The sequence below is a fragment of the Myodes glareolus genome, chromosome 12 (assembly GCF_982192425.1).
Source record: "Myodes glareolus chromosome 12, mMyoGla1.1, whole genome shotgun sequence".
Lineage (NCBI taxonomy): Eukaryota > Metazoa > Chordata > Mammalia > Rodentia > Cricetidae > Myodes > Myodes glareolus.
Window position 1 is genome coordinate 43,763,471 of NC_142037.1, and position 122,875 is coordinate 43,886,345.

At 41.9% G+C, this 122,875-nt stretch overlaps 1 protein-coding gene, 1 long non-coding RNA gene and 1 other non-coding gene across 5 annotated transcripts; all 3 read right to left on the reverse strand.

The window, feature by feature from the left end:
- Positions 1 to 41,501: 41,501 nt before the first annotated feature.
- LOC125392326 (uncharacterized) lies at positions 41,502 to 47,653 on the reverse strand. The gene is made up of 3 exons (XR_007229461.3): positions 47,308 to 47,653; positions 44,874 to 45,005; positions 41,502 to 41,880 (listed from the first exon to the last, which is right to left on the reverse strand). It is a non-coding gene; the product is annotated as an uncharacterized LOC125392326 (long non-coding RNA).
- Positions 47,654 to 53,878: 6,225 nt separating this feature from the next.
- Akap11 (A-kinase anchoring protein 11) lies at positions 53,879 to 98,745 on the reverse strand. 3 transcript variants are annotated; one of them, XM_085698306.2, is made up of 12 exons: positions 98,617 to 98,745; positions 85,256 to 85,365; positions 81,568 to 81,684; positions 78,189 to 78,236; positions 76,403 to 76,537; positions 74,777 to 75,044; positions 69,763 to 74,227; positions 66,960 to 67,115; positions 65,001 to 65,084; positions 64,253 to 64,299; positions 60,810 to 60,970; positions 53,879 to 57,459 (listed from the first exon to the last, which is right to left on the reverse strand). In XM_085698306.2, the coding sequence occupies exons 2-12, from the start codon at positions 85,313 to 85,315 to the stop codon at positions 57,319 to 57,321; spliced, it is 5,682 nt and encodes a 1,893-aa protein (XP_085554432.2). In that variant the 5' UTR covers positions 85,316 to 85,365; positions 98,617 to 98,745; the 3' UTR covers positions 53,879 to 57,318. The 3 variants fall into 3 exon arrangements, with proteins under 3 accessions (XP_085554432.2, XP_085554431.2, XP_085554433.2); XM_085698305.2 differs by having other exon boundaries at positions 65,001 to 65,087; XM_085698307.2 differs by lacking the exon at positions 65,001 to 65,084.
- An 11,707-nt stretch (positions 98,746 to 110,452) lies between these two features.
- On the reverse strand, positions 110,453 to 110,560 carry LOC125392503 (U6 spliceosomal RNA). The gene has a single exon (XR_007229562.1). It is a non-coding gene; the product is annotated as a U6 spliceosomal RNA (small nuclear RNA).
- Between the last annotated feature and the right edge of the window lie 12,315 nt (positions 110,561 to 122,875).

Below are 122,875 nucleotides of genomic sequence, written 5' to 3' on the forward strand. Positions count from 1 at the left end.
TGAGCACATGTCCTATACTGGGTTATTATTTCTAAGATAAAACATCATGACCAAAAGCAAGCTAGGGGGGAAAGGGTTTATCTGACATATACTTCCACATCCATAGTCCATCACTGAAACAAGTCAGGACTGGAACTCAAACAGGGCTGGAACCTGGAGGCAGGAGCTGATGCAGAGGTCATGGGGGGGGTGCTGCATACATGGAGAGGCTTGCTCAGTCTGCTTTCATATAGAACCCAGGACCACCAGTCCAGTGCTGGCACCACCCACAATGGGATGGGTGTGCCACCATCAATCCCTAATTAAGAAAATGCCTGGGCTGGAGAGATGGCTCAGCACTTAAGAGCATAGCCTGGTCTTCTAAAGGTCTTGAGTTCAATTCTCAGCAACCACGTGGTGGCTCACAACCATCTGTAATGAGGTCTGGTGCCCTCTTCTGATGTGCAGGCATACATACAGACAGAATATTGTATACATGATAAATAAATAAATAAATATTTAAAAAAAGAAAGAAAATGCCCTATGGCCTCATCTGATGGAGGCACTTTCTCATTTGACATTCCTTACTGTCAGATGACTCTAGCGTAGGTCAAGTTGACGTGAAACTAACCAGCACAGCATTCAACGATGTTCAGACTTTTCCCTGAAAAGAGATGTTCTGAGCACGGCAGGGTGTTCGCTGCACCCTGCCCGCGAGATGCCAGTAGCAGCCACCTGCGCACTCACGCTCCTGTGAGCCATAGTGTCCCCAGACACTGTCAAGCTTGTCCGAGGATTCAAGTCACTCCTGGCTGAGAACCCACTGGCTGTGCTCTTTCCTATCTTCTCCTTGGCCTCTCACCTCCATCTAAATGATTTCCTGCTAATCTTTTTTTCAAGTGCCATGCAATTTTGAAGATTTTCTTAAAGAATGATTTCTATCATGAGAAGGACCCCAGAAAAAAATGGGTCACGGTGACAGAGTAACTGTCTGGTGTGCCTTGGCATTGGATCTGGTGAGGTTACTTTGTCAAAATTATCTACAGTAAGAATAGTTTCTGGATTGAGACAAGTCCAAAGAAAAGACTGCAAAATGTCAGGACCAGGGTTTCTGCCAAGCCAGAAGCCAGCCCTCTGGTCCCAAGATTTTACCTTCTGGTCACTGATCATTGGCTACGGTCAACACAGACAAGGAGTTATTTCCAACTCTAGTAGCGACAAACTATTTTAAGTGAATTCATGGTTTGGTGTCATTTCTTAGTAGACAAATTCCCACATCACAAAACCCACCAGTGAAATTGTCACTAATTAGCACGCTCGTTAGCAACCCCAAGAAAGAAAGTACTGACTAAAAGAGCCGGATTCCCCAAACAGTAGTCTCCTCTTTGAAGCTGGCCTGCACCCTGGTGCTGAGAATGGACATAAAAGACTCCGTGGCCTTGTAATTCCCTAAACACTTTTGCAAAAGCACCTCAGGATTTTAGGACTGTCCTTCAGAGTCCATCAACGGATGGGGAGGTCCTGCCTGTACAGGAAGCTAAGATGAAGATTTCCCTCTGCTGCACATCTGGGGAATGCTGAGTCACGTGTGTGAACCCACTGGATCCAGCCTGACAGTCTAGTTTAGGCCGGTGGCTGCGGGGCTCCTACCGCACAGCACAGAGGGAAAAGTCAAGGCTGGAGAGATGTGAGCCTGGAGCCGTCACGGGAAGGGCCACCATGCCAAGGCAGCATTTGGATTAGTACAGCCCTCATCGACTTCCCGTCTTGAGAAGTAATTTTGTCCAGTGTTTCTGGGGAAAACAATAATGGTAGAAACAGCAATGGCACTATCGGAAGTCCCAGCAAAGTATTTATGTAGGCGTCGTGACAGAGGGTGATAAAAATCTACCAGGGCAGAAGCACAGAGTGCTCCCGCACTTCTCTGGGAGCGAATGAGAGACCAACCTTTCATATTGATGTAAAACTCAGAGGCAACCCTCTTGACACTTTCCGTTTCCAGGTTCTGAATTAATCACTGCACTGTTTACCGCCGCAGACGTACGAAGCAGGGCAGCGAGACGAAAACATTGCCTGCCCTTGGACTTAGAAGGAAGTCTGGGCTGTGTCTCACACCTGCTCCCTCTGCCTCGATTCTGCCCTGGGTGACAGATGCAAGCTCCTTCAGACATGACTCACTGCACTGCGACCCACAGGCCACAGACTAAATATGTCAGGGGGAGTTTTCTAGGGGTCCCCACAGCTTTCCCAATCCCTCCCAGCTAAGCAGCACCTTTAGAGTTTGATGCTTTTGGGGACTGGGGAGGGGTTGATAGATGCAAAGGGTGCATCTCTTTCAAGAAGGTGTTTTTAGTGGCCATCAACCCTCATGTCCAGTGCAAACTACCCATTAATTCTTATCACGATGTTTTATATTATCATCTATACTGTTTTCTGTGACCTACTAAACCTCCCATGCACGGTTCATTTTCCCATACACTCCTTATTTAGCTAGAAAAACAGATCAAGATGGTTTAATGCTTACGATAGCTTACTGCTATTGTGCTAGGTAACAATAGCCGCAGCATTGTTTTAAATCTGTTAAATTTAAATTTAAAAAATTGTTTATTTACCTGTGTGTGCAGGTACCCCAAAAGCCAGGAAGGGGCATGATAACCCCTAGAAATGAAGTTGTGAGCAGTTGTGAGGCACCTGATATATGGGTGCTGGGAACCGAACTCTGGTCCTCCGGAGGAGCAGCTGGTGCTCTTCTTAACCCTGAGCCATCTTTCCAGCCCTAGCACAGACATCTAAATTCCACATAAAAGTAAATTCATGCATTTATAAACAGAAATAAATAAAAAGAAGTGGAACTAGGTACTCAGGCTGACGGTATAGAGTGTACTAAGGCTCGCTATAATGTGAGGTTGTCTTTATCCACTACCTTTGGAAACAGAGTTAGAAAGTCATAGTCCGTTTTCTTCCCCTTAAGTATATTCTGTGTCGCAAAATCCTTCACCCCATGAGCAAGTTACAAGCGCGGACCTTAAAAGACTTGTAGGAATCGGGCTGCAGAGATTTGCTATCACACAGCTACTACCCCCAAAATGCAAAGTCTCACTCGGAAGTGAAGCCTACTCTCTTGAACAGTGCTCTGCTAAAGGGACTGAGCAGTCCTGACAGAAGCCTTAGGGCCCCATGCATCTCCCAGGGACCCAGGTCCTTGCCGACCACGCCCATAATGATAATGACTCCTGCTGGCTTCTCCCTCCTCCTTTCCTTTCTCTTTCTGTCTTCAAGTCAGATTTCCACAAAGCCAAATCCACATTTCCAAGCGTACCCTTCTAGGTGGTTCCCACCATTCCCATTCCCAAGGAGGTTGCTCTCACCTCCAACAGCCGTCTCGACCCCACCCCAGAGGAGAATTAAAGGGACTACAGGAGCCACTTGCTGCTTTTAAAAATGGATAAGAAAGAAACTGAAGTTTGTGACACACTGCACAGAAATCAACCAGATCCCTGCCTTAGGGCGCCAACTAAAACCTGGAGAGTCTGCCCCTGGGAGGGTGGGGAGGAAAATGAGCATGACTAGTGGATTACAGCCCCACGGGAAAATCCTTACAACACTTGGAAATTGGAGTCCTTTCCAATATCTAGTAACAACTAAGAGCAGAACACCGATCACACTGCATCAACAAAACACGTGTTCAGTGAAACAATCTCCACCTACTTTTTGCTCACGTCTGCCTGTCACTCACTTCCACTTTCTGTGAAGATATGAGTCACTTAGAAGCATGGTATTTTGTATTGCAGAGACCATTGCCAAGTTCTTGCCATCGTTACTTCCATTTAGCACAATCCAGCATTTATTGTTGATGATTTTGGCCATCATAAAATGAAGAAACCTATGACATAGCACCCTTTACCCCAAAGCCTTTACAGAATTTTTGGCACGTTCAGAATCATCTAGCACCAACATCAAATGTGCTGGTCCAAAACATATTTCCTAAGCAATATGCTATGATTTGAATATGATCTTCACGTCTGCGCTGGCTACTTTTATGTCAACCTGACACAAGCTAGAGTCATTGGAGAAAAAGAGTCTGAATTGAGAAAATGCCTCTGATCCATAAGATCGGACTGTAAGGCATTTTTTAAATTAGTGATCAATGGGGGAGGGCCCAGCCCACTGTAGGTGAGGCAACCTCTAGGCTGGTGGTCCTGGGTTCTATAAGAAAGCAGGCATAGCAAGCCATGGGGGAGCAAGTCAGTAAACAGCACCCCTCCATGGTCTCTGCATCAGCTCCTGACTCCAAGTTCCTACCCTGGATAAGTTCCTGTCCTGACTTCTTTCAGTGATGAACAGGAATATGGAAGTGTAGGTCAAATAAACCCTATCCTCCCCAAGTTACTTTGGTCATGGAGTTTTATCAAAGCATTAGAAACCCTGAGATAAATATTTTAAATTCATATTATTTGGTTTTGCTTTTAGTGTTTTAATAGAAAGTCTCACTTTGTATAACAGGGCGGCTCAAAACTCACTGTGTAGACCAGGCAGGCTTCAAACTCATGGTCTCCCTTCCCCAGCTAGCGGAGTGCTGGAATTGCAGGCATGTACGCCATGTCTGGCTCTCCGTATCTATACTTTTTGAAGCAACTTAAGTGGCTGCATATGGCAATGTGATGCCCATATCAGATGCCAACCCTGGAGTATAGTGGTGCAGAGATTTCTGTGATGCACCAGGAAAAAAGTTACTATGGATTTGAATCTTAGCTTTGTGCTTAGCTCATGCCATGGTTTTAAAGGTGCATTGGAGCTATCTTGGATATTTCCACCCCAGGCATAAAAACTGGTGAAAATAACACTTACTCCATTTATCCTGAAGACTTTTTGTAAAAATTATAAGGCTGGGTCAAAGTATTTAGCATGATGCCCAAGAAGTGCTAGGATTAGAGAAATTATACCTACTATCATTATTGTTATGACTGCTATGATGATTCCTAAGGGCATCTACCTTTGCCAAGCCACACATACAACTCATTATGACAACGGATTATAGCAGGTAATGCTCTTAGGCATTTTCTAAACAGATAAAACTTTGTATCAGCTGGTGCTCTGGTAATTTGAAATTTAAAACAGCGTATTTATTTTATAGGCAGAACATAACAATCTCTTAATTTATATGCCGATAGCATCTTTCATTCTTCACGGCTCCTTTAGAAGTTTTCTCTGCCAACAATTAGTTATGCTTTCAGCAAATGCCAGAAGCCACCTAGAAGACTGACATTCCACAGAACTTTATCCTACAATAACTGCCACCCCCCTCCATTGATCACTAGCTAAGAAAATGTCTGACATCTGGATCTTATGGAGGCATTTTCTCAGTTGAGGTTCCCTCCTCTCTGATGACTCTAACTTGTATCAAGAAACTAACCACTACATACGCCAACACAGCTGGCAGTGATGTGGTATTTCAATATGAACTTGGCAGATGGGAAGCTCACCTATTCTGTCATGTCTGTCATGCCTCTCAACACGCTGTCTAATTGTAATGGATGAATGCCAGGCTCTAGGTACAGAAATAAAATACACGCCAATCAACAAGAGTGCTTTAATCCAAACCCTCCTGATTAGTCTGAAGTAAATAAATATATGTATACCCTGCTGATGTAGCTTGAATGTGGCACAATCAAAATCCAGTGTCGCCAACATGGCAGTATGAGGCAGGATGACCTTCTGGGGTATGTGGGTCATAAGGACTCCTTTCTCATGGGTAGGATTAGATGCTCTTGTAGACAAACTTCTCCTTCTTTGACCATATAAGGAAAAGGCATTTATCTCCTGAGAGGACAAAGCATTCAGGGCACTCTTATGAAAGCAGGGACAGCTCAACCTGCAGCACCCCAAGCTAAATCTTACTAGCCTCTGTGACAGCAAGAAATAAGTGTCTGTTCTTTAGAAATTTCCAGTCTCAGGTGTTTGGTTTTAGCAACACAGAAAGCAGTCAGACGCCTGCATCTTCTCAATCAAAAGAAGCACAAACCGAGAGTTGTGAGAAGATACTCTGTGTAACCTTAAAGTCTTCCTAGTACCTGGCAGAATACCTTCGCTACTACTGGTATGCTATAATCTTCTGTAAGTGTGTGTGTGCACAAGTGTGTGTGCCGGTGGAAGCCGGAGGTCAGAGGTCAACATCAAGCATCATCTTCTGTCTTTTTCCATCTTGTTTTTTATTGCTTGTTTGTTTGAAACAGTGTTTCTCACTGAGCCCTGTACTCACCAATTAGCTTCTGATGGTTCCAATTACTTGTGAATTAGTCCCTACCATGTTTATGTCATTGAATCAGTGCCCTCCATCCTCCCAAAGACGAATTTGGAGGGAAGAGTCCTTATTTTACAGTTTGTTTCATTTATCCCACCTTGTTATAGCCCTAGTGAGTTCCCACAACGTTGTGTGTGTGTGTGTGTGTGTGAGTGTGTGTGTGTGTGTGTGTGTGTGTGTGTGTGTGTTTAAATATATTTTGGGCTTAATGGTGAAGTTCACTGGCTGATCTCCCAGAGAACTAAAGTTCTTCCCAGAAGAAGTATGGTGGCTCACAGTCATCTGTAACTCCACTCCCTAGAGACCTGACCCCCTCTTCTGGTCACCAAGGGCCCCAGGCACACACATGGTATATATTACAAGCAGGTGTGTTTTAGTTAGGGTTTCTCTTGCTGTGAAGAGGGCAGGCACCATGACCAAGGCAACTCCTTTAAAGGAACACATTAATTAGGGTGGCTTACAGTTTCAGAGGTTTAGTCCATTGTCATTATGACAGGACATGGTATCATGCAGGCACCTATGGTGCTGGAGAAGGAGCTGAGAGTCCTATATCTTGATCCGCAGGCAACAGGAAGTGAGCTGAACTAGGTGTAGCTTGAGCATAGAAGGCCTCAAAGCCCAGCCCCACAGTGATACACTTCCCTCAATGAGGCCTCACCTACTCCAACAAGATCACACCTCCTAATAGTGTCTCTCCCAATGAATTTATGGGGCCAATTACATTCAAAGTACCACAAGGAAAACACTGATGCACATTAAATAAAAATGAAATTTAAAAAAAGATCTGTGGTGTGTGTCTATTTATATATGTATATGTTGTATTGACCAACGAGGCCCAAAGAAGGTGTCTGTACCCTTGGAACTAGACTTACAGAGTTTGTGAACTCGGGTCCTCCTGCTTGCAAGCCAAGCACTTTACACACAGAGCCATCTCCCAACCCTGGTGGTTTGTTTTTGTTTGTTTGGTTGGTTGGTTGGCTTTTTTTTTAATTTTTTATTTTTTACAATGAGGTGGGGTGATGGTGAGAGACTGAAAAGATAGTTCAGCAGTTAAGAGTACCCGTTATTCTTCCAGAGGACCCAGGTTCAGATCCCAGCACTCACGTGGCAGCTCAGTATTATCTGTAACTCCAGTGCTAGAGAATCCAACATCCTCTTCTGGTCTCCACTGTACATGCTCAAAAAAATCCATACACATGAAATAACGATAAACTGTGAAATAAGTAAATCAAGCAAAAAAAAAAAAGACATGAAGTTGGAAGGGGGATGTGCTGGTGGAAGGGTCTGAGAGGAGTTGAAGGGAAGGAATGTGGGCTGGATATGACTAAAATGCATTGTTTACATCTACGACATTCTCAATGAATAATGTATCATTTTCTTCAGAAAAGCACATCTGTTGAGCTGGAAACCACATCTGCATATTTAGGATCCATTCTTGTCACATGGATTGTGGCCGTAACACTGCTGAAGAAGGCCACATAGTTTTCTCACACGTACAGAAGACCTTTCAGATGCCGCACTGCCATGGGAAGGAGGAAGGAGAAGCCTGCTAAGACTCTGAAGAAGTTACCAATCAAAACTGGCTCACCAGAAGAAACGTAGTTTGTCTCACTTAGGGTTTCTATGGCTATAAAGAGACACCATGACCACAGCAACTCTTATAAAGGAAAATATCTAATTGTGGTGGTTCACTTACAGTTCGGAGGTTTACTCCATTATTGTCATGGCAGAAAGCAAGGCAGCAGACAGGCATATGTGGTGCTGAGAGTTCTTGTTACCTGAAGGTAACGGGAAGTAGTCTGAAACACTGGGCATGGCTTGAGCAAATATAAGACCTCTAAGCCGGCCCCCACAGTGACACGCTTCCTTCAAAAAAGCCATATCTACTCCAACAAAGCCACACCTTCTAATAGTGCCTTTCCCTATGAACTTATGGGAACCAATTACATTCAAATTACTACACAGTCTGTGTGGCTTTTTCTTGATGCTTTGTCAACTTTCCACTCTTACAACCCTTTTACATACTCTTAGCAAATTATCAAAGTCCCCTAAGATTACTAATTTTGTAGGTGACACATATTCATATTTACTATATGACAAATTAAAACTAATAATTCTTCAATATCTATGGATCTACTTAAAAATAATAGTAAATTTTGCATATTAAAATAATGTGTTATTTTTATGAAATTGCATTCATCAAAACAATAAAATTAGTGGAAAAGCGACATTGTTTTCTGTTTTGGTGATTCTCCTTAATGTCTGGTTAAGTCGGAGAGAGAGAGAGATTCATTAACAAATGCACTTTGGCTGACATGCCTGAAGAAAATCCCGTCTCACAAAGACATGTAAAAGAAAAGGCAGGCAGATTTCAATAGCCCTTGAGATTGCCAAACCTCAACAATTGGTGGTTCTTAATGCTTAGCTGCAATGAGGGTCTAAAACTATTACATCAAAGCCCATTAGTCTTTTTGCAATTTGAATTTTGTAATACCAAAATTGGTAATTTTTGGTCAAATCTACTGGCAAATCTTTGAAATGCTGACCCTTCCAGTATACAATGCCAAAAGCTAAGTTTATTCCCATCCTTGTTGCTGTCAACGTCAGAGCCTTAAAGTATTGGAAAGTTGCCAAGCTTTTAGCAGCTGATGCAAACATTCCAAAATCCCAAGTCTCACTTAAAGATTTGAATTTTACCATTGACCATAAACACTGCCGTTCGTTTTCCCTGAAATGTCATGCTCGGGTTTCCCATTTTTAAGAATACGTCTGCCGATATATTCAAGTCTGAATCACACAGCATGGCTGTCAGTCATCCTTTCTAATAACTGTGGCACTTTACAGGGGAGGGGCCCGAGGGGAGCAGCCAGCTGGCTCAAGACTCAAATAATCCCGAAAGTGAGGTTCCTCAAGAGCCTGTGCTGATTCATCCAAAATGTAATTTGTGCTCGTAAAACACGCTTAAATAGTTGTGAAAAAGTAATGACGGATGGGTTGGTGAAAGACATAATGACAGTCACTAATTACAGTGCCTGGTTCAAAAGAATGCGATGAGTGTTACTACAGCCCTGCCTTTGTGAATGCCAACCTTAGGAAAGGAACCATTATGAAAAGTATTTGGGCCTAATGATCAGATGCAGGACCCCACTGTGAGAACTGCTGTCAGGAGAAGAACGGGCCACACTCATCTTAACCTAGGACTGAGCAGTCTTACAGTCCCTGCGCTTCACTAGCCACCCCAACGACGTATCGTAAGTATAAATTCATGTAGTCAGCACCACTTGACGGCAGTTCCACGTTTCTGGGCCATTGAGACCAGCGGTTCACAACTGGCCACAGCAGCTATTGTTCGATGCCAGGATAAAACAACCCCAATTACCGATTTCCCTTTGTCCTTAAAAGCAAAAGCCGTTTCCAATTTTCTTTCTCCACAGCCCTCGGGTTTTAGAAGGGGGCGGTTTGAATAAGAGTGATCCCCATAGGCTCACAGATTTAGATGCTTTTCTAGAGTGGCATTGCTTCACAGGGATTAGGTGGTGTGGCTTTATTGGAGGAAGTGTGTCCCTGGGGGTGGGCTTTGGGGTTTCAAATGCTCAAGCCTTGCTGGCGTCTAATCTGGATGTACAGCTTCCAGATCCTCTCCAGCCTGTCTGCCTGTGCACTGTCCTGCTTCCTGCCGTCATGACAATGGACTGAACCTCTGAAGCCTGTAAGCCTGCTCCAATTAAATATTTTCCTTTATACAAGCTGCTATGGTTATGGTGTCTCTTCCCAGCAATAGAAAGAACACTAAGATAGAGCCTTTCATCAACTACTCCTGTGTGCTTAGTATAGACTGATTGATAAGCCCAAGGGCTAGAAAGAGATTCAGAGATTGACCGCAAAGCACACCACACAGGGACTGTAACCTGCTGCTTAGCACAGGACTTTCTTCCTCCTATCGCAAAATACACCCAGTGCATTGAGTGCTTTTAGATAGTTTGTACAGCAAAGAAAGTGTATTCCACAATACTTTATAAGGCCCTCAGCATTCCAATTGCAAAGATAGAAATACGATGGGAAAGTAAACACTCAGAGCTTCATATGTGGAATTTGTATGAATATGTGTGTCTGTGTGAGCAGGCACAAATGTGTGTCATAGCTCTCAGAGGTCAAGAAAAGGTCATCACAGCTCCTGGAATTGCAGTTACAGGTGATTCCAAGCCATGAGAGGCAGGTGCTGGGAAACCAAACTTCAGGCCAACGAAAGAGCAAGTCCTCTTGGCAGCTGTGTCCCCTCTCCAGGCCTGTATGGAGGTCCTAAAACCGGTCCAGATCCCGTCAGGAATTCCGCTGGCCTGACTGGCACTCAGAACAGTCTGTCTCCTGCACTAGCTTACACCTGTCAAAAACAGTATTTAGTCATTCACAGCTTCTACTTTAAAAAGAATTCTAGCCATATAGAAAACATTGAGTAAATAGCATAGAATGTTCCCATATACCCAGTCAATGCAGGCAGAGGGTTTTCTCTATTACTAACTTTCTGCATTGCTGTGGTACATTTGTTATAATTATAGACTAGACATTAGATGCATTTTACCAACTAAAGCTCGTGTTTCCACTCATATTCCATGTGTGCATAATATAGCTTTCTAGATTTATCAATTTTACTACTTTCAACACCCATGTTTCACTCAACACTTTTATCTTTTCCCTTCCAAACTCTGGGCATTCACTAGCCTTCTGCCTTTTCCAGAATGTCAAGAGCGTGTGGAGTCAAACACTACAGATCTTTTGAGACTGGTTTCATTGACTCAGCAATAAGCAATAAGTTAAAATATCAGGGAAGCAGAGTTCGAGTCCCTTTATTGCTGAATAATATCCCATTGTGTAATATTTGTCCTCTTGGTCATCTATGGAAACACATCTGGGTTTCTTCCAGTTTTTCCATGACAACAAATGGCCATTATGAACATCTAGATGGTGCTTTGCATATGGCTCAGAGTTGGGACTGTGATTGCTGAGTCATTTGATAAGGGCGTGTTTGGTTCAGAGGGATGAATTTTGCATGCTTTCTTTCACATGTGGAATCTAGATTTAAATATTGTGTAACTATTTATGTATATATACATATATATCATCTATATAGATATATACATTATATGATTGAGAGTAGAAGGGAGGCTGTATGGAAGGAGGAAAGGATCTAAATGGATGGGAGAAGGAGAACATGGGGTAATGGAGAAAGATAGATACTTTGTGTTTGCCATTATGTGGGGAATGTAGGTTTAAGGGAATATGTAAACGTGAAAAGAGAAAGCCCGCTGGGCTGGGTGGAAGGAGGAGGCCAACAGGCGGCAGGGACAACAGGAGATAACTCATGGGGATACGAGGAAAGAACAAAGTCATGTGATCCACACAGTGTCACGGTGAGATGCCTTGTTCTGTAAACACCTGAAAGGACCCAGTACAAAAGCCAGGCCAGGTGGGGCAGGCCTGCAATCTCAGGGAGAAGCAGGAAGAACAAAACTTCAAGGCTAGCCTGGTCAACATAGTGAGAACCTGCCTCAGTGGTTTATAAAACCCAAGAGCACTAGAGACACAAATCAGCGGTACATGGCCTGCTTCGTGTGCGGAACACCCTTGGCTCAATGCCAGCACCACACCAACCATAAAAAGAAAGGAAAAGCAATTTAAAAAGACTATATTGGGTTGGGGACGTAGCTCAAGAGCTAGAGTGCTTACTTAGCATCCATGAAGCCCTGGGCTCAGTTCCCACAACCCCATCAACTTGTCATGGAAGTACTCACCCTTAATCCCAGCACTTGAGAGGTAGAGAAAGGGGGATCAGAAGTTCAAAGTCATCCTCGGCTACATAGCATGAAGGAGGCCATCCTAGACTCTAGACCTTATCTCCAAATAATAACAGTATCCATTCAGACAGTTTGTAAGTATAGCAAAGAATGGAAGGTTTCAATGCATTGCATTTTGTCCCAGCATGCAGACGGACACACAGACACAGAGGATGTGAAAGTCCTTCAAACCGCAACTGACTAGACTATCTTTCCACACCAGGGAACTCTCTCTCTCTCTCTCTCTCTCTCTCTCTCTCTCTCTCTCTCTCTCTCTCAGCATTCTACTGTATAGCTCTGACTGACTGGTTTGTTGTGTAGATCAGGCTGTCCTTGAACTCACAGACATCCACCTGCCTCTGCCACCCAAGTGCTGGGATTAAAGGCGTGTGTCACCGTGCCTGGCTGGAGGGACGCATATACTTTCAGAGGTGGCTAACACAGGGTGGATAACTCGAAGTGAATGTCGTCCCAAGTTGTTTCCCAGAGCTCACAGAATAAATTCATATTCACTAATGGGGCCAAATGAACCTCAATCCCCAGCCTCACCCCTCTTCTTCAAGGCTTTCCTCTTTTCTCCTTCCTCTAAACAGCTGTGTACCTTTACCCAAGTGTGCAGACTCTTTTACTTTGGGCCTTCCTGCTCCTTCTGTCAACATCACCTTCCCTCTTCCCTGAAGGGCAGTTTAATGCGCTGTCAGAATCAGCCCCTTTTGGCAGTTCTTGCTTCATGTTAGCAGCTCACCTCAGGCCTCTGCCCTGAAGCGCCGGCCCTCTGGACCCGTGCATCTACCTCTCTACCTTTCTGGTGGCAGCAAGCTGCACTCTGGCAGCAGCCCTGTCCTTGCTCACAGCACCTAAACTGCAGCAAAGAGAAGGCTCTGAGATGTTTGACTGAGCAAGGTATCCCTGGACAGCAGCTCAGACTGAGGAAGCAGTGGACCCTAGTACACTTTAGTGGTATAGACAGGGAAGCTTAACCTAGGGAAACCAAAGGGAGAGGCTTGGGCAAGGCTATGTAGAAGGTTTCAGAATCCTGAAATCCATGGCAACCAGAGAAATTACTGTACTCAGAGTTGACAGTGACGTCCTTCCAGGGAGTTGAGCAAGTCGTCTCCGACCACCCTTGTGCAAAACCCTCCATTCAGTCCCTGTCTAGCCCAGGGTCAAAGCCACGCCCTATAATGGCAGAATACCCTCCCAGCCTCCATCTCTACCTGTCTACCACTCTCAATATCTTATAAACCCAATTATAAACCCAATTCCAGCTCACTTGCTCCTGTTCCTTTCTGTTCACTATACACACCCTCACATCAGGGCCTTTGCGCATTCTATCCTTTGCCCCTGGAACACTCTTCCTCCAAAGCTCCCGTAGTCACTTACCCATTCCAAACTCTCCAACCTTCACCCCTTTCCCTCCTTCAGAGCTTTGTTCCCACATTACAACCTCCTCTGCTCAGAATCCCCGAGAAAAAATGCCTTCCTCACAGTATCTACCCAATAGTGTTGAAGGGGAGACAACAATACCCCACGTAATGTTAACCTCAGAAGGAAGGATTGCCTAACCTGAGCCAGGGCAAGGCTAGGAAGAGAGAATGAGGGATACAGACTCACAAGGGCCCCGCTCATGGGTGTGGCAGCCTCCTTCAGGAGCAACAACTTCCCCATGGATGTGGCAGCCTCCTTTTAGAAAGGAAGTACAGCTGGCCCAGGGGAGCGGTCCTGGAGGTGGTAACCAGTGCGTTTTGGATCTGTTGCTTTCTAAATCATTTAACGTGGCAGGCCATTAGCAAAAGAGAGCTTCCCTGACCAGCCTTGCGGTTGCCTCTGCCAAAGCCTGGCTCCTTCCCGCCCACACCTCCACTCTAGTTAGCTGAGAGCTGAAAGGATAGCGTTCGCTTCCCGACTCCCAGCTCAGAACTCCTCCAGCCTCTCCACAAAGCTGCGACTCCCTGACAAAGAAGAAGAGGTGCACATTCAAACTGTTTACGGTGATTATAAAGTGATGTACACGCACGGAGTCGCAGATGTTTCTGGAATCTGCACCAGTACTGCTTTTAGGTGCATTTTTTTTAACATAGTGAATGTTTCCGAAGTTACCCTGCAATGGCCAAGATAAGGCTCCTAGGGCTCCCCTGCACAAGGCCTGCTGGCACATGAACCACATGCTCAATTTGTATGAGGACCGCAAGAATTCTCGACAATGACCAGGAACCTCTGGGAGAAAACTGTTAAGGGTCAACCCCAAAGAAATTTGCTATCGGGCTGTGCAGCTTCCCACTCTGCCTTGTGCTGCCTCCCCCACCCATGCCTCCTCCTCTTCTTCCCACACACTCCACTCTAAGCATAAGTAACTCCTACTCTTACTTCAAAATTTGACTCAAATAGCATCGTCATCTCTCTCTTGAGGGGTCCTTTAATATCCATTTTATAGCACAACGAATTGATACGTAGTCAGATGATAAGATAGAGGGATTAAAGAATAGAAACAATTGTAACATAGAGGCAGAGGGCCTACGTCAGTCCCATGCAGGCTCCCTGGTTGTCGGTTTAGTCTCCGTGAGCCACTATGAGCTCAGGTTAGCTGATTCTTTGAGTTTTCTTATTGTAGTTGTGTGGCTTAGTCCTCGTGTGAGAGTCCTAACAGTGGGAGCAGGGGCTGCCTCTGTTTTGGGGACCCTTTCCTCCCACCAGATTGCCTCACCCAGCTTTAGTAGGAGAGGAGATGCCGAGTCTTACTGCAACTTGATATACCTGGCTGACTGATAGCCACGGGAGGCCTGCCCTTTTCTAAAGAAAAAGGAGGAGGAGTGGATGGGGCCAGGAAAGAGGGGCGGGGTGTGTGGGGGGGAGATTGGGAGGAGGGAAGAGAGAGGAAACTGTGGTTGGGATCTAAAACAAACAAAGAAAGAAATAAATACCAAAAAAAAAAAAATATGAGGTGGGAAAAGAAGAAATAACATGTAAGAGTAAAGTGAGAAGACAATCCTCTTACAAAGGGTGGTGGCTAAAAATAAGAGATAGTAACAGCTTTCTGCTGCATAACAAACTGCTCTAAAATTTAAGGATATAAAACAGCCCTTGGTGTAGTTTTATGGCATATATATATATATATATATATATATATATATATATATATATATAAAACTTTTGAGTCCTTTTCTTGACTAAGCTGGGTTCAGCCGATCTTGGCTGAACTTGTTTGTGCAGCTGTTGACAGCTGGTGGGGTGGCTGCGGCTCTGTTGGCTGAGGAGAGCAGGGACCAGGGACTCAGCCAGCGGGGACCCTTGCCACCTCTTTCTACCTCGCTTTCAGTCTCCCACTGGCTGCCTAAGAGTGTTCACCTGGTAGTTGAGAGCTGCCAGCAATAGGAACAAAAGCTGTGTGGCATCCTGAGACATAAGTTCAAACTTTCACAAAGAAACCAGATCAAAGGGGCTGGAGAGATGGCTCAGAGGTTAAGAGCATTGCCTGCTCTTCCAAAGGTCCTGAGTTCAATTCCCAGCAACCACATGGTGGCTCACAACCATCTATAATGGGGTCTGGTGCCCTCTTCTGGCCTGCAGGCATACACACAGACAGAATATTGTATACAAAATAAATAAATAAATAAATAAAAGAAACCAGATCAAAGAAGGCAACAGGAATATTCTCTCTCTCTCTCTCTCTCTCTCTCTCTCTCTCTCTCTCTCTCTCTCAATAACATTTGGAGAATTTTAAGGAAGAGGGATGGAACTGGACATCAATATATTAAGAGAAATTAGCCAAACTCAGGAAGACAATGCCATGTTTTCTCTCTTTTGTGGAATCTAGATTTAAGTGTGCATTTATAAAAATGAAATATATGCGCATGTGTACACAGATATGTACAGGTCAAATAGGAAGGGGAACATGACAGGGTAGGAAGAGCTTAAGTGAGGTAGGAAGGAGGGGGAAAAGACCCAGTGAAATAAATGGGATGTGACCTCAGAAAGTAAAAGAGACCCTGGGGGCAAAGGGACAGGCGAAGGGACACCTGGGAGGGACGAGGAGGAAGCACAATGGCCTGGGAATGGGATGCCACAAAGAAGCTCATTGCCTTCCACAATCACTTCAAAAATTAATCAGTTATCCACACTCCGTAAATAAGTGCGATAAAAAATAGGATGATGCATGACACGGCTCGGCAGGGCAAGGCGCTTGCTGCCCAGTCTGGGCCCCAGTTTTGATTCTCAGAACACACGAGGTAGAAGCAAGGAACCAACAGTTCCCTCTGAATTCACAGGTGCTACATCAAGCCCTCATACACACGCACACGCACATGCACACACACACCCATGCATGTACACACAAAAATGCACACACAAAAATTCTTTAATAAAGGTAAAAATGTTTAACTAATAAAATAAAAGAAATGACGAGGTAAGATAGAAAGGATGGAGGAAGAGGATCTACCTTTCCAGAAAGGGCCAGGAAGCTAGGCAGCCATGCTGGAAATCCACCTCAGACCTGAGCTAGAGAAAGATCTCAGGCTGTTCCCTCCACGCTGCTCTCAAGTCTCAAGTTCTCCTTGTAATTTTGTATGGGTGTGTGTGTGTGTGTGTGTGTGTCTGTGTGTGTGTGTGTCTGTGTCTGTGTCTGTGTGTCTGTGTGTGTGTATGTCTGTGTGTGTGTCTCTGTGTGTGTGTCTGTGTGTGTGTCTGTATGTGTGTGTGTCTGTGTGTGTGTCTCTCTGTGTGTGTGTGTGTGTGTGTGTGTGTGTCTGTGTCTGTGTGTGTGTGTCTACCAGTGGTTGTAAGCTACTGGACGTGGGAGCTGAAAGTTAAACTGAGCTGCAGTGCACCTAGACACTGAACTCGCTCGGCCCTCTTGTGATCTTTTATACATCAGTTATCCATAATTCATACCCTTATTTTCTTCCCTACAAGCAATCATTCTTTTTTAACTTTTGTTAAAAAAGTTTTTGTGTCCAGGTGTTTAGCCTGCAGGCATGTCAGTGCACCACAGGATGTGCGCAGTGCCCACAGAGGACAGAAGGGGGCATCAGATCCCCTCGAACTGGTGCACCTGTAATTGTGGGCCATGATGTTGATGCTGGGATTGAATCTGGGTCCTCTAAAGGAGCAGCCGGTGTTCATAGCCACTGAGCTATCTCTCCAGCCCCTTTAGCATCCATTATGTGTTCATTATACATTTGTTTGTTTATGTTCCTCTCCGGGCCATGTGGGTGACTTACTTTATACAACAGGTATTTCAAATATTTCTCACTGTGTTACTCCTTTTACAGACTTACTTTTTGTGCCTTTCAGATCTGTCTCTGATGCTGTGATCCACCTAACAGCACTTCTGCATTTTATAGGAACACCCCCCTCCATCATGATGTGTTTAGAGAAACATTGTTGAATTTATCTAGCTGCTGTTCTATTTAAGGATTATGAGTTTATATATCTGTTGAATTTGTAGGAAGATATCTTTAAAGCTTAATAATTTGCCTGTTTTCTTTGTCTTTCGTTTCTTTTTTTAATATTGAAGACAGATTTTTTTCATACAATGTATTCTGATTATGGTTTCTCCTCCCAGATCCTCCCCACCTCCCCACCCACCCAAATTCACATCCTTTCTCACTTTCTCATTAGAAAAAAAAAGACATCTAAAAATAATAACAACACATCAAAAAACAAACCAAAGAAGGACAAAACAAACAAACAAAAAAGGGGACCAAAGAAAAAGCACAAGAAATACAACAGGTGCTCTCTCATGCTCTCTCTTTTTTTCTCTCTCTCTCTCAAACACACACACACACTTTTGCACACATAGAAAACCCATAAAAACAAAATCAGAAACCAAAATACCTGAGCAAAAGATCCTTAAGGTAAAATAAGCAAATAAATAAATAAATAAATAAATAAATAAATAAATAAATGCCCAGACAAAGCATTATGAGACAAAAAATAAAGCCCTCCAAAAATACCATTGAGTTCATTTTGAATTGGCCATCTACTGCTGAGCATGGAGCCCGCCCTTGAGTGTGGTTTGTGTACCTAGTGAGACTCTATTAAGGAAAACTACTTTTTTCCTTTTCGGGTGGCTGTCAGTTGTAGGTAGGGTCTGGGTTGTAGATGGAGGTTCATGTCTACTTCCCCCCTCAGCCGTGGGCCCCCATGTGGCTTACACTCATAGTCTCTGTGAGTTTGTACGTGTGTCCATCCTGCTGCATTTAGAAGGTCTTGTTTTCTTGGTGTCCTACATCCCCACTGGCCATTACAATCTTTCTGCCTGCTCTTCCCCAGGGTTCCCTGGGCCCTGAAGGGAGGGATTTGATGGAGACGTCCCATTTAGGACTGAGGTTCCAAGGTCTCTCTCTCTCTCACTCTCTGTATATTGTCCAGTTATGAGTCTCCGGATTTGTTCCCATTTGCTGTAGAAGGAAGCTTCTGTGATAAAGGCTGAGCAAGACACTGATCTATGAGTACAGCAGAATGTCGTTAGGAGTTCATTTTATTGCTGTGCTCCTTTAGCAGAACAGTAGTACTTGGTTTTCCCATAGATCTGTGACATATCTAGTCTACTGTCTTGTCAGACACGGTCTCCATCTAATGCAGTTGGCCTTAATGCCAATCAAATAGGGTTGGTGACTCCTACAATGTTTGCGCCACTATTGCTACAGCATATCTTGCAGGAGGTCACCACTGTAGATCACAGAGGTTGAAGTTGTGTTGGTGTGTACTGTTCTCCTTGGGTAGCAGTACCATGAACACTAGTAAATGAGGGGAAAGGCTCTAGCTAGGCGCCATCTCAACCTCTCCAGGTTCAGTTCAACAAGAGGACATTACCATCAGTTTGTGGGAAACAACCAATAGCCTTGGCAATAACCTTTGCTGTTTTGGGGTTTCCATTGGGTCCCTTTAGCCAGCAACTAAATTAGACATAACCCACTCGTGACATTGGACATTTCATTGGGTGATGAGAAATGTCAAGTTGGGGCTCTCTCTTCCCTTTTATTTGATGATTCCATTTAGATTTCTTTCATATGTGTATATATATATATATCTTAAGAAGCTTCTACTATTTTAGATTTCTAAACGACCCCTCAAGTGGCCCTTAGTTTTGGCTGTTCCTATGTATTGCTTCCCCTACCCTTTCTTCCTTTCCCCTCCCCATTTGCTTCTCCCATTCCAGCCCCTCCCCCTCCTATAACTATCTATTCTATTTCCCTTTCTAGTGATATTTCCCATGAGTCCCTTACCCTATACCTAACCTCTGTATTATATGCATCATAGCCTGCTTATTGAAGACTTAACAGCCAGCATTCACATATAAGCAAATGGACACCATATTTGTCCTTTTGGGTTTGGGTTACCTCACCCAGGATGATTTTTTTTTGTTTTAGCTCTGTCCATTTACCTGTGAGTTTTATATTTTTTTCACATAGCTGGGTAATAGGTATAGGGCTCTCACTGCCTTGCCATGGTCCTTTAATTTGATTTTTCTGTCTGTAACTCTGAGAACTTGATCTCCATTTCCCCAAATTCCTTTTTAATTTTCTCCTTCCTGGGACTCCCATTCGAAGATACAAATATCAGACGTTATTTTTACTTCTGCCCTCTGACAATTATGTCTTGCCCCTTCCTGCATCCCTCCGTCTGATAGTCTAACTCACAGCCTAGTCTCAGCTGCACTTCTAAGTATTTATCTTTTATCATTATTCAACTAGTAAACTCCCCATACATATTTCAATTTGTTCTTTCTTGTCAATCTTGTTTCATATCACAAGTATCATCCGTCATCTCTCTGGAGACACTTAGTGTCCTGCCAGTGTCCTGCCAGTGTCCTGCCAGTGTCCTGGCAACTGTTTTAGATGGCAGTGCTATCCAGTCCATTGCCTTTAAAATCACCACTATGACACTTTTTTTTGAGAGATATTAACTCCTCTTTTCTGGGAATGTGTTTGGGAAAGAGCTATAAGCAAGGCCCTACTCTGTGTTCCTATGGATGAGGGGAAGGAGGATGCCGGGTGAGCCCCAGGGCTGGAAGGGCAGCAACAAAGTTTTGTTGAATGTCCACGTTCGTCACCTCCTCACCACTCAGCTTCTCCAGCCGGAAGCCAGACATCTCGGTGCTAGATATGTACAACACAGGACACATTCTTCTCACCAAGGTGCTTCCCCTTAGCCTGGACCCAGGAGAAAGCTGGAAACCGGCAAGCTGTCTGTATCTGTTTCCTTACCTCCTTTCTCCAGCACTTCACACTTCTGGGAGCTCAACCCAGAGCCCACCACCAGATAAGACCCATATGGTTTCCTATTGGTCATGTAATGAGCAACCACAAACTTGTGGCTTCAAACTATGAAAAAAAATGTATACCTTCGTGGTTCTGGAGGTCAGAAACCCAAGGTGTTAACTGGATGGTTCTTCTGTGGTTCTGAATGCTCCAAGGATGAATCCATTCCCTTCCTCTTCAACTTTTAGCAACTGCCTGGGTTCTTTGGCATATGCCCACCCTCCCCCTGCCTCCACCGCTTCATCTTCACAGGACTTTCCCCCAACCTCTGTTTCTGTGGCCAATCATCTTCTGCCTCAATTCTGTCTCCCATCTAGAAAGACTTCCGGGCTCAAAACAGACACACCTGGTCATCCCTGATAGCCTCCTCGTCTTTTGCACACCAAAATGACGTTGACAAGTTCAAGAGATTTGGATGTGAACATACAGGGATGGGAGCCATTACTGCAAGCTCGTGTAGATCTGAAACCGACTCTGTGCAGAGTCTTCTGAAGAGAGGCTGCTAAGAAATGTGAATGGAACTTATCAATACAGATAAGATCATATCTCTGCCTACAGAAATATTTAGAGCACTGAAGTTTGCCCGTGACAGACATGGAAATGATTAGGATGTACAATAAGTATAGACTAAACCAGATAGAAGGCTCTTACGTGTTATGTCCAATTCAGTCAGGGTGGCACGGCCGTCTAGAAGAACCTTCAATGCTGGGACCCAGACACCTACTTGGGCTCAACATTGGGGCCTCCATCTTGCGCTCTCGATCTTCCTTATAAGACAGTACTGTGTGAGGTACTTGGGACTCAAAATGAGGCGGGTGTTGTGAAGAGGGGTAGAGTCAAACTGCCTCTTGTTCTTGGAGAGCTCAGTCAGGGGATGCACAGCTAATGAGGAAGAGCAACATGTACCGGGACCGGTAATCACCAGGGACCAGGAAATCTGACTCACCGCCTGCCCTATACCAGAGAGACCTTGGCGGGGCCCGAAGGAAGAGAGGAAGCCCAGCTTAGACCGAGAGAAGCCAGTCCTGAAAAGGCCAGAAAGAGCCTGCTGAATCTTGCAAAGAGAGCGATTCATCCCATTTGGAGCCTCCTTCCTCCTGGTTCTTAGGAAATCATCACAACACCCCCTTCCCTTTCCCTGGAATTTGCCTTCTCTCTCACCTTTCTTCTTCCCTCTCTCCCCACTTTGATGGAGGCAGGAAAGATTACACTGCCTCCCAGCCCCTTTTCTCCCTCTACTCCAGTCATACAAGGACAAGCAAGCAGAGGCTTGGAGGTTGGGGAGGGGAGAAGCGGTTGCCGCGAATGTTATCAGCCCGCTGAAGGCCTCTGACCATCGTTTTATCTCCGGAAGCTTTTATCTCTCATGCTTACAGCACCTACCTTCAAAGGTCTAAAACTTATGGGTACTCCCCTGCCCTGGACCACACGTAGCGCCCTGTTCTCAGATCTCTGCTTTACAGATGGGAAAGTGAAGCCAGGAGGGCTGCCACTCTCCTGAGCTGGTCTCTCAAGAGCTGCACGCAGCTCAGAACCACAAACACTGACTCCAGGCACTGAGCCCCAGAGAGGAACGCTTAAGCCACAGGTTTGTTGTTCCAGGACAGACCCTGAAAATAATAAGGTTCTCCATGTTAACTTGAGTCACGATCTTATGGCACACATACCCTGTCCCCTGTTGCTAGAAGGGGGAAAACATGACAGAAAAGAAGGCGCCGCCTCTTTTCAACTTCCTCCACAGTGATATTTCCAGTATCACATAAGAGAGCATTTCAAATTGGCAGAATGATGGAAAGAAAAATCACTATTGTATAATCGGACTGAACCGGATGCCGCACCATTAATAGCATTTCCTTCATAAACACTGACTCCGGAAATCCACAAAGACCACGCTGACATCAGAGCTCTCTTCTTGCTAATAATGACTCCCTAACTAGACAAAAGCAAAAGCAAACAGCACCTAACTTTGGCGTCAAGCCTTGCTCAGTGCACAGGCCTCCCTGGAGGAGCCTTAGAGACTGACACAGGGTGGAGGTGGGGCATCTTCAGAGCCCCAGGTTGGAGGCCAACGCTCCTGGGCATCAAGGTTGGAGCCTGTGTTTGCTGCAATTTGGGCTAACCTTGAGGGAAGTGGAGGGTAGTGCCCACTGCCGAGGGCCTGCTGCAGCTGTGAGACCAGCCGAAAGGAGCTGAGTTTACCCACATCAGCTGCTCAGACTTCATATTCCTGAGGAGTACCATAAACAACTCAGGCAGGTAAATGAGGACACGGGGTTTCAATCCAGTGCCAGCCTTCACAGTGACAGGGAAGAGAACTCTGGCTGATCTCTCCCTGAAGAACCACTGGGGATATTCAAAAAACCACCATCCTGAAACTCTCATGGTAATTTTATTCACAATTTCCATGGGTTGCTCGAGTAGGCTGTGTTTGCCCCATGAATAATAACACAGAATGCAGGGCCATGTTTTCCCCCAGATGTGTAATTAGATCATTCTTTCAATCATGCATTTCCTATGCTTAAAAACAAAAGGCTGGTTGCGTTGTGTGGAATCAGTTTAGGGCATTTAGGCAAGCCCTAAACATTTGGTTTTGATGTTTTTGTAGCATTCAAAAAGATCTGAACCAGATAATGTGAGAATCTTTAAAAACACTGAAATGCTTTGAACCATATTTTACAAATTTCAAAAAAAATAAATTGAGTGATTTTCAGTCTACAGCTTGTAATAAATTGCAAAAGAAGGGATTGGAATATAGACCCACGTATGTGGGTAGACTGCCAGGTTCCTGCCTTTGCATGAATGCCCACCCAGAGGTGGCTGGGCTTGCTTCTGTCCAGTTAAGGTGTCACTGTTGGCCAGAAAGCTGCACTTTCTGTAAAGGCCAGACCCACTCCTCATACCTTCCATCACATCTCTTAATGTGCTGAACACAACTGGTGCGAAATAAATCCTGCTAACGCTCACGCACTCATTCATTCATTCATCATTCTTTCAAACTTGTTTTTTTTTTTTTAAATCATCCTATGTGAGCTAGGTACTCCTAGGCTCTGAAGAAACAACAGGGAATTCTGAAGAACAGCAGACAAGAAAATTTCTGTCTTAGGTCTCCTGTTTTAATGTTTTCTAAACCATTACTAATAGAACAGAAAGGAAGAGCAAAGAGATCACCTGCCTTCTGAGGTTCTAGGAAAGGGAGAACGGAGGTGGAGGAGATGGAATTAGCAAGGAGGTGGCTGCTTTGTGGGAGCCTGGTTCATTGAAGCCATCTACAAGTTCTTAGAAAATAAGTCTTTCTTCTGCTGTTAGCATCCTCCTGTGTCAGACCCTCTGCTTTGGACTTATCCTCAGGACACACCCAGACAGTTCAAGACAACTCCTCATTTCTAGAGTGTCTCTCTTTCCTTATTTACAAAACTCGTGATGCCATTCAAGATAGTGTTTATGACCCAATTAAAAAATGGGGTACTGATCTGAACAGAGAATTCACAACAGATGAACTTCGAATGGCCAGAAGACACTTAAGGTCATGCTCAACCTCCTTAGCGATCAGGGAAATGCAAATCAAAACCACTTTGAGATACCATCTTACACCTGTCAGAATAGCTAAAGTTAAAAACACCAATGATAGCCTATGCTGGAGAGGATGTGGAATGAGGGGAACACTCATCCATTGTTGGTGGGAATGCAAACTTGTGCAGCCACTTTGGAAATCAGTGTGGCGGTTTCTCAGGAAACTGGGAGTCAACCTCCCTCAGGACCCAGCAATTCCTCTCTTGGGAATATACCCTAGAGATGCCCAAACATACTACAAAAGCATTTGTTCAACTATGTTCATAGCAGCACTATTTGTAATAGCCAGAACCTGGAAACAGCCTAGGTGCCCCTCAATAGAAGAATGGTTAAAGAAGGTGTGGAACATATACACATTAGAGTTTTACTCAGCGGTAAAAAATAATGACATCTTGAATTTTGCATGCAAATGGATGGACATAGAAAACGCTTTACTGAGTGAGGTAAGCCAGACCCAAAAAGAGGAATATGGTATGTATTCACTCATAAGTGGATTCTAACCATAGTTAAAGGTCTTTGAGCCTATTATTCGTGATCCTAGAGAAGCTAAATAAGAAGACGAACCTGATGAAGATTTTTTAGCTATCCGCCAGGAGGTAGGAAATAGTCAAGAGTCCCAGGTAACCTTGGGTGCATGGGGGGGGTGGGAGGGTTGTTGGAGGGGGAGAGGGTTAGAGAGAAGGGAGTAGGGGAGGAATGGAGAAAGCTCTGTTGACTGGGATGGGGGGAAGGGAGGAAGGATGAATGTGGGATCAGGGAAGAATATATTTCAACTAAGGGAGTCATATTAGAGTTTACAGGAAACTTGATTATATATGGGATCCCAGGTCCAAGGAGAGATCCCCAGATTGTTCTCTGGACAGAGGAGGGGGTGCCTGAACCGGCCTTGGCCCGTGACCATACTGATGAATATTTTGCTTATCACCATAGATCCCTCATCTGGCGTTGGATGACGATACAGATGGAGGCCCGCGTTGGAGCACGGAACTGAGCCCCCCAAGATCCAAATGGAAGGAAGAAAATGACGAAGGACTGCGAGGGATACTATCACCCACTGATACAAGGGGTCGGATCTAATGAGAGTTTACCAAGGCCAGATGGACCGTGACTGAACGAGCATGTGATCCAACCAGATTCTCTGAATGTGGCCGGATTTTCTGAATGTGGCTGGCCTGCAGTCTTACTGAGAAGCCATTGACAATGACACTGGGACTGGTTTCCTCTGCATATACTGGATTTTTGGGATCCAGTCTGTTTGGATGCTCACCTTCCTGGACCTGGAGGGAGGGGGGAGGAACTTGGACTTCCCACAGGGCAGGAGACCCTGACTGCCCTTGGGGACAAAGAGGGAGGAGAAGAGGGAGGGGGGGAGTGGGAGGGCGTTGGGAGGAGGGGCGTAAATGGAAACTCTTTATAATTTAATAAAATTACTTTAAAAAAAAAAGATAGTGTTTATGGATGTCAGGGACAAGACACTGGGAAGATGTGGAGTTTTGCTCTGAGGGCAGGTATAAAGCCATTGCCCCAGAGAAGAGAAATGCATTGACATTTTTTTATTTTTGTTTATTTTTTTTAAAAAAGAAAGAAAACTATTTTTTTTCATTACACATACCAATCCAAGTTCCCACTCCCTCCCTTTCTCCCATTCTTTCCACATATCCAATCCTTAGAGAGGGTAATGCACATTGCTTTGGGGGAAGGTCCAAGGCTGATCAAGGTATCCATCCAAAGATGTAACATGAAGGGCCTGCTTGTTTGTGTTTCTGTCCTGCCCAGCCCCCTAGCTGTTTAGTCCCAGAGAAAAATCACACTGAGATCTCTATAAGTTATAATGCTGATTGGCCCATTAGGTCTAGCCTCTTACTGGCTAACTCTCATATCTTGATTAACCCATTTTTCTGATCTATGTTAGCCATGTGGCTCAGTACCTTTTTCAGTGCAGCGGCTCACATCCTGCTGCTTTGGTGGTCTGGACAGGAGTGCGAGTAATCAACTTCGTCCTCCCCAGAATTCCTCCTGCTCTCCTTGCATCATTTCCACTTCCTGTCTGGATTTCCCACCTACACCTCCTGCCTGGCCAATCAGCGTTTATTTAAAACATGATTGACAGAATACAGACAATTCTCCCACACCACAAAGAGAATAGTTTCCCAAAAAGCCAGTACATACATTAGGGATAAATCCTGGAGTCACTGCCAGTGGCCCCTCAATCTGTTCCAGCCATGCACCTGTTAACCACATTCAAAGGGACTAGTTTGGTCCTATGCTGTTTCCTTCCCAGTCTGGCTGAAGTTGGTGAGCTCCCATTAGCTCAGGTAAACTGTTTCAGTGGGTGAATCCATAACAGCCTTGACCTCTTTGCTCATATTCTCATTCCTCCCACTCTTCAGCTGGACTTTGGGAGCTCAGTCCAGTGCTCCGATGCAGGTCTCTGCCTCTGTTTCCATCAGTTGCTGGATGAAGGTTCTATGGTGATATTTAAGATATTCATCAGTCTGACTACATGGCAAGTCAAGATCGGGCCTCCTCTTCTCCATTGCTTAGGGTCTTAGCTGGGGTCATCCTTGTGGATTCCTGGGAATTTCTCTAGAGCCAGATTTCTTGTTAACCCTATAATGGCTCTCTCAATCAGTATATCTCTTTCCTTGTTCTCATCTCTGTCCTTCCTCCATCTCGACTATCCCATTCCTCAAGTTCTCCTCAACCTTCCCCTTCTCCATTCCTTTCCCCCTTCCACCCTTTCTTTTCTCCCCACCCCTATGCTCCCAATTTTTTCAGGCAATCTTGTCTGTTTCAACTTCCCAAGTGGATCTATATATGTTTTTCTTGGGGTTTACTTTATTACTTAGCTACTCTAGGATCATGAACTATAGGCTCAATATCCTTTTTTGATAGCTAGTATCCACTTATGAGTGAGTACATACCATATTCATCTTTTTTGGGATTGGGTTATGCCACTGAAGATAGTGTTTTCTAATTCCATCTATTTTCAACCAAAATTCAAGATGTCATTCTTTTTTACCGCTGAGTAGAACTCTAATGTGCAAATGTGCCACATTTTCTTTATCCATTCTTTGGTTTAGGGGCATCTAGGTTGTTTCCAGATTCTGGCTATTACAAATGTTGTTATTAACATAGTTGAACAAATGCTTTGTAGTATGATTAACTATCTTTTGGGTATATGCCCAAGAGTGGTATTGCTGGATCCTGAGGTAGATTGATTCCCAATTTTCTGAGAAACTGCCATACTGATTTCCAAAGTGGTTGTACAAGTTTGTTTTCCCACCAGCAATAGAAGAGTGGTATTCAATGAGGTTGCTTATTTGTTTCCCGGCTGCCCAGACTCCCAAAGTAACCACACGAAAACTGTATTAATTAAATCACTGCTTGGCCTATTAGCTCTAATTCTTATTGGCTAATGCTTTTACATCTTATTTTAACCCATTTCCACTAATTATATTTTATCATCAGGCTAATGGCCTACCAGCAAGGTTCTGGCCTGTCTGTCTCCAATGGCTCTATGGCTTCTCCTGACTCTGCCTCCTTTCTCCCAGCATTCAGTTTAGTTTTCCCTTCCTATCTACTCTATCAAGCCAAGCCAGTTTCTTTATTAACCAATGGTATTCACAACATACAGAGAGGAATCCCATATTACCTCCCCTTTTCTGTTTAAATAAAAAGAAAGGTTTTAACTTTAACATAGTAAAATTACATATAACAAAACAGTTATCAAGCAAAAATTGCAGTTACAATATTTATGTCTATCTTTCATCATAACTAAGAAAAATTGTAACTATATATTCTTCAACTCCATCAAAGACTCCAGAAAGATATAATATTATCTAAGTTAGCAGAAAGTGCATTGTAAGCAACTTCCAAAACTAGAATTGACAGAAACACCTCACTGCCTGTACAGTCACCCAAAGTTCTTCTGTATCATTGGAGCATCCATCTTCAGCCTACAGGTCCATAATATCCCAAACTTTTCCATGAAGCAGGAAATTTCAAACACAGTCCTGCCTATATCAGCAATTTGTCAGTCACTTTCTTCTGTGTCCTGCAGAATGTCTAGCAGAATCTTTCATGAAGCAGAAACCCTGAAGTACCATCTCACCTTTACGCAAGTTTAGCAGTCATTTCTCTGTAGGTCCTGAATGTCCAGTTTGTTCCCCTTACTCCACATCTTCTCCACCATAAGCTATCATTGGTGAAAAACTTATTCAACAAGAACTTTAAGAAAGAAATTGAAGAAGATACCAGAAAATGGAAAAATTTCCCATGCTCTTGGATAGGTAGGATCAACATAGTAAAAATAGCAATCCTATCAAAAGCAATCCATAAATTCAATGCAATCCCCATCAAAATCCCAACACAATTCTTCATGGACCTTGAAAGAACAATAATCAATTTTATATGGAAAAACAAAAATCCCAGGATAGCCAAAACAATCCTGTACAATAAAGGAACTTCTGGAAGGGTCACCATTCCTGACATCAAGCTCTATTACAGAGCTACAGTAATTAAAACAGCTTAGTACTGGCATAAAAACAGGGAGGTTGACCAATGGAATTGAATCAAAGACCTGGATATTAATCCAGACACCTATAAACACCTGATTTTGGACAAGGAAGCTAAAATTACACAATGGAATAAAGAAAGTATCTTCAGCAAATGGTGCTGGCATTACTGGATGTCAACATGTAGAAGAATGAAAATAGATCTATATCTATCCCCATGCACAAAACTCAAATCCAAATACATTAAAGACCACAGTGAACCTGATAGAAGAGAAAGTGGGAAGTAGTCTTCAATGCATGGACACAGGAGACCACTTCCTACATATAACCCCAGTAACACAGACACTGAGAGCAACAATAAAGAAATGGGACCTCCTGAAATCGTGAAGTGTCTATAAAGTAAAGGACACTGTCAATAAGACAAAAAGGTAGTCTACTGAATGGGAAAAGATCCTCATCAACCCCACATCAGACAAAGGACTGTTCTCCAAAATATATAAAGGACTCAAAAAATTAGACATCAAAATTCTAAATAGCACGATTAAAAATGGAGTACAGATCTAAAAAGAATTCTCAACAGAAGAATCTCAAATGGCCAAAAGATACTTAAGGAAATGTTCAACATCCTAAGCCATCAGGGAAATGCAAATCAAAACAACTCTGAGATACCATCTTACACCTGTCAGAATGGCTAAGATCAAAAGCACGTATTCGCATTTTTTTTTAAAGATTGCCCTGTTGCCAGGCGGTGGTGGTATAAACCTTTCGTTCCTACTCTTGTGAGGTGGAAACAGTGCAGATCTCTGAGAGTTCCAGGCCAGCCTGGACTACAGAGTGAGTTCCAGGCCTGGCAGGACTGTCACACAGTGAAACCCTATCTTGAAAAAAAAAAAAAAAGATTGTCCTGACAGTAATTTGAAAAGGGAATGAGGGGAGAGGACAATATGATGGAGGAAAAATTGCCTAGGATGTGAAAGTAGCCATCTTAGTGAGCAGATGCTGTGGATTGGACTGCGGTAGAAAAGTGGAAGTTGGAGGAGGCAGATGTAGCACCTGAGCAGCAGCAATGCTGGCAAGAGCTGCAAACGAATTGCATCTGGGAGAAGACTATCCCAAGGATGGCTCCTGGTACTCTGGTTTACATAAACGATGGGACATTCGAAGAATCTTACAGAAAAACAGGACAGAACACTGAGAAAAGGGTGGGCTACCTGAGTTTTTGTTTGCTTTTGTTTTGTTTTTTTACAGCCGGTACCCAAGGTATATTTAAATAAGGAAGTCTAGCAGGTGCCGTGGGCTGGAGCTCAGGGATGTGCATCTGGGGATCATCAGAACATTGTCACTGAAGCGTGTGGGCAATGATGTATCAAGAGGGAGAAAGGATAAAGAGGGGTACAGCCTTTAGGAAGACCCACACTTCCTGACTGGGGAGATAAAAATCTGCAAAACGAGAGTGAAAGGGAATAGCTACAGAGAGAGATGTCATGAAATCCGAAAGAAATGTGTATGTCAAGGAGGAACTGCTTATCAGCAGAGCTAAGTAGTAATAGAAGATGTAACAGGAATGAAGGTCAAACTCTCCACATTCATACACCCTGTGCATAGTACATTATACACTCAATGGTTATTGATAGATTAGTCCAACAATAGACCCTGAATTGTAGAAGAGAATGTGCTGTGATAGCAAAAACACAAGCTTTGAATCCAAGACCAGATGGTTGCTAACTGTCATGAAGAGCATCAAAAAGGATCAGAGCCTGGAGGTACTGGAGATGCTCACTAGAAGAAAACCAGAATCATGCTCCTGTGTCTCTATGAAAGGTACAGGGGTTTCCTTCCTGGGGTCATTTGAGTCATTTGTACATGTCATTTTAGAGAAATGAGGGGAAATGGCAGGGTAAGGGAAAGCCTCCATTAACGCTGGGGATAAGGGGAGGCTGGAAATAAGGGAAACCATTGTGACAAAGTCTCCACGTAAGAACACACTGATCCAGGCATAGGGGTACACGCGTGTAGCCCCGGAACCTGGGAGGAAGGCTGAGCAAGACCAGGATCGGGACTGCAAAGCCATCCTTGGCTACACAGCAAGGCCACTCTGGTCAACTTGAGACCTTTCTCAAAACATGAACGAAAAAATTAAAATTCAAGTCTCATTTTTCAAGAATATTGAATATAATAAATTCACAATGTAAGCAATATATTAAGTGATGTAAGTGGTGTATCAGCTTTGATAATTCATACCCATTCATAGGACAACAGAAGGCAAAAAGGTCTCGTTCAAAATGAGTCCATCCGTTAAAGAAGAGGAATAGACTGTTGCTAGGTAATGGCCTTGGAAGTTTACTTTTCAAATTAGCCCCAAAAGGGATGTCACATACCACACATTAATTGGGGACACCTGAAAAAAAAAGATTATATTTAAGAAATCTGTTTCCTGAAAGTAAAACAAAAGTTATTTGTTTTGTAAACTCTAGAGGGGAAAAAAAACCCCATAAGCTCCTATGAGGCCCTTTCAGAATTACAAATTCCAAAAGGAATCCAAATAAATTAATTTGGAAAGCCCCTTGAATTCTTTGGCCTGAAATGAAACTTGTGGGTCATCCTTCAAAGTCTTGCCATGCCTACTATCAATATTTTATGGTGACATTTTCCTAAACAATTTGAGCAAGGACAGAATGGTATAATCAAAGATGCTTGAGTAAGTAATAAGCAAACAGATGTGTTTAAGATAGCAGTTTTAAGAGCAACAGCACATTTTTAAGAAACAAAATACAGGAGAGGCCTAATGTGTCCAACATTGTTAAGCAATGACCTTATCTGTACGAGGACATTTTCCAGATAACAGCTGATTTGACAAGACCGCACTTCAAAAAATGACCTTGATAAAGATGATTTTAAGAAGTAATACACACTTCCTCTCTGGCTCTCTGGGGCTCATCTACTGTCTTTGCTATTCCTGTCTTTCAGCGATCAAGGTCTTTGGCTGTTATTATTTATTGAGATGTCCATAGGACACAGACATTCATTGGCAGGGTTGACCACAGTTCCTGGGGGTTTAGCTATGGACCCAATTACTGTGTGTTCATATCTGCCCCCTTCTTTCTCTTCCCCTTTTCTTTTTAAGATTTATCTTTCTTATGTATACTGTGTATCTGTGTGAGTATATGCCTTGGGGTGGAGGAAAAAATTCTCAGGAGCCAGAAGAGGGCTTTGGGGCCCCTGGAGCCGGAGTTTCAGAAATTTTTGCAAGCTGCCTAACATGGGCACTGGGAACTGAATTTTGGTCCTTTGGAAGGAAACACAACACTCTTGCTTAACTACTGAGCGATCATCTGATGGATCATCTCTGACCCATCTTTCCTTTTCTCAAAACTGTCCATGTAGTTTTCTCTGTTGGCCCTTCTTCCTTTTCATACTTCAGAAAGTGTCTTTTCTATTTTCAACAGCATATGTTCACTCCATAAAACTAGAAATATGGAAAAATTCAAAGTCACCTCATATAGGAATGTTCTGCTTGCCAGTTTTTAAACTCATGGTTAGTTTTAAAACATGGGCCAAGAGCAGTAGCTGCAGCAATAGCAGATAAGATGTGTAGTCTGCTTTCCGAACTTCATGTAACAAATGTCTTTCTTCCAAGTAAACATTTTAAATGTAATGTGCCCCTCCCATCACAGAGATTTTCTTTACTCACACTATTCTCCTTGCACGTCCTGTCTGGGTGACTTCTAGGTTTTCTATACCATCTGAAAGCTGAATACCACACTTCACATCACACTCTTGGGCAGTCACCTCCCAAAGCGTTAGAGGAAAATAAAACCCACCCTAAAGGCTTTATGTAAAGGCACGGATGTATGTGCTTCATAATTTAGATTTAACGATATCTGCTAAAGTGCACATGTATTAAAACAATTTTTTGCAAGGCCAGGTGCGGTGGCATAAGTATTTAATCCCAGTACTCAGGAGGCAGAGGCAAGTGGATGTCGATGAATTCTAGGCCTGCCTGGTCTACATAATGACTTCCAGGCCAGTCAAGGCTACATAGTGAGACATTGTCTCAAAAAGAAAAGAAAAGAGCATTTCAGCACTGTTCATATGCTCCAAAGACAGGACTCTATGACTAAGGGATGGGTTTAAACACCTATACAGGGAAATATGACTTTTAAAAAAGGTTGATATAAGCCCATATTGGATTAAATATGGAATGATCACTAAGATGTGTTATAATAGGAATCTATATGCTCAGATAACTGTACACACTCCTGCACCCGTACACATTGCAAAATCGGAGACAGGAAGGCATATACATGCACATGCTTTAAAAACATCGGTTGTTTCTGGAACGATAGACAGGAGCCAGCCCAGTGACAGCCTCAGGTTGGCAGGCACTGGGGTAGGACGTTCACTCCTTGTTACTCACCCTGCTAGGCTAACCGAGAGTTGTGGTTGCCGCTGCTGCTTTACCGTGCATGCGCACATCACTTTTCAAGCCACTGTGAATGAATTTAGTTTCTTCCGTTTATAGAAAACAATAGCAATATCAGATATCTACAGAAAGCGTTTTCTCAGCTGAGACACCCTCCTCTCCAGGGATTCTAGCTTGTGTGAAGTTGACGTAAAACTAACGCGCACACTGTTTAATCTGCACCATGCCAAGGCGTTTGTAAAGGTCCAATCACCTTCCACGCTCACAGTGATCCTGCAAGGCTGACAACTGTCATGTTCAGACTATTGATAAAGGGACAGTAGTTTAGGTCATTTGGCTAAGAGCATTCTGTATAGAAACAGCTGAGATGTTGATGGGAAGACAGGCCTGTGGTTGCATTCTTAAGTCCTTAAACCAAAATATAGGCATAAAGCTGTCGACAAGTCCAACCGGGCTTCATGGAGGAAAGAAGTTATTCTCTTAGGAAGCGGAAGATCCCCACAGATAATAGGACGCTAGGACGCATTTTTTCCCATATCTTCTGCTCAAAACTGGAAGCATAGAACAGCGGTGAGAAATGGCGACACTGGGTAAGGACTGATGCTGGGTATTTTGGCATTTGCGATGTACTCTTTCCAGAAAAAAAGACAAAATGTTTTTATCTGTATCCAGCGTGTGTTCAGATGTAAGCAGAGACCAGAAGAGGGCTCCCGATCCTCCGGAGCCAGAGTTCCAGGCAGCTGTGAGCAAGCTGCCAGGCTAGCTCCAGCTCCGGGATCTGAACTCATGCCCTCTAGAAAACCAGCAAAGGGCAGCAAGTGCTCTTGATCCCTGAGCCATCTCGCCACGCCTGCAACGTACGCATGTGTGGTTTAACATGGGAATAACTAGAAAAATGTTTCCCTACTACGAAGAGCTCCTCCTGCATCCACCCCCATGCCCTCGCCGTTTGTACTTCCTGTCTCCGGGGTCCACTTGAGATCTCTGAGGACAAACACTGCCATGCCTCACTCCCTACACTGTTCTGTCCAACATGCTCTCTCTCTATAGTTGCCTGTCCCTATAGCCAGAATCACAGAGACCTTTTAAAGCCCGACCAGAGTCTGCCTCCCAGAACGTCCCTACTCATCCACATCAAGGGTCAGCGCTCCCTCTTCTCCAGAGCTATCTTCAGTAATTCTCTCAGTGGAAACCCAAAGAACGCAAAAGAGATGTAGATTATCTCTAGCATCTGTTTATTTATTTCCTATCTGTCTGAGAGCTGCTCTACTCACTATAGCAACAGATGGAAGCAGCCTACCTGTCCATCAACAGATGAATGGATACGGGAAACTCAGTCTGTGTATAGAATAGACTATAACTCAGCCCTAAAGAAAAACAAAATCACAAAATCTCGTAAGAATGGATGGACTTAGAATATGTCCTATTAAGTGAAATCACTCAATCTCTGGAAATAAAGACCCGATGCCCTCCCTCACTTGCGGATCACAGCCTGGGGCGATTTGAATGAGAAATGGCCCGTTTGAATGTTTCTTGGGGGCAGAAGTGTTTAGGGGAAGCATTAGGAGCTAAGGTTTTGTGAGAGGAGGTATTGACGCTAGGGATGGGCTTTGATGTTTCAAAAGCCCATGGCTCACTCTCTGCCTCAGGGTTGTGGATCAAACAGCACCCATTGCTATCTACCCCAGGCTCTACCTGTATCTACCACAGCTATTGCTCCAGGGCTGTGCCTGCCTGCCTGCCTGCTGCCATGCTCCCTGCCATCATGATGATGGTTGTGCACTCACCCTCTGAAACCGTAAGCAAGCCCCTGGAATCAAACGCTTCTCTTATAAGTTGTCTTGGTCATGAGATCTCTCCTCAGTAATAGAAAAGTAACCAAGGCATAGTCTATAATGTATAGATGTATTCACATAGGCAAATGTACATGTAGACACATGAGGACACATAGTAAGGAAGTTACAAAAGGGTAAATGTGAGCCGATGAGGAAGGACAGGATGCAGACATAGACGCATGAGTCATGGAGGAGGGTACAGGTAATTGTTTTTCTAGCTTTAACTCTGTCATTAATTGTGTGTGAGAATGTGTATGTATGTGTGTGTGAATGTATGAGAGTGTATGGGTGTGTATGTTTGCGTGTGCTGGATAAATATATAAAATATAATTAATAGTGACCGTGTAAAATCCAAAACAACATTCCAGGGTTTCAGAACGGCTCTTCTAATGGTGTAGAAGTTCTCTGAGCTGGATAGACTGGAGCTGGGTATGTGCTTATTTGATGGCTATGTTAACCTTGCTGTATGATGTATTTTATTTGCAAGTCCTTTACAATAAAGTGGTATTCATTTAAAAAACAAGTCTATCTCCCTTGCAGTGTGGGACTCAAAGGAAGAACAGCATCTTTTATTATTGAAGTGCCACCCTTGCCCTGTGTTGCACTGTGTCTCCATTGCTGTCTATGAAACTGTTGGAGAGAAGAGAACACTGCGCATAGCCTGATTGAGAGAGCCTGGGGTAGATGGAAATGGGGCCTATGGGCAGCTGGGCCAGGCTTGTGTTGGTGTGAGCAGCCTGGCCACTGGACTTGGGATATTAGTGTGAGCAGCCTGGCCACTGGGCTTGTCTGTTGGTGTGAGCAGTTTGGCTGGGCTTGGCCTGTTGGTGAGGGCAGACTGGGCACTGGACTTGTGCAATTGGTTTGGGCAGCTTGACTGGACTTGGGGCAGCCTGGCCACTGGGCTTGGGCTGTTAGTGTGAGCAGACTGGTCAGGCTTGTACTGTTGGTGATTGTTGCTCATGCCAGGGTATGAGACAGAAGCCCACAATCCTCACACATGAAGCATTAGCTACCAAAGGATGTGATTTTTATGAAAATAAGAGGTGATGGAGGTAGATATTTTCTGTCATGGTGAGATCTATGTGATGCTAGACAGACCAGGAATCCTCGGGCTCCCGAGAAAACGAAATAGCAAAAGATGCGTTTGTCCGTAGCCTCATTCTTTATATACCTGCCGTGTGTGTTTAGGGTGGGAAGATGCCTACAGCATCTGCTTCTAAATTTTGTAATTACCAAGAGTGGGGGTTGAGTTTTGAGATATTTTGCGAAACCTGGGGAGGGGTAATGAGTATCAGGACTGATCTTGGGGGGTCGCGTCTTTGAAGCATATTAAGGCTCTGGAGTCAATGGAGCTTGGCTCTATTTGGACAAGAATTGTTCTTGGATGGAATGGAACCCAGAAGGACAGGGAGAAAAAAAAGTGCGAGAAGGGTAAAGAGGAAAAGGGATTCTAAACTCAGGCGAGGGTAAGCTTGTCTCATCCAAAAGGAATCCTTAAGGGACCTGGAAGGAGTCCCTGCCCCATCCTGCGGCCCTGGGTGTTTCCAACTAACCTTCAAGGAACGGGGCCTTTCTGCTGATGGGTAGCCGACACTTGGGTGCCACTGCAAGGAAAGCCCCTACAGCCTGGTCACTTGTGAAAGTGGGAGCCAGATTTCCTTGAATGGAACCTGCCTGCCATGAAGGCCTCTGTGCATTGGGGAAGAAAAGTTGGGTGATGGGTTAGGGTTCAATCACACTGAGCCTCCCATAGGAAGGGAGTAAAGGTAATGGCAGGGTCAGAGCTGATTGGCCAGGAGCCAAAGTTCTTGGGAAAGGGACAGGAAAGTACCTCCTCAGTGGAGGCCTGAAGAGGGATCAGCAAGGGAAAAGGCAGGTCAAGCGGTGAGGCCACAGAGGACACCCGGGAGAGACAGGAGTTCTGCAGCTCTGGGGCCTGCAGTAGTCCTGGCGGCTAGACTTCTGGCTCTGCCCAGACGGCTGGCTCTGCCCAGGGCTTTGTTCACACGCAAAGGTGCGCAAACACTTGCCCTCTTTCAATTCTCCAGTCACTTCAGCGCTGCTCCCTTAAGGTCTGGCTGCTTTGTTTTATTTACCCAGCAAGGCTTCCAGCCCAATTCCCGTTCTCCACCTTTAGAAGCTTTATGAATATGGAGAGAGAAATCACTTGCGTGGAAACCACAGCCTTCTCGTGACGGTCCCACACAGACAGATAATCTCACGAGCTGCCGGAACGGCTCTCCGGGAGTCCCGGGAATTGCTCGGCACAGATTTGTATTAGATTATGTCATATGCGTCTCTTCTTCCCCCCCTTTAGGAACAAAATGACAAATTCTTCCCAGGTGGCAGCAAGAAAATTAAAAGTACAGCCCATCTGTACTCTTGCCTGAAATGGGGAAAAAAAGGAGAAAAGACAAAAATCACATTTCATATGAATCTCTGCCATAAATTTAAACCCATCAGCAGTGGTGGAAAAGCCCAATGAGACATTTGGGCACCCGATCCCCTGGGAAAAACAATAATTCCTGCCACAGGCTAAGAGGAGCCATGCTTCCGGAGCACCATGAAGTGTGGCAGGAAGCGTACCTGGAGGCCAGGTGCTGTTGGTATGTAGCTCTTACATTTCCTCTGCAGGAGCGGGAGAGAGTATACGCAGACGGAGCAATGGCACTGGGCAAGAATGGAAAGATAAATCGAACTGGTGACTGGAAGTCTTCATTGCAAGAACCGACAGCTGAGACTCAGCCACAAGAGCAGATGTCCAGGGCTTTAAGAACGTCTGAAGAGCTAAGAATCCGTCTGAGTCCTGGTGCCACTGGTAGGAGCACTGCCAGATGCATTCTGAAAGGCACACAGCTATTGGGCTATGGCAGAGAAGCCAAGGCAAACCTGGGATCCAGGAGGAGCCATGATGAGCTGATAAGCAACAGCTAGTCCCTTCATGCTGCAGGGTGTGGTGGGCATTTTCAACACCACACAAGGTGATCGATAAAGTGTTCAAAAATGGGTTCTGAATGTACTTATGTCGTTCACTGTCAACACAGCTTGCAATCTGTCGATCAGATTTGGCAGTTTCCAAGGTAGATAGAAGTATTCATCTATGTATAAGTCTCCATGAACACACACACTCAACCTCCTATGCAAACATGGAGTCCCATCTTATGACCTAGGTACTCCCACAACCTGGCCTTCCCCTCATCTAGTCCTTGCTGAATGTTCTCCAGCCCCAATCCACAGCAAATCATTACCTTCTTAGACCTGTACCAGGCTTGCTTTTGGGCCACCAACCAGTTCCCAAATCATGACACAGAGACTTAATATTAGTTTTGATTGTCCAGCCTTATCTTATGCTTGTCCCACTAGCACTAGCTCTTATAAATTAAATTAACCAGTTTCATCTGTGTTTGACCTCAGGGCTTTTTACCTTTCTTTATTCTCTATGTCCTACTTCGTGTCTAGCCGGCTGGCGGCTGGCCAGCCCTGAGTGTCTCCCTCTCTTTCTCCCTTCTTCTTCCCCTCTCTCTCCTCCCCCTAATCCTAGATTCCTCATCCTACCTATTCTCTCTGCCCACCAGCCCTGCCTATCCCTCATCTGCCTAGCTATTGGCCATTCAGCTATTTATAGACCAATCAGGCGCCTTAGGCAGGCAAGGTGAAATGGCCACACAGCTTTACATCATTAAACAAATGCAGCATAAGCAAATGTAACACATCTTTATATAACTCAGCAAATAGTCCACAACATAGACCTAAGTCTTTTCTTTGTATAACTGAGAGAAGTCGCGAGAAAGTCCTGGGGAGCCGCTGTTATGATTCAGTGTCTGCTTTGAAAAAGGCTGGACTTGTGCTGAGAAACCACTGTGGGCTCTCACTTCAGCAGTGCATCTGTGACCCCAAACACAAGATGCCTAGAAACCCCTTCACTGTGATTCTTTTGAGTCCTTATTCTCTCTGTTCTCGCTCTCTCTCTCTCTCTCTCTCTCTCTCTCTCTCTCTTTATATATATAAAGATTATAAAGATTATATATATATATATATATATATTATAAAGAGATATTTTGGGTCTTAATGGTCATTCATCTGGTAAAGGTCTTGCTATACCAGATTAAACCTGAGTTTAACCTCAGGTTTACACAGAATCCACAGAAAGGTAGAAGGGAAGAATCCACCCCACAGGGTTGTCCTCTGATCTCCACATGTGCTCCATGGTGAACATACACGTGTGTGTGCACATATGCACACTCACAATAATAATTTGAATTTTTAATTGATAAAAATCATGTATCTATGGTATAAAACATGATGTTTTAAAATACGTATACATATGGGATGACTAAGTCAGCTAACTAGCGTATGCTTTACCTAACATTTTTTTCTGGTCCATGTATTGCTAAGTCATTACGTTGTAAAATACATCTATTGAACTTCATAAGGACCGGATTAGGTTTGAGCAGCTGCCTCTTGGTAGATATGACCAAGTATCCCGGCTAGTTTTAACTGTCAACTTCACACAGTCCAGAGTCACCTGAGAGGAAATTTTCTACCAAGGAATTACCTCCATCAGATTGGTCTGTAGCCTGTCTGTCTGGGATTGTCTTGATAATCAAACTGGTATTGAATAGCCCAGGTCACTGTGGGTGACACTAGCCCTGTACTGTAGTCATGGGATGGATAAAGCCAGAAGTCGAACCAGAGAGTGAGTAGTCTTTTCCCATGGCTCCTGCCTCCAGCTTTCTTCCTTGAGTTCCCTTGAGGATGAATTGTAATCTGGAAATATAAGTCAAATAAAGGCGGCACACACCTTTAGCCCAGCACTCAGGATGCAGAGGCCGGTGAATCTCTAAGTTCGAATCTAGCTTGGTCTATAAAGAAAATCCAAAGGCAGCCAAGGCTACCCAGAAAAGCCCTGTCTTGGAAAAAAACAAAAAACAAAATAAGAATAGTAATAGGTCAAATAAACCCTTTCCACCCAAAGTTGTTTTTGGTCTATGTTTTGTCAGGGCAATAGAAAAAAGAATGCTAAGTAAACTGAGAATTTCAAGATACATACAAATTCTTTGATGGCATTTCAAGAAATATATTTAATTCCTGTCTCTGACAATGTGCAGCACATTTGAAAAATTCCAGACTGAACATGATTGAACATGACAAACCTTGAACTTTAGCTCGTGATAGAGCTTGCTTAAATGTTTATTCCTAGAGTCTCAAGTGGCAGCAGAATGATCCAGAAATGCTCCCAGAACCCTAAAAAGGAGGGGACAAAGAAACAGTAGGAGAGGAAACTTGGAACTGACTGCAATCACTGCCTTCAACCACAGTGCTGAGAACACGCTGTCCAGAAGAGCAAAGCTTCTTAATAAAGGGCACTAGCAGAGAGACACACAAAAGAATGTCACCACACACACACACACACACACACACGGCACAAAAATCAACTCAAAGCAGATTAAAGATGTACGTGTAAGACCTAAAGACATGAAACTGTTAGAAGGAAATGTGAAAAATGCTCCAACACTGGAACACGAGAGGGGGTTCTAGACAAGACCCCTTAAAGGGTAGAAAGTAGATGCCGCAAAACACAAATCTGCCAAACTCAAATGCTGCTTCACAGAGGGGAGCAATCAGCAGGGCGGAGAGACAGCCTACACAATGAGGGAATTTATTTTTCTTTTTACGAACTTCAGCTGATATATCAAGAATCCCTAAGGAACTTGAAATGCTCTATTACAAAAATAATTAAGCCAGGTTTTAAGTGGGTAAGTCTTAAGTAGACATTTTTCAAAAAGAAAAAAAAACACAAAATGTTGACGAAAACGTGGTGAGTATCACAAATCTCACGACTGAAGCTGGACGGAAAAGGAAACCCTGCCTCGCTGCTCGTGGGAACTGAGTTCATTGCTGGCATTGCTGTAAACAGCATGGATGTTCCTGAAAAATTTAAAACAAGCACTAGCATGTGATTCAGGAATCCCACTCCTGCGTGTGTGCCCAAAGCGCATGAAATCTGTGTGTTGAAGAGACATCTATACACCTGAGTCTACGTGGCACCATCAGCAAGGACCGAGAAGTGGAAACAGCCCAAGTGACCTTCAAATGATGAATGAAGAAAGTGAAGTTCATACACCAAACAACAGCATAGACCAAAAAGAAGGAAATCCTGTCATTTCCTACAACAGGCATGGAACTATGGGCCCCCATCCTAAAAGAAATAAGCCAGAGACAGAAAGACAAGGGCCATGTGATCTCACTCAAGTGTGCAATCTAAAATAAGTTCTCAGATTCAAAATCCAAACAGTGACTGGCAGGGTCTGGAGGTAAGCGTGACCAAGTAAATGGGAGTGAGGAGCTGTGGCGTGCTATTGCATGAAACAGTGACTCCAGATAACACGTGTGTGCCGTGTCTCAGAAAGCTAGAAGAAAGGGCTTTGAGTGTTTTAACCATAAAAATGATAGACGTTTGAGGAGGCAGAAAGAGATAACCTGACTGAAATACTCTACAATGCGCACATGTATCGAAACACTACATCACGCCTTGTGATTGTACACAATGTCTGTGTTTGTGTGTCTAGATTAAAAATGAAGTGTGTCAGTGAGAAGGTTGAGCTGGTAAAGGTGCTCTCTCAGTCAGTGGACTAAAATCTCCTGAAGTCACAAACTGAAATAAATCTTTCCTCCCTAAATGAGTTCCACAGCCATACAAAAGTGATGGAGTACCATACAACCATACATCCCTCATATCCTAGTGAAGACAACTGCCTAGGAGGAACATGGAAATGCTCTCTGCCTTTTTATTCATTCATTTATTGATTGATTCATTGAGCTAACCACTGTGGGTTGTAAGAGACGAGGTCTTTAAAAACGTGACAATCCAAGATGCACTTGTTCAACTGTAGAAGAACTTGGTTAACGAGATCTCTGTACACTTCCCTCTACACTTAAGCACCAGGAACTCCGACGACAAAGCTGGCTTCCTTTTACTTCCGTGGGCAGGGAATACTATTCTCCACTCCGAAAACACTGTGGTGCTGTCCTGTGACTGTTCAGCCCAGCTCTCATTTCCTTCTCGTTCAACAATCCTCACGTAGGATCTCATCCAGGGAGAATAAGCTCTACACAGCAATGGTGGCTATAGCCTACCCGGCGGCCCCAGCTCTGCAAGCCTACAAAGGCACATGTAAAACAGAATGAACGGCGTTGCTTTCCAGCAGCCCTCAAACTGAGCACCATGCTGCAGGGACAAAAGTTATTCATTCACTGGAAAAGAAGCAGGGGAGGGGAGGCAACATGGACGTCTTCAAAACTTCCTTCCACTGAGTATAGATGCGCTTGGTCTAATGGGATTCTTCAAAGTCTTGAGATATTTATTTTATATCTGATCAATGAAAATACAATCTGAGCTAATGAGATGGTCTTCAATGGTAAATAGGAGCCTTGTGAGACCAGTAAAGGAGTTTACTTGAAGAGGCTTCTCTTAGTCAGGGTTACTATTGCTGTGATGAACACCGTGACCAAAGCAACTTGAGGAGAAAAAGGTTTATTTCCATATAACTACTCATTTTCAAAAGTATGAGAGCAGTTATCCAAGCAGGGTAAGAAGCTGGAGGCAGGAACGATGCAGAGGCCAGGGTGTTGCTTACTGGCTTGCTCCTCATGGCTTTGCTCAACCTGTTTTTCTTATAGAACCCAAGACCACCAGCCTAGGGATGGCACCACCCACAATGGGCTGGGCCCTCCCGCATTGATCACTAATTAAGAAAATGCCCTACAGCCTGATCTTAAGAAAGCATTTTCTCAATTGAGGATCCCTCTTCTCTGGTGACTCTAGTTTGTGTCAAGTTGACATAAAACTAGCCAGTTCAAGGATGAATGTATAAAATTGTTACAGGGCTATTGAGGTGGCTCAGAGTATATAGCACTCATTGCACAAGGCTGATAACCTAAGTTCAATCCCTGGAACTGACTAAAAAATAGGAGAGAAATGACTCTACAAAATTGTCCCCTGACTACCACATGTACATACGACATGTATATCCACATCAACACACCATACTGGTGGAGGTGAGGGTGTATATACACATGTGTGTTTAACCAAACTAGCTCTATTAATTACTTTTCTGTTACTTTAAAAAAAACTATGAGCAAGGCCACTTAGAGAAGATTTTGTTTGGGCTTATGGTTCCAGAGGTATAAGAGTCCATCACCGTCACATAAGGAAGGAATGGTAGCTAGCAGGTCTGTTGGCTGGAATATCAAGCAGAGGGAGACCTCCCATTTTGAAGCACAAGCAGGAAGTGCCAGAAATCCCTAGGAATGGGGTGAGACTTTGAAACCACAAAGCCCACTCCCAGTGACATAAGTCCTCAGCAGGGCAACATCTCCTAAATCTACCCAAACAGCTCCACTACTTAGGGACCATGTGTTTAAATGTTTGCGACTATGAAGGACATCCTTTCAAACCAGCACACTAGCCCCACTATCTGTCAAAGATCACAATTTGAGCACAGGTTCTAAATACAGACACATAGTGTCTTCAAAACCTAGGTGCCTGTAATCCCGGAGTGTAGAAGGACAAAGCAGGAGGATTTTCCCCAGCTCAAGGCCAACTTGGGCTGCATAGTGAGTTCCAGGCAAGTCTAGGCTACATAGTGAGATACTGTCTCAAAAAACAATATAAAACAAAAAAATAATTAATTTAGTTTTAAAAAAATAAATAACCAGACCACTAGCATTGTCTTTTTGATCTCCCATAAGTACCCTAGCCTGCGGAGCAGACTTAGGAGTTCAACCTGTGGTGTGGGTGTGGTGTGAATGTGGTATGGTGTATGTGTGTGCATGTGTGTGAGCATGTGTGTGTTGTGTATGGTGTGTGGTGTGTGTGTGTGCATGTGTGTGAACATGTGTGTGAGCGTGTGTGTTTGTGTATGGTGTGTGTGGTGTGTGTGTGCATGTGTGTGAACATGTGTGTGAGAGTGTGTGTGTTTGTGTATGGTGTATGGTGTGTGTGCATGTGTGTGAGCAGGTGTGTGTTTGTGTATGGTGTGTGTGGTGTGTGTGTGTGCATGTGTGTGAACACGTGTGTGAGCGTGTGTATGTTTGTGTATGGTGTGTGTGGTGTGTGTGTGAACATGTGTGTGAGCACGTGTGTATGTGTGTATGGTGTGGGGTGTGTGTAGTGTGGGGGGGTATGGTTTGTGGGTGTGGTGTGGTGTGTGTGTATGTGCGTGCTTGTGGTGTGTGTGATATGTGTATGTGGAGGTGTGTGGTGTGTGTTTGTATACTGTCTCCACTGGCAATGCTTCCATTCCTAATTCTCTTTCTTGCTTCTGAGTTTCCACTGTAAGACTCTGCTCTGCTTTTGACCAAAAGCAATGACTGTACAGCTTAACCAGCACCAGGGAGCATTTACTGTAATGTCTAGGTTAGCAACCTTTTAGAGGGGTCGTGAGCAGGTTTGTGATTGGAGAGCAGCCTGTGTTTGGAGATTTTTGTTCTGAGGTGAAGAAACATAGAAAAAAAATATTGAAGAAATTCGGCCAAAATCCATATTGCCAACCTCAAATGATTAGTTTCCATACCGAAAACAAAATAAAGATGAGGACAAGATAAAGCCTGGTTCCAGGCTGTTCCACTCCATGAATCACCCCAACCCAGTAACCAGGATATTTCCGTCCACAATACCTCAAAGCAGACTCAAATGGCAATGAAATAAACTGTACTTCCCCATTTTTAATGGCACCAAGTTCATTTGAGTTAAGCAGTGACCTCATACAAAAGGGGGGAGCAACATTTAGCTGTATGTTACTATGGTGGACACATTTCAAACAGTGTATTTTGGACCTAGGGTGCATCTGGAACCCCCACAGATCCCACACATCAGTGTCAGGGCTGTAGTAAATCAACTGACAATATTCTCAAACTCTGCTCGAGGACAACTCATTACTGAAGCAAATTATTTCTGATGTTTAAAAATATTTCTAAGCAGATTCACTAATTAACTGCCCCAGTTCTCAGTCCCAATGAACGTAAACATTAACAGCTGGGATAATAGGATTAAGGGATGCTAAATTGATCATGGAGCAAATTAGAGGAGAATCAAAATTTCAAAGGCAAAGTTGGCCCCTGGATTCTGAGCTTGGGGAATTTTTCTCTGCACCTGCCGGGAAATGGTCACAGACATCGGTCGGAGGCTGTGCGTGGGTACTGCTTGGTATTTGGGCTACAAGGCGGCCTTCTGGTTTCTCTGCTTGACATTTCTCCTTTGCTGAAAAGGGTAAATGACCCCAGCCTGGAAGGGAAAGACAGAACAAGAAATGTTGGTCACAAAGGGAAAAACCCAGTTTGCTGCATCCCCTTAGACCACGGCTCCTAGCTCCTCCAGGGCGACTGTGTCTGAATGAACTTGCCAGCTTTGGTCACGTCAAAGGACTTCGAGGGTTCGCTAACGCCAATGCCGCGTGCTCTTCGCATTTCTGAGCATGTGCTAGACAGTCGTTTGGGTGCTGAGGACGTAGAGACCCACATAGCATTCCACCTGTGATCCAGTCTCGGAGGACACAGGAAGCCTGGCTTTCTCTGAGAGCCCAGACTGGATCTGAACGCTGTCACTGCTCAGCACATAGAGAACAGCCAGTCATTAGGACGACTGCCTCTTATCTCTCAGGGATCCGGGGCTGCTGCTCTGCCCGGTAGAAGCATTCTGTGGGCCAGGAATGCAAGCCATAGCTGCACTTTCAGTTTTTATCAGTTGCATCTTTAAATGCATTTTTAATGAAAAAATAATGTGTTTCAATTCTTCTAAAAAACCAATTCAAGATAGTGCCATTTTGACATATAATCAATAGGAATAAAATATTAGAGATTTTTTTATTTTTGACTTTTTCCCACTAAAGCTTTGAAATTTATCAGCATGTGACATAGTACAGTTTGGACTTAGTCACAATTCAGGCAGTCACCAACTGCACATGGCTAGTGGCTACCACACTGGATCAGCTAGCTTAACACATTACACAAACATGGAGCCTTAATAGGCAGCTCCTGCCATTTCAAAGTTTTGGAAGTCAGGCATCTAACACGGGTGTTCTCAGGGTGCCCTCTGTTTCCACAGGCTCCCAGAATCCATTTTCAACCTTGCTCGGGTTACCAATAGCAGCGTGCACTTGTTGGCTCGGGGCCTTACTCGGCCTTCACAGCAAGGATAGCACATCCCTCTCAGCCCCTTGCTCTGCACTCACACTTTCCAAAAGCCAGACCCGTCTCCCAAAGGAGATTCATGGAACTCTTGTAGATAGTTAAAGTTAATCTCCCCATCTCAGGGTCATGACATCTGGAGGCAGAACAATCAGGAGCTCAAAACCATTGTCATCTACAGAGTCAGCTGGAGGCCAACCTGGGCTATATAGAACTCTGTCTCAAGAGAAATAAATAAATGAAAGTGGGGTGTGGTAGTGCACCCCTTTAGTCCACAGTGCTCAGGATGCAGAGGCTGTGAGTTCGAGGCCAGCCTGATCTACAAAGCAAGTTCCAGGTTAGCCAGGGCTACACAGAGAAACCCTGTCTTGGGAAAAGGGATAAATAAATGAGTACTAAGTGAAGAAATAAATCTCTCTTTACCATGTAAGGGAACAGATTCAAAGATTCCAGGGTTCTATATCGGGATGTATTAAGGGCAGGCATTATTTTGCCAACTAAAAGTAATGTTCTGTCTTGATTTATTTGAAGAATAAAGAGAGATGGCTGGTGAGCGGGCTCAGTGTGGGTAAAGATGTTTGTCACCAGATCTGATAACCTGAGTCCAATCCCCAGGTCCCACATGGGAGAAGAGAACAGTTACTGGAAATTGTCCTCTGACTTTCATGTGCATGTCATGGTAGCATGTCATGGTATGCAGGTCCACACACACATACACAAATAACAAAAATGTAGTAAAATGATAATAAAAACCCGTAAGAGAGAAAATCAAGAACTTGAAGTTGGGGAACCCTTGGGGCTACATGGATAGGTACTGCCTCAGTCTCTTCAGCTTGGCTAGGAAGAGCAGGACTCTCTCCTCTCTGCCACCACCAGCCACTTTCAGGAAGTTTAACTATATCCCAGTATACAATTTTTCCCTCCTGCATGCTACCGACCAGTCAAACAATATTTTAGTATGTCCTAGATCCCAGCATGAATCGATCCTATAACCCATTTACAAGCTCATAGCAAGACGAATTAGGACAGAAGGCGATAGTAAGGGGATCCTTTCGCTACGAGTTTATTTTGAATCCTTTATCATACCGGAAGCAGAGTGAGAGTGTGTCTATCATCTTTCAGGAAATAATGCCGCTGACTCAAAGAAATAGCCCAAGAGCCAAAATGAAGTGTATTTAAAACAATCTTTGTCAGAAAAAAAAAATAAGATCAGTATTGTCCGGGTCAGAGAATAACTCATCCACTCGCTTAAAAGTTATGAAGCGGTTATAGGTCTGTCCACCCACATGATGCTCCTCTCGGTGCTCGGTCACTGAGCAGCTAACTATCAAGAATGAGAACTGCCACCTGGGTTACGGCTCTGGCGCCTTCAAACGTGAAGTCAGAAAACCAAAACTCACTAGAAAAGGAACTTTAGGCCGTGAAGTCCAGTGTGCTCCCTTCAGAGAGGACGGGTGCTGGGGTGCGGCGTACCAGGTGCCCTGTGTCTGAGCTCACCTGACATCCGCAGGGTGGTTCTGACTTCTGCTCTGCCTTAGGCATGCCTGGCCCACACCAGGTGGTGGGGCTCAGGTCAGGCTCCTGCCCACAGGAGCCGCTCTGCCCTGAAATTGAAGCTGAACTTAGGTAGAGAGCCGTTTCCTTTTTAGTAACTTAAGAAGAAAACGCCCCAGTTCTGACTGGGGATGGAAACAGACCAGCAAGAAAAGACCCGAAAATACAGGCTAAATTAGGCCCCAGCCTGTTTGAAACAAGAAATACGGGAGACTAAGGAAGGCTTGGATCAGGCTCACCGGAGTAAGGAGGCTTTAGTGTGCTGTAAGCCATTGGCTGTGCTGCTGTACCACCCTGAGGCCCACAGCGGCACTGCAGCTTCGGCCTCCCAGTTAGCAACCAGACTTGGGCACAGTTTGTCCCATTCCAAAGGTTCCCTCTTATTGCCCCAAAACATATGTGCTTCTAAATTGGTCCCAAGTACTATCTTGAGTGACCCATGAAGGACAAGCTGCAGGGCATTTGTGGGAAGGTAGCGTGTCCCCACAGCAGCCATCCAGCCCTGTAGTTCTGTGACCAGTCCACCCTGGCTGGAGGCAGATGGGAACCGCTGTTGAGAGCAGACTGCCAAAATACCACTGTGGCTGGCTAGCCAGAGCTCCAACCTCTCAGTTAGACCCTGGCCTGTCAGCACTGCCTCTCAAGCCCCAGGATCACCGCGGTCAGGGTGCAGCTTTGCCTTCTGCCTTCCCAGCCAAGAAGAGCTTTCCTTCCCTGCCTCTAGCTGAAGGCCTGATCCGTCCTACCTGTGCTGGATACTTCTATGTCAACAAGACACAAGCCAAAGTCATCTGAGAGGAGGGAATCTCAATTTAAAAAAATATTTCCGAAAGACCAGGCTGAAGGCAAACCTGCAGGACATTTTCTTAAGTAGGGATTGATGTGGGAGGACTCAGCCCATGGTGGGTGATGCCATCCCTGGGCTGGTGGTTCTGGGCCCTATAAGAAAGCAGGCTGAGCAAGCTACGGGGAACAAGCCAGTAAGCAGCACCCTCCGTGGCTTCTGAAGCAGCGCCTGCCTCCAAGCCCCTGCCCTGTTGGAGTTCCTGCTCCAACTTCCTTCAGTGATGAACAGTGATGTGGAAGTGTTAAGTCAAATAAACCCTTCACTCCCCAGGTTGCTTTTGGTCACAGTGTCTCATCACAGCCATGTCCCTAACTAGGACACAGTGTCCCTAACTAGGACACTCCCCAGTCCCTGCCACCTCTTTCTCCAGCCTCTTTACAGGACTGCGGCCTTTTGTTCCCTCGGGCCTCAGCTCTGGCCCCAGTTTGGAGTTCCAATCTCTAAATCAGGTAGATGCGAGAATCCAAAACGAGAACAGGACATGGGTATTGCAGACAGAAGAAACCTCTTCTCTGCCTGCGGCAGGGGAGCAGCAGTCTCTCCCAGCACCCACCCAATTTCAATGAGCTGCAGAGAAAACCCTGAAATGTGTGCTTTCATGAGGGAGCAATTCAGAAGGTACAGAGATAACGATTTTAGTGTTCTAATTTTAATAATTTTCAGTTGTAGTTAAATCTTCTTCCACTTTCCTTTTTTACAAAAATTTCAGAAGCCATCTAAACACACCCATTAATTCTTTATGCAGATCTTATTAAGTAACATCTTTTAAACTAACTTCCAGGTTTGTGCCATGTGTGTGATGCTTCACCTTGAGTTATGGGTCAGGATGACCTGGAGACCCCGAACACAACACAAGCAACTGTCATTGTTCTTGCTTGCCCGCCAGAACTTAATGGACAGACACTTTTGCTGAAACCACCATATACTCTGGTTGCAGAACAAACTGTTACTGAGCCAGAGGCTGTCTCCCTGCCCTTCTAGCTTTAATAGCATAGTAGGTGCTGTGCAGGCTGCTGGGGGAGAGACGTCATGAACAGTCGTCACAACCAGCCAGCCTGACAAGACAACCCCTGGGTGCAATAGCGGTATGAACGTTATGGAGACAACCAATCACTTTCTGAGTGAATTTACAGCCAGCTTCACAGGAAGAAATGTATGCCTGATACTGTAAATCTAACCAAGAATCCATGGTTGAGGAGCTCATAGGCCCCAGAGATAAACATAATAACTGTTATTTTCCTAAGTGGATAGTATCAAATTGCCCTCTGTACTGGCTAGTTTTATGTCAACTTGGCACTAGCTAGAGTTATCAGAGAGGAGGGAGCCTCGATTGATAAAATGCCTCTGTCCAGATACAAGGCATTTTCTTAACTAGTGATCAGTGGAAGAGGGTCCAGTCCATTGTGGGCAGTACCATCCCTGGGCTGGTGGTCCTGGGTTCTACAAAAAAGGGGGCTGAGTAAAGCATGGGGAGCAAGGCAGTAAACAGTACCCCGCCCTCCATGGCCTCTGCATTAGCTCCCACCTCTAGGTTCCTGCCCTGCTGGCGTTTCTGCCTCAGTGCTTTTGAGAATTAAGTATGATAGGGAACTGTAAGCGAAAAGTTTCCTTTCCTCTCTGAGTTGCTTGTTGTGGTGTTTCATCACAGCAACAGAAACCTTAAGACTCCCTCCAAATGCACACCTCTGTGCCCACAGATTAGTGCCGCTCTTGGCCTCATCAGGAAAGCAGTAGTCAAACCTTAAAGATTTAGTGTCTATGGAGCACTCAGTCCCAAATAGGTGTCACCTATTATAACACTCTATCCTCAAAACTCAGGGACCATAATAAGGAGGGGACATAGATTAATATAAATGGGTTAAGTTATAAGAGCTAGTTTGGAACAAGCCTAAGTTATAGGCTGAGCTTTTATAATTAATAAGAAATCTCTGTGTCATTTTTTGTGAGTTGGTGGTCCAAAAAGAAATCTTACAAGTCTATTGTCTTTGATTACATTTGAAAGGTAGGTAGGTTGTTTCTTTATATCCTTAAATTTTTAACAATTCTTTGACAATTTCATAAATACAAAGTGGATCTTTAACGTGCCCACTCCAACGCTACAATCATTGCCCCAGTCCCCAACACTGCCCCTTCCACCTTTATGTCCTCTTAATTTTTTTTCTGAGACAGGGTTTTAGCCTTAGAGATCAGGCTGGCCTCAAACTCACAGAGATCTGCCTGCCTCTGTTTCCCCAGTGCTGGAATTAAAGGTGTGCACCACCACTGCGTGGATTCTGTGTCTTAAAAGTGACAGCTACTTTATATTCTAACACCAGTCTGTGAGCTGGTTCTAATTCCATCACTTTCACTAATGGTTTTACAATTCTTTTTCCTAAAAACTAAACTTTCTCATTTTTCATTTTTATTTTTTGGACTTTAGAACCTTTAGAAATAACTAGAAGTCTAAGATGGATCTGGGCTCCTCAAGACCGTTTTTTTTTTTTTTTCACTTTGACAGACATGGAGACTTAACAGAAATATGCTAAAGCGGCTCCTGGCTCTGGATATTTTAAACCACTCACTTAGCTTCAGTTGAGGCTGTGGACTCACATGGGCTCATAAACTCTGGGATAGTTCCCTGCCTTTATTCACGGTAAAGACTAAACAGAAGCTTGTCAAATTTTTTTCCCTGTCTGCCCCTAACTTTACCCTTCTGTACATAGTCTTCTAAACTTAAGATGTTTGGGCCACTAAGATCTTGCTATGTAGCCTAGGCTGGCCTGGGACTCACAAATGACTCAGGGGCTAAGGCAAGAAAACATCTAGTTCAAAGATCAGCCTGGATGACCCTAGGCAGTTCCTGTCTCAGAACAAAATACCTCCATGCACAGGCCCCAAGAAACGGGAGCAAGACACAGAGAGTATGACCTTCCAGCAGCAACGGGAACTTGCTCTGGGACAAGAGGCAATCGCCGTTCATCTCCTACTGGATTATTATTGTATTGTTGCCCCTGAGCATTCAAATGAAGAAGCTGATAATTCAAAGCATATTTAAATGCAACATCCTGCTTTAGCGTTAGTACTTACTTTCAAAAGATCTTCTATCAAGCCAGACATATCAGCAGAGCTCTGGAAACAGTGCAGCAAGTTGGCTCAGTGGGCACAACCACCTGCTGCCAAGTCTGATGACCCGAGTTTGATTCCTGGAACCTACAAGGTAGGACAGAACCAGCTCCCACACATTGTCCTTTGATTTCAACATAAATACTGTGGCATGTGAGACTCCACCAAAAAAAAAAAAAAAAAAATTAAAGTTCAATCTCAATCACATACTGTAAAAGAAGAAATCCATTATGGTATTTATTTAAAATGGATGGGGGTAGTGCATAGAGAACAGCTAAAGTTAAACTTAGGGCTTAAGTCCCTCCTCAGTTTTATTTTTAATTACCATTTTATTAGTGCTAGTTAAAAAGTGTGTGAGTGTGCACACAGTTGTGTATTTGAACAATCATGTGGATCAGGTCTCTTCTCCACCTTTACATGGGTCCTGGGGACTAAAGTCGAGTCCTCAGGCTTTGCTCCTTAGCATTCTACCCGCTGAGTCATCTCACTGGCCCGAGTCCCCTCTCAAACGTGTCACTCATCTCAGTCTGCATACTTTCATCCTTGGCCTAGAGAACAAGAGTAAAATAAGTGTGACAACTGCAAATCTACAAAGACTGAGAAAACATATCTCCTCTTCATTGCTTTGCACAATGTTGTAAGCAGCTTTTAGACTGCTTGTCCCTCTCATTCTTTCTATAGCACAAGACATCATGTAGGGCTCAGCCCTGCATACACAAACTCTCTGTACTTATCTCTGTACACACAAACTCTCTGTACTCATCCCTGCATACACGAGCTCTCCATACTCATCCCTGCATACACAAGCTCTCTGTACTCATCTCTGCACACACAAGCTCTCTGTATTCATCCCTGCACACACGAGCTCTGTACTCATCCCTGCATACATGAGCTCTCTGTACTCATCCCTGCATACACAAGCACTCTGTGCTCATCCTCACATACACAAGCTCTCCATACCCATCCCTGCATACACGAGCTTTCTGTACTCATCCCTGCATACACAAGCACTCGGTGCTCATCCCCACATACACAAGCTCTCCATACCCATCCCTGCATACACGAGCTCTCTGTACCCATCCCTGCATACATAAACTCTCCGTACTCATCCCTGCATACATGAGCTCTCTGTACTCATCCCTGCATACAGAAGCACTCGGTGCTCATCCCTGCATACACAGCTCTCCATACCCATCCCTGCATACACGAGCTCTCTCTACTCATCCCTGCTCTCCATCTTTCACACTCAGAAAATTGTGTGGATGCTTCAAGTCTTGTACCTCATTCTCAAATCTGTACTCACCAAGAACAAATCACAAATGACCACTTAACTCACTCAAAAAGAAACTCTTGCTACCTGTCTTATTCTTTGGGACCATTCTTACTGGAATCTCCCTTAGTTTGTGTTAGCATTTAATTGTCTTCTTTATGACTATAATGTACTTAACACCCAAGGTTTACATCTCTTGCTATTATTTCTAAACATTTTGAAACATTAATAAGCTTTTCTCTAGTTTCTGGGTATCAAATGCTTACCGGACAATGAATGTACTTATATGCCCTACAAAGATGTATTATGTGTGTGTCCAAACTCATAGGATGTATAACACTACAAGTAAACCTTAACACACATCATGGGCTTTAGACAGTAACAGTGTGTAGGTTCATAGATGGTACTAAGTCTCACTCTGAGGTATGGTACTGATAATGAAGTTTAAAGTGGGAGGTGGGAAGGAAGTGAATTAACAATTGTATTTTTAGTTCATTTTCCCCTATACCAAAAATTTCTAAAAAAAAAATAAATATTTAAATTCTACTAGTAAAATCCCACTGTAAATTTAACTCACATCTTCACATCTAATAATGCTACTTTCTCCCCTTTCCTGTTGCAGATTGATGTAAGTGTCGAGTTCCACTATTACTGTTACAAGGGGTGTAACTTCCACATGGATTTTCTCACACACTTGATGTATCAGGAGGCTGATCTCTGTATATTACCAAAGAATGCTCAAACAGGATCAAAAGAATTTTAGAATCGTGCTCATGTTTGAGGCAACATCCTTTACCTTTGCATTAAATCCAAAATGAACGGCCGGCTTCAAAGCCCCTACAGTACCCTTATGGCATCTCTGAAATCGACAGAATCTAGTGTTCAACTAAAATATTCCTAACCTTCACCTGCCCTCAAAAACCATGACATAAGGTGGGCATGGTGGCACATGCTTTTAATACCAGTCCTTGGGAGGCAGAGGCAGGCAGATCTCTGACTTTGAAGCTAACCTGGTCTACAAAGAGTGTTCTATGACAGCCAGGGCTACACAGAGAAACCCTGACTCAAAATACAATACACAACAAAACCATGACGCCAGCACTTAGCTGCTTTTGTGTCTTCTAACACAGCATTCTTGAGTGCCTTTGTTTTAGTTCAACACAGAATGAACACGATGCCACAGAATGAAAAGCACAGCTTGACATTTCTTAAGTTTATTGAATAATTCTTAGCTGGAAGAGGAAAGATCACAGGCTTGAACAGAGTGAAGTGAAAAGAACAATTAATTGCAAATTATTACAAACGTAATTTCTGAAACATTTTCTGAGCCACTGTTAAAACAAAACTCAAATGCATCTCGAAGTTCCTATTTTGGTAAATGAACATTAAATTACTCAAGAGCAAAAAGAAGAGTTACTATTACACATTATAAGACCTTAACGCACTAATTGAGCAAACCCAAACAAATGGCCACAATTATTCAAAGTCGCTTCTACTAAATATTCAGTAACTGAACAAGAATGCGGATTACTTTGAACACGGCACAAGTAACCAAAGGCAGCAAGAATTCAGCAACATATAAGCCTGGCATTAAATAGTGTTCAAACCGTACAGCAAACTGAAGTAAGAATTTGAAGAATAACAGCACTAACTACATGGAAGGAATGTACAGATGATCAAAATAAATAAATAAAGTGGCAGGAGTGACCAGCACCGCGCCTGCCTGTGCAGAGCAGGCGCACAGTAAACAAGAGATGCCTACAGGGCTGTGCTGACAATGAGAAAAGCGCACTTCGCTTGAGTACGGCCCTTCCAATTCTCAGACACTCTCTCCTTCTTGAGTGCTGGTGACGGGCAGACAGGGTTTTAAATGGAAAGCATTTTCCCTACCCATGTGTAGACTCAACATATTTAAACTCTGTGTAAAGATTTCTCTGAAAAATTACAAAATAATACACTGATTAGAAACTGGTGATAGTAGTTGTGGAGAATAGCAGGCAGTCGCATGGCTCCGGATTCAACGATGGAGAACATGTACCACCACTGTCAAAGCTGCCGGCTGTGAAATGGGTCAAGTATCTGTACTCTCTACACAGCGCATTTAATACATAAACCTCCATACCAGCAACAGAAACCCTTTGCTAAGCAGAATTATAGCAGTAAGAACTGAATTAATTCACATTAAACATCTTCAGGGATAAATTAAGCATTTCTCAAAGTACAAAGACACTATATGTGGTCACTGAAGGCTGCTGTGAAGTCAGCTTTACATCACAAAGAGCCGGCCCATCTCTATTGGCATGTCTTCTGTGGTTCTCTGGTGACATTTCTCAGGAGATACTTTACAAAATCAACATTAATAGCATATAAAATACAAATGTCATTTAAAGTCAACTTAGGCAAAAATGGACACAAACAAATGTGCTTGCTAATTCAGTGTGAGACCGGTCCAGAAGCTCCTCAGCAGGGGTCTCTTACTTTCTTTCTGTCCATCACAACAAGCCTTTAAAATTGGCAAACCAAGAATCAGCTCACTGCACATCACAAGTTTAACATTTTCCAGTAAAATGTATTTCATTAGGAGCAAAGTGTACATAATGGCAGTATACAATGCTCCATTACAAATATGTCAAGAGATCTGTACGATGGAGCTGCCCCAACAGAGGTGCTCCGAAGACTGAACCCGCAAGCGGATGGAGCAAGTCTGGGAAACCACGGAATGCTTCACAACAGCCTGCTTTACACTGCACCTGGTCCATGGCACTGCTCGACATGCAAACACTTTCTGTAGGGAAACAACCCACACTTCTGCTCGCCCTGCCAATACTTCTACCATTCTCCGTGTTCCTGCACAGAACAGACACAATGTGAGTCCCACTATTCATGTTACAACTCAGGCCGATACCTCTGACTGTTGTCAGCAGCAGGTAGCATTTAAAGCAAGAACACTGGGCATAGAGCAGCTTCACCAAAATGCCAAAGAAACAGGACTATAAGGGGAAGCTTGTCTCAAATGATTATACTATTAACATAAACAAGCCTAAAGCAGTTTCTGTTTTATAAAACCAATATATAGCCATTTCCACTTCAAAGAAATTTAGAACTCAGTTTTGCTGTTAATCTAACCAATACAAACACCCAAATTACATAAGTGCAGTGTGATAGTTCCTTGTACAAGTACAGTATAAGCCCACAACTGCACAAAAGCACACCTGGATATATTTCTCTGCACTTCCCAAAACTGAAAAATATTTGAGAAAACATAGAAAACTGTATGTTTAATGTTGGCCTTGTGTTTCTATGTTAAACTGAGAAAAACTAGAGTTTATAATGTAGTTCTGGAGGTAAAGCAAAGGTGAGGCTTTTTCTGCACAATACATCTCTCCACCATAATTATTAGTTCAGGTCCATCTAAGTACTTCGTAGGTGCTGTCTCCTATTCATCGCAGCTTCTAGGAAAGTCAGAGCTTGGGGAGGGCAGGCATTAAGAGAGAAAAACCAACATCTGCACATCACAGACAACCTGAGACGGAGCCTGGGTCATCTCACTCACATCAACTTGCTTTTCCTCAGATCACAGTAGGGAATGTGGAGGCCAAAGACAATGTGAGGGAACATCACAAAACAGTTAGGTTCGCTGTGCAGGGAGGGTACCTACTATGCTAAAAGAAAATTATTCTTGGGGAAGTACGGATTTTTTGGTCTTCTTCAAAAACCCAAAACTGAAGATCATTATTAGGCTTCTCTGAGTATATTTCCACATTAATTATTAAAATTTCAATGTGTTTTACAACCTGAATTTTCATTTGTTGAATAAATCAAAAAGACAAAATTCTTACAGACAATATTTAGACATTTTATTTAATGTTAACAGAGGGTTTCTAACTGAGAAAACACTAAAGTGAAAGAAAATAAACTAGTGGAGAGGTTAAAGTTTATTCTTGCACAGCTCTCATAACACCTCTCCCCCTCTCCCCTTTCCTTCTCATTCCAGGATGATTGACAGCAGTAGCAAATAACGTCACTTGATGGAAGGCTAAGGAAACTCACTCACAGTGTTCACAGAATTCTAAATCACTATGTGTATGCTAACGAATTAAGTGTCTGAGGAAATCTAGAAGTACCAATAGCTGAACTATGGAAATAAAACTGATCTGACAGAACAGTACATAAAGATTACAAACTTATCAGAAATAAACACAACAAAATGTCAGCCTCTGATTTCTTCCTTGATGTCAGATAAATTATCGTCAGATGCCACTTGCTTCTAAAGGAGCAAAATCATCACTTGGGCCAGGCCAGCCACCTCAGCCCTGTTTGCAGCAGCACTAAGTAGATCCAAACAAAGGCTATCGGGCAACGCCACCAGCCTCAGGATTAGATCCTCCTTCACAGACATTTCTCAGCATCACAACACAACGACATGTACAGAAGAATAAGTAAAGAGAATATTCTGACAAAGATTACAAAAGTATGAACTATATACAGTGTGATGACAGAAAGCATTTAAAAGGCTTCTTACTTTCCTCTCAATTCAATTAAAATGTTAATATTCTGCATTTTAATTTTATTCTAAATATACTAAACATCAGTTTCTTTACTTCCTAAAACAATAAAATATACTGTCTGGAGTTTGCCTTAGGCATTTTCCAAAAGCCAATCGAACAGCGACTTGCATCGTTCCTCACTTGAAGCTCTTTCCAGCACTTCGTAGTATTTAAACACGGCCTGCAGGACATCTCCCACTCTCCATCCTTTCTCTTTCAACTGTTTCGAAAGCTAAGAAAGAAGGATTAACAGACGTTAACACACATCAACAGAAAATGATTTAACAATGATTTTTCATTTTTATCTTAAGACAAAACTGGGAACCCTGCTTTTGACAATGAAATATTCTTTCCCAGTTATAAGATGTCCCCTCAACCACCACTCCTTTACCCAAATTGAACACTTTCCTTTCTTGCCCTTTATTAGCATGTCTCCACAGAATGACACCTCAGGATCTGTGTGGGAGTGCAGTCAAACCGTCTGCAGGAAATTCTGCACCTAACTAAATACATCTGCCACACCCTCAATTAGGAACAGAATAATAACAACAATGTCAAGCTTAATAAAAGGATGTGGATTTTCTTTCCACAACATATAGTGTGGTTTGTATTCCAGAAAACATTCCAGCCTCAACAGAACCATAGCTTCCTAAGTTAAGAAATGTAATGCTTCAACAAAAAAGCAAGCAAAAGAGTAAATGGGTTTAAAGAAACTCTACAACAGCAAAACAGAAGATGGCCTTACTTACTTTTCTGTCTACTCAACTCTGTAAGAATTCTTAGGTTTAAAAAGATCTGCAAAATAAATTCTGAAAAACTATTTTACTACAGATTTTTTTTTCTAAAAACAGCTTTGTGAGATAATTCATAAGCAATGGGTTTTTGGTATATGAATGAACTGAAGACAACTACCACACAACCAATACTGGAATGCTCTCTCCTTACACAAGAAGGAGCCCTCTCCATCAGAAGCCCCTCTCTTCATCTTCCCCGGCACCCTCAGATAGAGCACTCATCTACTCTGTGCCTTACAGGTTTGCCTGCTGGGGGGCATCTCACAGAAATGAGCTGTGCACTCTGTATGGCTTCTGCTTAGCAGAGTTACCTTGAGGGTTTACCATGGCGTAGCACCTTTTACCACTTTATACCAGCCAACAAAGCTCCTTCTCTATTCATTAGCTGATGAACAGGTGGAGAATTCTCTTTGTTTTGTTCTGGTTTGTTTGTTTGAGACAGGGTCTTTCTATGTATCCCTAACTTTGCCAGAACTTCCTGTATTTAACCCAAGGTAGCCTCAAACACACAGTAATTCTCCTGCTTCTACTTACAGAGTTCTGGGATTAGAGGCCTATAACACATTCTTACTTCGTACCTACTATGAATAATGTTGCCATGGACATTTCTGCACAGGTTTTTGTTTTTTACGTCCTTCAGGTGCACACCACCAATCAGTGGAATGCTAGGTAACATGGCAATATTGTACGTTGGCATTTTGAGGATCTGTCAGATGTTCTCCACAACAGCTTCACCATTTTAGATTCTAATAACTGTAGGAAGGATGCAGTATCTCCACATCCTCCTACACTTGGTAGTACCCACCATGACAGTTACCCTGTTGAGTGTGAAGAGCGCAGTGGTTTTGATTTACATTTTCCTAATGTTTTTATTTTCCAAAGATATGCAGTATACTGGCTGACTTTGTGTCACCTTGACACAAACTAGACCTGTCAGAGAAGAATGAGCCTCAGCTGAGGAGTGTCTCTGTGAGCTCTAGCTGTAAGGCATTTTTTCAATTAGTGATCAATGGGGGAGGGTCCATCCATCGTGGGTGGGGTCATTCCTGGGCTGGTGGTCCTGGGTTCCATAAGAAAGCAGACTGAGCAAGCCAGGAGAAGCAATCCAATAAGCTGTGCCCCTCCATGGCTTCTGCATCAGCTCCTGTCTCCAGAATCCTGCCCTGCTTGAGTGCCTGTCCTGACTTTCTTCAATAGTGAACAGCAATGTGGAAGTGTAAGCCAAATTAACCCTTTTTTCCCCAACCTGCATTTGGCCATGGTGTTTCATCACAGCAACAGAAACCCTAAGAAATGCAGTAATAACTCTTAGTCCATTTTTCAGACAGACAGGTGCCCTTCTATTTTTAAGATGAAGAAGTCTTTTATATGTGTTAGGGCTAAGAATATTGCCAGATACACAACTGCAAGTGTTTCCTTCCACACACTGTCTTCTCATTCTGATGACAGCGTCTCAGGATAAATCTTTACTCTAGCTTCTCTTTTGTCACTTACATAAATATGTTTATAACTTCTTGACACAATTGTATGGCATCTTCCATTTATCCTCAAGGTAGTACTGTTTGTTCTATTTAATAGTGAAAATATCAAAATTAAATATATGACCCAGAAAGACATAAAGTATTTCTATTATTCTCATACCACCAAACATAATCTGAACTTGCTTCTTAACTGTTTCATATATCCCCAGTAGCCCTGTGAAGATATATGTATATATAGTCATATACACATTTAGTTAAATAATATATAAATATCGTATCTACATATATAAAACAGTAGCCCTGTCCTTGCAAGATATGATCTCTGAAAGTCATTATTTAAAATTAGCCACATGGTTAAAATTAGCCACAAGCGTAATAAACCTTGCCATCACAACTGAGCACTGGACTTGACTCAGTCAGGCAAAGATCCCTGGGTTAGGCCTCCTCAGGCCTCCGTTCTAACAGCTCCCTGACCCGCACTTCCACTTGACAATTCATGTCCTGAGCACCTCTTCCCAGACTATTTCTCCTCCTACAACAGAAGCCTCACACTAATAAACCCCAGTCTAAGTAAAAGTCAACGTCCGACTGTTCACCCCTTTCAGACGTCTTCCAACAATACTGTCATATTCTGAACCAGAAACTAAGAGTAACTTGGGTTTTCCTTTTCTGTCTTTATTGATAGATCTATATTGGTTATTCCCTGGACTGTTTTATAGCCTATGGTAAGATTAATATATTTTTTCATAAGGAAAACCAGGGGAGAAACACTCGTAAAACTACAATCTGAAAATCCCTATTAACACAATGCTTGGTACATATTAAAAATACTCAAGGAAAGTTTCCTAACTACTCTGTTATTGGTTTTTCATTATACCAGCCTTTTATTAGCGTGAGATAAGAAAGACCTAATTAATTAGGTACAATTAAGAATCATTAAAATAGAATAGCTGGATCTTTTATAAAGAATACATTAGCTGCTTATTACTGACATTTAAATTTTAGGGTTAGAGTATTAGATCAAGCACTTCTTTTTAAAGTATTATAATTAATCCTCATAAACCTGTAAGGTAACTCTGTATCCTCTGATCCCACTAAGAAAACTGAGGCATTCACTGACTCCCCTCTCCAAGGTTACACCTACTGGAAAGTGGAAGGGCTGACTTCTGAATCTCAACTGTGAGATTCCACGGCCTACGTATTAATATTGTGCAATCAGCAAGCATCTTGCTAAAACCAACAATGTGGTAAGATTATTACACAGAGTTACTATTTTCTCACAACCACTCTAGAAGGGAGGTACTTACTAATATAAATTCCTTCTTTGAAGAGTCATGAAAATAAAGTTCTTCAACTTCAGCTTCAGAGGCAACAAGCCACTGCAGAATAATCCTTAGCTGCGGATCTACTGCTCCTGGTTCCAGGTCAATGTTCATGATTAGCATAGTCTTTCCATTCTGTTGCATATCTAACAATAAATTTAAACAATATGAAGTGAAATTCATCAACTCAACTTTCAAAATTCTGGTTTCAATTTAAAGATTCCAGTGAATGCTTTCCTTAGATATACCATAATGCCAAATAAAGCATTTCTTAAGGGCAAAATAATGCTTAAAACAAAAGAATAACATTGATTATTTACTGATGGAACAAATGTAAAGTATTGTTTGAAGTGAATTTAAATATAATACAAAAGACAGGGCTCTCAAGTTTATTCCCTTGTTAATGAGAATGATGCTTTCAATCCAGAGGAGATAGCCTAGCTGGATGATGGAACCAACACCATGTTGGATACTCCTGCTTCCGGATGACTGAGTACAAGAAGTATCAGGGGCATGCTGACAGTCTGCACACCAGTATGTACTAATACTGGAAATGTTGATGGAGTTCTTTGTTGTTGGCGGACATTTTTCTGCTATATGGAACTCTAGACCACTACTAATCATTTTTATAATTTGTGTCGACCCTTTATTTTTAATTCACAGTATTCTTAGAAATTTATCTTTTCTTCCTTTGTGCCAGTTAGTCTCAATCAAGAGTATGTCTAGTGTATGTTTCCTTTATTATGCAGAATCAACATTTAAAATACGTACATGTATACATATATGCACATGTGTATGTCTGCATGACTCATGAAGGTAGAAGGAAGACTACCGAGAGGCAAGGAAAACTAATCTTAAGGGGGAGGGAAGCAAGGGTAATGGGAGTCGTGTGACGTGAGCAGAAGGGAAGATCACATGTTAGGGAGAAGGACCACAGGGAACGAGGGACAATGAGAGAAAGTATGATATGTATTCAGAAAACACATGAAATCCATCCAGGATTTTACATGCTAAACATCAAGAACTAATTTAGGAAACGGTTTGTCTGTTTGCTTTAAAGGAGGTCTGATATACTATGGAGCAAGTCACAGTGCCTAAGACCCTTAGTAAAGCCTGCGGTGTTTCTGGGATTGGTAGCTAGTCACTTAATGCTTCTCTACAGGGCTAGAGTTTCCTTGGTTAGGGCCTGCTGGCTGCCACCTGATGGGAAACTTCAACAGAGGTTAGGGCTGATGCCTCCTAACCAAAATAAATTAACAGGAAGGAAGGGAGGGAGGTTTAAAAAGCAGGTATCTGTTGGTGTAGGAATTCCCTAATTTTGAAACTGTAAATCTAAATCAATCTATCTTCTAATGAAACAAATTGAGAAGCTGGATGTAACTTCGTATATGAGCGATGCCTATGATGTCAAGAGCTGAGGAATAACACAGCTGCATATAATTAACCTCCGGGTTTCTACTTATTAACATAAAAAATTCTTAGCCCCACTGATAAATTCTTTTAATGATTATTTTATTCATATTAACTTGCACCTCTTCTCTTTATCATTCCTCAGCAAAGTTAGTTAAGTAAAAACTAGGTAATAATAATAATAATAATAATAATAATAACAGTAATAACATGGCATGCATATGTTCATGGATAGTCTTTGAAAGAATTATATCCATTAGAGTTATTAGAGAGAATATGACTTTTAAAGGCCAACATACTAATGAGCAAAAGTAAAGCAAATATTACCTAGATTATTACTAATTCTAAAAATTATAATAAGGGCTTGAAAGATGACTCAGTAGCTAAGAGCACTGGTTGCTCTGGCAGAGGAACCAGATTTGACCCAGCACCCACATGGTAGCTCTTAACTGTTTGAACTCCAGTTTCAGCGGAATCTGATGTTCTTTTCTGGCCTTCTTGAGTACCACACATACAGATGTAAGCAAAACATCCATTTGCATAAAATAAAGATAAAACTTTATTAATAATCTGGGTTAGTTGGATGGCTCAGCTGGTAAAGGCACTTTTGTCAAGTTTGACGGCCTGAGTTTGAATCCTACGTCCCACGTGGCAGGAGAGAACTGACTCCACGTGAGAAGCATGAACAGAGTCAGTCAAGTGTTCACAGCTATGTGTGCACATGCATGTGCACCATGCAAAACAAATAAATGGAATTTAAAATTTTTAAATAGTAGTAATCTTAAATCTGAGAATTTTGGCTTAACAACTATTCTGCAACTTCCCTGAATGAGAGCACTGTGGGCAAACTGGCTGGAATTCAGGGGTTATACCCTCTACTCAAGAAATCCTCTGGAGCATTTGTCAGTGTCTCAGTCATTTGACTGTGTCAGCGTCATTTGACAAATGTAGCATTTGTCAAATGCTACATTTGTGGCATGCAGGTACAGGGTTGTACTCATAACACGGAACACACAAAGCCATCCTGAGCCTTCAATTTTCTTATTTCTAAAGAAACAACAAAATTTCAATAGTTCAAAAAATATTAATAATTATATTAAATTATTATATTATATTTTTATTATAATATATAATATAATTATAATAAATATAATATATAAATATTAATTATATTTTAAATTCAGATGTGCTGTTTCATAGAAACCATTACCATTTTCATACTTTAAGAAAGTAAGATATGAGGAGGGCATCCAATAACTATCTGAACACAATGAAAACAGGTTTGATGTGAATGAAGTCTCTAGGCTCACTTGGATATTTTAGTATATGAATTAAGGTCACAAACCATGTTCAAAATGCTGCAGTCAATGATATCTTATGTTGGCATAGTAAGAACTCTATTCACTGAAGAAAGGATTACTTCCTTCAAATATGTGTATGTGTGAGTATAGAAATAGAAGAGAAGGGAGGGAACATTTAAAGTGCCTTTCCATGTTTACTTTTCAGCTCACAAAAATTTGAGGAAAAATACCAATTCTAAGTTACTAATTTGAAGGAAAACATAAAAGATACAGTTTGAATGAACTTCTGGTCCCCAGGTAAGTGGCACTGCTTTGGGACATTGTGAAATCATTATTATTTGGGGCCTGACAGAGGCAGGTCCCTAGGGGTGGGCCTTTGAGTAGTACAGCCCCTCTGACCCTCCTCCTGCCACCAGCTCCCACTGCCATGCACCCTGCATGAAACTCCTTCCCTTTCTGAAAGCACTTTGTCACAGCCACAAGAAAATAACTAAAACACAGAGTAATAAATAAAATGCTGTAATTACAATAAATTAATTTTGTAACATAAGGATTTTAGATTTAAATTTTGGAAAGAAAAAACATATCCTAAGTTTCTTTCTCAAACTTTTTATTTCTGAGACGGGGTGATTTGTGTGTTTCATACCAACAATCCAAAACCCATCTGTAAGGGGCACAAACACAAACAAAGGCCTAGAGAAGCAAACGGTGACTGACCTTCCACACCATCCTCCTGACCGTCATCTCCATCATCTGGTCCATCACTTTCCAAAGAACACAACAGAAGCAGTTAAAAAGAAAAAAAGGCTTAATTAGTAATGGATTAAACCACTTCTCAGAAAAGTAGTAAGGAATGAAATGTTACAATATGACATATGACATTTAGAAAGAAGGAAATGAAAATCAGAACGAAGCTTTGCTTCTCACATTATTTCATGTTAAAATACAGGTTGCACATAGTGCCTATAGAAGCCTCTCTTTATCATGACATTTAAAGCCAAGCAACTTCAAATGAAGGTGAAATATTCTAATTTGGTTTTAAGCAATATACTATTTGAATATCACAGAATGTCATGAATAATGAAGTATTACTGCTTCTACTAATGCCACTTAATATGTTTCAAAACAATTTTTCTACTTACTATATATGAAATTAAACTACATAGGAAAATGAAACAAAAAAACAACAGAAATCCTGTAGGAAGCAAGCTCTTTTTAATGAAATCATTGGTAGAATGAAAAATAGCAAGCAGAGCAACCCATGCAAACAGTCACACATTTTGCAATTAGATGTCAGTCATATTTTAGCTAGTTGAAATTTTCATTAGATGTAAATGTATCGAGCAGAATTATGTCAAAATTCAGGAGAAAAGCAGGTTAATACATATTGGCTCTCTTAAGAACATGACATCATGCATTAGTGGTGAAAGACTCATCAGTTTTTAAGTTTCTAAACTGGACCAACCTGTCTGATGTTGGAAAGGATAAATTGTCCTCATACAAATCTCCTTCTAAACCAAGACTGCTCCAGCTACTGCTGTTACCATTACTGCTGGAGGGAGAAAAGAACAGAGCTGAACTAGAAGACGAATAGTGAAGACCACCTGTGTTTCCTGGAGACAGCGTCTGTGGAGCGGAGCACCCACAGTGGGGACACGAGACTGCCACTGCTATTCCACAGGGGAAGTGGCAGGGCTGCAGACTAGGGAGTTTTTTTTTTTCCTAGACAGCATTTCTCAGTGTAGCTTTTCCTGTGTAGGCTGTCCTAGAATTTGCTCTGAAGACCAGGCTGGCCTTGAACTCAAAGAAATTCACTTGCCTCTGCTTCCCAAGCACTGGGATTAAAGGTGTGCTCCACCATCACCACTTAGGGATTCTATTCAATGTCCTCAAAACATCATGGAAGTATTTTAAAAGTTTATTTGTTTTGTAGACAAAGACAACAGAATTTTTAGAATGACAAATGATAAAATATATATCTCACAGCAAATATTAACATGTAATTTATAAAAAACAAAAACAAAAAGGCAATATACTTTCCTACTTCTCAGTTTGGATAAAACTTAAAAAAAAAAAAAGAGACCTAAGTTGAGGTCTTCTGGTATTTCTGAATAGTAGAAAACAATGATAGGTGTGGGGGAGAATGCCTCAAACAGTCCTTGCTCATCACATCGCTATGCCAATTACCTATTTCTTACATTACACACATGAGCAGGTGGCAAACAGCACATATTTTCTTCAGAAGAAAGCTAGAAGAAGCAGGGCTTATTTAAGCAGTACACTTGGCTGGCTGGCCAGTCAAAGCCACACATAGCTCTACCTTCTTCTATTACCTAGCCAAAAGAACAAAGAGGCAACTCTATCTACAACTGCAGCAAAGCGTTGTTTGCAGAGGGAAAAAAGCAACCATATTCAAAAACAAAATTACAGTATATTGTTCAGATTAAAATTTTCAAGATGCAACTTAAAAATTCTAATCATTCCTAATTATTAAAATAATTAGTAAGCACATTAGTTCGCAGTGACAAGCAGCTTTACTTCCTACTCTCGGCTGGTCAATCATAAGTCATCATCTATACAAACCTGAACTTTGGTTCTTTAACATCAACTCACTTCTTGTGCATCAGTAAGTGTTGTCAAGGTAACCAAAGTCATGATTACTTAAAATAAGTAGTTTCTAAGCATTTTCACATAATTTACTTACCCATTTTCACTTTAACAGTATCAAACTTTCACAAATTACAATGCATTAACGAATAGAAATAAAACTAAGTCATCTTTTCAACATATCCTCAAATATAGTTCCATTATAAAACCATAAAGACAAAAGACCAAAGTCTGTCATTAGGCAAATGAAAATACAGAAAATACAGTAGCACAGAACACACAACTATAAACAGAAAAGAGAGAACGATCTCAAACCCTATCTTTTACTTTAAAAAAATGATTCTCTAAACAAAGAAAGACACAAAAGTAAAATTTTTCCCATAATCTATAAACAATAATTTTTCAATCTAGTTAGTAATAAAAATCCATCATTTAAGTATTAGATAAACATGGGAAGTAACAACTGAATAACAGAAAGAATAAAATGCTCTCTCCCTACTGTATTCAATATGTGTCATGACCATTTAGAAGCCAGGCAGAACAGTATAATCCACAGCCTATAATATAATCCATCCCAAGAGGCTGAGGGAGAAACTTCACTTTAAGACCAGCCTGAGCTACACCACAAAAGCCATTCCCCTCAAAAAGAATTAAAATAAAACCAAACCAAAAAGGCACACTGGGAATAACAAAATAATGTTAGAAATATGAACAGACTGCCAAATTGAGAATTTCCAAATAATAATGTAAACCTATTGCTCACTCTGCTGAAGTCTGAAGACCTTTATCACATACTTAGCTATTAAATCAGAGTTACCTTTCACTGAGATGGTGAAAACTGCTGCTTTCATCTTGATGGTCATCCTCAAAACTTAAGTTGGACCAGCTACCAGTACTGTCCTCACCAACACTGAGATTCAGTTGTTGGCTGCCAAATGACTCCGTTGACGGAAAATCTTCCATTTCTTTTGAACTAAGAAAACAGCACATGATAATAATTTTAAAAATAGCACCATAGATTCTGATGAGGAGGCAAAAATGATAGAGATGACTCTATGAAATTATATTCCAAGTCACACCGACATCCCCCGAACTCTTCACTGCACTCGCAAACAATGAGAATGAAGAACAGCAAAGCAAGAGCCACACTGCTATGCAGGGACATCCTGGGCGTCACTCTCTACGTTCTGTCTAGAGCAGTTCACTCTTCTCAGAAGTGCACCTTACTCCAAGGCCTAAGCGCATCACCTGCATCACCTGCTGTGAAAATAGTACCTTCATTTGCATCTGAAGGAGACACCTTCTGGTTTTTAGAACAAGAAAAATTTGAAATTCTAGTTGTGTCAACCTAGCCTATATTTAAACTAGACAAATCTCTTCAGAACATGAATCATAAACATCTCTTAGCAGGGAGTGATGGCACAGGCCTTTAATCACACCACTTGGGAGGCAGAGAAAATAGATCTCTTTGAGTTCAAATCCAGCCTGGTCTACATAGTCAGCCAAGGCTACATAGTAAAAAATTATTTTTTTAAAAGAAGGGACGTTCATATTTTTATGACATGATATAAAAAGCCCATTTAGAGCAACTATAATAATTATCCCATCTGTATGTATGTGTGTGTGTATATAAATGTGTGTGTGTGTGTGTGTGTGTGTGTGCGTATTCAACACAGTTCTCAACAGTGATGCTTTATGTATGCAGAGAAAAACTATCAGTTTTCCGATCAAACCTACCTTTGGCTTCAGAGCAATCATGATGTCCACTTTCTCACCTACAATCCCCCAAGTCACTCAACACAAGGTCTCCACTGCCTCACACACATGCACTCCAACCCTTCGCACGGATCCCAGCGCCCCCAGATTCCCAATCATTTCTTCTATCTTCACTTCTGGTTCTTGGCTTAAGTGATACGCCATTAGTTTTGTTTCTCTGCTACCCAATTCAAAAATGCAAGCCAGCCCCAACAGTTCTTGCTCATCTCTGCTAACAACACTCCCTTTCTTAAGGAACTTGCTATATGTATTTTTTAAATATTTCTTTTAAATTATAATTACAACATTCCCCCTTCCCCTTGTCTTCCTCCAATCCCTCTCATATACCCCTCATCATCTTTCAAATTCATGACTTTTTTTCATTTATTGTTGTTACATACATATATGTATATGGACAGACATACACATTTCTAAATACAGAAATTCAGGCTGCTTGTCTGTATCATAGTCCTTGTATGTTTCAGGGCTAACATTGGGTGTTGCATAACCAATTGATATGCTCCTACCTGGGGAAGACTCTATCTCCCACTCTCAGCATTCCTGTAGGTCTCTGTACATACGGCTGAGGCTTCCTGGGCATCTGCCTGTCCACAATAGCATGCCTATTGCTGTCTTTGTTCAGCTCATTTATCTGCTGTTTGTCTTATTCTTCTATAATATAAGCTCTTAGAGAACACAGATTTTTTTAAAAAAAAAAATCTGTTTTCATTTCTTGTATATCCCTAAAATCTAAAATAAGCCCTGAACTGCCCCTGCCCACTCTACCTTTTTGGCAATTCTCACCTTGTATTTAAGATATAACAACTCAGTTAAGTTCGGTATTCCAAACATAGCCATCCTGCACCACAACTTCATTTTATTTAACAAATTTTCCTCTTACCTACCACTTTTTATTTTTTCTAAAACAAAATGACCCACAGGAGGAGGCTAAAAGAGTGGTTTCTAATGACTTAGGTAAATGGGCTCATAGTAATGGAAAATAAAGTCTATATTATTGTTCTAAAATTCCTCTATAGTATGCTTTCCTATTTGATATTCATATAGCACCCTGGTGAGCTAATATTATAGGTTTGTGACATTCTACTCTATATTCTACTATGATTACCTTCATTAATCAAACATTTATGAGAAAAGGAACATTAGTGAAACCATTCAGTTAATATCCTAGCAAATAATCTACTTGAATCAATCATTCTTCAACATTAAATCATTGTGGCTTTATAAAACTGTGATACAGAACTCCATACAACCACATGGACTTTGAAAAGTGCTTAGAGAAGTCTGGTACAAGTGCTAGAATAGAAACAGGAGCAGAAGTACAAAGAAAGTCTGTGCAAATATCAGCCTGGATAAACACAAGCTTACAGGAAGAACTCAAGGCATATCATTAGCCACGTCTATAGAAGAAAATGAATATTCTGAAGAAAGAATAGCAGAGTTATTTGCCAGGTCCTGGAGTGAGAGCTTAGGAACTTCCACTTAGCTTCCTCTTACGAAGCTGCTCTGTTGGGGAGGAAGAATAAAAACAGTTCAAGGGCACATGTAGAAAGCTTCTTCTGCCACAGAACAGACGTTAATCTCACAGTAGTGAACATACGACTCTAAATTTGTGAATAAAATTCACCTGTTTCTTTAATTTTACCTGCTTCTTAGCTCCGTAAATTTGAGGTCATTATTCTCTCACTCATCTTCCAGCCCTGTAAATGGATGATACTGTCCCTCAAAAAGGACAAATACTTCACATGACAACCATGCACAGGATATGAAGCCATACACAAATGGACAGAGAGGAAAAGTTAGCTTTTCATTTTATCACGAGGCCCCAGTGGAGATTTGAAACCTACCTGCTACCAACATGCTCCGCATCTGTCACAGCTGATGTCATGATTTCTGTGGTAAGACTCTCAGCAAAGCTAATGCCATCTTGTCCAATGCCACTATCAGCTGCCAGGCTGGTATTGCTCAGCTCTCTTTCTGCTTTTTCAATAGCTTCAGCAACTATCTTCTCTGCAAGCACTGCCCTTTTATCAAGATTAACATGAATCTGAGGCACATCAAGATGAAAGACTCTCGATTTCAGATGGATGCTACTAAGTTTCGAATGTGAGCCTGACTTAGCACTTGCACACACACTCTGCTTTAAAGGGGGCTGAGAGGGACTTCTCGCACAACCATGACGTTCCTTAAGGTCACAGTATCTACAAGCTCCATTCAACAGTGGTGACAATTTTTCTGCATAAGTAATTCTATCTGCCGATGCTGTGGTCTCTGGAATGTGGGAAACTGTAGGTCCTAAACTTAACTCTAAAGTGTCATCCACTATTTTTCTAGCATACTGTTCTACAGCTTGAATATTCTCCCCATGACTATGTCCACTTAAACTGCCTGTATTCTGGCAGAATTCATGGTTTTGCAATGGTCGATGAGACTTCGAAAATTCTGGTTCCACAATACTCTCACCCTTGTCAATACATCCAGATTTTTCAAAAAGACAAGATTCTGTTAAGGATTGTGGTAAGTCAACTGTAGGTGCTGTTAGCTGTTTCTTCACATCTCTTGTTATGATGTTAGCAAGAGAAGCTGAAAAACTGTGTAGTTCAGAAAGTTCATTTCTACATGGATCCTGTGTCCGTTCACATGGTTGGTATTTGCAAAGATGGCTGCCATTTCTTTTTCTTTGTCTTTTTTTATCTACTTCCTGATGATGCTCTTTATTTGAGGACATCAACAGTTCCTTGTTTATTTTCACATGAGAATTGTGCAGTGAAAACATTTTTGAACTGCACTTCATTTTTACTGTCTTAGCTGCTTCTTGCACTCCTGACTTGACAGATCGATAAGCCAGTCTACTGGCATACTGGTCCATGATTAGCTCATCATTGCCACCTTCCTGTTTAAGCACTTGGATAACATGACCTGCGTATTCATCAGTCACACTTTCACAACTGGGGTACCTGTATGTCAGACCTGGTGTACAACTTGGTAAGGAAAGAACAAACTGATCTACTTCTCCCGGGTATGCAACATTCTCCACATTCAGCTTCTCTCCTTTACCTCGGTCAACATCAACATGACAACTGTTCCTCTCCTGCCTGAAAAGCGTACAACTTTTAGTTTTTGCAATTTTCGTGGCTTCTGCAATGACATCAGCTACCATATCACTTGCAAAACTGCATGCCGATATGTTTTCATCTGAATGATTTAAAGAAGTACATAGCACACTTCTTTGAGTCTGCACATTTAAGTGAGGGTTTTGAACCCTGGATTCTTGAGCGCTTTCAAGATCTAAATGAGAGGCTGCCATTTCAGTTGCAAGAGAAATGATTTGCGTAGCTAATACTTCTGCAAACTGAACTTTCTTCCCTGAGTACTCTGACTTCACATCCATTTCTGGGTGCTCTTCACCTTCACTGCTCTCAACTTCTTCTGAAAGAGATCGCATGAGTTTCAACATGAACTCTTCTTTTTCTATAGTATTCTGTTCATTCTCAGACAAACTACCAAGAGAGGAGTTGTGAGGGGTAGAAGGTGGTGTTGCAGGTGCAAATTCTTTGGCTAACTCTCCCTTGAGCTTTTTGGTTAACTTTTTGATGTCCCATTCTGAACTAGTCTGAGATGGTACTAAAGGAGTTGATGGCGGGGTATCAGGTATTACATTTCTGTCTCTGATTTTCTGTTTATCTTCTACATGCAAACCATCCACACAAGTAAGCACTGCAGATGACAAAGCATGTGAGTGACGGAAAGAGTTTTCCTGTCCAAAAGACAAGGGCTCAAGTGCAGTGTTATTTAAATTATGCCTGTTCACTGGCTTATCCTTCACAAGTTCCTTCAAGTCAGATTTCTGACCTGTCATCATTGGACAAGGTGGCAGTGTCTCTAAAGAAAATCCAAAGCCCACAGAATCTTTACATTCTGGAACACAATGGTTTCCGACCAAGAGTGAACCGTGAGGTAAGTGATCTGGAAAGTCACTGGGAGATTCCTCCAAGATTAACTGTGATTCTTCCCCAAGAACAGGCATGCGTTCCTTACTAACTGTTTTGTTACCTATATTTGGAAGCATTGATTTGCTTTTATCCAGGGAATGTTTAATAATAGACTTCGATAACTGCTCAGCAAACATGTCCTTATTGCTAGCTTTGCTCTGTTGTGGTGCTGCTTGGTCACAAAGGGAAAGAGGACAGGCTTTTCCCCTTGCTTTAGTTAAATAATTTGCATGTGCATCAGCAGGTTTTGTAGCTTTGAAAGTTGTTATGGACTCTAAGGACTCACTGACTATTGTATGTACCATTCCTGCAGAAAAGTTGCTAATAATCACAGGGCCACTAGTTAATTCTGAAGGACTCTGTATGTCAGTGTCACCGTTGGTTGGCTTGAAGTCTTTCTGGTTACATGGGTTAAGTTCTGAAGGTAGAAGGGTATTTCTGAGACAATCCACTTCATCTTCACTGTTTTCTGTGGTGATGTGCTCTTGGGTAGAACCACCATTTGCTTTACTATCCTCTGATAAGAGATGAGATTTGGACTGATACAAAGTAGATGAAATATGATATGGGAGAAGGGCACTACCTGCCAAGGGTACTGGTATAGAAGTGACAATTCCCGAAGTACAAAACAAGGCCTGCTGCACCGTGTATTCCTTCTTATGTTCCTGTACTGGTTTTGTCATCATAACTGCTTGAGGGCTAAGGGATGAGGAAAATGTGACGGTCTGTGTAGGCGGCACTACACTTTCTGCACTCACACACTTGACATTACCCATAGAAACATTAACTGCTGCCTTCGTTGTAAAGGTCATGTCTGTCTGTGACAGTTCTATGAAGGCTTCTTGTATTACAGATTCAGACAAATCTTTGGCGTAAGACTTCACGGCTTTGTCTTCAAAGTCAAATGACGGACACTGTTGAGATGCAGGTGTCGGAGGACATGAAAACTGACACACCTCCATGATGCCTTCAAAAACAAGCTCTTCTGCAAGGTCTGCGGCAAACCTAGCAACTGTGTTTGTAAACATCTGCTTTTTCACGTACTGTAAATCTTTCAAGGCATTTGATAAGGCTTCACTAACCAAAAAACTAGCCAGGCTACCAATGGCTCGTTCTTTCAGTGAAAATGCACACTGCCTTCTAAGTTCATTAAATGCCATTTGAAAAACAGATGATGTCAATTTAACAGCCAAGTGGCACAATGCATTGGTACATGAAGAAACTCCTTTCTGTAAGTCTTTAAATGCACTGCCAAAGCTTTTTCCTACAAGATCTGCTGCAAACTTCTGAACGCTGTCTGTAATCATTGAAGATTTATTTTTACAATTACTTTTTTGATCAGAACTCACAGGCTTAAAAGCTACAGTATAATTTTCTTCCCTTTTAATACTATTAATATCTGATATTGCATTTGCACACTGAGTATGAAGAACTGAGCCTAGTACTTCACATGAAAGATTATTTGCATAATCTTCATAAGTACAATAAAAAGGATCCTGATTTTCATGAATCCTATCTCTACCAGTATCCATTTGGCAAAAACATTCAGCAGGAGTACAGGTTCCAGGAGGACTAAAAGCAGAGGCTCGAATAGGGCTAAACAAGCCACTGTCTTCTGACGCCATCACTGGACGAGGGGAATCTGGAGCATCACACAGGTGACCAAATGGAGACTCAGGTTTTCGTGGAGTTGGCTTTCTAACATTAGCTGGAAGAGCTGGACACTCAAACTTGAATTTCTGAGGATTCATACAAGATTTCTCATGTCTATGCCCTATCTTCTGTGATGGCTTCCCCATGCCAGGATCTTTCATAAATGGACAAGAAGTCTCTAAAGTTTGCTCTAGTTCATCAAATTGATCAAAGCTATCAAAAAATTCGCTCACTTCTGAGTCTGAATCCTCTATATCATCTTTTGTCACAGGGATTTCTGGCAGCTCAAGTTTTGCTTTTAAACTTTTTTGGTATCCCTCTTCATCCAAAAAAATTACAGGACTTGGGCTGGAGCACTCAGACTCCGAGGAGTTGGCAGGCGAAGGAGGAAGGATTATCTGCTGTGTGTCCCTGCCTTTATCTGAAGCACTGGGTGACCTGTAGAGACTTCTTTGTGTCCAAGGCTCTGAAATTGATGTTGTAACCGATGTTTTCACAGAAGATGCTTCTTTGTGTCCCGGAACATGTGCTGAAGACGAAGGCTTAGCCAATGACCTCTGTGGTCCATAACTGACCAGCACTTTAAAATCATGGGTTTCTAAATGGTGACCAGAAGTAGTTTGAGAGGCAGCATCACAGTGGCTCCTTAGTGTAGCAAAATTTATTTCTAATGGGAAAAAAAATTATAAAGTTCTTATGTTACTCTTAAAAACTTGTTTTAAGAAACTGACATAAAACAAATTATTTACATCATAAATGTTTCCTATACTATAGTATTAAACAGAAATTTCATTCTCCCTAACACCCAGGAACAAATGTACCTTTTAATAAAACAATCCCATTTTACCCTATGCCTTCAAATATATGACCTATGGAATGCTCAGCACATTGTCATTTATGTTAGAAAAATTACTTGTAATTGCCAGTTAACTGTTTTGACATTTGAATATGGCAAAGTTTCAGAGAGTAGGGTCTGAGATAAACAAGGCTTGAACAATACTACCTAAGAAGAGAAACAGCAAATTAAAAAGTAGCTAATAATGAACTTAAATATCACAGAAAAATTAATTCTTCTGTAATAAGTAAAACTATTAAAATGCTTAAACTGGATCAAATTTCAAAGTAAATTTCAACTGTTAAGTCTTTTTTAAAACTTCAAAACCAAACTTTCAACTTCAATCTATTTCTAGGTAAAAGTCCAGCAAAAGACACATACCATCATTATATAGCTTTGCACTTTCCTCCTCCTCTAACTGCTCAAAAGCAGTGACAAAGTCATCCTCTATGGAAGACACAGACTGGTTCGTATCATCATCATCATCTTCATCAGCGGTCTCAAGATGGTGCTTCTGATGCAAGTGTGTGTCCAGGGTGTGTCTTATGCCAGCAGCATATTTACTCAGGAGACTAAAGATGAAATCAATTCTGAGTCCTGGTAATTTAGGAGACACTCTCATGACACAAAGCATTCCAGGATGATGATTCTTGGAAGAGATGAAAGATAATAAAATCAGTTTTAAGTTTAAATATAAAATATTACCTGGAAGTGAAGCCTAGAAATAAGTCAGGGGGAGGGAGAGCAAGAAATGTATGCATCCTGAAAGGTCCCTTAACTCTGCAATGTTTAATGATTTTAAATATTTAATTTTTCTAAAGTTATCTAAAGAAGTATATTTCTATTTAAATCTCACTTTAATATTTTCCTTAACAATCTTTTTTTCTCCCATGTATTCAGATTCTTCCCTCTCTATCTCCTTAGATATCATAGAACCTACTGTCAATCTAGTCTCTTGGGAAATTATTTTTTTCTGTATTAGTGTATATGTTTGTAATGTGTCTTACTTAATCATTTACCAAACTCATCCACTACACTGTGAATGATTAAGAGCTATAAGAAATATGGAATAAATATGAATCTATCTAAAAATAGATCCAGGATCTACTTTACTTGTTATTCCATTTTCCTATAGCTCCCAGCATGTCACCTTCCCTCCTACCAAAAAAAGAACTATTCTTATCCTTTTAATTTATATTTCTCTAGTATTAAAACTTACAATTATGCTTATAGCTTAGATTAAGAACACAAGCCATTAGTTTTCCCTATGCACACTGATTTTTAAATGCAAACATTGATAAGGAATTTATTTTTAAAAAGGAGAAACCGAATATAACAGATAGTCATTCTTTATGTCCCAGCAAATGAAGCCAGTATATATGCATGAACAACATGACCCAGGAAGCAAGGTAGAATTCTAATCATCAGACTTCAAGATTAGCAAATCAGCATTTTAAAGCTAGAATAAGTTCTCCAAATTGTAAAGTATTCATACAATTTTAAATATCACACTTCCTAAAATGTAAAGCATTTTTCTTTCATACATTATCAAAAATATTTACTTATGAACTAAAGACTGTCTTAGGAAAATAACATCACTGTCCATTTTACATGGATAAATCTTTAACCAGAAAGTTAACTGAAACTCCATTTGCTAGAACATGCAGCATGGAACACATGTAAATATGGGGTAACCATGAAGTGGGAGCAGTCACTCACATTATACAAAGAAATCTGAAGAGTAACATTTCACTAGAAAATTAGTATGTGCTTGCATACTGCTGAGAGAACTTCACAGGGGGGAATTTAATAGTTTATATGCCACAATCAAAATTATTCTATCCTTCAAGGCTGGCAATGCTTTGTTAGATTTTTATCAATACCATTTTCTTGAGACTTAATTAAAATAACAAGAAAAGCTCCAACCACTTAAAAGTTCACTATTAATGAGCAAATATAGTAAAAACCTGCCCTGAAAAACCTGATTAGAAATGATCCATGAGTTACCTGATTTAGAGGACTACTGCTTACAGCTGACGATTTGCTGACATCCTTCATACAAATGATTTCATTTTCACTTAGACTGCAGAAATGGAGTGAATTCAGAAGGTCTGGAAGTTCCAGTGAAACTGCCGCTAGATCCTAGTTTTAAATAATAACAGTGACAGCAATGAGTAACACTATAGAATAACACTGTCAAGGTGTCCACACACTGTCCATATCAAAAAACCATAAAACTGGTCAATAAACTGCTTCATAACAGCTCACATATACAGTTAATTCACAGAGAGTCATTTTTCAAACTCAAAAATAAAGCAAACTAAGGCTATTTAGTACTGATTTATAGTTTTCAAGTGCATTGCTGCTGCTCTACCTAATCAATTTTAACAGGGCTCCTCATACATCTATGACATTAATATCTAATTGTTTTCTAGCAACTATCATCCAGAAATCCTTTGGTGTGACTAGTTTTTCATACAGAAAGCTACTGAACACCCTTCTTCAGAGCTCGAGTTTTAACTCTGCAAAATACAAGTCCATTTTTTCTGAAGGTATTGTAGTAAGCCTTCAAAGATTTATGAAGGCTAAAGGAAAGGTAGCTTTCTTTTTCACTTCCTCTCCTTTTTTTAGTAACTTTTTTTTTTCCAGCTCAAGACTCATTCAAGTCTTCAACCCACAGAGAGTAGAGGCTTTGTAAATATGGTCTTGTCTGCAGCTCCTAAGGACCAATAGAACACTTCACAAGTGCTTTTGTGTTTTGATTTTGAGACAGTCGCACTCTGAAGCTCAGGCTGGTCTGGAACTAGGCAGCCCTAGCTGGACTCACATCAGTCTTGCACGTCCAGTTACATATCTGTATGTTGTCTAGAGAGAGACTGTGAGCTGCCGTAGGAAGGCTGCTTGCTCGTTCCAGACACCAGAAAGAACTAATATAGAATCACCATGTCTAACAGCAGCACGAGGAAGAACTATATTTACAGTATCTTACAATTGTCAAGCTTTCCTTTACTAGACTCAAATGTCCATTCCTCTATAAATGCCTAAATGAAACAGGCTAGAAACATGTGCACTAATTCATAAAAGTGTTAATTTGATCTCTTATATTTAATTCTACTTTAATAAAAATACAAGAACTTTTACTGCTAAAGTAAAATTATGAAACTTATTAAAATATACAAGTCACATACAGTATAATGGAAATAATCAAGAAAATGGCCTGTGGTTTAAAGCTTCCAGCTAAATGATTTTGATAGTCAAACCTAAAGCTCCTTTCCAGAGCAGAATTATTGGCAAAAAGCCAGGCATGATAGCACACAGTACTATCGCAGCCTATGGGAGGCTGAAGCAGGATTTCTACAAGTTCAAGGCTAGATAAAGGATATATAACAAGATTTTGTCTCAAAAATAACAACAAAGGAATTCTTAATAAAAATGTTGAAAGTGAAAATGTATATACCACACTCAAAATATTGATCTCAAATGTCATTTTTGTTTTGGGGAGATAGGGTGCGAAATGAAGGGAAGGAACTCGTTGTGCAGCCCTGGCTGACCTGGAACACATTATACAGAACAGCCTGGTGCTAGGCTGGTCCTGAACTCAAAGACTAGCCTGTCTTTGCTTTCTGGGTTCTGGAAATAAAAGCATGCACCACTATGTCTAGCTTCAGCCTTATCTTTTAACTTTAAAAGATACCTTAAAATTTTAAATTTTGAGCATTAAAGTAAATTTTTCAAATCTTCAAAAATTTTAAGTACTCTCCCAGTCTTTGCCAATTCAATAAATTGACCACACCTGTATATGAGCAGCATCTGTTTCTTCATTAAAGCCCAGAAATGTGACCTGAATCAAAAAAGAAAAAGGAAGAAAAAGAAATCTCCATTACTTTACTTTTTAAAGTCTGTCTCAGAGTGTTAAGCACAGAAAGCACTGAGTACATTGGACAGGTAGTATTTCCAATGATCACGGTTTCCATCACACTGTAGCTCTTGAAACTCCTACCCCTCATCCACCTTCCCTTCTAGCAAACTCACCCAACTGCACCCTCAAAGCATAGCTCAACATTCCTACTCATCCCCATCCCCACTGCCATCCCTCTTTCCTCCACTATCACTGTCCTTGTCCACTGTCATGCCACTTGTCCATGCTTCCAAGTGTTGTTAGTGGATGCCTTCAAGTTGCCCTCATTTTTATTCAAACCCACGGCCTCCTTTTCTAGGTCTAACGCACGCCCTGTACATGACTGCTTAAGGCTATTGTCGCTGTATCCCCTTGACATGACTCTCTTCCTCAGACACTTCTAGGCCTGGCTCCTCTTCTTCCTACAAGTTCTTCCTCCAGAAGCCTTCTCAGAGAAACCTTCCTTGTGTAGATCCCCCAGGCTCCTTCACCATTGGGTGTGATTCTCCCAACACTCCCTTCAGCACCCTCCAGCTACTCCCAAAACAAGGTCACAGACATCAGATTTCTATGTATTTTCTAATGGCATGAGGAAATATATTAAGTAAAAAGAACAAACTACAAAAAATACATAATATGCACATAACTTGTTCTTTATTCTTAAAAAAAACATAAACATGAAAAAATAATACTGAAAGGCAATGTACCAAACTAGCTAGCAGTGAGTAACTGGCAAGTTTCCTATGGCCTTATTTTCCTCACTATTGTCCTATGTTCTCTTCTTCCTAACTCACAGGACAACATTCACAATTTTTTTTAAAAAAAAATTCTCAGTACTCCAATTTTTCTACAAAGAATATAGACTGAAAAGCAATTTTTTAAATGTATATTTATGTCCTTGTCATACTAGCACCTTTCCTTTTGGAAAAAAATTGTGAATTATCTACCAAGTAAATGCTGTTTCTAGAAATATTTAAATAATAGCAATTAACGCACTGGGGAGAAGTGGGATGGTTAAGATGTAAAACTACACTGAATACCCTGACTCTTTTCGGAAGACTCAGAAGATAATCAGAAACTAAAATTACCCTGACACTTTACTCTCACGAACTATGGCTACTAATTCAGTGGAGTGTTAGGTACCCTCTGGGCATCTCTCTCAGCATCTGGCAAACTATTAACCTATAGAAGTCTGTTTCTCATAACATTTCCAGGCAATATAGTTTCTCTCCCTAAAACATAGGCACTTATTTCTTTCCTTTTTTCAAACAGATATTTATGTTCCTAGATTTTATGCAATCACATAAAAATACGCATTTATGTATTAAATGAAAGGAGAAGTAAAATTGTCTCGAGAGACACGGATTAACAGAAGAGAAGGGATGTAGGGAGGGAAGGTATGGGTTTACAGTATAGGGAAACAAATGTGATATATAATATATACCTGTAGGAAAACTTAAATGACAACAACAAAATTTTAAGTCAGCCACTGCCAAGTTGCAACAGTACTTGGTATTCAGATATACTTGGCGTAACATGAACCAGTACACTGGGAACAGGAAAAAAAAAGAAGAAGAAGAAAAGAAAATTCAGGTATTTGAGATATCCATACCCTAAAGTGGGACGGAAATCTCTTCTATTCTTTCAAGTTTTCCTGCTGAACACAAAAGGAAAAAAAAAAAAAGGATGTCACTGGGTCCTGGAGATACCAAGGGAGTCTGCTACTGGTGACAGGGAAGACCTCATGAAGGAAACATGGGCATGTGAACAAGTAGGGAGTACAGGCTCCAAAACTGAGTGGGAGGGCGCAGGAGACTTATCACACATGGCAACAACTTAGTGAATTAAGAATGGCTCAGCCCTACTAAGATAAAGTGAAAGAGAAAGGCAAAGAAGATAAATCAAGCAACACAATTAGCTAGCCGAAAATGGGGAGATTCAGGAGGCAGACACTCGTCTAACAGGTTCACTCTTCTTTCTAGGGAACATCAGGTAAAGAATCCCTCAGGAATAGGAACCTCCCACCACCAAGCAAGAAAACAAAGTTTATTAGAAACCTCATTTCAGCCAGGCAGGGTTGGTCAGGTCTACAAAATGAGTTCCAGGACTGTTACACAGAGAAACTCTATCTTGAAAATCCCCCTCCAAAAAAAAAAAAAAAAAAAAAAAAAAACTCATTTCAAAAAGGACAGTTCTAAGTCTGAGTACCAATTTTTATCTGTGAAGACCGAATATCACTTTTTTTGGTCATAGATACTAAACCTAGTCTCTGTACATGCTAGGAAAATGATCTATCCTCAATAGTCTGAGTCCTAATACCATATTTCTTAATTTGTAATATGGATGTGATGATGGTACACAGATGTTTTAAAAAATATTACTCTTTCGCTGGGCGGTGTACGCCTGTAATCCCAGCACTTGGGAGGCAGAGACAGGCAGATCTCTGTGAGTTCGAGGCCAGCCTGGTTGACAGAGCAAGTGCCAGGATAGGTTCTAAAACTACACAGAGAAACCATGTCTCAAAAATCAAAAGAAAAAATATTATTTCTTTTAATAACAATAAATTCAAACAAAGATGAAAACACGGGCTATAGCAGATAAACAGATGAGAAAGATAAAATATATAAACAATAAACTTATCCTATTTCCAAGTGGTAAGTATCTTAATTCCAAAGACAAACTTCCTACTTTATACTTTAAATCAAAGCTCTCAAACAGTCAAGAAAAGAACTAAAAAAGTGACTACATGAAATAAGTGTATTTTTTTATGTTTCAGGATTAAAAAAAAAACTTAGTATAAAAGTTGCAGCCACTGATTAGCTCTACCTGCCCAAGGAGAGGCTAGTAACACCTCTGCACTTACAAACAGGCTGATAACAGCCAATGAAGTTAGCTATGATTTAAAACATACACTTATTTTTAAATCACATTTTTTATTAATTATTTAAGAATTTCACCCAGTGTATTTTGATCATATTCACCCCCCCCCCAACTTATTAACCACTACCCCACTTCCCACCCAACTTTGTTTTCTCTTAAAAAAAAAAATCAGGTCCAATTTGTGTTGCCCAAATATTCTTAGGTATGAGGCCTGCATTGGAGCATGGTCAACATACCAGGTCACACCCTCAAAGAAACCAACAGTCTCCCAATACCTATGTTAGAATTATGTACTATTTTTTTTTAAAAAAAAAAAAGAACCTGTAGTCCTACAAAGGTGCATAAAAACATATTGTGCTTGACTGGGAAAGGGTTCAAAAATTCATGTGCAAACCTCAGTGAAATGGGCGTGTTCATCCTGGTTTAAACACTCTCCTCCGGATACACTGCATAGCTCCTTCTCACTTTGTAATAAAGACTTTACAGACTGGAACACATCTTCACTGAAGCTCTAGGAAATAAATAAACAAGACAACTTAATTCTAAGATATGGAAGAGAGCTAAGTTACTGAGTTTTATAGAGTTACTCATTCATCAATTAATTCATTTGACACTTTTTGATATTATTTGATAGACTCAGTTCAGCTAAGAAAAAAAAAAGTCAAATTACTCAAAGACCATACAGGTCTTACGCTCCAGATCTATTTACACTTTCCCTACACTAAAATTAACAATTGTCGCATATTTTATTTCCAAGTCACTAGCCTCACTCTGCGATCCTGACCTACAGAAACGCTATCCATGCCAAGACTGAAGATCTCCCCACCCCTTACTCTAATTTTCTCCTATACTCTTTTCAGATTAAAGTCACTTGATCTATGTCATAACATATTATGATTATAATACTCATGTTTATTTTTCTACCCATTGAGCCAAATCACGGAAACTATATTCCATTCACTTTATCTTCTCACATTTTACATCAAGTCAACAAATAGCTGCTAACTATGAAAAATTCATTAAATACAAATCTATAATTTAAGAGATAATACTATTCAAGAAAAAAGTATGTAACGTTAAATTTCAATCTCACCTATTAACATGAGCCCATATTTCTTTATATATATAACCTTTTCCACTGAAGGGGCTTGGAAGCAATGACCCCCAAGTAGTAATGAGCAGATCCCATACCCAGATTTGGGCTTCTAAATATCAATCATCAATTAAAATAACCAGAGTGCCTCAAAAATAGTCTGGTTCCAGATCATAGACAGAGAACATACAAAAAAAGCTACACCATCTAACTGTGTCAGACAACAGGGAAGTGTTCACAGACTAATAGGGCAATTTCAAAAGAACACAGAAGTCAGTGTATTAGCCAGGAATCCCTGCTGGCTAAATCTGGAATAATCAGAGCATCAAAAAGAACAGAAATGATAATGCATCATAACTCCTGTATTCAGTTCTACAGCATGCTTTTTTATCTATGATCACTGGTTGACAAATATGGACAAACTAATTCCATTAGAAAATCTTTTTGTAACTCTCAAGGTAATTAACTGATTTGGAAAGAGTTATCAATGTATCCTAAATCTACTGGGTTAAAAGCCTTGGGGATACACATTTCTCAAACTATCATGACATAGTTTTCTTACTAAACACTTAATAAAAGTTATTCTGCATTTATATTAGAGACAGCAGATGGTTACAATCCTGATCACTTCCTCAAAAACATCAACAATATGCTTCTCCTAACCTGACAGAAAAGAAAACAAAGCCTTTGAGGTATTCCAGATGAACAGAATTACACTGAAAACTAACTTGGGGTGTTTTACTGGCTGTTTTTCTCATGTGGTATCATGAGAAAAAAAATCTACACCACTGGAATGACCTAAAATGGTGGTAAAAAAAATACTCAAATGCAGTATGTAAGAAACCTTGAGCAGACTCTAGGTAAGAAACAGGAAAAGGTTGTGAGGGCATCTGAGACGACTGGGGGGAATACATCTGACTAGATGTCAGATGCAGTTTCAGACAAACAGTTTTCTTAGGAGTATAAATAAAACACATAAAACAAGGTCCAAAGAGCATTTTCCACACAATTACTAAGAGAAACATAAGGTTTGCCCAACGAAAGAGTGGATATGGCAAGATGCTAACAGAAGGTGAATCCGAGTAGAAAATACATGAATTGCTTATGGTTCTGAGTTTTTTCCCAACTATTCAGTAGACTTTAAAACTGCCAATATGTACAGTTTTGTTTTCATTAATGAATGAAGGTTTTCACCCTAATCTGTGAACATAAACAAGAAAAAAGTATAAATATGAGCTTGAAGTATCAATAAAAATTCATGACATTCTTAGAGCAAATGGCATTTCTAGGCAGAAGTCACTACAAATAAAACTGCAAGGTAAAAGTCTGAGTTCAGAGAAATACAAATAAATTTCAAATATGAGAGGGTAAACAATATACTTGCTACCATTAGAATATGACGATCTTACAGTATAAAGGTCAGAAAAATGACATTGGTGATTAAAAGGCCTTTACCCATCCTCACCCACCTTAGATGAATAAGCATTCTCAAAAGAGAGAAGAGTCATCAAAATATAACAGAACAGCAAGGAAAACAAACACCTTAATGAACTCAAAGATCTTGTTCACAGGCAAGGTCAACAGGGTCATAAGAAGAGGCTGAAGTCCAGGAACTGACTCACCAGACAGCATCCTCTAATTTCCTTTCTTCTCTTCTTCCTCTAGTTATAGCAGACACAAAACCCAAAGTCGGGATGCAGACTAAGCGAACTGGTTTAGGAGGAGCAAGTAATGATGAGAACTAACGGCCAAGCCTGTCGCTACAGGCTTGCACCCCTTGCTACCTGGGAGGATAGGCAGGAGCAGCGGCGAGCTCGAGGCCAGTCTGGCACACAAAACTACCTCAAAGTCAGCCCAGCTAATGCACTAAGACCGTATATCAAAATAAAAAGCAAGAGGGTAGGAAGAGGGTGTGAAGGGGGGCTAGGAACACAGCTCAGTGGTAGAGCAACTTATTAGCACATACAAGGCCTTGGGTTCAATTCACAGCACCATTCACACAAGAAAAGTAATTTTTCACTACTTCATGAATTATTCAACATCTAGCATAGTCCTGACATGCAATAGGCACTCAAATATATTATGCTGAATAAATGAATGGTTAATATTTCTTATACATTTTTAAGGTAGTGATAAAGATATATAAGATAGTTAACTCAAAAAAAAAAATCAAGACGCTCAATGAGTGGGACTCCAGGCATTGTAATGGCGTTGACTGGCGGCAGAAGTTGGACTCTCAGCGCGGAGCTGTCATCGCCACTGAGCTGAAGAACAACAGTTACAAGCTGGCCCGCTGGACCTGCTGTGCTTTGCTGGCCGGATCTGAGTACTTGAAGCTCGGGCATGTGTCCCGGTACCATGTAAAAGACTCCTCGCGCCATGTCATCCTGGGCACCCAGCAGTTTAAGCCCAATGAGCTTACCAGCCAGATCAACCTGAGCGTAGAGAACGCCTGGGGCATCCTACGCTGCGTCACTGACATCTGCATGAAGCTGGAGGAGGGCAAGTACCTCATCCTCAAGGACCCCAACAAGCAGGTCATCCGAGTCTACAGCTTGCCTGATGGCACCTTCAGCTCCGAGGAGGATGAAGAGGATGAGGAAGAGGAAGAGGAGGAAGAAGAAGAGGAAGAAACTTAAATGAGTCGTCTTGGTGCCTGCGTGTGTTCCACCCAGCTGGGCAGCGTGTCTGTGGTTCCTGCTCTCTGAGGCAGATAGAATAAAAAATAAGTGTTTGGCTTCTTTCCTTCAAAAAAAAAAAATCCAGATGGAAAATGTCTGTGCAGAAATGGGAGGCATGGTGCTCTGAGCAGTAAGATTCTAGAGACTAACATCATTACAACCATGACTTCACACCACTGTTTTCACACATGCTCACCTTTGCAGTATTTTAATGTTAGAAGTTAAGTACTGAGCTTCATTTAAAAACTAGAAAAGAACCAACATATTTTTTAATCTTCACTGAAAGGAACCTAATACTGTGGACTTACTTTCCGGACAGATGCTTTGTTCTTTATGTGACTGCTCCTGAAAGGCTGGAAAGCCGCCATAATTGTACCACTGCAGTATGCAATCGCTGAAGAGTAAATTCACAAAACACCTAAAGGAGACACATGAAAAGAAAACAACTTATTTACTCATTTTTGTGATTCAAGCAAGCATTTTATACTAAAGAATTTCTTCAAATGTATGCATTTAAAGAAAAATATGAACAAAAGTCCTGAGACCTAAAAGCTCATTTAGCAACCCTAAGTATGTTATGTGGGGAAAACATTTATAAACCTGGACACTGTCACAATAAGAAATTCATTTCCGTAGCCGAGAGCCACTCATCTATCCCTGAAGCAACACTAAACACTGCAGCTATTACTACCCCTGCAACTAAAGGTTTTAACACTACACAGGTAAGAATGCGAAATTTGTACATGTACTGTAAAATTACAGGTGAATAAAACCAAAATCCTCATCTGAAAGTTTGAGCGTATACCAATGCCTACAGTTCAGAAAGGGACTGGTAGAATTACATACCTCATACACAAAGCTCTCAAACTAATACTGAACTTTTTAATGATGTTTTCATAAAAAACTTTTAGGGACTTCAACCGACTAAGAGCATTACGCAGCCAGCCAGTTGCTATATCTGTATAGAATGCTGTCCATTCATTTAAGGTCTGCTCGTGCCACACACTAAGGACAGAGAGAAAACAATGGTGTTATTGGACCCAGAGCTTCATGGGGAAACATTTGATTACAGCAAACGGTAGAAGCTGAGAACTGAATTCTTAATAAAAACAAAAAATTAAAGCAATAAATAAATAAGAAAAGTTGAGTTAAGTTTCAGTATCTTCAGTGAGTTAAGCGAGTCTCTTCAAGGCATGCCTATTTGAGGTTTCTAAGTCAGTCACTTCAACACAACTTCATTCTAGGCATCTCCCCAGATTTTAAAAAGACTAAATTTTAGTAAAGTGCTAATTTCATATTCTATTTCCATACTTTCACTACAGAGATAAAACTGAGGTGTGAGTGTATATCACACATTATCTCTCTGTCACTGTTCTATTGCTGCAAAGAGACACAATGACCATGCCAACTATTAGAAAAGAGAGCATTTAATTGAGCACTTGCTTACAGTTCCAGAGATTTAGCCCATTATCATTATGGCAAGGAGCACAGAGACATACTGCTTTGTATTTAACTTAAGTCAAATACCTACCAAAAGAATATCTGTGCAATGTAAAAGAGAATCCGTATGGAATGACATGGCACTCTTCTGGGGAAAATAAACAAAACAAAAACTTTGGAACTGCAAAGACAGGTGAAGGACAAAGAAAAACAGCAAGGGAGGATTATTCTAGTTTACAACTGCCCAAGCAAACATGCAACATCTTTCCATAAAATACAGTTGTAACAAGCTGAACACTTGATACCTGCTTATGCCCTGTTCTGGATGAGTAAAGAATTCTAATCAAGGAATCAGAATACAGTAAAGAAATAAGAGGGAACTTAACTGAAAAGCTAGTGCCGAGAGACAAGTCTAGCAGAACGCAACAGCTAGAAGTGGAATAGCTAGAGCTCAGGAAAGAAACAGGAAATAAAAACACTGCTAACAAATCTCTTAAGGAACAACAAAAAGCAATATACATCAGGAAAAAACAGACGTAATACAAACAACCGCACACACATATCTAGAAGAAAAAAATCACAAAATTCATAAAGAGAATAAAAACAATTAGAGAAAAACTCAGAACAGAGATGCAGGGTGCTGAACAAATATATCCACCTCTGATCCTGCAACTTCACATCTCAAACCTTCCTGCATACACGCTTCCACAAAACTCACAAAAATAGTGCAAGACTGGTCAGTGAGCCAGAAATAAAAACTAAGAATAATCTATAAGTTTTTTGATTTAAATAAATTTGCTTATTATCCAGATGTGGAAAATGACGAGGAAGCAGATTTGCAGAATGCTGCAAATGATTTGCACAAACCTAGGAAAGGAAACATCTTGAAAACAGTTCCAGAAACTGATAACAAGAACTTTTTTAATGTTATAAAATACCATCTATCTGATTTTATGAGAAGATAGAAAAATTTTCAAATAAAATAAGGCCAGTTCCAGCATGCATGCATTATCCCACCCAGTGTAAAATCTGTAACTGAGAGTGCATAAACGCAAACACACACATGCATAGAGTAGGCAGACTATATATATATACATATATATATATATATGTATGTATATACATATATAGTAGGGGGTTCATCATGGATAATTATCTTCTATTTTTCTGGATGCACATAAATTCTTCAATGATTTAAAAAAAGCCACAACTTCTCAAGCCTTCCTACTTCATCTCCAGTTTAAGAATTGTTCAACTCAACTCCACCTGTAACTTGACCTTTTTTTTTTAAGTAATTTTATTAAATTATAAAAGTTTCCATTTACGCCCCTCTTCCCAACACCCTCCCACTCCCCCCCCTCCTCCCTCTTTGTCCCTAAGGGCAGTCAGGGTTTCAAGCCCTGTGGGAAGTTCAGTAACTTGACCTTTTTATAATCAGAGGACTCAGGCCCACCAGTAATTATACCTCACAACTCACGATCTTCACTAGCTATCAAATCAAGATGTATAAATCAGATTGTTTCTAAAGCCACACACTTAGAAGATCCAGTTTCGTCAATATTATTTTTTTCCATTAATCCTTGTCCTCATTGGATTTCTTCCCTTTTAGTTTCCCAAAGATAATTTATCTGTGGTTTAAACTACACAATTAAGTTCCTAATTTAGAGTTTCAGTTCTGTTCTATGCTTCAGTTTCAAATCCTCTTATCTAATTGTTCTACTAGACATTGACAAGTAAGTATCTCTGCTAAGGTTTGGACATGGCCTGCCCCTAGAGGCTCACGTCCTAGAGTTGGTCATGAGAATGGTAAAGATAGTGGAACATTAAAGAGTTGAGGCTCTGGGGATCTCTAGACCCTGGAGGCACAGCCTTCACAAATAAATTATTGTTGCTCCATAGCAGTTCTGGCTCCCCTGGGACAAGATTAAGTTAGACAGCAGCTCCTTCCAGATGTCCAGCTTCCAGTCCCTTCACTCAATCTCTTCCTCCAGCACAAACTTCGGCCATGATATCATCTACCATGTTGTGATTTATCTAGAAAGCCTTGACTAAAGGCTAAAAAAGTAGAGCTACTCAATCTGGGGCTTTGAGTCTCTAAATCTGTGAGCTAAATAAATCTATTCTCTCCAGAAATAACTCACCTTAAGTATCTTGTTACAGCAACACAAAACAGACTAAGTCAAGTATAGTTACTATAAAAATAGGTATGGTTAAGCCAGGCGTTGGGGGGGGCACACCTTTAATCCTAGCACTCCAATGCAGAGGCAGATGTGTCTGAGTTCGAGGCCACCCTAGTCTATAGAGGGAGTTCCAGGATAGTCAGGACTACACAGAGAAACTCTGTCTCGGATGGAAAAAATAAAAAGTATGCTTAAAACCCAAATAAAGCTTCTCTAAACACTCTCCAATTTATTTCATTAAAAATCAGCAAACCAAGGTCATAGAGTCAACCACAACTTGTCCTCAATCCATACTGTTGATCACAACTAATAAATGACCAATCCCTGCTATGTCATGCTCTAAACCCACTCACTCACTCAGCTAATCAGCGCTCATTCTTCATGCATCTTCAAGGATCTCTCTCTGAGGAAAGCTTGACTCTTCTCTCATCTTTCCCTCCCCTTTCCCAACATTCAACATCTCCTTTATTCTTCCAAGTGGTTTGTCCTTTAATTTTCAGGTGCCATTGTTTGCATACATCTATTTTGTGAGCTCAAATTTGTATCTGAACATGGCAGGATTAAAATAGTTGTTAAATAAAAAGTAATCTTATGATTGTACATACATATAATCTTAGGTTCAGGGCTGAGGCAAGATTAAGATGTCAAGGCTGGTATGCAAGACTCTCAAAAAATAAAATAAATCTCATTTGAAATATGTAATAAGTGTATTTTAACACATACCAAATGGCAAAGTTCTAAAAACTAACTTTCCATCGAACTACAACAAAACAGTATAACATACATACAAAACACTGGTTTTCAAACATCAGACAACAGCAATGCAGGGTGTGACTGATACTTCAGAAAGGAAACATTGCCTGCCAGCTACTTCCAGGTCACAACACAGGATAGCAAAGTCTGGCAGTCACAGTGAATTTTGCAAATGAACATTCATATTATGGAACAGAGTGTTAAAGGGAGAATGCAAAGACAGTAAGAGCTCCAGAGGGCTGAAAGAGGGTTTCCCTAGAACTTTTAGCTAAAATAAGACTGTGCACCTGAGATTGGGGAATTAACGAGAGAGCAGTGTACCAGGCAGTATTTAAGACCAAACAAGGTTTGGAATGGTTCACACTCTCACTGAGCAGAGTAGGGAAAACAAAACCTTCTTGTTGTGGCTCATCAGGCAAGAGTCAGCTCTGGAAAAGTGCATATCAAGTAATAACGAAAAACTCAACTGTGGGCAAACAATAAAAGATGAACATGCAAAGGAGGAAAATCTGACACTAACAGGAAGAAGGAGGACAAGTGTAGACCTAGAAGTGATACAATGAAAAAAAAAAATAACAATGAGAATCAGAGCAGAAAGACTGTGAAGTTACAGTGTTATGGTGTGTGATGGTTGATCTTGGTTGTCAACTTGACTACATCTAGAATCAGTGAAAGCCCAAGCAGCTGGGCCACCTGTGAGGGATTTTCTTGCTGTTTGGGTCATTTGAAGTCAGAAGACAGTGGAAGCCCACAGATGTGAGTCTTGCTCTGATGTGGAGATCCTTCTATGTGTTGCTTTTATTGGTTAATGAATAAAGAAACTGGCTTGGCCTACAACAAGGTAGAACTTAGGAGGGAAAAGCTAGGCTGAATGATGCAAGAAAGAGGGCAGAGTCAGAGAGAAGCCATGGGGCTGCTGGAGATAGATGTTGTAACTTTGCAGGTAGGCTACAACCTCGTGGTGATGCACAGATTAACGGAGATGGGTTAAATTAAGATGTAAGAGTTAGCAAATAAGAAGCTAGAGCTAATGAGCCAAGCAGTGATTTAAATAACATAGTTTCTGTGTGATTATTTCGGGTCTGAGCAGCTGGGCAGCCAGGAAACCAACAAGGGACCCCTCTTACAACATTGTTCCACCTTGACTAAAGGTCAGAGAGTTTGAGCTTATTTTTACTCTTTCAAAGAAGTTGACAACAGGTGTGGCTACAACCAAGAAATCCTGACTGAGGGTGTGTTTACTTGGTGTTTTAGACATTAAGGCGAAGAGGTGAATCTGCTCCACCCTGACCAAAAGTCAAAGAATTCAAGCCTATTCCTGCTCCTTCTTTAAAATAGGAGGTTTGACATAGGGAGTGGCTGCCTACAGGATACTTGGTCTAAGCTGGATTCACTATATATACTTCCCCCACCCCAAAAAAAACAGAATGCTTAACTCAGGAAATAGTGGCTTGATGTCTCAAGTACTAAAGCAATTAATTATTAACTATTCTGGTTGCCTCTGCATCATGTTTAAGTGGTCTTTTGCCTTCTTCTCTCACTTTGAATTGGGATATATAAACATATAGAAAATAAATACAGGCAGATTCAGTATTCATTGAGTTGTTCTCTGGATACTATTCTATGTCTCTGTATTTCTTTGTAGCTCTGTCTATTCTGCCTAACATTTCTAATCCACACATCCCTACCCTAGAACGTATGAACCTATTGTGTCTGGACCACAACAAATGTAACCCCAATATATGGTCTATGACAGAAGACCCATCTTAAATCCAGATCATGTGAGGACAGGAGACCCACCCTAAATCTGGGCTACACCTTCTTATGGTAGCCTACATAAAAGGACATGGAAGAAGAAAGCTTTTGCTTTTTGACTGTTTGTTGTCATTCTTGCTGACAAGTTCACTTATCCTACTGCTGAGGCATTCCTCACTGGTATTAAGAACCTAACTCTTCAGGATTCCAGCACAGACTAAAGACCAGTCAAGACACTGAACATCATGAATTGAACAACTACCAGATTTTGAGCCTTTCTATTAGGAGACAGCCACTGTTGGACTAGCTAGCCTACAGCATGTAAGCCACTCTAATAAATTCCCTTTTAATATATATTGCTCCACAGAATCCTGACACTGTGTTCCACACATACAAGGGTAAGGAAAACACAATCATGATAAAGGAAGAAACACTAGATACCAATGACTAAAAGAGAACTTCTAAGAAGGCAAGAAGGGGAACCCTGCAGGTGGGTAGATTAAGCAAACAGGAGTGGGTGAGGAAGTGGAAGAGAGGAAGAGGCAAGGAGTCAACCAAAACCAAGGATTATGAAAAGCCATACATATGCATCATACTTGGTGAGCTATCTTAAAAACAAAAACAAACCTAAGTATGAAGCGGTAGCCTGCACAGGTTATTAAAAGTCCAGGGCCAGGGGGGCGGGGGATACCTCCTTATGGGCTGTTAGTCAGGGAGGTCCCTAAGGCCCCCAAAACAATACAATCAATTGCCACTGCTGGTGGCTGTCCACCAGAGCTAGACAGTAGATGCTATTACTGAAGACACCACATAGTCTGATCACAAGAACTGACATAGAGGTTTCCTCCCTGCGGGGCATCCCTCACAGTGAAAGAAAGTGCGATGCAAGTATCTGGGGGTAGACTGTCATCAACAGGCTTACTCACTTGCCAAGCAAGATGTGCCCACTGATGCAATAGGAGCAAATTACAGGAATAACCAATGACTTTCTAATTAGAACAAAAGGGAATTCACTCTGGTACTATAAACTGGTAAAAGGTTCCCATGGCTGGGAGGTCACAGACCCGAGTGAAGTAACTACAGCTGTAGATTTACTGAATGAGATACCCACCAAATTATCTTCTAAATTACTATGTTTAGCTCCACAGATCAATGCTGCTGTCAACTTTGATTAGACCAGCTCTTTTTGCAACGGGCAGTGGTAAAATGCAGACTAAAACACAGTGATGAGAATAACTAACTGGCTAGTGAAGGCTCAGGAGACCTGTATTATCCCTCTAATTCAGGGACAATCAACAGAGGGCATAGGGTGGGATGCTGTGTTCCCTGCATGACTTGGCATGGCACTCCTGAACTCAAAGCAGCTGTAATCACCTATACAAGACCCATAGAAGACTGGGCTCATTAACATCTGTCTGTATTTATAGGCAGTTAAAAGTAGCTATGGAGTAGGGCTCTATGAGACCTCCCCACCACCAAAATCCATAAACAGTTAACAGTTGTTCAGGGGGTGAAAGAGGCTTCCTTTGATGGTGTAGCCACTAGTAAGGTGCCCTATGGCCCGATAAATAACCCCTCACCTATATTGTCTAAGCAACCCTGAGATTCACTGGGTTACCAAAAAAACAACTCATCAAAGTAGAAAGACAAATTGGAAAGTGGAAGGGAGTCACCGGAGTAGGAAGAGAACACACATAATAAGGTAACGGGGTGAATATGGTTAATACATTATATTCGTGTACAAAATTGTTGGGACACTATGTATAATTCCTGTATTAATAAAAACATTAAAGATGAGGGAAGCATTTCTAAAATGAAAAACATGCTATAGGTAGTAACAGCAGATTGAACACCAAAGTGAAATTGTAAATAATACAAACTATCAAAGCAAAACAGAGGAATTTAAAAACAAGCAATCTCACAGTATCAGAATTTATTAAGCATAGTGTGTGTGTGTGTGAGCGCGCACATGTAGCCATAATTAAAAACTCAGGGTCAGAAAGTAGGATTCAACCAGAAGATCCAAAAAGCAAAATAGCCAGTCACTGGCTCTTACCTTGACCTCATCCTGAAATGACAATTCTTCCTCCAGGAATCTCAGAGTAAGACTGTGTCTGAGAGCTTCCCCCACCCCCCCACCCCCGCATCTTATATTCCTCTCTAGGGCTGGGATTAAAGGCATGCAACACCCGACTTCTATGGCAACTAGGTGGCTACTGGGATTAAAGCTGTGTATTACCATAATCTGGTCCGTAAGGCAGACCAGTGGAACAGCTTTACTCTCAGATCTTCAGTCTTTACTTATTAAAATACAATTAAAATGCCACTACGTGTGTGTGTGTGTGTGTGTGTGCGCGCGCGCGCGTGCGTGAACGCTCACAAATACAAGTACACATGAAGCCCAAAAGTCAGCCGGGGTACAGAACCAAAAATAGGAAGGCAAAATAATCCAGAACTGGTCCAGAATGCACCAAATCTGATGAAAACAGCGACAGCTCCAAGAAAATCCGATAAATATTAAGAAAAACATTTTTAAAAACCACTAAAATGAAACACAATCAGATTGTTAGAAACAAAAGGCAGGCAATGAGGAAGGAGCGAGTCCCTAATGCAGAGAATGAGGATGCCAGCACTCCCAACAGCTAGGCAGCCTGAAGCCAGCCAACGACCATCAGTGCAAATGTTAACAGCCACACATGCTAAAATAAATTTCTTTTCACTGATCAGAGCTGAGGGTTCATCACAAGCTGATCATATAACTATGAAAAGAATTTCTTCAGGCAAACAAAAACAATAACAGATGGAACCTGGACCTACCAAAGTAACAATGAATGCCTGAAATGGTAACACAATGCTGATATAAGAATATTTCTTCATAGTCGCTTTTAAGAAAGAACTTTAAAAAAAACAATTGATTAGACACCAAAGTGAAATGCATGACAGAGAGAACAAAGATGTGGTGAGTTAGCAGTCGAGGTCAGTCATTAGATGTCTACACTATGTATGGAAACGTTCTGTGTGAAGCCTGTGCTGAGCTAAAGCTACAAACCCTACAGCGACCACTAGGAAGCAAAACAGAATCAACACTAATAAGGGCAGTGGGATACAGGCCGGTGTCACCCTCTCATGGCAGAGACAGAGGTTAAGGCTCACACACACAGTGAGAGGTGACAACAATACAGCAAACAGGACACAAATGCTGGCTCCTCCCTTCAGTGCAGACCTGCTGCTTGACTTACTAAATCTAAAAATACCACAGCTATCCTAACTGCTCTCCAAAACAATGGCTAGTTATATTAAGAAGAATGAGCATTCCAAACAATGACTAAGACACTTGTTTTCTGATAGTTTCTGGCTTTTTACACTTTACTCCTAAGTCAACCCATTCTTCCATGTAGAAGATACACTGTGTTCTTGCCTTCATAAAATTCTCTTCCCAGCACTACTGGCCAGTCTTTGTGTACCGTGGATCTGCTGTGCACTGGATGCCAGCAGCACCTACCCAGGTATGAAAATCAACTCTCCAAAAGTCATCACACTTGCCTGGTGGAGTAAAGCTAACTTTAGCACTTGAGACTGCGGTGCTTTGCATTACAATTAAAAGCACACAAGTTTATGGCCTGGGTTAACTCTAAGTACTAGCAACATTCAACTGCCATTCCCAAAGCAGCTAAGTAACAGTAGTTAAGACTTGTGCGTCCAAGTGTCTTGACCTTGCACTCACTCAAGAGTTCAGGCACAATCCAAGGCCAGGCCTCAGTTATCTGTCAGCATTCCTCAAAGGCCTTATCAAAACCAAAACCTTTATTTACCAAGCTGAACAAACTGTAAGGTGAAGGGAAATTTCAAGCACATGAAATTGAAGGGCATGTGCTAACAAATGACATCATCCAATGAAGAGCAGGGTCACCTAAGCAGAAGCTGTTTGAACTTAACCCATATCTGTTTTCTTGAACAGCCATAAAAAAAAATGTCACTGGTCTTTCTACCACATTCCAGGTTTGGTCTCTCTTCTGAAGTATGTCTGCACCCAGCCAGTCACTGGTATTTCAAGTATCAGCATAGGCTCCAATGACACACACTAAATATGAACTCTTTGTTACTGTCTTCAAACTCCCCCTACAACAACTGCAAATACAACTTCAAAAAGAAAATACACAAACTAAAACCATACAGTCAGGACTATAAAGTCAGGTTCTTAATATTACGCATAACCCTCTACAAGACAGTTTCTAAATAAAAGCACATTAGAATTTTAGCCCGGAGAACAAACTTCTCTTTATTAGGGGCACCTGCAACTCCTGGACGCTAGCAGTACATTACTGAAAAGCACTGATACAGTAAGACTCTGCCCCGGGCTGCCTGGAGCAAAACTATGTGAATGGATCTGTTCTGCAAAAGGTGTGGTGCTTGGCTCACACGAGAAACCCCATAAGTCTACACAGAGGCTATTCATTGACAAGATATAATTAAAAGAATTATTAAAAATAACAAATGCAAAACACGAAGCTAAGATTTCCAATTTAGAAAATCAGAAAAAAGGTAGAGCCTTCACCAATTATGCAATAGCTGGAAGATGGTGGTCTACATCAGTATGGTACTATCCAAAAAGCAACTAATAAGACAGGTTCAGTTAATATTAAACCTGGAAATGTTACACTGAGTCATCCATATATTTGGAGTTTAAAGCTGACCAAAAGAGTAGGAGAGAATCTAAGATTAACCAAGAACCTAAAGGAATAATCACCCTTAATGGTTTGGGACAAATAAAAAGAAAAAAAAGTGGGGAACCACAACCACACGGAATCTAAAACACAGACGGTAGACATTTTTAAGAAACAACTCTACATATGCTCTAAGACTGAGGAGAAAAATGATACTCTCATCTCTGAACACTCCAGAAGCCCAATCCAGTTGGCAACAGGCACCAGGCAGCATACTTCTGCAACATACCTGCCATTTGCCAGCTAGGAAGAATTGCTTCACACATATGAATTCACAATTCTCACGCTATCACTACACCTGTCAGACAAAGTATTTAAAGTAACCTGTCCAACCTTACAAACTTGGAGAACCTGTCCTGAAAAGGGACCACTGAATCCAGTTACATCCCTACCTGAGACAGGTGCAATGCAGTGCTTAGGGGAAGAACTCAAAACCCTGAGATACTACAGTACAGCAAAGGTACCAGCGTTCACTTTCTCCTGGCCTACAGGCCTTCCCCGTCTTAAAGACCTTGGTGTAGCAGTCTGAAAAGCTAAAGTCCCAAAAACTACCAGGCATGCCAATATCCCCCACCATCCCTCTCCTATCCCTATCTTCCTACCCCACCCACAACCAACGAGGAGAGCTGACAACAACATTCTCTCTATACAGAGACATTTAGAACTAAGACTTGAAGAGATCTGCTCGGAACCATGATGCAAAGTCGAGGTGGGTCAGATGGGGACTCTGGCAAACCAGAGACACAAAAGCCAAGCGGTTTCAAGAGGACAGTGTTTAACAGTCTGAATACGGCAGGCAACCAGTGGTAGAGAACGAAGAGAAAATCGATGAGTTTCAACCTGAAGACTTTCTGGTCCCCAGGTCACTGAGCTGGAATCACAACTGGGCCTGAGAGGCAATGCTCCAACGGTATGACAAATGCCTTTTTCAAGTAAGCTAATTCAAATGGCTTTTTGATTCTTGCAACCAAATAATCCTCAAGCCATTAAGGAAGGTCAAAGAAAAAACACCGAGTAAGCAGTGGCTAATACAAAATTGCTAAATTTCTCCTTCTGGCACATCCTGTCAATAATCCATACATTCCAAATGCTTAGCTCCAGGAAGTTTTCATTTCTTTCTGTAAGGATGAGGGGGAAAAAAAGGAAATATATGGATCTGCCCCACTTGCTTTTAAAATTGTAAAGCACTTTTCCCTGTGCTAACAGGGCCAGTCTGGATACCCTCAACTAACACTCAAGCTAGGCCCTTAAGAGTTTCCTACCCTGCTTTTAACAGAGTGCCTGCATTTTTTTTTTTACTACTTGGTCCACTTCACAAAAAGAAAAACAAACAGAAAACAGTCTCCATAAGTAATTAATAAGTTATATTAAATAAGTAATAAATAATAAATTAAATAAGTTACTCCATTTGCTTTTCAAACAAATGAGACAGAGCAACCATTGCCCTCCAAGTTGGAAAGCCTGGACACATAGTTAGAAAGACTAGCGACAAAATAGCCTTTCTCTGTGCCAAGACGAATGGGAGGCAACTTCTGTCATCTTCCTTTACCCATTCACCTAAATTTTTCACATCTTCGTGTGTGGCTAAGGCTTCCCTACTTAGGACTGGAAATTCGCCTTTAAACAACCTGCTACATTACGATTTGCACTGGTAGAGTTCCTTCCCCAGACAAGATTCCTCAATCTTTGGAATTAAGGTAAAAAGTACCATCCTTCCTCCCAGAGGATTTCTTCTGATTCTAGACTTAGCCCTGGAATGCAGAGGCTAGAAAAGGTTAGAAAAATCTCTCACTGTCGTTCTGGGGCCTTGACTGCAGTATGTATCGTCAACACTGAGAAAAACCACGGGCCACGGGGTATACTGCAAATTCCTTTTCAGATCAATTGAGCAGAGCAGCTGAGCATCAGTCGCAGCTCAGCTTGTGAACCCGCTTCTTCCCCAATTCCCTAGGATCCCTTTATGTCTCATAAGTCAGTTACTGACAGCAGAACTAATTGTTCAATTCACTGTCAACCCGTGGCTCACAGTTCTTCCTGAAGAACACATCAAGTATGAATAACCAGAATATTCCTTGAAAAGTGCTCATGTATTTTGAAAGATTAAGAGGCACTATTTGAAATGACATCAGTCATAGCAGGCACTAGACTGCCATTTACAAAATAAAAAAAAAGCTTAGACATTAAAACAAAATCATCTTTGCATAAATAAATATTCCATCTTCCCTGAATACTCTATGTTCTAGGTATTTTCATACATAAGAAATTTGAGTCTCTACATAAATAACACCGCTAACAAGGTGGGAAGAAGCAAAGGAAACAGGCGTTTTATAAGCAACTGAAAAATTCCAAAGCTAAAAAGAACTGCGAATATTAATTCCAGTATGCGTCAAGGCCATTAGCGATGTGTCTCAGCAGTATTGCTCACCACCAAATAAATGCCTTAATGCCTGAAGCTAAGCCACCTTCAACTGATAGGGTTTTTTTTTAAGGGGGTAAGCAAAGTGAACGGACTGTCACCAAGCCATACCAGGGCTTTAGATTGTACTGTCACTGTGGTTCTAAGCAGACCATTTTCTATCTGGTAGCGCAGTCCGGTTGCTTGGCCAGCCTGGGGGCGACGTGACAGCGCTGCAAACAGCCGCACCTGAGGTTCGGGCAGCGCCGGGACCCGGGCTCGGGCGCTGACAGGGAAGGATGCTACTGCGGACAAAGTGCACCGTCCTCCTCCCGCCCGCGCCTCCCAACGCAGCGAAGCCACAGCGCCCGGCCGCAGTCCGGACCCGGCCCGCTGGCTCCCCGCTCCCCCGCCCCGCTCACCCGGAGGCGCAGCCTCTCAGCTCCCGGGCATGTCACCCGCCCGTCACGGCCCGCAACGCCCGGTGGCGCGAGCCGCAGCGCAGCGGCGCCTCCCTCGCCCGCCCCGGCCTGAGACGCCACCGCCGCCGCCTCCCCACGCCGCCCACTCACTCTCGCGAGAGCAAGCGCACCTCTCGCGAGAACGACCCCGTGGCCGAGCCCGCGCAAAAGGAACAAGGGGGGGTAAAAAAAAAAAACCTTCCCACGTGCTCTGGAGGGCAAAGCTGCGGGTCGACTGTCACGTGACACCGAGACGCCCTTTCTATTGGCCAGGTGCCCCGTGGCCCGTGGGAGCTTTTAACGCGAAGCTGACCTACGAACTCTCCGCTGACGTCTTGCGCGCTTCCTGGTCCGTTGCCTTGGGAACGGCTTAACCCTTTCCACCTGCGGAACACCCTAGTCTAGCTCTCTTGCCTTAGTCTGTCTGCCTTGGGCCGCCACGCCTCCCTGGGGCTGGTTTCCCACAGCGACTGCCCACTAGATGGGGGGTAGGGGTTTACAGGGACCCTTCATCCTTCAGAATGGCTCTGCTCGGTTCCTTAGCATCTTCAGGGAAAACCACAGGTCACGCGCCAGGCCTCGGGCCCCATCTGAACCTCCAGTCGGTCCAAGGGGAGCGCTCCCCCCATGTGGCATCGAAATTGGGAAATAAGACCCCCAATCACCAAGAAGCCAAGCCTCAGGTGACAAGCTGTGTGACTCCCATTTAAATCAGAAGGACCCGTGCAGTCAAGTTGCATGGTCTCCTCAAGGACATCCGTTCCTCAGATTGGCTGATTGATGAGAAAGACATTTTGAAGTGTACTCTTCTCCTTTTGATTAGTGCTCTTCAGGGGAAAGAAAAGAAAGAATGATTCATATATTCCTTCTCTTCAACAGCTGTTGGCTGTTCTCCTACGCAGGTTAGGCATTATTCCAGATTGTCTATTGAACTATATAGAAGACAAATAGTTTAAGAGGGGGATCTGTAGGCGTTAAACAATTGAGCCACACCTTAGGAGCGGTGCTCTTGGTGGGGAAGGGAGATTAAGCTGTGCTTTGGATAACAGCCCTACAAGAAATGGAAGAGAAGAGCATTTCTAGCAAAAAAATAAGTCTACTTCACAGACCGGAGACTGGGATCAAATCTAGCGTATTTGAATGACAGGAAATAAACCTGGAAAGATAAAAGAGGCTAGATTCCCTACAGCCTGTTTAACCAAGAAAGGAACTGGAAATCTAGTCTACAGTGGAAAGCGTTGAAGACTTACAAAAAGGGGAAATATCAATAATTAACTTAAAAAAATAACAAGGGCTTCCCTGTAGCTAACGAATTTTACGGAAGTCAAAGAAGTAGCAAGGGATCTTGTACAGGTGAGAAACAACTGTGCAAGACTCAGTTTTCAGTGACCTTGACATTCTCCAAAATCTATTAAGTCAGCCCCAGTGCTGTCTCCTCCCTTCTGTTAAAGTATTTCTCCTACCTAATTGGAATAAATGGAGGGTTTTGCTTTTGTTTTGTTTTGTATTTTTCTGTTTTAACTACTTAAGAAAACAAATGGCCAGAAAGGGTTCTCACCTTTGGTTTTCTTCCCTCCATTTTCACTACACAGGTACCTGCATCTCTAAGTTAGTTCCAAGAAAAATGGAATATAAAATAATGTTTCTTGTAGATATTTATTAGAGCAAGATTTGAAAAGACAGAGAGGCTGGAGGCTGAAAAATAAAGGTAGAGTTTAATAAAAAGAAATCAGGAAGTCTTCCATCGTGAAACCCTCCCACTAACTATGGACATAACTAAATCAAGGCTCTTTATGATTCTGAGTTTCAACTTCCTGGTACATAAAACAAAGCAATTCACTCTCCACACAGGGTGGTGAAGACAGAATTCCATTTTGTCACGCGGGCACTGGCAGAGGTTGGGAAGGGAAAAGGAAAATTTATGAAAGACGTAAGAGTCAACAAGCGGCACAAGCCAAATGAGAACCTGTAACTGATGGAGGCAGATACCAGGAATGCTTTCCTAAGAAATGCTGGCCCCAGGGTGTGAAAACGGAAGCACTACCACCTGCTCAGCCTCATAGTCCCTTTCTCTGGAGCCACTGTGAGTCTGTGTAGCATCCAAAACATCAAATGTGCCTGGTCAGAGTAAGAATTAAACTGCAAGTAGTCCTTTAAAGGTCAGAGGCTACGTCTGAAAGTTAACGCCTTGGTTTTAATACAAAGAGTTAAGTTACTTTTTAAGAAGAGGAAAATGTGTCAGAAATATTATTTTAACCAGACAGTTAGTTAAAATACCAAATAAGGCCAGTTTAAAGGCTGGTTTAGAGTGCTTTTGGAAATGTCTGCAGCTCTCATGATGATTAATTGAAACAGCTGCTTGGTGATGCTAATTTAGATGAGCAGAGGGCTCAACTCTACCATCCTAACATATTAACAGGATCATAAATCATCCCGACTTACTCTAGTAGGGAAGTGGTTGTGGTCCCTGATGCTAGCTGTTTGGAGTGCTATGGTTTAAAGTAAAATTTAAGATGATCTACAGTGGTCCTAGTTCTTAGAATCTTTTAAAACATCACACATACACACACACACACACACACACACACACACACACACAGGGTTTTACTCTAATATAATTTACATGCCATGCAATTGCATGTTTTCTGTATAGTCACAGAACTGTGCAGCTCTCACTGTAATCTAATTCTCAAAATAACCTTGTTCTATTTTTTTTTAAAAAAAACTGCCTATTGGCAACCAATAATCCTCTATTTCACCCTCAGCCCTAAGCAATCGATAATCATCTTTGTTTCTATAAACTTACCTAACCTGGGTACTTAATATTAATGAAATTAAATAGTAATATGGTCTTTTATGTCTCAATTTATCCACTTAACACATTATTTTCAAGAGTCATCCATAGCATGACATGTATCAGTTTTTCATTTATTTTTATTGACAGATGATGATTCTATTCTGTGCATATAGAATATTTTATTGATCACTGTATTAGCTGATAGACATGTGGATTACTTCTACTATTGTGAACAATGTGTGTTGAACATTTCACCACACATTATGTGACAGATATTGCTTCCCATTCTGGTGGCACATGCCTTTAATCCCAGCACTCGGGAGGCAGAGGCAGGTGGATCTCTGTGAGTTCGAGGCCAGCCTGGTCTACAAGAACTAGTTCCAGGACAGGCTCCAAAGCTACAGAAAAACCCTGTCTCGAAAAAAAAAATACAAAACAAAACAAAAACTATGTAACACATTATAGGGCTGAAGAGATGGCTCAGCAGTTGGAGCACTGGCTGCTCTGCCAAGGGACCTAGATTAGGTTCCCAGGACCCACATGACAGCTAACACTGCCCACGACTCCAGTTCTAGTGGACCCCATGCCCATTTCTGACCTCTGTGGGCACCACATGCACCTGGCTTACCTACATGGATGCAGCGAAGACACATCTATAACAAATCTTTCTGGAATTAAAAACATACAAAGTTGTTACTTCCAGTCCAAGCATGCTTTCTCTGTCCCTACAGCTTTTCATTTTCAGCCTGTTCTGCTAAGCATGCTTAGTACATTCACAGGAATATCTGTGCTCAGACCATTCACACGTGACCCTGTCATTCACCTGCTTAAAATCCTCTGGCTCTGCCCATGGCCTGCCTTGATTTCTTGGCTCTCAAGTCATTCTCCCTTTCAGCTTCTCAGATGAGGAACAGGCTCTGCCTCAGACCCTCCCCTCCAACTGTGCCTTCAGTACTGTGTATCTTTGCCTGTATACACCCTTCATCTAGGACTGCCCAGAACCCAGGGACTTTCAGCTCTGCTGTCCCTTCTTCAGGAACTCCCGTCCTAAGTCCCTGCATGAGGTGCATTCTCCTTTATGGAGGACTCTGCATTCTCTCTGAAGCATCTGTCAACACAGAACGGTTTTCATTTGTGTGATTATATTTAGTCAGTGCCTGTCTCTTCCACTAGACCAAAGGATCCGAGCAGGAATCACATCTATATTTCTTAGCAGTGACAGCACACAATAGGTACTCTGTAACTACTCATAGGATGGAGGAGGAAGGGAGGTGGAGAGAAATAAAAAAATAAGAGGTCTCCTCCATGACTGTTGTTTTTCTTGACTTAAAAGGAACCATCATTAAAATCTGAGTAAAATTACAATCTAAACTTGTGCTGGCCTAAGAGCAACTGCCAAGTGCTGCTGTAGGCTTGTTCTGAATCAAAGAAGAATCCGAGTGTCCCAACCCCCAGAGAAGGAGGTCAGTGTACAAAAGACCGAAGACAGCCAGCTGCCAAGTTAGAGAACACAGTCTGAGTCTAAGGACACCTATGAAAGCATCAGAGAAGTCCTCTCATTGCCCTGGCAAATGTTTGTTTTTTTCCTTTTGTCTATTATAGCCCTGGGAGTTGAATTGAGGGCCTCAGGAATACTGGGCTATGGCCATCTCCAGCCCTGTTTTTACTTTCCGTTCTGAGACAGAGTCCCACTAAATTAACCCAAGCTGGCCTGAAACTCACTCTTGAGTTCTCAGGCAGGCCCTGAGCTTGGGATCCTCGGGCCTCAGCCTCCTGATAGCTGAGATACAGGCCAGGCCTGGCTCCACAGGGATATTATAGTAGACTAAGTTTTTAATAGTCAAATCAGTAGTGTCCCCTCCATTGTCTTGTAATTAATGGAAATGATACTTTAACTTGTAGACATGGTCCAGTGGAACCAAGATACTTGGGTGATAGGCACATAAAAGAATTATGGCCCAGCAACATTGAATGATCTCTTCTTGATCACATCTGGCACTAAATGTCATAGCGTGTGCTAAAATCAAGTAATGCAGTCCGGCCCTGCCTTTCAGTGAAACTGAGCATACTACACAAAACTGACCCCTGACTTAATCCCCCGATGCCATTCTGACTACAAAGGAAGGCATCATCTTTCCCCAGAAGCTTTGGAGCTTTACACCAGCAATCTTGGATAGCCAAAGCAGATTCCAGGTCGCTTCCTGTTTGAAAACTTGACTCTCCCCTTGGCTGAGTGGCTGGATTCCTCCCTGAGCCAAGCTGCATGAGTGATGGACCCAGCTGTCAGTTCACTTGTAAAAGCCATGTCAAGTCTCGTACATCCTTCAGTTCTTATATTTGTTTTTTGTTTTGCTTTGCTTAATGGGTGTAAGTTAATACATACTCATTGTGGTGAAAATTCATGAAAGGGTAGTGAAACCATCTTGTATTGTGGTTGCTTTGCATGCATTATTACTTGATAATAAGCCAAGGTAAGGATTCGGTAAGTAGAAAGATAAATATTATATGGACCATTTCAATACGTTAAGGGCTTTCTAAATTGAAGAGATGAAGTTTTACAGCGTTTTTGCTTGTCGGTTACTGCTTTGTTTAAAGTAGTGGGGATCCAACCCCGGGTCTTGTATTCTACCACTGAGATATACCCTTAGTCTCTATGCCTTTGCTTTAAGAGTATACTAAAAGTGTTAGTGTTCCATTGTTGCGATAAAATACCATTCATGACCAAAAGCAATTTAAAAACAAAACATTATTTTAGTTTATGGTTCCAGAGGGCTAGAGTCCATTAATGGCCTAGTGGCAGAAGCAGGAAGTAGATCACATCTTGTCCACACACAGGAAACAGCAAAAGACAGCAAGAAGTGGTAGAGTGAGGTATAAACCATCAAAACTTGTGTGTGTGTACATTTTGTATGTGTACATACTTGTGTACATACATACATATATCCATGTAAATAACATACTTCTCCCAGCAGGACTCCACCTCCTTAACTTTTCCCAAGCAAGAGTCACTGACTGAGAACTAAGCGTTCGAATAACTGAGCCCATGGTGGGAGGGACATTTCTCATTCAGACTACTACAAAGGGCCTATATATCATATTCCAACCTATTAGAATGTTTATAACTTATACAGCTAATTATTTTGTGGTAAGTCTCTGGACTTGAGAAGCACAACTGCACTAGTATTAGAATATAATACTTATTAATGTTTTAATATATAGACGGCGGTCATTAAATACTCAAATGATTCTAAAACCATGCCTCTTCCTTCCATTTGTTTGTGTATGTGTGTATATACTCCATGTATGTATTCATACATGCATGTGAAGTCTACAGAGGCTAGCAGAAGGTTCCAGATTGTTGTGAGCCACAATACATGAGTTGAGAAACAAACTCTGGTTCTCTTCAAGAAGAGCAAGTACTCCTAAGTGCTGAGTCATCCTTCCCACCCACCATGATTGTATTAATAAATAGCACAGGGGCTAATACAGAAGCACTGCTCCAAGTTAAAGCTTCTCGACTAGAAAAAAATCAAAGTGTTATTATATATCACACACAAATATAATTCTCCTGATTAAATCACCAGAGTGTTAGCTAATCAGTAACTTCCAATATATAGAAGTCAGATGTACCTTCTTTTAAGAAGAGGTAATGTGTAATTATCTAAAATCCAAAAGTAAGCATTCTTGAAAGGATGTAGTCAGTGCAATTGCCTTTAACTATCATTGCCCTGCTTACTTTAAATGGCCAGTATATACTGTAGCTAATTGTAGAACTGAAGCACAAAGCCATATAAAGAGATACTTTGAGACCTCACAAGTTCACAAAATTATGAAAGTTACCAAGAATTCCAAGAGCACTTGGAGATATCTAAATGGAAAAATAATGTTCAATTTTTTTCATTCAGTTATTCACATATGGCTTTCTTAAAAGGTGAAATAAATGTCTTCACAATGTGACTGCATGAGTTTATTCTAAAAGATTCTAGATAACTCCCCTTAGACTATAGGTTCATATGTCAAGGACAATTGGTTTTCTGTTTGTTTGGCTTTTGGGCATGCCTTAATAACCACCCTATGAGACAGAAAGAAGAACATATCTTAGAGCAGGATGTCCTGTGGCTACCATTCCCAGTCTTTAGTTGCTTTTTCTTTTAATGCCAGGAAGAGCGTCTTCATTCATTAGTTAATATGAAACGCCCATGGTATAGGAGGTTTTTCTGTTCATGCGTTGCTTTCATTGGCTAATGAATAAAGAAACTGCTTTGGGCCTAAAAGGGCAGAACTTAGGTAGGCAGAGAAGACAGAACTGGATGCTGGGAAGAAGGGCAGAGTCAGAGAGAGAAGTCATGCATCTTCCCGCTTGAGACAGACGCTGGTTAGAATCTTGCTGGTAAGCCATAGTCACATGGCAATACACAGATTAATAGAAATGGGTTAAATTAAGATGTAAGAATTAGCCAATAAGAAACTAGAGCTAATGGGCCAAGCAGTGTTTTAATGAATACAGTTTCTGTGTGGTTATTTCTGGTGTAAGCTAGCCAGGCGGCCAGGACAAACAAGGGCCCCCCTCTCTTTGCAACATGCCCACATGAGATGAGAGCTTTCCTGAGTGCCCATGCATATGGAAGATAAATGTTGTATGTGTACTTCAGGCATTGGATGCTGTGGTGAAAGTCTAGGGCAGAAGTAGCAGAGCTTGGAAGACACTCTGACTTTAGAAATTCTCTCTTCTACTTGGAATTTTAAGTCATTAATTTATACTAGATAGGTTTAGTCTGGCTCTTCACCGTGTTTTGGTCCCTGTTTGTTTTAGATTCTTTGGGGGACATCTTAAATAGACCTGGCTGCTTCCCACAACGGAGCTTATGAAAGGCAGTTCTATAGTCAGTCTCTTTGAACATGAAAGTAACCACCACCACTGGCCTGCATCCTTCCCAGGTGTGTCTAGGCTCCACTGTCTGAAGCATGTGCCTATGGGAGAAAGAGCCACATGAGTGTTAGTATAATGCTCAGAACAAAAGAGGCACAGACTCTGCTAGTCTGAGCTAGTCATTCCTCACATTAACCAAGTGAGCTAATACCAGAGGGGAGGTGACTGGAAAACACATTAGATACAAATTTTAACCTGATTTTGTTTAATCTATATAATGGAAGACCTGAACGGACCAAATAAGCTGAGGTTGAAGGGCCAGCATGCAAGAAATGCCCAAAGCCTCTTTTCCTCTTCCGGGGAAAAATGACATTTTTGACTCAAATATAAGGTGAAAAATAATAATTAGAACTGTTTTAAAATGAGGGAAAAAAACCAGACTGGCCCTGAACGCAAAGAGATCTGCCTCTACTTCCCGCGGATGGGATCAAAGGTGTGTACCACCAAGCCTAAGGGAATGGGTTATTTTTTTTATGAAAAATAACTATCAATTTTTTTTGAGACAGGGTTTCTCTGTGTATCTCTAGCTGTCCTAGAACTTACTCTGTAGACCAGGCTGGCCTCAAACTCACAGAGATCCACCTGCCTCTGCCTCCTGAGTGCTGGGATAGAAGACATGAGCCACCACCACCCAGCCAAAATACTTCCTAATATCTATAATTTTTAAAAAATATTCTTTGTAGAACACAAATGTATAAGCTCTTATCCTTTTATTTTATCATATTCTGTTCATATTTCCACACTGATTTTAAAGTTCTTCCTTTGTGTGTCTTTATGCCATGTCTGATGGTACAGGCGGCTGCCCTGCTCCGTTGGTGTAATGAGATCCCAGAGACCTTCTTATCTATAAACTTGTGGCCGAGCATAATGGATGCAACACGATTCGCCCAGACCTCTTGTTTAACAGTCAAAACCCTTGTAATTTTCTCTTTGTTGACGTCCAGCAGCTGACCCGAAGTCACCATGTAAGCTCCAGTGGTACGTGAGAGCTGTAAAAAGGCCTCACTTGGGATTTTCAAATGGGAAAGGAAAGTTCCTGTTTCCAAGGTGTCGTTTCAGCTCTAGTGTTAAACTCTTCAAACTTTACTGTGAGTTGACATGTTCTGTAGCTTAAAAAACAAAAAATAAAAAATAAAAATCCCACATTTCTTATTCATTTCACTCTGTGTGATTCTGAGACTTTCCCAGCAACTAATTTCCCAGAATCTACTCAACTGATCTGCCGAGTTTCCTGTTAGCCTATTAAGTTTTTTCTTATGTTTCTTTTCTATCCCGGCATTCTTGGAATCCTTGGAAGTACCTACAAGGCTAGCTGATCTCTAGCTCTTTGGTCCCTGTTGTTTTTGCTACAAAATTCTCTCATTTAGATGCTGCTAATGCCATTGTATAAGCGGGTTCCACTCTCTGCAGAAGCGAGTCTTACCCTTGAACACCACACAACACAGTCCGTCACCAGCCATTTCTGTGCATGTGTCCTCCTCCTATCCATGATGATCCACATCCGCCCTTAGGCACAACGTTCTATGTTACTCCAGTTTCATGCTATGATGGAGCTGGTACAGGTCCTCTTGGTTTTTTGTTCTGTTTTGTTTTGAGACAGGGTCTCACTAGGTAGTTCTGAATGTCCTGGAACTCACTGTGTAGACCAGGCTGGTCTCTGATTCAGAGATCCATCTGCCTCTGCCTCCCGAGTGCTGGGATTGAAGGAGTGCACCACCACACACAGCTGGTCCCCCATTTTTCCACTCAAAAATGACAATAAGCTGTAGAGACAAAGCTAACTCTTTGCTTGCCCTTAGTAAGAGGCGCCTCTCAAATACTTGCTAGTCATGGAAGAGGGTTCTGAACCCTGCTCCTCTCTTCATTTGTTCCCTTTGGCTAATTAATCTTTTATTTTCCACCAATATTCGATAATTCAAATTCTTAGAGTAATGAGATGTAAATATATACAAGACACACAAAAGACAGAAGCTGCCGCTGAAAGAGGCAGGTTCTCTGTGCTCTGTGCAGTGCTTTGTGTCGCTGGGCTGCCTTTGTCATGGATCTGTCACTAAGCTGATTCCTAGAACTCTCTCACCACACCTCTGTACCTGTTCCAGTAATAGCTGGCTCACTTCTCTCTGAACCAGAGAAGCACAAAAGAATCTCCCGAGTAGTCAGGTGTCCTTCTTTAACACCACAAAGTGCGGCTGCTATTCTTCATTGCACTTCTTGGAGGACAACCCTTGGATTTATGTTCAAGGTGACTCTGCATTCTGCTTGGCTACTACAGTCACGGACTGTAGCCCATTAGCCCTTCTTTTCAAGTCATTATGGGAAAGAAGTTATATAGATACTCTTAAAAAGAACCTGTTTTGGTGCTGTCTGTCTGTCAAAAATGTCTCCGGATACCACAGCCAAGATGCTAGGCCACAGAAAAACAGCCAAACCCTAATATGTATCATTGGTGCCGCCTTTCCCTCCACCAAGACAACCTTCCTCCGTCCAACTTGCTTGTTCAAATGTCATTCTCATTTATCTCAGGGCACACAATGCCCATCAACTACATTTCTAAATTTGTGGGCTTAATTATCCTTGGCAACCTTTGTAGCTAGAGGATAGACTTTGGGAAATTCTAAGGTAACAGGCATATTTTCTCAAAGCAGTTAAGAAGTTAAAAGTGCTGTGATACCCAAACACAACCCTAAAGAATCCTTTGGATAACAACTTGGCAATGTCTTTCCCTGCAGTCCTTCACAAAGCTCTATGTATGTGTGGTCCATCTTCTTATCTTTACGAGAGTCTCACTGGTGATAGGTTTCTATAGCTTCTGATGCCCTCCGATTCCAGAGTGGGTTTCATTGGTCTCTGCTTAATCCTTCCTGATCCAACTCTTCATACTAATCAAGAAGGCATAGTTCATGTCATTCCATTAGAATCAGACATGTGTCAGCAGGTATAATCCACATGCGGATGCTAAGACGCTGACACTTTGTCTCTGCCTGCCATCTGGAGTCTTTGGGCACTGAGAGCAAGGACTCAGTGTGGTGGTTTCAGTAACAAACAGCCCCCTTAGGCTCAGGCATTTGAACACGTGAACCCCAGATAGTGACAGTGTTTGGGGAGATTTAGTGGGCCTTTCTAAAGGAAGTATGTCACTGGGGGTAGGCTTTAAGACTACATGGCCTCATTCTTCTTCCAGTTCAGTCTTTCTGTTTTGTGTGCACTGATAAAGATGCGAGTTCGGTTGGAGCCTCGCCCCAGCATGATCTGAAAAGCCCCATTCCTGTCTCTCTTTCCAAACCCCGCCCACTCAGAGAGTCTCTAAACAAAGGCTCCCACAAGCCCAGTTCTGCATGCTTGGTGGCTACTGCAGCTTCCTTCCCTTGAAGGAAGTGAAGTTGCCAGTCACGCAAGTACCCATCCAAAGCATTTCAGCTTTTGACCATACATGGGCACAAAGCCAGCTCGTGTGGACACATCATCACCCCTTGTCTACAACCTATATAATCTTCCTGCTTTAGTTCGGGTGTGCGGCTTCTCTGGCCTCTATCTTTGGGACTGGAGGATCTACCTGGGAGTTGCTTCGATCAAATAAACCTGTTGTGACACTTTTTCAATTGGGCTTGATCCAGCTTACTGCATTGGTGGAGAAACCTATTGTGGAGTCAAGGACAGAAACCTTATCAGTGTGGTCCCTGAGCTTCCTGCTCCTGCCTCCTTGCTTGCCACCTGCTGCCATGCCTCCTGCCATTAATGGAATCACCCAAATAAACTCTTCCTCCTAGAAGTTGCCTTGGTCCTGCTATTGCATGACAGCAGCAGAAAACAAAGCTGCAATTTCCAGAGCCCTTTGTTCGCTGAGAGTTCTTTACTCATCAGCTTCGACGAATTTCTAAGAAATCATTTGTTAGGAAGTCTGCATGAGCTAAATTCAGCCTAGGACACTGGTTCACCTATTTTACACACTATCTCACTCACTTCTACGCAACCAATTTGATCACTGTGCCACTTATGCAGCCAGAAACTGAGCCTTGTTGATAGCAGATCTAACACAGAAGTGGGAGAGAGGCATTAACCGGAGTCCAGGCGTATCTCTGCTGATCCATAATATCTTCTAACTCACTCTTTTCGCAGGGGCCATGCTAATCTTCTCTGTAGCGTTCCAATTTTAGAATATGTGCTGCCGAAGCGAGCACCTAATTCACTCTTTTCATATGCTTTCTGGAGTCCTGGCCTGCAAAATGGTGACCAAGTCAGGAGCAGACAAGGAATATGATATTGGCACCCTGGAGAAAAAAGCATTTCTAGGCATGATGTAGTCCAGTGGCTAAAGAAGCTAAGTTAGGTAAATATGAGCTCTGTGTAATGGAGTAAGTAGAGGTGATTTAAAAAAGCAAGAAGTCAATTTAGTGTACAACCAAAGAGAACTCTTCAGATAGCAGAAGGGCCAAGTTCATCAAAGGCAGAGCTGCAGGCAGCAAGATGCCATGTCTCACAAGGCAAAGAGCTTTCAGGTATGCCTTCTCGGGTACAACTTAAAGACCACATGTGCCTCTATCATTCAAAGTAAAGGGTTCCACTTCCGAAAGGACTTTAGATCTATGGCATTTAAGAGGCACTGAGGGACAGCTGTGTCCTAATAAATTTTCTATTTCGAGAGTCTGGCTCTCAAGAGGGCTTCATATGATCAGTCTGACACAGGCTAGGACGGAAGTTGGAAAGCTTAGCAAGTGCTGAGGGCTCCACATTTTCATCACTCTTATCTGGAACTCTGGCACGCTGCACCAAGCTGGGACAGGTTTCAGGCAACAGAGTGAAGCGAAAATCCAGGCTGGACCAGCTCAGCGTTCTATATCCCAAAGATAGCACACAAACGCAGCAGGTGTCAAACAGTTCAACACCAAGTATGAGAGATCACCCAACATGCAGACCAAATGAAGCATCAGGGAACCTAGGTTCAAGACACTCAAAAATACAGGACAATTTGACTTTGGACAAAGGTGCCGAAACTGCACATTAAGAATTGGATGCCAGGTGAGGCTCTCTGTGAGTTTGAGGTCAGCCTGGTCTAGAAAGCACAAAAAGTGTGTGTGTGTGTGTTTGTGTGTGTGTGTGAAAGAGAGAGACAGAGAGAGACAGAGAGAGACAGAGACAGCGACAGAGACAGAGAGAGAGACCATTAACAAACAAACAGCACCGGAAAGCTAAGAATGAAACAAGACCTTCATCTCTCACCTTGTACAAAAATGGATTAGAAGCATTGGTGTAAGACGTGAAACTCTGAGAATACTACAGGAAAATTATGAGGGCAGCTTGCCAAAGCATAGGCACAGGTGTGCTGAGGACATAACTCAGTGGGAGAGTACTTGCCTTTCATACACAAGGCCCTGGATCTATCTAATCCCTGCTGCCTCCAACCCACACACACAAACACACACACACACACACACACACACACACACACACGCACAAAAGAAAGAGAAATAACAGAAAAGATAAATGGGCTTACATAAAATTAAAAAGATTGCGCAACAAAAGAACCCAGAGTGAAGAGGCAGTCTATAGAATGGAAGAAATTTTTATCGGCTGTTAGTTCAACAAAGAATTACTATCCATACCATATAAAGAATTCAAGAATATAAACAAAGAATAAATGATCTAACCAATAAATGGATATGTGAACTAAACAGACAATCCTTATAAAATGCAAATGGGACCCCCTCCTGTAAGTGCCTGGGGGCCTCATTCTTGTCTAGAATCCCTGAGAGGGCTGCCTGCTCGGGAGGCTCCAACACAGGGGTGTCCAGAAGAAAGCTCCTGCCACACCCATGACATGGTAAGAACAGGAAGCTGGGAGGCCCCAGTGTCTACCTTCACGCTACTGAACACAGCAAACCCAGGAGGTTCCAGTCCAGCCCATCACCCCAGAGAGGACTGCACACCTGGACAGTTCAGCCTCACACACTGGGCTAGAGGGCACAGTGTGCACAGAAGGCACCAGCCCTGCCTACAATCCCACAGAACACAGTATGTCTCCAGGCTAGATGTTAAACCACTAATTAAACCCATCCTCAACAACAGTGGGAAACTTCAGTATCTTTACTGTCATCAATTGACAGCCCAGGTTAAAAAACAAAAAAACAAAACAAAAGAAACCCACCTAAACCAAATGACATCATAGACAAGTGGATTTAATAGACATCTACAGAACATTCTATCTGGATACTGAAAAATACACGTTTTTCTCAGAAGCCCATGAGCATTTTCTACAGTAGATCATACATTGTGATACAACAAAAGTCTTTTTTATTTTTTTTATTTTTGGTTTTTTGAGACAGGGCTTCTTTGTGTAGCCTTGGCTGTCCTGGAGGTAACTCTGTAGACCAGGCTGGCTTCAAACTCACAGAGATCCACCTGCCTCTGCCTCCTGAGTGCTGGGATTAAATGTGTGGGCCATTATGCTCAATTTACAACACAAATCTTAAAAAAAGAAAAAGTAAAATAGTTCCCTGTATTTTACTTGAATATAAAAGAATAAAAGTACAAATTACAATCAAGAGAAACTACAGAATAATTATAGACTTGTTAACATTTGAATCACTATTGAATCATGAATGGGTCAATGAAGAAATCAAGGAGGAAATTAAGTTCCTAAAAATGAATGAAAACGCAAATACAAAATATTAAAACCTATGGGCTACAACTTAAGCAGTCCCAAAAGGGAATTTCATAGTTCTAAGGGACTATTAAGAGGAAGGAGAGATGGCTTAGTAGTTAAAGGGCTTGTTGCACAACCAGCAAGAACAACGATCAGAGTTCATATCTCTAGCAACCACACAAAAGCCAGGTAGACAAGATGGCTAACCTGTAATTCCAGTGCTCTGAAGGCAGAGAACAGTGATCTCTCGAGTAAGCTGGTTGCCTATACCGGCAAGCTGAAAATTAAACTGAGAGCACATGCCTCAGTAAGTAAGATGGGAGAGTAACTGAAGAAGGCTCCGGACATCACACGTGGCCACCACCTTCATACACACGCAAACATGCAAACATAGACATATAAAAAAAAGGTAGAGAGATCCTGAATAACTTAATGACAGACCTTAGAGCCTTGGAATATCAAAATGCCAAGTCCCAACTCAGTAGACAGAAAGAAATGATAGATAAACACAAAAATTAATAAAAAGAATTATAATCTATAATACAGATACCCATGCATCTACGTCTGTTGTTTATTCATAATAGCTAAGAAATGAAACCAGGACAGATGTTCATCATCTAATAAAGAACTAATAAAAATGTGGCGATACACAATGGCATTTTATTAATCCATAAAAATGTGATTATGATTTTAAAGGAAAATGGGTGGGACTCTAAAATACTGTCCTGAGATAACCCAGGCCTACAGAGACAAGCGTTGCATGTCCTCACGCCTACGGGGGTCCTAACTTCAGATCTACAGATTGGTGTTTAAGTTGAGCAGAGTGCCTGCAGAGGAGAGGGGGGAAGGCACCACGGGGAGGCGGGGAAAGAGGCCTCACAGTAGGGACGGATAGTTAAGTACCTGCCATAGGAAAGGAGGAAGAGAGAACACCGAATATGGGACATGGAAAGGTTTAAATGGAGATATGGGTGTGGGCTGAGGTGGGTAGAAACTGAAACTAAGTAAGTGTAAAAGAGACCCTAAAGGAACATACTAGTTTACAAGTTAACTGAAAGCAAACACACAGGCACACACACACACACACACACACACACACACACACAAAGAGTTTGCACTAAAGTACCCTGCATGTGTGGCTAATGGTGTTTCCAGAAGGCATGATATTTATTTTTTATTTTAATTTTTTTTAATTAAATCTTTCTTATTTTAATTGTTTGGATAGGAATGCACTATACATTCCTCCCACCCGAATCCCTTTCCACCCTCCTCCCTCCACTCCCACCCTCTCCCCTATCTTCCACACTCCTAATTTACTCTGGAGATCTTGTCTTTTTTTTCTTCCCTTTCTAAGTGGATCTATGTATGTCTTTCTTAGGGTCCTCTTTGTTACCTAAGTTCTCTGGGGTCGTGGCCTACTGTAGGCTGGTTGTCGTTTGCTTTATGTCTAATAACTACTTATGAGTGCGTACATATTATATTTGTCTCTCTGGGTCTGGATTACCTCACTCTGGATGGAAGAGATGAATTTTGAAATGGAAATCTCAGTGACAAGTTATTGGCCATGGAGGTCACAGGAGATCTCAAAGCTATATAGGCTACTATCATTGCTTCTGGTACCTGGTAAGAATCAGATGGTGAGACTCCAATTGCTGAAGATACCATACTATTTGGTTGCAGAACATAGAGAAATTAAGATACACCTGACCTGGAAGCTCCTTTCCTACTGGTTAGATTTCACCCCAGAAGTTACTATGCACCTGAGAGGGTAAGGGAGTCATCAAGGGTCTTACCCACCTATGGGCATTGTGTGCTACCTTTTGAGAAAGCTATGCCAACTCAGGTAAGATATACTATTCAAGATATACCCTCTCCCAGGTAAGATATACCCATGCCAGGTAAGATATATCCATGCCAGATAAGATATACCCATGCCAGATAAGATATACCCACTGATGCAAGTGACTGATTTGGGGGTAATCAATCACCTTCTCACTGGATTTGAATCCTGCTCCTCAGAAAGGAATTCATGCCTAATGATGTCTACTTGTTAAAATTCCATTCCCAGGGTGGCCATAGGTCCAGGGAGGCCCCCACTCCTGCTGAATGAACAAATCTCAAACTGCTTTCTACATATTTGAGCTCATAATAATGCTATCCTCAATCTGAACCAGAGAAGCTCTCCTCTTTTTTTAACAGTGGACAGTGGTCAATACAGAGATTCATAAATGGTCAGCGCCAAGAGTAAGTAATTGCTGAGTGCTCAGTCCTAAACAGAATACCCATTACACACAGACTTACACACACAAACACACGCACGCACATGCACACACTTAATCAAATGCATGCATTTTCAAAGAGCTTTTAAATATCAAAATATCACTTGAAATATTTTCCTACCTCAACGACATAAAATATATGAATGTGTATATACACATATATATTTTATTATCTTTTAAAGAATGTTTTAATTTGATTTTAATGTCTCTTTTTAGTTCTTTGAGTCTTGTGCAGAAGTTTTTGATCATATTCATGCCCAAAGTCTTCCCTGAGCAACTCCCAATTCCCTCCCCATCCTGTTTTCTGTCTTTTTTTTTTTAACCCATCAGGAACAATCTGTGATGCCCAAATATTCATGGATGCATGGTTTCCCAATGAAACATGCTCCACTCCCCGCGGCTACCCTTTTAGAGAAAACTGTACCTACTTCTCCCAGCAGCTAACAATCACAAGCTCCACAGCTGGGGGTGGGGTGGGGTTTGGGGTCCAATTCTCAGACTCACAGTGGCATTTGGTCTGGCTTGGGCTTGCACAGGTCTTATGAATGCCGTTACAACTGCTCTAAGTTCATCCGGACCTCTGCTCAGCTCTGTCCAGAAGATCGTTTCCCTGCAGTCATACCCTGCCTCTGGTTCTTACACCTTCTGCATCCTCTTCCACTACGATCCTTAGTAGTAGGTGGGTGTGGATATGCGTTCTCTTTAAGGCTGATTGATTATTCAACAGTCTCTGACTGTGTTAATCACTCTACTGCAAAGGGAAGCGTGCGTGCACACATGCACATACACACAGAGCGTGAAAATGGAGTTACTCCATAAAATGGAAACACTGCCCCACTAAATACCAGAGGATAACAAATAAAATGATAATTAAGTCTCTATGGCTGAAGACATCACATATTTGAGTCGTAGAGTAAGAGAAATCAAGCTGATACTGGCCTGGAAGCATTGAGCCTGCTGTCTAGCTTTCAGTTAGAAGATGCCATGTGCACTATCAGAGGACAAAAGTAATCTTTAGCCATACCCAGCTAGGAAGCGTGAGCTACGTCAATGACTAGCCTGGCTAGTGGCATACACATCATGGGAGCAACCAATCACTTTCTGATTGGAGTCCTATCCCCAAGATGAAACCACACCTGGTACCATCGTCAGACCAAGAACCTAGACCTCGACAGTTCACAGGCCTTAGGGGAGAACCTACTACTATTACCCTGCCCAGTGGACACAAAAGTGAGCTGATTTCTGATGACTTATAGCTATACCTCTAGATGAACGCAATTCCCAACTTTTCTCAGAGAAGCTTCTATTTGCCATCAATGGTGATTAACACCGAGACTCTCAAACTTGCATTTTACGTGTCTTTTTCAGGAATTCATAATTTGAGTTGCAACTTTTTCCTTTCCTTTATTAAAAACAACAACAACAAAAAAAAAAACCATGTCTCACTATGGAACCCAAGCTGCTCTGGAGGCCATGGCATAGCCCAAGCTACATCCCAAGCATCACTAAGTGCTGGGATTATAGGACAGAATCATCATGCCCGGCTCTTTAATTGTCAACTATCTTAAAGTCTAAGGGACATGCTTACCCTAGTTCTCATTTATCTATCCACATACTTATAAATTATTTTTAATTTTTAATATGTATGTGTGCCTGTCTCTGTGTGTGCATGTCACGTGTGTGGGAGTAACATATTTATTTTTTTACTTTGAATTATGTGTATGTGTGTCTGCCTCTTCGTGTTCGCCATGCATGTACGAGTGACAGAAGAGAGTGTAGAGTCATGGAACTGGAGTTACAGGCAATTGTGACTTCTCACATGGGTGCCGGGAACTGAACTCAGGTACTCGAGAAGAGCAGTAAGTGCACGTAACCACTGACTCCTTTTCCCCTTATCTTCACAAGACATTCTCTAAAACAGCATAGTGACATTTTACAGTAAAAACCTCACACATTTTCCTATAGTGGAGAACACTGATCAAACTGAGTGAAATAATGGAATTTGTTGTTTCACCAACCTCCTGGAAGTTCATATACTGGGCTTTAGAACAAACATTCTAGACGATATCTAGAGTTTACGGGGTCCGCATCCAAGAATTTAAAAAGATTCTTATTCATCAAAAAATGAAATAAAATTTTGCCAGTGATGATGTATGTTCCTAATGTGAAGGTAGCTCGGCGGTAGATTGCTCATAGTCGTGAGTGCAAATCCTTGTGTTCTGCAAAAGTAAATTCCCATTCATGCTCACAAAATATGACCAACCTGCTAAGTATTCTGTCGTGAATATTGAGTAGGTTATATACAAAGGACAAAACTAAAATCGTGTTTATAGAATGACAGCTGTTTTTCTCCTAAATCAAGGCTTCTAAAACCCTTTCTACTCTGATCTTTTTTGACAGCGGAAATTTTACAAAAATCTTATATATGTGGATAGGTAAAACAGATATTCTAATAAAACATTCACTAGTAATGAGTCCCAAAGAAATGTATTTAGTTATTTACAGTATTTACTTTATTTACACAAAGTAGATGTTTTGAGAGAAGGTCTGTTGTATTCCAGGCTGGCCTCTCATACTTGCTATGTAGTCTGTCTGGATTTGAACTCCTGATCTGTCCTCCTGATGGATCTCCCAAGTGCAAGAATTATAGCCATTCTCTATCACACCTACCTTTAAAAATTTTATTTTAAAACAAGTTAAGTCAGGAACCCAAACAAATCTTCCCATTTTATATGTATGGGGGTGCTTGCCTGTATATATGTCTATGCACCACATGCAAGAAGAGCCTGCAGGGGCCAGAACAGGGCACTGAATCCCCTGGAACTGGAGTGGCAGACAGTTGTGAGCTGCCATGGAGGTGCTGAGACTCAAACTTGGGTCCTCTGGAAAGTGCTCCTAACTGCTGGGTCTCTCCAACACTTTTAAAAATCAAACATCCTAACACAACATACTCCAAAAACAAACTAAATACAAACTTACATGCCAAGGAAAGTAGGGAAACATTTCGAGCCTTTGCTTTCTGTAATCAAATCAACATGTTTTTTAGAAGACTTTGCAGGTACAGTAAAAACACTATACTTCAGAACACACAGTAGCCTGGAACTTGAGCCAGAATGTTTCAGGAAGCTTCCAAGCACTACACGCTGTGATGGCATGCACACATCAGGGTGGTTGCTGTGTGCACAGAAACAACCCTGCAGCGAAGGGAGCTGCAACGCAGGCAAACCCCTGCCTGAAGGAACATCACAGGTTCAATCCTGCGTTCATCGGGGAAAGTGCACATTCAGACACCTCTGACGGCTACCACATTGCTCTTGACTTGCACATTCCGTGATGTGTTTAAGACACCAGGTAAAGATTACCACACACTGGGCTGTTCAGAACAGTGCAGTCTAACCATGTGTCACAATGCACGCCAAGGGAGATGGAGTAGAGTAGGGATTAATTTACAGTCCTCTGTGTGTGCACACATGTGTGCACCTGTGTGTAGTGGCGAGGGAAGAACAAGAAACAGATCAGGAGGAGGAAGTCTTACATGTTTCCTTTTTTTTATTTGATGCAGTATACAAAGCGAAACAATAAAATTAGTTAATCTATAAAACACTGTAACTAAAGCTATCAGAGATTGACAAATAAATATGAATAGGAATAAAAGGAATTCGCAAACAATCTTGGGCTTTGTTTTTGTCTTTGATCCCATTTTTACCCACTGTATCTCGATACACTGGATTCTATATGAAGTCTGTCTGAAGAGAATTTGTATCGCCGTGATAACAGAACCAAAGTGTACTTTTAAAACCAAGAATGCTTCAGGCAGAAATGTTAGACGCATTTGTCAGCCGTTGTAATCACTTTCAACCCAGCGGATAGTCTTCAACAATCTGATTTCCAGTTGGAACTGCACAGCTCATCAAATCATAATTAAGCTAATGAGAGTGTTACGTATTCGTGGGTTTTGTCAGCTGAAGATTTGTCATTCTGGAGTAATGAGCTTTTATACATTTCATCCTTGAGATCCTTAATATTCTGATTGTCGGTGAAGGGGCATTGGCTTCTGTCCTTTAATCAATTATGAAAACATTCCAAGATGAGCTATGTCAACTTTCAGATTTCTCACTAATATTGCTAATGGGACTGTACTTTGCTCAGACTCTTCAGTTTGTACGTCCCAGGTTGTTAATAATTTTTTTCTTTTCACACTACTGAGGACTATGTCTTCAGTTCTGTGCACACCAAGCAAGCACCATATTTCCTTTTTTTTCCTCTTTTCACATTTTTTTGAGATAAGGTCTAAGTTACTCAGGTTGGTTTTGAACTCACTCTGTAGCCAAATGAGGCCTCAAACTTGTGATCCTCCAGCATCAACATCCCAAATAATTTTATATACATACATATAAGCAATATGTACTTTTAGGCTTAATGTTGATGTTCAACAAAACAGCACTTATTTTCAGGCACGGTGCCTTCATTTCCATTCTATTTTTCTCTGTGTGTATGGTGATATAGGATTCCTCTCTGTATGCGGTGAATATGCTTTATTATCATTGGTTGTTAAAGAAGCTGTTTTGACTCATGGCTTAGTAAAGCCAGGCAGGAAATCTGAACAGAGATACAGAAAATAGGTGGAGTCAAAGAGACGCCATGTAGCTGCCGAAAGAGAAAGATGCCTGCAGGATCCTTACCAGTACGCCACAGCTGGGAATGAACAAGCAGTCTCTGCCTACATGTATGGTGTATGTGCATGTAAATATAGATACACATATAATGTGTGCATGGACACGTGCATATGGAGGCCAGAAGTCAACATTGGCTTTTGTTCCCCAGCTACCCACCTGGTTTTTTGAGGCAGGACCTCTCATTTGAACTAGGCCTGCCTCACAATTAAGTTAGACTGTCTGGCCAGTAACACCTGCCCCCCCCCCGCCCCCGGATCCTCCTGTCTCTACCTCTCAGTGCTGAATTAGAAACATGCACCCTTACATCTGGTGTCTTTAGTGTGAGGTTCTGAGGATTAAACACGGGTCCTCATGTACCATACTGACTATTTTACTTAGGGTTTCTATTGCTGTGAAGAGATACCATGGCCACAGTAACTCTTATAAAGGTAAACATTTAATTGGGGTGGCTCACTTATAGTTCAGCGGTTTAATCCACTATCATCATGGCAGGAAGCAAGGCAGCACACAGGCAGACATGGGCTAGAGAAGGAGCTGAGACTTCTTACCTCTTGACTCACAGGCAACAGAAAATGGTCTGAGGCACAGGGAATGCCTTGAGCATACAGCAGATCTCAGAACCCACCTCCACAGTGACACACTTCCTCCAGTGAGACTGTACCTACTCCAACAAGGCCACACCTCCTAATGGCCCCCATTCCCTTTGAGGACCATTTTCTTTCAAACCACCACACTGCCTGAGCCATCTCTCCAGCCCAGAATTTTAATTTTTGCCCTGAGTAATAATCAAAGTAACACAAAGTTCAAAAAAAAATTACAAGAGGAGGTAAGTGATCTCTCTCACTCATGACCTTGCTTAGTGACACTGTTTGGTGGCAGAAGGGATTTGAGTAGGATAGGGAACCGTGTCAGGAATGGAGCCACGCAGAGGATATGGTCTACTTGACTGGTTCTTAGAGCTGGTTTCTACCTCTTAGTGTCCCTCTCCCAAAGGACAGTGACCCGGTGCTCACTTGTATTCAAAATGTCATTGCTAAACAAGCACTAACACCATGATGAGAGGACGCTCAAACGGGGCTAAGCACTAAACGCACGGTGTTATGAGGACTCACTGGAGACAAAGGTCATAACTGAAACCACGTCACTCTGCTAGGATGACACTGGTCTCTTGTTTTGTTGCCGCTGTTGTAGCCTCTCATTCTTGCATGCCGCCATCATCAGATTTTGTGAACATAGCAGTGGTGGCACCGAGGGAAACAAACACCAGGACCAGAGCACAGAGGGCAAAGATCCTAAAGCATCTGAATGGCTCTTGATTTTCTCAACAGGAATATCAGCTATACTTAGATTTCCTGGGGAAAAATCCCAATTTACTGATCATGGAAGCCATTAGCTTCTGAAAGCAGGAACTGGATGTGATGATTACCCAAGACACAGAGCCACACAAACAGATCGGATTCGTCTGTAAGACAATATAATTTGCATTTGGAAGTGATCTGATGTAATGATTTAGAAAGTCTATCAGAATCAGACAACGCCATGGGATCCTCATGTAGATAGAAGCCCAGGCTAAATGTGATTTATTTTTAAAGAGATAACTAGACCACTCTTTTGGAGTTTAAGTTCTGGTTCAACTATTTCCAAATGCAGTTAGGATACCTATCTTGTATTTATATATGATCATATGTAGAAATGAAAGGTACCTATGTTTATAAACCAGTCCTCTGATTTGACGTAATCATTTCCAATTTATTCAGCTAATAAACATGTGCTTCATGGGTCGAGCACTGTTCCACACATTTGGATGTAGAGACAAAACAGTTCTCTTTCCCATATTCCCATGGGCAGGGTAATGGCTAATCTTGGTTATAACTTGGGCACTCCTGGGAGGAGAAAATCTCAATTGAAGAATCATCCCGTCCTGTTGGCTTGTGGGCATGTCTGTGACACATTTTCTTGATTGCTAATTGATGTAGGAGGGCCCAGTCCACTGTGGACAGAACCATTCCTAGGCAGGTGGGCCTGGGTAGTATAAGGAAGTAACTGAAAAGCCAGTGAGCCCTTTCTCCCATGGTTCCTGCCCTGACTTCCTCCAGTGATAGATTGTAACCTGGAAGGGGACGACATAATTTCTTTCTTCCCCATCTTGTTTTTGGTCAGTGTTTTATGACGGCATCATAAAGCAAACTAGAACAGACAAGTCGTTGCCAGCCAGTTTTTGAATCCCTGCCTCCTAGGAAATCTTATTTTTACGACATCTCACACCTTTAGACATCAGTGTTCCTGTGTCTCATCTGCCAGCCAACTTACCACGGCAATTCCATATTTGAACCAGCTCTTCCATCCAACTTTACCTCCCCTGGTTTTACCCCACTCTCAGCCACCCTACAGCCTGTGTTCTAAGCTCTGAAACCTCCATTCCCTCAACTATTACTCCTGGGCGCAATCTCTCCTCCACCCTCTGCATGGGGTGGAGATTGGATTATTCTAAGGGTAGGTGTGCTATTAGACTTACTGGCAAACATGGAACTTTTCCAGCCTCTCAGCTATAAACACGCCTTGTAAGTCACTGCTCTGAGGTCCTGGGCATGAGGCTCTGCAAACAGCATCTCTGCCCTGCCACCTGCTTTCCCTTTCTACCCATAGGAGCCTGGGAGAGGCAGGGCAGCAACAGGAAGGGCTAGTGTCCGCCATGCTACTGTTGCCAACGTCCAAACAGTGTGGCTTCTCATTCAGGCCGAGGCAGATGGCTCCATTTTCTAACTTCTTCCTCTGGTACTGTCAGAATAATCAGGACAGCGCCCTCTCCTCTGGGTCTAACGCTGTGGGATTCCTGTGTTCACAAAGGTCTTTTAGGAGAACTACACTCTCTCTTATGACTTTAGCTCACAAGAGTTG

What these genes read in the sequence shown, in the direction of transcription:
- Akap11 (XM_085698305.2), bottom strand. Translation starts at nt 85,315, where the DNA reads ATGGCGGCTTTCCAGCCTTTCAGGAGCAGTCACATAAAGAACAAAGCA. An exon ending in GCGGAGCATGTTGGTAGCAG is followed by an intron (nt 67,116 to 69,762) that starts GTAGGTTTCAAA and finishes CTGTTTTCTTAG; the next exon opens with TTCAAAAGAAATGGAAGATT. An exon ending in TCAGGAGGATGGTGTGGAAG is followed by an intron (nt 60,971 to 64,252) that starts GTCAGTCACCGT and finishes ATTTATTGTTAG; the next exon opens with ATATGCAACAGAATGGAAAG.